The sequence below is a fragment of the Castor canadensis genome, chromosome 1 (assembly GCF_047511655.1).
Source record: "Castor canadensis chromosome 1, mCasCan1.hap1v2, whole genome shotgun sequence".
NCBI classification, from domain to species: Eukaryota; Metazoa; Chordata; class Mammalia; order Rodentia; family Castoridae; genus Castor; species Castor canadensis.
In genome coordinates this window covers 41460295-41604473 of record NC_133386.1, presented here as the reverse complement: position 1 = coordinate 41604473, position 144179 = coordinate 41460295, and the positions used below count along the sequence as shown (strand labels likewise).

General features: G+C 36.8%; 1 long non-coding RNA gene and 2 pseudogenes across 6 annotated transcripts; 1 reads left to right on the top strand and 2 right to left on the bottom strand.

Moving 5' to 3' along the window:
* Positions 1 to 7420: 7420 nt before the first annotated feature.
* On the bottom strand, positions 7421 to 7977 carry LOC109701692 (protein tyrosine phosphatase type IVA 1 pseudogene; annotated as a pseudogene).
* A 47282-nt stretch (positions 7978 to 55259) lies between these two features.
* On the bottom strand, positions 55260 to 131563 carry LOC141423965 (uncharacterized). 6 transcript variants are annotated; one of them, XR_012448725.1, is made up of 7 exons: positions 129964 to 131563; positions 129692 to 129856; positions 129285 to 129386; positions 78944 to 85765; positions 77585 to 77658; positions 60872 to 61033; positions 55260 to 57659 (listed from the first exon to the last, which is right to left on the bottom strand). It is a non-coding gene; the product is annotated as an uncharacterized lncRNA (long non-coding RNA). The 6 variants fall into 6 exon arrangements; XR_012448722.1 differs by lacking the exons at positions 55260 to 57659; positions 60872 to 61033 and adding an exon at positions 74798 to 77097; XR_012448726.1 differs by lacking the exons at positions 55260 to 57659; positions 60872 to 61033; positions 78944 to 85765 and adding an exon at positions 74798 to 77097.
* Positions 67642 to 68148, top strand: LOC109701691 (HIG1 domain family member 2A pseudogene; annotated as a pseudogene).
* Positions 131564 to 144179: the final 12616 nt, after the last annotated feature.

The following is a 144179-nucleotide window of genomic DNA, read 5'->3' as shown; positions in this document are numbered from 1 at the left end:
GCAACTTTCCTCTAGGCAGCTTCTTAGGAGGCAGTAATGTTTGAATATAAAAGTTTGAAAATGAATCACAGCTCACATGTATTGGGTGCTTTCCATGTGCCAGGCACTGCTTGAAGAAGGTTGCATGTCTTCATTTGGATATTCCTCTCAACAACCTACAAAGTCATTGTTTAAATTATCCTCTTCTTGTTAAATATGAGGGAGGTACACATACACAAAGATTTTAACTATTTTGCCCAAGGTCACAAGGTGAGAAAGTAGAGGAGCTAACATTTTGAAACTAGGAATTTGACTCCAGAGTTTGCCCTTTTGATCACAAGCTATAATCCCTCAGTACTACATGTCATAGTGCTCATAATTCAAGCCACCAAGTTAGAAAATAAGACTAGGATTCCTTTCATATAATTCCAAATAGATATATTTTACAAAATGCAAAAATTATGGATTCTAATAAAAATATTTTAAATTTGGTAATCTAAATAAAAATGAAAATTTAAATAGTGGTAAGTGGTATGAAGAAAATGAAGCAGCTAAGCAGATAGAAAATTCTGAGCAGAGGCAATATTTTTGAAAAAGTGCTTAGAAGCAACTCACTGAGAAGGTGACATTTGAGCAGAGACTCTGAGGGATGAAAAAGACCTGTGCAAACAAGAAGCTGGGAATAGAATTCCAGATAACAAGTACAATAATAAGTGTAAATGACCATTTCATTTTTTTTGTCATTGTTGTGTCTAACAGGGAAGAAAGTAAGAAGTTTAAAAAGGGAAAAGATATGACTTCACTTATATTCTAAGCACATCATTCTGACTTGAATGAAGAATAGATCATAGTAAGGTCAAAAGTGAAAATAAAGGAATAATATTTTGGAAGTAGAACCATTACCCAAACTTGCAGGTGGATTCAATATAGAGGAAGTAGAAAAAAACAATCTAAAATGATTCATAAGTTTAAGCAACTGGATGACTATTGACACTATTAATTTGGTTGGATAAGACAAGGGGTGAGTTTGAAGTTGAAATGGTTCATGTCAGGTTTGAGATAGTTGATGTTTGTGTAAATGTTGTGTAGACAGTTGAAATATTGTCCCCTGAGGCATTACAACAATCAGAGATCAGAAGAAGCAGCAGAAGATGAGATTATAGAAGGGGAGAAACAAAACTAAACAAGTGTAGTATCTTAGGAGATAAATATAAGAAAAATTTTAAGAAAGAATGAGAGGTCAACTAATGAAAATCTTCGGAAAGTTAAAAAAAATGAGAACAAAATATTGACCATTAGATTTAGCAGGATGGAGGCTACTGGTGAATTTGACAAGGGCTAAAGTGAACCAAAGAGAATTATGAAGACATAAATTGAATACACAGGCAATTTCTTTGTGGAGCATTTCTGTGCAGTAGAGAACAGAGGAATGGTACAGGAGTGGGAAAGAAATTTGAGCAGATTTATATGGATTTAAAGATTCAAATATATATAGCTGAGAAACTGATGATATCAGAGCATAAAGGTGATTATTATAGAAATTAAATCCTTGATTAAATAAGAGAGATAAATTATATTGCATAATAACAAGAGTTGGTGACCTAATAACATCCAGTGTAACAGGAGAAAAGATGTTTATGGACACAGATACAGTAGGGTTTGAAATTTTTGACATGACATGGGTTTTAAAAATAATTCTTGTTTTGACAGTTACATAAAAAGAAAAGTAAAGAAGGTATTTGATGATTGACAAGAAAGTTGATAGTACACTATTTTGATGGTGGAAAAGCAATATTGCCAAGGACATGCAGTGCAATTTCCATGAGATGTTTAATGTATCCAAGAGATTTTGGATTATTAAATGAAAATGAAACCTCAGCATGTTTGTACATTTTCTCCAGACACGTTCACCTGTGCTGATAGGTGATGATAAGATTTACCTTTAATCGTGATTTTGCAAGGAGTTATAATAGAAGTCTAGAGAACTGAAAGTGTATGTAAAGGAGTTGTCTCAGTGTCACAGTATTTTATTTTATATTTTTTTTTGGTGGTACTAGGGTTTGAACTCAGGGTCTGGTATACACTGCAGTATAAAGTCTGTGTTGGGTTAAGGCAGGAGTGAGAAGAGTGTGAGGGGTTGTTGGTAGAGTCAACAGATTTGAGTTCCGGTGAAATTTAAATTGTTGCTATGGGAGACCCACTTAACTGCAGAGTAAGAAGTAATGGTCAAGTCAGTTGTTTGAAGTCAATCAATATCTCAGAGATAGTATGTGCCAAGGTCTAATGAATAATTAAGGGAGTTAATGGCCAAATTGGGGTGAAGGAAAACCAGCATGGAAGGAAAGAGGTTAAAGTACGGAGAGGTGGGACTCTCAAGTCTGTTTAGGTAAGGATGTTCAGTATGTAAAAAAATAGTGTGGTAATGGTCAGGGAGGGGAGGAATAAAGTGAGCCCATGCTTAGGTTTCCAGTGAAGAAGGGAAAATGACCTGGAGGAAAGTGGGTGACAACATCTAGGTAGGTAGTGACTAGTAAGGTCTTCTAGTGTGAGCCTTAAAAGAATAGGAATGCTTTAAAGGAAGAAGGAGGAGACTTCTAATAGAAAAAAGGTAAGGTTCTGTAAGAGATGCAGAAAATTATACACAGTGAAAATGAGAAATGTGTGTACTGGGTCAGAGGACAAATTTATCCATTAAAGGATAAATATGCAATGATTAAGGGGAAAATCTATGTGAAAAATTTTAATATTATGTAACATTGATCAAACACCTAGGATTTATGTGTGCTACCTTATAGCAATATTGTTATTGGGAATATTTATTACCCACGTTGGAAATAGATGAGAATATAGCTTAGGGGGATTGAGAATATGTCCAAGGCTGTCATAAAACTTGCAGTGGAATGGGCTTGTTCAGAACCTAGATCTGTCTGATTTCAGAGCCTGTGCTTCTTCTATTTCACTGTATTATCATTTATTCATATGAAATAAAAATATATTAAGGTCATAACAAGGTGCTGGGATAAAACAAGAATGAGATAGAAATAGTGCTACTCCCATATATTTTGAAAAATCAAGTTATTAATTTTCCCTGAACATTTAAAATACACAAAGCATGTGGACAATTAAGAGTGTAAGTGAAAGATCTATTCACCCAGTTTCTTTTTATCTATTTGTGAGGATATATACAGACACACACACAAATTGGGTACATTTAGATAATTACATAATAAGTCAGTGTTTCAGTACTAACTGGTGTTACATACAATAAGCACAATAGTAAAGTGCATAGGGAAGAAAACCCTGTGTTCTGGAGACACTGGGAAATTCCACAAAGTTCCAACTGGACCATAAAGAGTGGAGGATCCAGAATGATGAATGGAGGAAGGCATTTTAGGTAGAAGTGAAACACAGAGCAATGGCTCTGTGTTTGTATATACATATCTGCATATATATATATATGATATATCATATATATCTGCAAAAATGTCTTCATCCTTTACCTCATTTCATTATGCAAGAGGACCAGGGCATCAGATACGAACAGCAAGCTAGAATTGTATGGGGTCTTGAATGCTAGGTAGGAGTTTAGACTTTCAGAGAACTTTGAAGGCAGAGGTAAAATTTGCTATAATATCCATTAGGGAACTCATAACACATTCCTGATTATGGGTGTGCAGAGATGAAAAATTTGTTGTGTTAGCTCTGGCTTTCCCTGTTTGTTTAGACTAAATGCTAATATTATCCAAGGACCTTTCCAAATGAATCCTCATCATTCCTGTCTCTTTCCAAGTCACATCACAGAGTTCCATTACTTTAATCAAACGATTTCCAACTTTGTACACATCTGGCCCAGCACTTTCTTTGAGTGCATTGTGCTAGGGTTTCTGTCCTGCCTGGAAGGCCCTCGTTCCTCAGTTGCATGACCCGAGCGCTGTTTCCTCCAAGACCTTGCTAGAGGGACCTGTTTTAGATGCCATCGCAGCCCTTCTTCCTTCCTGTGAGATCAGCCCTCAGCTTTGTATTCCTTGGCACTTGTGAAAAGTTTATAGGTATGTTTTTTGGCCTCACTGTGTTGTCTATTTCTTGTCCGTATGTCCCTCTTGTTTTCTTGGGGTCAAAGACCTTGTCTTTAGTTCTTTAATACTCTTCAGTATAATTAGTGTAATGCTTTGAAAATATGAGAAGAATATAAAGAAACACCTTTGAACTCAGCTTTGTTTCTCTAGAGTAGGTTATCTTTGGTTTCAGGGTAATAGCAATAGCTAACAATAGTGTATCTGGTTGAACTATCATTTACAATTTTTTGGACTGGATCATCAAATAAGATTTTTAGAAATTTTCTACATTCAAAATTTCATTGTGGTTTGGCAAAAAATTATTTTCTTTGTTATGAACCCTATCTTAATTGGAAAATCCAATGGAAACTTCACTGAGTCTTATCACAGATATTTATAACTCTTTATAATTTATTTTTTTATCTTTTAGTTCAAGATAAACAACAAAGTTATGCATTTTTTCTTTTGCATTTTTGTATTCTTTAGAAAGATGATGATTGCCAAGCTGAGGAATTTTAAGGATCATTTCTCTAGTATACCATTTAATTAATAATTGTATCCTGCAAAATGTGGAAACCCAATATTCCTAGACCTTCTCTTCTAAGTGCAACCTTCACCCTCATAAAACTATGATCATCCTACAAATGAATGTAGAAAACAACACTCATCTCCATGCTCTCAGTCTCTCCACTTTCCAACACAGGTCCCTTTTTCCTTCCTCACTTCTTTCCTTTTATCAAATTTATTAATAAGTTGATAGAAGAGTTTCAGATTTTTGAAAGAGTATATAATAAATGTTAAATCTCCATTCAGTGTTAAGTTGGTTAGGTAGTTACTTGAAATATGTTAGTAATGGTTTACCTATATTTAAGGACATTTGCACTTATTAACCTGATAATTGTTTTTATTCTCTGTATATTTGCATCATTTTTTTACTTTTATAAAGTAATCATATGTTAGAATTATAAAGGCCTCTTACATAATCTTTTCAGAAGAAGAGAAATTAAGAGGTTTATCTAAAAGTATTCAGATAGCTAGCTTCAGGGATGAAAGTGACACTTTATCAAAATATACAGAGGCAAGTGAGCACACAGGTGCATACAAACATACAAGTGCGCGCGCGTGTGCGCAGACACATACACACACGAGCATATACAAGATGGGTGATCCAAGATGTTTATAACTTGGGTGACATAAGGCATACGAGGAGTGGAGAAGACTAACATATAAGCAATCAATTATGGCACAAATTGTTGCAGTAAATATATATAAAATGGTTTTAGAGGGTTGTAGGGGTTTTAGAGGAAGACTTCAGAGGAACAGTTGTCTTATACTGAGTTTTTAAATTCAACTAAGATTTCTCTAAATTGAGAGTCAAAAAAAGGGCATTGGAGACAGAGGTAATGGCATAGATTAAAACTGCATAGCTAAACATCAACAAAAACAAAAATAACTTCAAGCTTGGGTAGGAAATGGACACAGCTTTTACCTGATGCCAGATTGTAGAGAGGCATGAAAAGGAAGAAAGAAGCATGAGATAATGAGGAAAAGGTCAGTTAGAGCTGGACTTTGGTAGCACTTGTTCACCATGCTATAGGTTTCAGACTTTGGAGACAATGGGGAGGCACTGGAATTTTTTAAGTGACAAAGTAATATGGTTAAATCAGCATGTAAACAAGATAAATTATGATCATATGGAATGGGGATTAGAGGGAAGATGTTAGTGAAGTGATTCATGTGACATGTGATCAGCATCTGAAATAAGACAGTTTGAAAAGAACCAGAGGAAAAGAGATTGATTCATACATGCTAGATGCCAGGACAAGTGCTGCTGACTGATTAGATTTAGGTGGTGAGAGAGAACTTGAAGTTGGCTTTTATGTTAGATTAGCAAGTGCCATAAAAAGTACAGGAAATTCACAGGAACTCATTCTAATGGTCTATATATTACAGCATGTGACAATGGGCACTTCACTAAATTGTTTGACAATACGCCTTTGAAAAAAGGTTGTCTTCTTGTATATAGGTTTTGTTCAATTCAAGTTTTCTTAAGGCTAACAACTAAACTCTAAATTCCTTTCTACATTTAGTGGCAAAGAACTAAATTTAAATTTCACTGCTTACCAATAAATACAAATTTACTAGTTAATCATGAAAAATGCACTTCCTTGTTTATTTAGATGTTTAAGTTGGAGAGCACTTACAAATTATTTCCCCTATAGAACTATAACCATACATTCCAGACAGTATAAAATATATGGCTGAGCTAACACTAATACACATCACCATTTTATAAATTATGTATTAAAACAAATTATCAAGTATCCAAATATTAAGTTACACAGTTGAAAGGCATTAAAAATATTAGATATCTGCTCAATTATTAGCAGAAACAAACTCCTCTCTTCATCCTCCTCCTTATTTTGCAAGAGAGGTTGGAAAGAAAAGGGGAAAAGTCATAATTCAAACAAAAAATAAGTTGGCAGAGGACTTCTGATGTGAGTGGGAAAATTATAAGAATTTCAGAAATTTTATGAATAAAATTTTTTTATTTTTTTGCTATTGTTTTAACTACAATAGCAAAGCATCTCTACCTTTTAAAAATATTTACTAAGTTAAAGAGCATACTCTACTTGTTCTGCACAAGACAAAGAGCACATTTTACTAAATTTGCTAGCCCTCTCCCATTCTTTCTGCAGCCTCCTTCCCCATTAAGCAACACCTCACTATAAGTTCTTTTTTTTGTCTTGGGACATGTGTATTCTATAAGTATGTAGATTTTCAAAATGGAGGTTTCCTAAACAGCACAAAAGAAGACATATAGAAAGACTTTAAATAATCACCATATGACTTGGTTAAAAAAATCAAATCAATGATTATGCAAAACTGATGTATACTGGTATGAATGTGGGAGATGTAACATAAAGTAAGCAGACAAATGACCATATAGGGACTATAGTGTTTGAAGTGACTGAAGGGATAAATCACACAAGGTATATTCTTTGTTCCTGGAATTTTGGTTCTAAATGATATTAAAAATATGCAAGTTTTGTGCTGGATATGTTGGATATTTTGATACCATCTTTCTAAATTTTTATATATTGATAAGATTCTGTCCTGGCAATAGATTTAAAATAAAAACTGAGTACCATATGATTTCAAGAAAGGTCATGTGGTATAAATGAAAAGCACACTTTAAACGCCAAACAGCAAGAATCTTGGTAAGTGTCCAAATAGGGGTTGATCATAACCCAAACATAGAGGTTGCAATTCTGTCAAGCTTGTGGCCTAGTAAAAGCTGCTTTTCAATAAATACTCCTTTAGGAGCTTCATTAGACTTATTCACCAAGTCAACATGTTGACTAATATACATGACAAATTAGGTCCTATGTTAAGTTCCACTTCCAAGGCATAGCTTTGGGCACCCCAGCTATGCAACAGCTGCTTCCATGACCATTGGAGTCTTCGAGGCCTTCCACATTTTAGGATGATACTTCTCCAAGTACAAAAGTTGCTTGCTATTAAGAGTTCCACACTGCTTTTGTCTGATGAATTGTACAGCATCTTCATATTTCATTCCACCTTCAATTAGTGAAGGAGAACAAGCACTGGAGCTCTCCCAAGGCCTGCAACACAATGTACAGTAATACAACAACCAGGTTCTTTGCAAAACTTAATTTTTATAAGACCTGGCCAGTCATCAACAATCTGGTTGATGGTAGTGCTCCCCCATCAGAAGGCTGATCAAGAGCATGGGTACCATCTTTCTCCACAAGAGTAAATTTTTAAGTTGCTTCACATACTCTTACTATTGGCATAACTCCATACTTCTTAAATTCTCCTGTAAATTTGTTTAAGGTCACATTGGTTGGATTGTGAGTAATAAGAATCTCATGTTCGTGTATGTGACTTCCACAGGAGTAGGGCAGCTCATTAAAGCCATGGTAATTTAGTCAAAAAAAATTAGGTCATGAAAGAATTTTAGAAACTGAATACAGAAAGGATGCAAAGAAACCAAGTAAGTTCTACTTCAATATACTCCACTTGAAATTCTCAGTGTTTTGACTATGTCATTAGGAGTAACAGGACATGAAATAACTTCCTAACAAGAGGTTCTCTTCAATCCAATAATACTGAATAGAAAACACAGGAATAATAATAAAAAGGAAGTGCCCGTTTATGCCTTCCAGGTCAGAATTTGTAAAATGCTCTACAGATTTCACTCTGTAAGAGTGAAATACCCCCAGACTATTCTGGGGGCTTCTTTGGTGAGGTAGGAATGAATTTCTATAATTTACTTGTCTGCAAGTAAGTAAGGTCATGCTGTGCTTGGTAGTAATCTCCATGGCCCTTCATAAACTCCATAAGTGTGTGACCAAGAACATCACGGAATTGAGAAACATGTTTAGTCATTGAAGATTGTGATCTAATCATATAGTTGGTCCAGAGGTGGTGGCAAAATAGGCTGCAGTGGTGGGTCTTCTTGGGGCAGCAGTGGTGGTGATGCAGGCAGTGGCATGGGCACCAGACTACCATGCCAAATTTGTTTTCTAAAGACCAACTGTACAAGGAGATTAAACATTCATAAATCTATACATTTATATAAACCACAGGAAGACATTTTAAGACCATGTAATGCCATGACCTCTTTATTTACATATGCATATACATATACACAAGAATATATGAGTTATATATATACATGCACAAATATATAATTCAAATACGTTATATATACACACAAAATTATTTAGTACTTCTTAAATTTGTTGTTGTGTTAAAGTTATTCTATATGGTTTATAAATATTTAATCATTAATTCCACATAGTAATTCGTTATATGAACACTATTATCTTTAGTTTATAATAATGGAATCTGAAGTACAGAGAGTTGAAGAAGATTGCCCAAGGTCACGTAACTAATAAGAGGAAGAGCCAGCTGTGACTCCAGTGGCCAGGTCTACAGTCCTTGTTAAGTTTTTTTTTTTTTTCAAGAATATGAGAAACTACCATTTTACGTTGGTCCTATTTATTAATATGCAGGTAAAGAGCTAATCAGACCTTAACAACTTGGTTGTTTGAAAAGTATGTGTGAAAGGGAAAATAATAGATAAAACTCTCACTTGGAATGTGTTGCATGAATATAATCTCTAATGCAGTTATGGGTCTTGAATCATTTCAGTATTGCACAGACTCTGAAAATAAATATCTTTTTTTGAAAAATGAATATTTTTCTCCATGTATAGTTTTTACTTAATTTCTATAAAAAAGGATGAGAATAGGCACAAAACTTTAAAATACTATTTACGAGTGAGAAATTAAAGCTTATTGTGTGCATAAACACACTGGGTCTTACAAAGTCAGGTTAGTAACATTTCAATCCTATAAAATTATTTATAAATAAGTTCTGCAATTTTAGAAGTATCTTTTTTTCCCTCAGGAAACAGTTGTCTGTTTTAGGAAATAGAAAGGGTCACAATGATAATGATTCTCTCTTCCTTTAGCTATCTTGGCCTTCTGAAAGTTGCTATCTGTCATGCAGCAATCCTACCCAGTCTCACTTTATCTAGAATGCTGTCTTTAACGTCCTGAACACCCTGCCTGGTTTAAAGCCCCTCATCCAGTACAGCCTACCTCAAATCCAAGGAAATACATGGAACTCCAACTAAATGAGCTGATGAATTAGACTCTTGAATGGACCTAGTAACCACAGCTCAATCCCATGGGTGATTCAGGTTAAAGAGAAGCCATGATTTTAATTTCCATTACCTCACATAGGTTAAGTTTCATAGGTTCATCTGAGAAAAATGGATCAGGACATGGGAAAACAAAGAGAATGTCTTTTAGTGAACTTGCAATAAGGTCTAAATGCATTGCAATGTACATTGTTGCAGGTGAAGAAAGATTCTACCTGATCAGATGTTTATCTGAAATCTCCCCTATTCTTCAGCCTCTTCTCCCCCACCCCCCAAAAATAACACAAACACATCCACTTTCTATGTCCTGTTTATTGTTTTATAAAGAACTGGGATAATAGATATAAATTCTTCTTTTTTTATGGAAAAAGAACTCTAGAGTTTCTTCTCAGTATGGGGTGAAAGTCCAGCCACCTGGGTTCTAGTCCTCAAGTATACACTAATTAGCTAGATGGTATTGATGGAAATGTCTAACTACCCTGATTTGTATCTATAAGAAGCATAACATTGCATTTCCCACTTACTAGGATTATTGTAATCATTAAATGATAGAGCAAATGTACAGTCCATGTAAGTCTTCATTTCTTTGATTTTTCTCTGTGTTATATTTTGTATCTGAAATGTCCCCAAAGACCTATGCATTAAAGGCTTGGTCCCTAGGTTGGCACTATCGGGAGGTGGTGGAAACTTTGTGGGGTGGAGCCTAGTGGGAGATCTTTGAATCACTGGGGCATACCCTCAAAGGTGGATTGTGTGGCCCTAGTCTTTTTCTCTCTCACAGTTTTCTTCCTGGCCACAGGTGAGCAGTTTTACTCCACCATGCTCTCCTGCCATTATGTGCCCCATAGGCCCAAAGGAATGGACTGAAATCTCCAAAACTATGAGCCCAAACAAATCTTTTCTCTTTATAAGTTGATTGTCTCAGGTATTTCTTACAGTGATGGAAAATTGAGTAACACATTTTGTCTTCTTGAGTCTACTAACCAATGAAGAGCAAGTTATAAGTGAGAAATAGAAAGTTTAATTTGTGCATGTGGGGGAGGTATGGGTGCTTGTTTTTTACATTTAAAAGATAATATATTAATGAGGAATTTAGCTTCATGCACTGATTCTTTTTCCTCTGCATTCGTAATGGATTTGGGCAGTGAATTCAAAATAGACTTTACCATCATAATAGATTAAATTTGCTACTAGAATTATTACACATTGACTCTGCAGGAAGTACTATAATGTAGCTTCTAGCAGCATGAGACAAATGACAGATAACAATGACTGCAGTGATCAATACTGTTATAATACCATATACAAAGGTGCTTTCACAAACTTTACCTTATTGAATTCTCACAACTATCCTGAGTAGTTATTATTTCCATTCCATAAACAGGGAAATGGGCCAGGACAGATAAACTTCCCCAGCACTGTGCAGTGAGGAAAGGACAGCTGTGACTTTGACCTGGGTCATTTGGAATCAGATTCTGGATTGTTCCCATTATGCTACATTTCATTCCTAAAAAACAGTAAAACAATTCTTTTTAGAGAGAGAGAGAGTGAGAGAGAAAGAGAGAGAGAGAGATTTTGCTTTGTTTTCCTGGCAGTTTCCAGGTCTAGTACCAAATCTGTTAAGAATTAGACAGGCATCCCTGGGAGGATGAAACCTAGAGATAACATTTTTAAAGCACTTGTTTTATGCCAGATATTGCCACAAGGGTTTTACACATATGAACTTTTTAATGCTTATAGAAACCTTGAGCCCTAATATATAGTATTTCTCTCCCCATCCCACAGACACTGAAGCTAAAAGAATTGCTTATGGCTCTGCAGTGAGTTAGTTGAACATCTGAATTTGAACTTAGGCAACCTGGCTTCAGGGCCCCTGGCATAATCATTTACACCATGCCTCTCCCTCCAGTTGGTCATAGATAAGATTGCAATCACATCTCTGGCATCACAGCACTGAGGAAAGGTCAGACAGGCAGACAGAGCAGCACAAAGAAATTAGGTGAAAGAAAGAATCCACTGATCATGTTGAAAGACAAGGGGCAAGGGAGGTCTAAGCAAGGTAGACTACATGGCTCTCTCTGTGATAGACGTTAGGCACATAGCTGCATTCTGGTTCATAAGAATCCTGGGAAGAACCAACTGGCATAAAATTCCAGAGAGGCAGAAGAATCAAATGCGTATGTGGGAGGATCTCACTTGGCTAGGCCATGGTGGAGTATACCAGGGATCTAACTGTTGGAAGGGAAATGCAAAGTTGGATCTTACAAGAAAACACACAAAAAACAAAACAGTGCAAGAACCTATTACCGACTTTAGGGCACAAAATCATAAAGGATGACCAACATAGATTCAGAGTCCCTGAGTGAGACACAAACAGCATGGTCAAGGAGATTGAAATCTGGACATGATGTGCTCTATCTCAACACTGTAAATCCATATAAAAAGATAAAGATGGCTACTCTTTGAACTTCTGTTTTCTAATCTGCAACAGCACCCACCCCATTACTTAAGAATGAGTAAGGTGAGTTATCATCAATGTTATTATGGAGAATGGCTTAACTTACTAGGGACAAACTTACTAGGATAAAGTTGAATTCATTGTCAAGGCCAAAGATGAGCCAGTATGTAGTGGAGAAATAGCTACAGTTGTAAGATTGGTTGTCTAAGACTCAGTCTAGATGTCAGCAACAGGGTGTTTTCCTGGATCCCCTATGTTAGATTTTATTAACCCTCTCTGAAAGAAAACTTTGTTCTTAGAACACTTACAGCTTTATGTAGTTAGTTTTTTCTTTTCTTGCTCATTTTAGGATTTTGTTTGAGGACTGGTTTATTCATACTCCTTGTTTTTTGGTCATATGATCAACAGTGGTCTATGAAGACTCATCTCTCAATTTAATTTTTTTTATCCATCTAAACCTTTTAATCAATAGTCTTCAATACCATACTCTTCTATACCATAGACTATCATTTTAATACATTTCCATGTATCCTTTTATTTGTATGGTAAATGGGTGTCACGGTTGGGTGTGCATTTATTTTAATTTATGTACACAGTATTGTTACAGATTATTCTGTTTCCTGTACTTTAAATCACACAATACTACATGCTTTAATTGTATATTCATGCTATTTTGTTGCATCTAGTTCTTTTTTTTTTCATAACTATGGCAAAGCATCTAACAGTGCGCTTCCAAGATGATAGAATTGCACCTACTTACTGCTCACTTTAAAAGGGCTGAGTTGAAGCTGTCAGCGTACAGGCCTTGAAGAGCTTGGTGAGAATTTCTCTAACACAGATACTAGGATTGCTCACTTATAGTACATTGATGATGTGTCACCTAGTTGCTGTCAAGAATGGTGTCTCCAAATTCATGAATTTGTGTAGATTACACATTTCCTGAGGGCAGGGAGAATGTTTTACTCATTTTTAAGTCTGCACTGCTTAGCTCAATGCAAAGAAAGTGATTACTGCATATTTGTTGAATAAATTAATGGGACTAGACAGACCAGTTTGTTAAATTTCAAAAGGAAATTAGCGTGGTGGTATATAAAATGAGACTCACTTCACTCAATTTTAATTACATGGAGAGTCCTCTTTCAGTTTACCAGTGTGTGTGTGTGTGTGTGTGTGTGTGTGTGTGTGTGTTTGTGTGTGGCTGGTGAGGGGGTACTATTTAGAAGAAGCTAGAGCTTAGGGACTCTGTGTCCTGTCTTTGAACTGCTGTTTCCGCAGAGGAGTGGAAGTGCTTTCTATTATTCTGAGTAAAAAGGACATGCTCTGCTGTGCTTCCCATAATTGTTCCAAGAGCCAGCAAACTGAACTTCCAACACCACTTCTCCCAGAAATCAACATTGTTTCCTCTCTCACTCTACCTTCCGGTTTAAAAAAAAAAAAAAAAGAAAAAGAAAAGAATGTTCCTGTTTGTGATGAACAGAGGTCAGGTTCTCCGTGGGAATGTTCACAAAGAATTAACATCCTTCTCCCAGATAGTGTCACAGTGTCATGGAACACATTTTACCTTCCACGCAGTGTCCCTATGTGGAATGTGCAAAGCCTGGGATATCCAACAGGGGATGACAGACTTACGGCAGCATCATAGGTCAATGCCAGACAAATTGGAAGATGATCACTAGTGGCTATTTAAAATAATACAGGTTCCTGGTATGAAATCAAGGCTTCAATAGTGAGAGAGCAATTACTTGAACAATACTTAGGTATTCCCAAACATTAGTCTATGACCAAAAGTAATTTGTTAAAAGACTTATGTATTTTTCAATGTTTTCTGCCTAGAAAAATTTAGACAAGAATTAAAATAATAAAACTCATCAGTTAGGGTGATCTATAATTCTTGAGTTTCACACATGCTTTTAACCTCTTATAAGACTGAAAATTTTAACTTTATACTTGGTGTCCAGAATGTTTTACCAGAAGCAGTAAAATAAAAATGTTTAATAGTAAAATGGTAATAGTTTGATATTAAGAAGGAAAAATGTAGCATCATGAAACTGACATTTTCATTTGATAACTGTAAATCTGAGAACCCCTCAGAAGTTGGAGGTCTATGTTCCAGAATCTGCCTTAGTCAGTGGTGGAGTGGTCTTAGACTTCGTATGACTGCACAGGGCTTCTGCATCGGTAAAACAAAGAGGACACAGTGGACAAGACTAAGGTCTATTCTTGTGAACTTGCTAAAAACCCTGGAAATTTTATTAAATCTTATGTGTTTCCTCTCAAAGAGATTGAGTTAAACTAAATATCTGACCAAGAGTTTTACATTAGTTTTCAAATTCCAGCACTCTCCAGCAAAGCTTATAAAAGAATCAGGAGTTTTAGTTTTCCCATCAACCCAGCAGGTTACGTTTTCCAAGAAGAGTATTATAACAAATAGAAAATAAATTCCCAATGCAATTATGGGAGTTATTAAGTCACAAACAAGGGAAATTTTTCCTAAAACATATCATCATAGTCTCTACAACATTATCTCAATAATTAGCTTGCCAACTGACCCAGTCATTAATGAGAAATATCTAAGATATCCACTAACAAATCATTAATTTCTGAAGTTGTAATTAGTTATCACATGTGGCACTAAATGGTGACTCCAACAGTTCTATTGCCCAGAACCACACTGTATGGTTGGAACATCTTTCTGACACGATAAGGTGGAAAGAGCTGACGAGTAACAGGATTGTTGGTGCATCAGTGAATAACTACCAGAGTTGCAGTATTTTCAGGTTTCTTGTTGTATGATGAAAACCTATTTGTTTAAAATGTTTAAACAAACTACTAAGTTGCCAATAACCAATTAAAACTGAGATCTCATTTCTTTTGATGTACTATTTTAATATTTTTGCTGCAATGGATAAGTTTTTCCTCATGACTCTCTGTTGAAATACTTTGACTAGTTACCTGTGTTAAGAAATATCCTTAAGGTTAGATCAAAAAGAATTAACCTAGAAGGTAACACCCACGCACAGGAAATCAATGTGAGTCAATGCCCTGTATAGCTATCCTTATCTCAACCAGCAAAACCCCTTGTTCCTTCCTATTATTGCTTATACTCTCTCTACAACAAAATTAGAGATAAGGGCAAAATAGTTTCTGCTGGGTATTGAGGGGGGGAGTGGGAGGGGGTGGAGTGGGTGGTAAGGGAGGGGGTGGGGGCAGGGGGGAGAAATGAACCAAGCCTTGTATGCACATATGAATAATAAAAGAAAAATGAAAAAAAAAAAAAAGTACAAGGGAAATACCTATTGTGAGATGTTGCGCCAACTTGGGCAGCTGTAACAAAATATCACACAGTGACTTACAGAAAAGAAATTTATTTTTCACAGATATGAATACTGGAAAGTCAAGATCAAAGTGCTACTAATGTAGGTTTCATTCTGAGGCTGTTTCTTGTGGTTTATAAGTGGCCCCCATCTTGCTATGTGCTCACTTGACTCTTTGTGTGTAATGGGGAGTATCTAGCTCTCTGGTATTTTTTATAAGGGTGCTAATCCCATCATGAATGCTCCACCTTGTAACCAATTCTTAACCTCTATACTTCCCAAAAGCCTCATCTCCAAGTCACATTGAAGATTAGGGCTTCGACATATGAATTTTAGGGAGACATACTTAGTCTATAATAAGAGACCATCATTTAAGAGTCTCTTGCATTTCTGCATGTTTTTGTTAAAAGAGGAACTGACAGTTTTTTTTCTGGATTGTGCTTTCAAAGATGTTACAAAGCTAAGCAGCTTTGGAAGATAGTCAATGTCTTCCTCTGAAAACAAAGGGCAATTTTGTTTTTCACACAGTCTTGTAAGGGTAATGCCTTTCTGAGAGGCAAGATTGGGAGATTTGCTGCCATTTATTATGAAAGATGGGCTTTTTAAAATTCAGGATTTCTCTCCTGTAATACAATCCACTACCTATGGACATGTCATCTGGCTTTTGTTGTGCTACCTTCTGGGAATTAGGACTTAGGGAATGAATGTAATAAAATGCTGATGTATTGACTATGGGTATTTCTGTGAGCAATAAACCATATTTTGTCTCACCCAGGTCTCTTGTTTTTTGCCAATATCCCTTAATTCAAGGTAGGCTAACTTGTAGCTTGAAGATAGGGCAAAATCTCAGACCCTTAACAGTTCTTGATAATATCTAAGCCAGAAAACAAGCAAAATATAAATCAGAAAAAATGTGCAATAAGCCAAGTAAATTTGTATATGAATATAAATAACTCCTAGGTTAAAGTATGGTATTAGTATTGTTTTACATATTTTAGTGTTCTAATTATTATTATATCCTAAACTTTCATGTAACATCATAGTTTTAAATGATCTTAAAATAACCGGAGTAAAATCAATTCATCAAGAAAAATCTTACCATACGAAGGATACATTCTCTTCAATGGGCATGGCTTGATCCAAACTGATTCAATCAATTGATTAAATTCAATTAATTGATTAAACAAATTGTTTATTAACTGAACCATATTTGTCACTTATGTATATACTAATGAAAGTAGTGGCAGGTACTCCTGTGATACTGACAACTGTACTAATATAAAAGACAGGGAAAGTTCCTGTGTATAGGAAAATCTAAATTCTCTTTTGAGAGATAGTAAATAAATACATATTACTTCAGATGGTCAAAGTGCTTCAAAGAGATAAAAATTACAAGAGGGTAGAGAGAAATAAAGGCTGATGCAGAACTTAAGTACAGAGGAAGGCCTCTCGGGAAAGGTGATGTATAAGCCTAGACCTGAGTGTCCAGAAGAAGTAAGATTTGGTGAGGAATGAAGAGCTTTCCAGACAGACAAAACTCAGCTAGCCAGGCACAGGAATGAATACAACCTGCTCCAAAAAAAGTGAAAAAACATAGTGTGACAGAATCAAATGAACCAAGTGAGCTAGTGTTAGAAGATAAAATTGGAGCAGGAGGCAGGGTCCGTTCACGTGTGACCTGTCGGCCACAGTGAGTCTTGTAGACTATGGCAAGTGTTAAGGGAAGTCCTTTAAACATGTGGACAGGGCATGCTTGTCCAAAGAGTACACTGTAGCAGCGTAAATCTGGGAAGCACTTTAGGAGGCTATTGTTCTAGTCCACACATTACAAGAGATGATGGTGATGATTACAAGAAGTATGGAGAGGAGTTAGAAATGGCCATCTTAGAAGTATATTTTTCAGGAACTTACTGCAAGCTTTGCTGATAGACTGGATGTACAGTGTGAGAAAAGGGCCTTCATTGAGGATGAGTCTCAGGTTTGTGCCTGAGCAATGAATTGAGTAATGGTGACTTTGAATAAGATAGAGCAGATGACAGATGAGTAGGTTTTAAGGGCAATTACGAATTTTTTGGTCATATAAAAATATCCCTATAATATAATGAAATTGGGATGTTGAGTGGGCAGGTCCCAGTACAAAGGAAGGTTTTAGATAGTATTCTGGTTATCTATTGCTGCCTAAAAGCCCCTAGTGATATCAAAGTTTAGTGTGTTAGAATAAAAGCAACATTTATTCTGTCTGTAAACCTATAACTTGAGTACAACTTCATGGGAACCCATATCTGCTTCATTTAGCATCAGTTGGAACAACTCAAAGGCTGAAGATTGGGATCAGCTAAAGCATAGCTTACATGTCTGCTGATTGATGATGCTGACCATCAGGCATCTTCTGGGGTTGGACCAGAACTCTCCCCACAGAGTCCATCCATACAGCTGCTTGACTTACACAGCCTGGTGGCTTGTTTCCAATGGTGTATATCCCAAGAGAGAGAGAGAGAGCCAGGGTGAAGCTAAATGACCTTTGCTAACCTAGTCTCAGGAATGCCATGGCTTTGCTTTTGCTTTTTCTCATTTATTAGAAGTGAGTCACACACCAAGTTTGGCCCACAATCCAAGAGAGAGGAATTAAACCCCACCTTTGGTAGGAGGTACATCAGAATATTTGTGGACATGCTTTAAAACCATTACAGCTAAATAAATAAATTTGGAACTTATTGTCATATCAATGACATTTCTATACTTCAGAGAAGAAAAAATTGCTAAAGTTAGAGGAGAAAAAAGGTCAATGACTAAACCCTAGAGCTTTACCAACATTTTGAGTCTCCAAGAGGAGAAGCCGTGAGTAAAGGAGACTGAGGAAAAGAAGTCCATTGAAGCAAGAGGAAAACCAGAAGAATGTGGTGTCCTAAAAGCCAAGATATGAAGAGTATTTTATGAAGGAGAGGAAACTGTGTCAGATATTGTTGATAGCTCAGATAGGTCGGTAAAAGGAGGACAATCAACTGGATGTTATAAGCTGGAAGTTTTGGGGGACTTTAACAAAAGCAGTTTTTGTCCTGTAGTGACAACACAAATCTGAGAGAAGAGTGATTGAAAGAGATAATGGAGAGGTGAGAAAGCACAGACCATTTTTCAGTTTTCTTCATATGGTCTGTGCTATGTAAGGTCATGGGGGAGAGGGAAGAAGCATGGTTCAGATACAGAAGATAAGAGGAGAAAGCTGAGGAACAGTGTGAGCATATGGCAAACCTTTCAGGTGGGGTGTTTATTTCTGGCTGTGGTTGAAAGTAATACCTGAGGACATGCTGACTCCATGTTTTCTCACACCGAATTTTCAGTGGTTGAACTCTGTCATTTTGACACAACAGTATAACTATTCATTGGTTTTTTTTGTTGTTGTTGTTTTGTTTGGTGGTGCTGGGGCTCTAGACAAGGCAAGTACTCTACTCTGAGTTACATCCCAGCCCTGTTCATTCGTCTTTAAAACTGACTTTATTTGTTTATTTTTGGCAATACTGGAGATTGGACTCAGGGCCTCACACTTGCTAGGCCAGCACTCCCCCACTTGAGTCACACCCCCAGTCCAAGATTAACTTTTGAAGTAGTTCTTGTGTCCCAAAACTGACAGTCAGAAACTTTCAGCAAATAAATTGAAAACAAAGCAGGATATTATTAACTACAGGGCAAATTTCCAATGAAGAACAGAGATGCTCCAGGTGCAAACAAGAACATTTTCAGTTGTTAAATGGCATTAATTTTTTTTGTTTTACATTTTAAGCAGAGAAGAAAAAAATAGTCCAAAATGGGTCTTACTGGGGAAAGCACTCTTACTTTTAAACCTGTCCTGTAAAACCATACTAAATTAGGCCAATCACATTTTCTAGGCCAGCCTATTAGCTAAGGTTTCATAGTGCCTACTTTCTACTGGTCTCTAATCTAAACTTACTATTTCCAATCACTCTATAAAATACTTGATAATTAATCCTACCAGAAAGCTTTGATATGGGTTTATTCTACCAGTGAAGAAGAAACTGAGGCTCAGAGAGCTCTGACTGACTCAGAGTCTGCAGCCATACTTCCCACTGATCTCCTAATCACTCAGCAACATGCTCTCTTACCAGAAAAGGCAAGCAACCTGCAACTGCTACACAAGTTTTTTTTTTTAAAGTAGTCAAATAAAATTTTATTGAAGTATTAAAGAGGTAAACCTCTAAGCTAAGAAGAGAATGTGAAACTCTCAGCTTTGTTGGTAATTTTTAAAACAATTTTTCTTTAGTGCAGGAAGAAAAAAAATACTGCAATGTTCTAATTAAAATTACACTAACATAGAGAGGAATGCTAATTGACTTTTAACTTTCAGAGAGCAGAGTTCTGTCTTGAAAGAAACTTTGTCTGAAAGACAAAGACTAAGAAGGAGAAGTGGCGGCAAAGTTTCATCAGGAGGCAAGCCCTGTTCTCTGAGCAAAGGGCACTAACGGTCTCAGAAGTGAAGATGCTGCCTTTCTTCAAATTCTTGTTAAAGGAGAACCATCTGAATAAAAAAAATATCAGTCATGCCACCAGGGACAAAACCTTAGTGGATTAGGATGAGAGCCCTAACGTGGCTGGCTTCCTTGCCCAGCAATCCATTGGTATCCAGCTAGAAAATAATATTAAACTTAATTCCATAAAAAATATAGAGTGTCTACTATGTACTGGCACTATCTGTGGCCCTAGGAATATAAGATGAAGGAAACCAAGACCCCAAGAAGCTGACAGTCTTCTTCTAAAGTGGAAGTAAGTCAAGTAAACAGATAATTAAAAATTATATTAGGTACAGCTATTATTGTTTCGGGTAGAGGCAAAGGATAATTTAAGAGTAGATGTGTATGTGACATTTCAATTAGGCTTTGTCATTGTTGCTTTTGTTGTTTTATTCTGTTTTGTGTTGTTTGATACAGGTAGACCAGGCTATCTTTGAACTCTGGATCCTCCTGCCTCAGCCTTCTGAGTAGCTGGGATTATAGGTATGTATCACCACACTCAGTCTTAATTAGACTTTGAATGATAAATATTGGTGTTTTGTAGCAGTTAAGATAGGGGCATGATAGATCTTTTAAGTAAAAGGAAGAACACATAAGAAGGTTTTGAAAGACAAAATACTAGAGATACATGCACATTAATATTTAGTAACAATAGTTATTTAGTCCAATATAGTCAAGCAATATAAAAATAAGAAATTAAAAAAAAATCCAAATCCCTATATTAGGGAGAATCACTCCCATGTTTCCACTAGGAATGTCCAGAGAATTACGCTTGTGTCCTTCACTTTTTCCTTATAAAATGTGAATCTTTTCATCTAGTCATGAGCTGACAGAGCCCTTGTTGGGATTTATTTCTTTGTACAGGATGTATTATACTCTGGTCCTGCATCTATGCAGGAAGCACACATTCTAGGGAATAGCAAGAGTCCCATCACTATCTGTCCCTGCTCCTGCAACCTGATGGAAACAGAGTAAAATTTCCCTGGTACAGGTGTCTGGTAGATGTTGGCTTACGAATTTAGACTCTCCTTTGGGAGGGTTATCTTGAGGTCAGACTTTGGGGGAAGTACTGAGAAATAGATTTGACCTCAGGATCAGTGCACAGTATCCAATATAGAGCTAGCACCATGAAAACCTATAAACATTGTGAGTTCAACCTGCTTTCTGTGTTTGTTAGTCATTTCATGTATACTGGTCATCTATATATAGGACATAAGCAATCATACCTCAGCGAGTTGATGTAAGACTTACTTGACATTAAACATTAAAACTGCCTAACCATGCTTAGCATGTATTTGGTGATGAGTAAAATTTAATTTCCTCAGCTGGATGCCAGTGGCTCATGCCTGTAATCCTAGCTACTCAGGAGGCAGAGATCAGGAGGATTGTGGTTCAAAACCAGCCTAGGCACATAGTTTGCAAGACCCTATCTCAAAAAAAGGGCTGGTGGAGTGGCTCAAGGTGTAGGCCCTGAGTTCAATACCAGTACCACAATAGCTGGTAGAATGGCTCAAGTGGTAGAGTGCCTGTCCAGTACCACAATAAAAAAAAAAAAGTTAATTCCTCTCCTTTATGTTCCTGCTCCAAAAAGTACTCAGAATCTTACAGGCAGAGATTTCAATCTTGATGAAACCTAAATTTAAAAGTAATGCAAATCCTTTCCACAAATGGAAAGTTTTAATTAGTAGAAAGTTCTAAACAGACCATACTCTACCTATCTATAAAGTTCCATCACTGTTTTAGAGTCAGATTTCTGGAGAGACATTAAACCTACCATTTCTACCAATTGGCAAATATTCAAATATTATACCCTCTTCCTCACCCCAATCTACTTCACATTAAAAATTCCACTTTCCCATGGTTAATGGGTATGAGATACAGGTGGACAGGAGGGATAGTTTCTAATGTTCTGTGGTACATCAGAGTAGCTACTATCATTTGGATAAGGGTCCCCAAAGGACATGTGTTAAAAGCTTGGTCCCCAACCTGTGGTGCTTTTTGGAAGGAGGGAGAACCTTTAAGTGGTGGGGCCTAGTGGGCAGAAGTTAGGTCACTGGGGGAGGGGGCATGCCCTTGAATGGGATATTGGATATTCATCTCTTTCTCTTTGTTTCCTGGCCACTATGAAGTGAGTATGTTTTTCACAACTATATGTTCCCACCATGATGTGCTGCCTTGCCACCTGTCCAAGGCAACAGGGCCAAGCAACCATGAACTAAAACCTCTAAACTAAGACAATTATTTCAGATATTTTTTCACAGTGACAGAACTTGACTAATACAGTTAACTATGGTCAATATAATTAATTTTTTGTATAGTTCAAAATAGCTAATAGGATTTTGGATATATATAACACAAAAAAATGATAAATGTTTGAGGTAATGGATATACCATTACTCTGATCTGATCATTACACATTACATACATGTATTGAAATATACAATTACTATGTGTCAAAATTTTTTTAAATTAAAAAAAATTAAAAGCAACTTTCCTCAACCCTTCCTATGTAATACATACAGTAATTGCTCAATATGGATTAAACTTTAGTCTCTAGTCTCATATAGACATAGTCTCATATAGACATAGTCTCATATAGACATATACAATTGTGACATTTATCTCCATTTGAAAAGAGATACCTAAAATGGATTTCCACCCCAATTCTTTACTTCAGCTTCTAATCTTTTTCATCTCAGAATAAAACATTTTAAACTGGGATTGTAACTCATTGATGTAGTACTTGCCAGGCATGCATGAAGCTCTGTGCTTGATTCTCAGCACTGCAAAAATAAGCAAACAAGCAAACATCTCTACCCAACTACCTGCTGAGGAAGAATTTAAGAACCACTTTTGAATATTCTCTTTTCTATACAATGTCATCCAAGAACAAATCTTAGTTATATTTCTAGAATATCTCTCAAACCTCTCTATCTGTCAATCACAATTGCTGGTACCTTTATATCTGCTTGGACACTTACAGAATCCTTCTCATTAGTTTCTCAATGGTACTCATATCTTTTTTTTATGGTACTGGGAATTGAACTCAGGGCCTCTGGCTTGCTAAGCACGTGCTCTGCCACTTGAGCAACTCTATCAGCTCACATGTTGGTTTTCAATTTCTCTCTCTCTCTCTCTCAGTCTGAGCCAGGGATTGAGGCCAGGGCATTGTGCATATGAGTCAAGTCCTGAATCATTGAGCTACATTCCCAGCCTTCTCTTAGACCTTTTTAATGCAACTTTCATAAAGCAGAGTAGCCATTTAAAAATAAAAAAGATCATGTCGTTATTCAGATTAAAATCGTACAAAAGCTTTTCATTATATTTGGAGTAAAATCCAAATAAATTGCTATACTTTACTAGTCTATTCTCAGTTTTATACTCTTATTTTGTACAATTACCTTATTTTCTTTACAATAACTGCTCTCCACTTTTTTGCCATTTTTGTCCTTGACACAAGGATTTTCTAATTTGGCGTTTGAACATGATATCTGCTCTTCTTCTCTTTGTATGGTTTTATCTACTCTTTATGTACCAGTTAATAAGAACTGTAAGAGAAGTTCACCAGGCAATCTAGGTAATATATCTACCTCTCCCAACATCTATCACATCACCCTTGTGTATTTCCTTTCTAGAACTTACCACTACCAGAAATTATCTTGGTAGTTTATTTATTGTCTGTTTTCCATCACAGCATATTGCTTGTTCATCACATTATTCTTAATATCTATCACTGCTTAACATATAAGAAAAATATTTATTGAAAGAGGAAGAAGTGATATTGTGTTCAGAGTCTTGGGTTTTGAAACATGGGTTTCAGACATGGAAAAAACCTACAGGTGATGAGAAGATCTAAAAGGTGGTCATAAAAGTGGAGAAGAACTGCAGGTTCTGCAGTGAAAGGAGGCTGAAGTGTACTGAAACCAAAAGGCTAGTCTCCAGTATGGACAATCAATAGCTTGATAATGAATCTAGGGTGGGAGGGAAGGGTCTAATTTGTGTGCTTCTATTCTTGCTTTTTTCTTTCTTCAAGTTTTTAGCAAAGTCTTCCCTAGATTGAGATTCCCACTGATATAACAGACTCAGAGTAGAGCTTTATTTCCCTAAATTCTGTCATAATTTCCATTGACTAAGTTCATGGAATGAGTTCCCAAAACTCAGTGGTGAGCTTATATTAACAACTGACTCTTTGGGAGAAAGAATTCCTGATACCATGTTCCAATTTCCATGTTGGAAATATTCCCATCATGGTGGATTTCATGCTGCAAATATGACATTAGTTGAGTCACAAAAATTGTTGAAAGCTTAACAACTGGCTTTCATGAGCCTGTATGGGATTTTCTTGCATATTACTCTCAATAAATCACATAAGAAGTTCCCTCCCATGCATATCAGATCTCTGATTTCTTTCCCTGTTTCCTTTAAAAAGTGCTTTCATTTTGACTGGAAGTTATCCTATCTTCTATGCTGAAGAGGATAATAGGGTTTGTTTAAGTATGGTCTTATTCCTTTGGTATCAGAAGTAGATTTTCCATGAAACATTGTCAGGTCCACTAAGTGGCTTGGATATCTTCTAACACCCCCAAAAGCCTTTGCAATTTTGTAGTAATAGTTTTTAAAAAATCGCTTTATGTAAATAATTTTAGGGCCTTCTAAATATTACAAACTTTAAGATTCTACAAAGTCTGACTCTGTCCCATAAAGAACTTTAGTAAACAGAAAAATGAACATATTAGTTGACTACCTTGATTACTTTGGTTTTTATGCTTCTTGAATCACTGAGGGAATTGAATGTACTCATCCCTTCTACTTCCTACCCTCCCATTATGGTAAATGCTCTTATGGATATTGCTACTCTATGAATTTTTTTCTTTTTGCTTATAATCTTAACTCATTTTCTGGAGGTATTAAAAATCTGTACTATTTTGTATCAGCCAATATCAAGCCCAACATCTTTCAGCACATTCAGATCACACAAAGGTATAACCCTGATACCAACATGCCAAAACATTTTTTAGATAACTTCCATAATTTATAGAGATCATCATTCTATGACTATCCACACTCAATTTTGGGTGATACAAATCAAAGTTACAGATTAATTCCTTCTTTATACTGAGCAAGATTATCTTCTGACTCTATTTTTCAGGAGCACAGTCATCTTTTATCTTTGAAAATTATGGAAGTAGACAAGGGTTTTACAAAGTAAAATAATACCTGTCAAAATATGATGTCAACAATATTTTTTCAAGCATCAGCTTTTAAAAGAAGAGGCAGAGAATTCTTAGATGTTTTTAGCCAGATAATTCTTCACGTAATATTTTCAACCAATACTATGCAAGTTCACAGAAATGTGGAGAGTGGTAAATGTGACACTCGAGGCATTGGGTGGTCCAGTTTAGAAAAAGGGTGCGTATCTACCAATGTAAGCATGCAACTGTATTTTCAACATCATCAGCTGCCCAAATTCCATGCCTAAACTTAGCCAATACATTTCATCTGTTGGTAATTAGGAGTTATTTTTAAATGTTCACTGATTCTTTCTTCAGCATTACCTATAAATCAAATTACAGAAAAATAAATTTGATTTTGAAATCATTTTGGGAATATTGTCTTCTTTTTGGGGTTTGTTGGTATGCAGCATTTACAGACTTAGAAAAGGAAACATGAGAAATACAACCAACTGTGACAAAAAGGAAAAAAAAAAAGAAACACTACAAAACAAAATGCAAAATAGAAGTAGAGCCATGAATTGCAAAGATCACTGCATAAAGCATGAAAGAACAATTTCTGAAGATTTAAAATTTGAGCATAAGATAGAATTACTAAGTAGATTTTTTAAGAGTGTGATTTTATACTCTGCAGAAGGATGCTTATCTTTTTTTACAGTTAAATGATTTCATTTAGTTAGTGTCTCATACTTTAAAAGTGATTTAGTTTATCAAAAATTCAAATTTCATGCAACTGCTGAGGAATAATTTAGTTCAGTAAAATAAAACAAATCTATAGTATCTGAGCAGATCCCATAGTTTTTCAAGATGTTCACATGTATTTGCTTGCTATGCTTGCCCTACTAGTCTGGAAAGCTTCCTTTCATTTATTAACAATTCTTAAGATTTACACAACCCCCAAGAAGTTCCAATTGGAATTTTACCCCCTTTTTTGCCCAGTTTTTTTCTTGCAATTTGTTTTACCCCCTGGATAGCACCTATCTTACACATATATATTCAAATCAGTTATTTTCATCTTTCCTTTCCCACTAGATAACTTTTAAGATAGAGACTCTGTCTTCTGCCTCTCTGGAACCCACAGTACCTAAAAGCAGAGGATAGGTGTGCCTGATATATGAAGGTTAAGATGTTTATGGAAGCCTAGATTTTATACTATTCCCAATTACAATGTTAAGTATTGAAGGACAGACCATGGCAGGTCAAGTAGACACTTCTCCTTCCTAGGAAGTGCCTGTCTGCATCTGAAAGGCACTGCTTCCTTCAGGCAATACACAAAGAAAAAGGCTATAAAACCCAATCCCCACTCTGACCCACAGGACCATCGGTTTCCGGGTCCCCCTACATTCCCCACTATGCAGTCTTTCTCTTCTCTTCTCTACAAATAAAAATATTTCTGACCTCTGCTGTTGGAGTCTGTCCGTGCTTTCATTCTTGGAGCAGGCTCAAGAACCCTAAGCACGTGTCATCTGTGCATCGTTTGGCAACCCAGATTGGACAAGCCGTCACCTGAGGTTGGTATAGATTGTGCCAAACTGGGAAAGGCTGCCTAGGAATGTGACTGTGACCATCTGGCACTCTGATGGAGTCTGTTTTCCAGGAGATCCCTCCACCACTGCCTAGCTATGGTGGAAATCTCAGGCTGACCTTCTCTCTCTCTGTCTTGTTAAGGAGGGTTTCTTCCTTGGGAAACTGAGGAAAAGCTCTGAGCCCTTTACAGCTGTAAAGCAGCCAATTTGAGAGAACTCAGATGCTGGCCAGGGGCTTATACTGGACAGCCAATGCTATATGGGCGGAGCCAGACTTCAGTGCAATGAGGCTTTTTTTCCCTCTCCTTTTTTTTTTCTTTTATTATTCATATGTGCATACAAGGCTTGGGTCATTTCTCCCCCCTGCCCCCACCCCCTCCCTTACCACCCACTCCGCCCCCTCCCTCTCCCCCCCAATACCCAGCAGAAACTATTTTGCCCTTATTTCTAATTTTGTTGTAGAGAGAGTATAAGCAATAATAGGAAGGAACAAGGGTTTTTGCTGGTTGAGATAAGGATAGCTATACAGGGCATTGACTCACATTGATTTCCTGTGCGTGGGTGTTACCTTCTAGGTTAATCCTTTTTGATCTAACCTTTTTTCTAGTACCTGTTCCCCTTTTCCTATTGGCCTCAGTTGCTTTAAGGTATCTGCTTTAGTTTCTCTGTGTTAAGGGCAACAAATGCTAGCTTGTTTTTTAGGTGTTTTGCCTATCCTCACCCCTCCCTGGTGTGCTCTCGCTTTTATCATGTGCTCATAGTCCAATCCCCTTGTTGTGTTTGCCCTTGATCTAATGTCCACATATGAGGGAGAACATACTATTTTTGGTCTTTTGGGCCAGGCTAACCTCACTCACAATGATGTTCTCCAATTCCATCCATTTACCTGCGAATGATAACATTTCGTTCTTCTTCATGGCTGCATAAAAATCCATTGTGCATAGATACCACATTTTCTTAATCCATTCGTCAGTGCTGGGGCATCTTGGCTGTTTCCATAACTTGGCTATTGTGAATAGTGCCGCAATAAACTCTAACTCTCTCTCTCTTTCAAGATCTGACCTGCTAAAGAGGTGGTCCAAAAACAGCAAGTGGAAAGGAAAGTTTGTCTTCAAGCTATAAAAGGTTTTCTGGCCGGGACACTCCCTGGTGTCACCCAAAGGCTGGAGACGCAACTTCCTGACCCACCCTGAGGCTCCAAAGGTGGCTAAGTCTCGGACCCCTCCAGCCATGTCTGTGGCAAACAGGCAATCAGATCTCTTACACTTCCTTCATGGTTTCTGTGGCCTGGGAGTAGAAGTCACCCCTTGCTTCCAGTGCTCCAGTACTGCCCTTGGGCAGGATCAGCCTGGACAGCAGAGATGACCAATAATTCCTCATGCATTGAACCTGGAAACTCTCTTTTCCCCCAAATCCTCAGCCTTTCCTTCCCCTTTCCCAGGTAGTTCAGGATGAGTGTCCCCCTCCCTGCTTTGCTGTAAACAGCAGTGGGCTTCCTTCTTCAGAGAGTTTGGGAAAAATCCCTGCAGGCACCAGAAAGTACTAGTCTCTAACTTAGGCTTAACTGTCTTTGTCAAGCACCTGGTTAAACTGGTTAAACAGGTTCCATAGCCTGCCCTCAATGGGGGGGGGAGGGGGGGAACAGTTAAAAGGCAGAGAACTCACAGTCTTCCATTTTTGCCCCTTACTGGAGCAAAAGCCTTCAGATGCTCTCTCTCTTTTCATAGAAAGCATATATGCCTCACAGGATACATAGGGGGACAAAAGTCTTCTTCATCAGGAGTCCTCATCCATGCCTCTGTAGGGGTCCTCCCTCTGGCCATGCAAGCCCTCTTGGTTACTTTGATAGAGTTATTTTTAAATTACAACCCTTCAGCTGGTAGAGGAGAACCAGGCCTACCTGGGTCACAGGGCAAATAGGCAAGTCAAAATAGATGAGAGATTGGTCAAAGGTCATTTGGGGGGGTGGCTGCACCCAAAATACCTGAAAATCCTTCATGACCTTAGCCACAAGTGGCAGTGGAAGGAGCAAGAGAGAGAGAGAGATACCCTCTCCCACTACAGTTTCTCATCTGGAGATGCCTAGGTAAAAAGAAGAACCTCTGTTAAGGTGACCAATTTTCCCCTTGTTTAGATGGGGAATTAAGCCTCAAGGATCCAGGAAGGATCCCCCCTTGCTTGCTTATTAAAACATTGGAAAGGATGAGGAAAGATGGCCAGAAGGAGGGAGCATTAATTATAATAACATTCTTCAGTTAGATATGTTCTGTAAAAAGGAGGGAAAGTGAATTGAAGTTCCATATATTCAACTGTTCTTTTTCCTAAGAGACCACCCAGAATGGCTGAGCAAATGCAGGCTAGATACCCAGACCATGGTGTCCCTTTGCAAAAAGCCACCAAACTCCCTTGAACAAAAAAACCTATCTGATGCTCCATCAGCTCTCCCTCTCCCCCTTTATCCAGCTACCTCACACACCAGACATCACCCCACAGGACTCTACCCCTTCCAATTAATTCCTGGAGGAGATAGGGCTCACATTCCTTTTAGAGTGAGTGAACTTAAAGAAATAAAAAAGGGTAGGATTTAGGAGATTACACAGAAAACACGGATCAGTATATCCAGGCATTTAAAGAAGTCAGCCAAAAATTCGAACTGAGCTGGAAAGATGTAATGCTATTGTTATTTCAGATCCTTACTGCTCTGGAGAAACAGTGGGTACTAGATCAAGCAGTCAAAGCTGGAGACAATTACCACTTAGATAAAAGTGGCCCTACCTGTCTCAGACTGGGCCCTAATGGGGGGGTGGAGGGGGAAGAAAGACAAAGACATTGGATACCTAAAAGGGAAGCTTGATTCCCAATTCCAACAGGAGATCAGGCAGTACCTAGGTATGACTCTAAGTAGGACTCTGAAAATGACAAGAATGAATGGAGCCATAACCATTTCATCCACTGCATTCTTGAGGGTCTAAGGAGAGCCAAGGTAAAACCTTTTAATTACTCCCAAGTCACAACTGTACAGCAAGGACCCTTAGAAACTCCAGTAGCTTTCCTACAGAGACTTAAGGATGCTTTACAAAAGCATACCAACATTGTACTGGAGTCACAGGAAGAGGAAATCATCCTAAAAAATAAATTTATAACACAGTCAGCACCAGATATCTGTAAAAACTTCAGAAACTGATGGTTGAAGGGAGCAGAGATCTAGACCAACTGGTCCATGTAGCCATGTTTGTATACTATAATGGGGACTTAGAAAAAGAAAAGAAGGACCTGGAAAAGGAAAAGAGAAAGGATAAATGGCAGGAGGCTCTGATCGCAGCACTCTGAGAGGCTTCCCCTGGGACAAAGTCCAAACCCGAGGACATGCTTTCAATGTGGACAGGCAGGCCATTTTAGGAGGGAGTGCCCCTGGAGAAAGCTACGTCCAGGACCCTGCCCCATTTGTCAGGGAAAACATTGGAAGGCACACTGTCCCAGATTCCCAGGGGAACCAAGGCTAAAGCCTCCCACCCAATGATGGGTTACGGGGCCTTCCATATAGGCTCCTGTGGCCACCATAAAAGCAGGGGAGCCCCAGGTTTTACTATCAAAAAGCACAAAGTCAGCCTCCTTATCAATACTGGAGCCAACATCTCAGCTATTCCTTTCTCTCCTGGACCAAGGTCCTCCAAGAAAATTACTGTTCAGGGCATATCAGGTCAGCCTCTAGAATGTTATTTCACTCAGCCTTTAGCCTGCTTCTGGAGAGATTTCCATTTCTGTCACTCTTTTTTAATTGTCCCAGAAATCCCTACTCCTCTGCTAGGGTGAGACTTTCTATTTAAATTGGAGGTATAGCTCCTTTTACCCACAGGAGAGTACTTTTGCTTGTCCCTGATAGAGGAGCAAGTATACCCCACAGTGTGGACAGATGGACACACTGTGGGACAGGCACAAACAGCTGCCCCAGTCCTAATTCATCTCAAGGACCCTTCCTGGTTTCCCCATCAAAAACAATATCCTTTAAAGCCAGAAGTTAAGGAAGGGCTAATTCCCATAATCAAAGACTTAAAGAGATGGGGACTGCTAATAGAATGCTCCAGCCCATCTAATACTCCTATTCTTGGTGTCAGGAAGGGACCTAACAAATGGAGGCTAGTCCAGGATCTTTGCCTGATCAATGAAGCAGTAGTCTCTCCACCCTGTAGTTCCAAACCCCTATATACTTTTAGCCCAAATACCCCCAGGTAATGCTTACTACTCTGTCCTGTATTTAAAGGATGCCTTCTTTTGCATTCCCTTACACCCTAAAAGTCTTTGCCTTTGAGGACCCCACAAGAAAGTCTGGACAGGTCACCTGAACTGTCCTCCCCCAGGGATTCAGAGACAGCCCCCATCTCTTTGGGTTGGCTCTAACCCAAGACTTGGCAGAGTGGCAATATCCACAAGCTACTGTGCTACAGTATGTAGATGAACACCTGCTCTGTGGACTGACTGAGCCTGTCATTTCATGAGCTACAGAATCCTTACTAAACTTCTTAACAGATAGAGGATATAAAATCTATAAAGACAAAGCCCAATTGTGTCAGTGTAAGGTCACATACTTCGGTCTTGTCCTGGAGAAAGAAATGAGGGCTCTAGGAGAAGATAGAATCTGTCCAATCCTGATGTTTCCTCTACTTAAAACTCTAAAGCAACTGAGGGCCTTTTGGGGGAGTCACAGGATATTGTAGAATTTGGATCCTGGGATATGCAGACCTAGCCAGACCCTTATATCAAATCCTTAAGGAACCACAGAAGGATACCAAACCCCTTATTGAATGGAATGACAAGTCAGAAAATGCATTCCACCAGTTAAAAAAGGTTCTTATGACAGCTCCCGCCCTGGGTCTCCCAGTACTAGACAAGTTTCAGTTATAGGTCTGTGAAAAGGGAGGACTGACCTTGGGAGTAGTGACTCAACTCTGGGGCATCACTCCCCAGCCAGTAGGCTACTTACACAAAGAATCAGATCAGGTAAACAAAGGATGGCCAGGATGCCTTAGAGCAGTGGCTGCAGTAAGCCTTCTAGTACCTGAAGCTCAAAAATTTAACCTAAACCACCCCCTAATGGTTTATACCCCCAATGACCTAGGGGGGATTTTAAACTCAAAAGGAGAACTTTGGTAATCTGACAGATGTCTACTTAAATATCAGGCCCAGCTTGTGGGAGGGACCAAAATAACTTTAAGGACCTGTCAGAGCCTAAATCCTGCATCTCTTTTACCAGAGGCAAAAGGAAATCCTGAACACTCATGTGAGGAGGTACTTAAGGAAAATTATGCTGTCTGACCTGACTTAACTGATCAGCCCTTAAAAAACCCAGATCTAGAATTATACACTGATGGCAGTTCCTTTGTCAAGAATAGAGTCAGGGTTTGCAATTGTAACAGAATTTGGCATCCTCAAATCAGGTCCTCTTTCTCTTAGTACAAGTGCTCAATTGGCAGAATTAGTGGTGCTAACAGAAGCCCTAAGACTGTCAAAAGAACAGAGTCAACATCTATACAGATTCTAAGTATGCCTTCCTGATCCTGCATGCTCATGCAGCCATCTGAAAGGAAAGGGGAATGTTAACTACACCATGCTCTCCCATTTAACATGCTCACGACATACTAGCACTCCTAGATGCTGTTCTATTGCCTAAAGAGGTCTCAGTGATTCATTGTAAAGGTCACCAAAAAAGGGAAGATAAGATAGCAAAGGGAAACAAAGCAGCCAATGAGGCAACTAAACAGGCAGCCATGCAGGAATATACAGCTGGCCCTCTCCTTTGGGAGAGGACTCTCCTTCCCCCAGAGAGACCACATTATCAGTCACAGGAAAGTAAGCAAGCCTCAGACCAAGGGTGCCAGTTAGATCACTGAGGCTGGTGGGTTTCCTCTGGAGGAAAGTTATGGCTCCCTGAGGCAGTCCAATGGAAAATTCTTAAGACTCTCCACCAACTCTATCATCTGGGCTTAGACAATATTTTGGTTTTGGTCAACAAAATGTTTGGGGGAACTAAATTAAGATACAATACTCAACAAGTTGTACAGGGACGTGAAACATGCCAAAAAAAAAAAAATCCCAATAATAAAAGACTCCAGGTGCCAGGGGCACAGAGACAGGGATCCTATCCTGGGGAAGATTAGCAACTAGACTTTACCCATGTGCCAGGGAGACCAAAGTCAAAACTACTTTTAGTATTTGTGGATATGTTCACTGGGTGGGTGGAGGCTTTTCCTTGCAGTACAGAATGTGCTAGGGAGGTGGTCCGAGTTCTAATCACAGAAATAATCCCTCACTTTGATCTCCCCAAAAACCTTCAAAGTGATAATGCATCTGCATTTAAGGCAGAAGTAACTCAGGTACACTCTAGAGCACTAGGCATAGAATACCACCTCCACTGTGCCTGGCGTCCCCAATTATCTGGAAAGGTAAAAAAAAAAAAAAAGATGAACTTTTAAAAAGACACCTGGCTAAATTGACCCAAGAAACCCACTCCCCCTGGACCAAGCTCCTCCCTATTGCTCTCATCAGGCTCAGAAACACTCCAGGCATGCAGGGACTGACCCCTTTCAAATCTCTGTATGGCAGGCCCTTCCTAACCAATGACCTCTTTTTTGACCAAGAAACAGCTCAGTTAATTTCCCATGTCAGTCAACTTGCTAAATTCTAGCAAACACTCTTGAAGATCAAACAAGCCATACCCAGGGAGGATATAAAGGGACCCCCTCTCTTTTGCCCTGGTGACCTAGTCCTAATAAAGTCTCCAAATCCAACCCAGGACTTAAAGACCCTTCTTTGGGAGGAGCCATATCCAGTTATTCTGTCTACCCCAACGGCAGTGTGAGCGGCTGCCCTGGATTCCTGCATCCATCATTGAAGAGTCAAGGGTTGAAATGCCTCTGCAAATGTCACATCTCCACCTCCAGACCCAGAACTGGAGCCTGCCTCCTTCTCATGTGAACCTTTGGATGAATTAAAACTACAGTTTAAAAAGTAAATGCTTACAGATACAGATAAGACATCTTCATAAGCCTTCTTTATCCAAACCTCCAATACCTCCTAATCAGTCTATTCATTCTGCTTGTAATTACTTTGGGAACAGGACTACCTGGTACAGCTCCCTCTAGTTGGACTTACAGCCCAAAAGACAGCATCAGCATGTTCCTTTTATTTGCTAACTATATTGCTATGGGGCTTGGTCTTCTGGATACACTAGCACCCCCATATGGGAAGAGCTACAGCTCTTTATGGAAGACCAACAGGTTCTTAAATCTCTCTCGAGCATTTACCCTTCCAAAATCTCCACCAAAAGACTCCTGGGTTTGGTATGAGAGACCGACAGCTGCTCGCCTGCCAGCATGTGTCCTATTAAATGTCATTCAAGGTCCCTTCCCTTCTTTGATATTCAGGCCAGATAACTTCTCTTATTCCATGGTTCCTCTTACGGAGTCCCATGGAAGAACCAGCCTACTATGTCTTACTCTTGGCTTGGGTTCATGTCTCAGACAAAAATTTGGATGTTTAACATTTCTGTCCCAGACAGCTATATCCTAGTTTGTCATTCATCAATGAAAGACCTAGGGCCTGCATCCCAAAAAAGACATTTTTGACTTCACCACCCTTAAAGGTGACTATCATCTCACAGCCAGCTGGTGCTATATGAATAACTCTAAGAGCCCCACTTTTATGAGTCCTGATGTGCTTAGGGCTAATGCTTGTAAGGGAAGCCTTGTCTCTGAGCTGACCAAGTCCTCAAACCTCACTGGTAAACACTCTTATTGCATACTTACTACTGGCCATCACAAACGTAACCTTAATGTCTCTGAACTACTTGTTTCTAGGAGACTCCTCCCAGGCCCAGGTATTTTATGTCTTGAGGTAGGATATCTCTTTGTAGGAAGGTCATAGAAAAAGGACCAGGTATGGGGGCTGCCATGTCTACACCCAAACCATACTAGAGGATATTGAGCAATTGCCCAACTAATACCTAATCCTGAACATATCTCTTTTAAAAATAATACTATACTACAACAAACTGAATTTTCCCAATGAACAGGAACAGCTTCCCATAGGGATAAAAGGGAGGTTACTTTAATAGTTTTAGGGATAACAGCATTAGTTACAGCCATAGCTGGAATCAGCTACGGGGTAATTGCCAATCATGTAACTGCAAAAAACCTAACCAAAGTAGTAGAGGACACCTTAGACCAGGTAGGCCTTGCCATTAAGGACTTGCAAAGGTCTTTGTCATCCCTTGCCTGTATGGTCACGGACCACTGCCTGGCCCTAGATTTTCTTTTAGCTAAACAAGGAGGGGCATGTGCCATCACCAATACCTCCCGTTGCACATATGTAAACACTTCAGGCATCGTAGGGGAACGTGCAGATTACATTTTCCAACAGGCTAAATGGCTCCAGCAGCAATCTCTTGAAACTCAGGTTTCTACACAGGTGTAGGACCAAATAAAATCTTGGCTCCCCTCCAGGATTTGGTTCCTTCCCTTTCTGGGGCCTATAGTTGCCATTATTCTCTTGCTTGTGTTTGGGCCTTGCATTTTAAACTTACTTGTCAAGTTTGTTTCTTCTCGCCTAGAATCCACCAAATTACAAATGCCTCTGATGGAGATGAAAACTACCTATACCGCGGTCCCCTTGACAACCCCTCTCATGGTCAGCCTTGACGCTGTGGGTCCCTTCATCACCCTCTGTGAGCAGGAAGCAGTTACTGAACAGACTTCCTCGTCCCTATCCCTAACAGCAGTTAGGGTGGTCACTGAGAGGGGGGACTTGGAGGACAGACTGCGGGAGGTCAAGGAGACACTTCTCCCTAGGAAATGCCCCTCTGCATCTGAAAGGCATCTCTACCCTTAGGCAATATACAAAGAAAAAAGCTATAAAATCCAATCCCCACCCTGGCCCATGGGATCACTGGTTTCCGGGTCCCTCTGCATTCCCCACTATGCAGTCTTTCTCTTCTCTTCTCTATAAATAAAACCTTTCCGACCTCTGTTGCTGAAGTCCGCCTGTGCTTTCATTCTCAGAGCAGGCTCAAGAACTCTGAACACCTGAAACTCCTGCACATGTCATCTGTGCATCAGTTTGAGATATTTTAAGCAAAAAAAGAGAGAAAAGACAGATGTTTTTAGGCATAGGAAGGGTTTTGAGTCACATAAGGTCCTAGCTCTGCCTCCTGCACATTGTGTGAGCAAGAGCAAATTGCTAAAGTTTTTAGGGCATCATTCTGTTCTTCTCTAAAATAGGGAAATAATAGTTATTACTTTGTAGGCTTATTAGGCGTGCAAAATGAAACACACACACAAAAAAGGTTAGAATAGCACAGAAGCTTCTGGATTATGTTAGCAATTATTACTAGTCACAAAGGCATATTGATCAATTACTTACACAAACGCGTCACGCGAGACTTCATTCCCATTACATTAAATGAGAGTAATGATTAACAAATTAGATCTATTAAATACAAGTTTTCTTAAGTGCTTTTCTTAAAACGAAGCACTAAAAGAATCAGCAATGCTTCAAATATCCCTTAATAAAAAACAACACTTTGATTCTAATGTTGTGGCAATGATGTTAGTTATTTCATTTCTTTCTGTATTTTCTTTCAACTTTTCTAATTTATCGATCTGCACATACTAGTATATAAACAGGAAATTTGATATTTACCCTTAATTAATTAAGGAATCATATAGATTTGCAAAAGAATATGGTATAATTTTATAACTTAGCCTGAAAATAGGAATACAAGTTAAAATTATTCTGGGAGAACATGAAAATCAAACTCTCACTTTAACCATGAACTACTTTAATGAGGGATATACAGGAAACATCTGGAAGGTGTCTGATGAGTTGATGTTGCATGCTGAGTTCTCTGAAATTTCTGATATTTTGAGATGTTGAAGTAGGGTCTGGATTTCAAACTGTTAAGGATCAACACTTGCAAAAGAAAGAGGAAAGCTTACCAGGCTAGGAACAAATTGAACTATGATCAGGCGCCCCAATGCCTTGGCAATTGGTAGGAATCTCTGAAATGCTACTCTCTATCTGGGTGTCCCTAGTCAGGGGATGTACTGCTTAATCACTAAATGGGGCTGATTTAAGTGTTTTACATACTTTATCACATTTAATCCTAATAACATTTCAGGGTGGTAATGTTATTGTTATTACTTTTTCTATCTTTATAATTTCCAAACAGAAATTTCTTTTTTTTTTCTTTTATTATTCATATGTGCATACAAGGCTTGGTTCATTTCTCCCCCCTGCCCCCACCCCCTCCCTTACCACCCATTCTGCCCCCAAACAGAAATTTCAAGTGTAGAAATTTCAATTAATCACACAGCTAGTAAATTTAATCTGAGACAGCCTGGCTTTAGAGATTAATGAACTATATAACCTCTATGTTACAATGAGTAAGGACAAGAAGTTGTCACTGCCTTATAATATGGCTTAGTTCACCAGGCATAGCTGAATTTCATTTTAAGATAATAAAATAAATCACAGATTTATTTCTATAAATATTCTTGATCCAGTTTGTGAAAATTCATAGACAGATAGATATGAAAAGTAGACAAATACAACAATCTCTTGAAAGGAAAAGGAATTAGAGATTGTGCATATGAACTGTGAGTTGGAAACATGAAAAATTGAAATAGTTCTGATGAATTCAGACTATATTCTTTGAGACTGCATCTCATCAAACAAATATCTATTCTTTTACCAACATGTAATTGACGGATAATTGCAGTAAGACTGTGTACTTCCCATTGCTAAAAAGATTAAAAACACAATTTGAACCTGAGTACTTTAAACTTAGAACTTAAAGTTGCTTCCATGATATAGTTTGGAAAGGGCATTTGTTTTAGTGGATTTGCTGTTGTGAAAATATAATACCATAGACTGGATAATTTATAAAGTTTATTTACTTGTGGTTCTGGAAGATGGAAGTCCAATATTTGGCTTTTGCAACTGGGGAGGTCCTCACATTGTGTCATAACAGTGAAAAGCAGGACCACAAGTGGGCCTATGTGGAAAAATCAGTACACAGGAAAAGATTCTCTTTCCATTCTGCAGCTATGAAGGTAACTAATCTAGTCCCCTCTTCCTCAAGAAAGGCATCAAACCTTCTTAGTAATCTAATCACCTTTTAAAGGCTCCATCTCACCATACTGCCACAATAGCAATCAAATCCCAGAATTAATTTTGGAGAGGAAAGCTTATATTCAAATCATAGCAGCATTTATGAAAGTTAAAGCTATCAAGTCCTGCACAGAGACAAGTATTACCATTCTTACTGATATGACTTTTAGGATCTTTTCAACTGTTATTCAATTCACAACCACTGTTTGGAGAGGATCTGTGAATATGTGGATATCAAGAAGGCCAAAATACTGGCACAAAAACAGACATGAAGACCAGTGAAACAGAATAGAGGACCCAGATATGAAGCCACTCAACTATAACCAACTTGTCTTTGACAAAGGAGCTAAAAATATACAATGGAGAAATAGCAGTCTCTTCAAGAAAAACTGCAGGGAAAACTGGTTAGCAGTCTGCAAAAAACTGAAACTAGATCCATGTATATCACCCTATACCAATATTAACTCAAAATGGATCAAGGATCTTAATATCAGACCCCAAACTCTAAAGTTGACACAGGAAAGAGTAGGAAATACTCTGGAGTTAGTAGGTATAGGTAAGAACTTTCTCAACGAAACCCCAGCAGCACAGCAACTAAGAGATAGCATAGATAAATGGGACCTTATAAAACTAAAAAGATTCTGTTCATCGAAAGAAATGGTCTCTAAACTGAAGAGAACACCCACAGAGTGGGAGAAAATATTTGCCAGCTACACATCAGACAAAGGACTGATAACCAGAATATATAGGGAACTTAAAAAACTAAATTCTCCCAAAACTAATGAACCAATAAAGAAATGGGCAAGTGAACTAAACAGAACTTTCTCAAAAGAAGAAATTCAAATGGCCAAAAAACACATGAAAAAATGCTCACCATCTCTAGCAATAAAGGAAATGCTAATTAAAACCACACTAAGATTCCACCTCACCCCTGTTAGAATAGCCATCATCAGCAACACCACCAACAACAGGTGTTGGCGAGGATGCGGGGGAAAAAGGAACCCTGTTACACTGTTGGTGGGAATGTAAACTAGTACAACCACTCTGGAAAAAAATTTGGAGGCTACTTAAAAAGGTAGACATCAATCTACCATTTGATCCAGCAATACCACTCTTAGGGATATACCCAAAAGACTGTGACACAGGTTACTCCAGAGGCACCTGCACACCCATGTTTATTGCAGCACTATTCACAATAGCCAAGTTATGGAAATAGCCAAGATGCCCCACCACTGACGAATGGATCAAGAAAATGTGGTATCTATACACAATGGAATTTTATGCAGCCACGAAGAAGAATGAAATGTTATCATTCAGTGGTAAATGGATGGAATTGGAGAACATCATTCTGAGTGAGGTTAGCCTGGTCCAAAAGACCAAAAATCGTATGTTCTCCCTCATATGTGGGCATTAGATCGAGGGCAAACACAACAAGAGGATTGGACTTTGAGGACATGATAAAAACGGGAGCACACAAGGGAGGGGTGAGGATAGGTAAGACACCTAAAAAATTAGCTAACATTTGCTGGCCTTAATGCAGAGAAACTAAAGCAGATACCTTAAAAGCAACTGAGGCCAACAGGAAAAGGGGACCAGGATCTAGAGAAAAGGTTAGATCAAAAAGAATTAACCTAGAAGGTAACACACAAGCACAGGAAATTAATGTGAGTCAACTCCTGTACAGCTATCCTTATCTCAACTAGCAAAAACCCTTGTTCCTTCCTATTATTGCTTATACTCTCTCTTCAACAAAATTAGAGATAAGGGCAAAATAGTTTCTGCTGGGTATTGAGGGGGTGAGGGGAGAGAGGGAGGGGGAGGAGTGGGTCATAAAGGAGGGGGTTGGGACAGGGGGTAGAAATGGCCCAAGCATTGTATGTACATATGAATAATAAAACAATAAAAATAAATAAATAAATATTGCTCCCAGTGTGGACTGTTATAACTAACTAAAAAAAAAAAAAAAAAAAAAAAGAAGGCCAAAAAACTTACCTGAGCATAAAACTCTGCAGTTCTCAATCCTATGGAGTCTGCAACCTCCACATTGGGGAGAAACTAGCAATAATTAGATGAGATTATAGGACTGGATTACCTGGGGATGCTAGAGCATCAAGTAGACCTTTTTGTGTTTTGTTTTGTTTTTATGATTTATCTCATTATTATTCATCATCAAACAGCAGATACAGTGATATAATTCCAGGTCAGTGGAGCCAGTACAGGACTAAACTCATTCAGGGATACTAGTACCCAAGTTCTTTTAGGAACAAACTTGGAGGAACATAAGGAAAAGGAGAGTAGCTGTAAAGAATCCATAATTTTCACAAAATAGAAGCTGCATCTTCCATTTTCACACTGGGAATTCCATTTTTCACAGTGTGTAGAGTGGAAACAAGCAAATTATACTTATGTGATAAAATGAAGGTTTGAAAGACTTCATACTTAATAAAAATAAAGACATCTCTGTACATATAGTATTTTTTTAAATTTTTGAAAAGGGTGGAAGTAATAAACTTCTCAGTTGCAATTACACTACATCAAGATTGATCTAAAAAGTTTAAAGCCAGAACCCTGCTAACTCATTGATATGTCATGATGCAAGATCCTAGAGAAAATGGAGTACTCTACATATTGACATGCACTCTGCTGTATAGAAAATTTTCTGCAAAAATAGAAAGGTGACTTATATTCTATTTTCTTCATGATTGTAAAACATTATAGTAATTAAGAAAAGTAAGAAAAATTAATAGAAAAAATTTGGCACATCCATGATTAAGATTATTTAGAGTTGAATTAGCTAAAAAATGTAACATTGCTTTTCATAACTGTTATCTTCAGGATATAGTAATCTGAAATTATAAATAGTAAGTTATAAATGATAAAAAAAACCCCTCTGAATTAGAGAATATATTTTCTTCATAGAGTATTATAGGGCTTCAATTTTCTCCTGAGCTAAGTATCGATTTATTCTCAAAATACCCCTTGACTGTGTGGTAAGAGAATTTTATGTTTTACAAATGAAGAAATTAGGAGACACAGAAAAACAGCAAAGCTCTAGTTACCTTTAGAAAATCTTTCTTCATTAAGGACGTCAAATAGAAGCAGGGTATGTTAACTTTATGTCTTCTACTGAAGAAAAAAATAATGTGTCCTAGTTTTTTTTTATATTCTTTGCATATTTTCTTCTTTTCTCTTCTCTCTCTGTGTGCCAATTTTCTCTCTCTTCCCACTTGTAATTTGTATATAAAGAAAATAATCATTGCTTCATGGAATCTCATGACACTGCAAAATGAGAAGAGTAGAAGCCCAAAAGGAATGGCAGTAGTTGCGTGTGTACCACAGGGTTGACATCTAAGCATTTAATTAAATCAGACTTTTCCACAAAAATTGTAGAATATCTGAGATTGAATCCTCATTGGGGGACTCTTGGGCAATCATAGCAGGAAAACCAAGAGTTAGATATTTTTCCTGTTTGTTTTTACCAAAGGTATTGGGCAAACAATGTAGTTTAAAAAATAGTATCAAAAGCAATTAATTTTAGGTATTTTAATTCTGACCACAAATAAAAAAGAAATTTCCAACATTTGAAATAGCAAAACTATGCTTCCTTCCACAGGAATGCAACACCATGCTTGAGGATACAAATTTTGTGACAGAGACTGACAGTCAACATCTGCCTGAGGACATTCAATTCTAGAGACAGTCTGGGGAAGTGAAGGTCAGAGGAACAAGGGCGGTCCTTTGTTATCTAAATATTCCCTCTTTTCTATACCCTCAAAAATACTCCTAGGTAGCAGTCAAGTTGGGATGTATATAATTAATGAATTGAAAATACTGAATTTATTTGGCTACCACTTCTGTTATTGGTATGACTCCTCCCATGAGGCATTTGTCTAAACAATTTTGCCCAGAATAATAAATCTTGAGTAGCTGGCTTTTGAGAATCATGAACAAAATGGTGGTAAGTGACTTTGGATTTTAATTCAAATCCCTTCACCTTATTTTTGGCCTGATTATATGCACACATTTACATGAACAACTGTATATGTGTATATATGTATCCATTTTTTATAAATATAAGCCTCACTTGAATTAGCAAAATTTATTCAGTGACTAAATCTATGGATGTGACAATTACAATTCTCTCTTTTTGTTTTTGTTTGTTTGCTTATTTGAGGCAAGGTCTCAGACTGGCCTTGGACTCACAATCCTCCCATCTCAGTCTCTCAAGTGTTGAGATTATAGGCATGTGCCACCATACCTGGCTACAATCCATTCTTTCTTTGTGACAGTTTAATATTGGAGTTTTCCTGAGTCCTCTTATTTTTTTTCTTCTCCCTGGATAGGTAAATATGTTTGATGGATTCAAATATTCTCTTTATGCTTTTAAAGAAGAGTCAAGAGAGTCATTTCATTTTATAGGTATTAGGTAATATTAAAGTCATATTATTTAAAGAAAAAATATATGTTCTTGGCAGGAGCAGAAAAATAAATTAATGGAGCTCAGAGGAATATTTATATAGGGCCTGACTTATTACATAATTTCAACAAAATTCAACTTGCAAAAGATAGATCTTTTTAAATAGGTTAACATTGAAAAAAATTGTCAATTATTTGGAAAAAAGTAAAGTTGGGCTCCTACCTTACACCATAAATAGGATTCCAGATGGGTTGTATGCTTAAATGTGAAAGCTCAGTTAATAGCAAAAATTAGGAGGATTTTCTTGTGCCTTAGAAGTGGAAAAATTTCTCAATAAAGTATCTAAAAGCTCAAACCCAAAAGTGAAAAATTGATAAACTTGTTATATTAAAATTAAGTCTTTTTGTCCAAAACCAACAAAAAGTCAACAGACCAAATAGATAATTGTTATTGTTAAATTCCAATAAGGGTATTTAACTCTTAACAATATACAGCAGATTTCTACTAATGAACAATGGAAGAGAGGTAAGCCAATGTAAAAAAAGGAGGACAAATTAATGGTAAAACAATCCCCATAACAACAAGTCAAAATGGTGAGCAAATACATAAAGATTTTTAAATTCACTAATAATGAGAAACAAAAAATAAGAAATGGTACTGCCTACGTATCATACCATCAAAATTATAAAGGCTCATGAAAATAAAGAATCGACCAAGATGCAGGGAAAGGAGAATTTTTTTGAGACTTGCCAATAAGAAGGTCAATTACTACAGCCTGCCTAAAAAGCAACTTGAAAGCCCAAAGCTAAGTTAAGTTTCCACATGCCTTATGTTTTTGCCAGCCCTGAGTAATTTTTCAAATAATGTCTGAGTCAGGTCCAAAAGTGGCTCTGTAAGAGGGGCCTAGTCACAGCATTTTCAAGTGTGTCATTAGGTAATTGTAATCCTCTCCCTAGCTAAGAGAGCAGCTATGTGAAATGTGATAGATTCTTATGTGGAATTCTGTGCACTAGTGGCACTGAAATATGGACTGACTGAAAGCATTGTGTTGAGTAGGAAAATAAAATGAGAATTTAAACTCAATTTTTACAACATGAGCACATAAAATATGCCACATAAGCAAGTATGTAAATTAAGTACATTAGAGGGAGTGACTGTAAGATGAGGACAATGGTAAATGAGGATTGACTAAACAAGGAGAAAAGGTAAAGCAGAAGAACCTTGTATCAACTAATTTCCTATGAAATGAGAATGACAATGGAAGACCTTTGAAAGAAGCAATAAAAATATTAATAAGTGAAAAACCCTGTACTTTCATGAAAAGCTCTTATTGTACTTAATATAAGATCCTGGTAGCTTCCCTAGGTCTATGGAACCTTTGCATGACCTGTTGTTTGTCTGTCTCTCATATTTCAGTCCTATTGGCCCTGCTTCAGTATCAGGGACATATTGCATGTTTCCACATCTGAGCGTATTCACTCACTCAGCTTCTTTTTTGTGGAAGATCACTTCTCCTTTGGGCTTCCTGAATTGTCTTTTCTTGAGAATGTTAGTATGGCTGTATATTAATATGTTTTCTCTTGTCAATAATGCTATGTCACTGACTGTACAGTTTTAATGAAAAGAAGTTTATTTTGGCCCATGGTTCTAGACGTTTGAGGTCAAAGGGCTACATCTGTTGATGGCCTTGCTGGTAGAGATATGATGTGGCACAGGACATTACATGGCAAGAGACAGGATGTGTGTTTTCTGGCTGGTTTCTCCTTCTCTCTTTTTCTCCAAAACCATCACTGTTCAGTCACGGGGACTTACTCAGATGAACTTATCTAATCTTCATCACCTTCCAAAGGCCTTACTTCCAAATACCAGAGATGGATTAAGTTTCCACCCTGTTAATACTTCACAATGGGGATTAAAGTCTAACACAAGCTTTGAATGGGAGCAATCCATACTCAAACCATAGCAGATATGATCCTTGTTTATCTTTTCAAACGACCTCCCTCCCTTACTCTCCATCAAAGTCCCTTCTTTCTTTGTTCTCAGTAACAACCTGTGGTTATTTTATTTGCCTCTTCACAGCCAGTTGTCTTTATTTGCAGATAAACTCCATGGAGAAGATTCTCTGTCTATCCTGTTCATTGCTACATCTGAGCATCTACCACATAACGAGTACTAGGAACACTTAGAGGATATGTGAGTGAGAGAGCAACGGAATGAATGAATGAACTGTAGCCACAAAAGTTTACTGTTTCCAGAACTTGGGGGCACTTCTTTATTTTTAATCAAATTTAAAGGATAGATTTATAGCTTTTAAAAAAAAGGTGTAAAGACAGCTATGTGGGAATTTTTCTAAAATCATCTTCCTAAAGCTTACTCTATTTGAAAAAGAGAGATTTTATCCATAAGGTTTAGGACATAGTCACTTGTCAGTCCTACCAAGAATAAATAAAATATTTGCATTGTTCAATGTCTATACTGTGTTTAAACTATTAATACCATTGATATTACCCAATTACAGCTTCAGGTGTTGAGGCATTATAGGAATATTTTCAGCAGTTCTTTTATGGGATAGCCCATAAAAAAAACCACTCTTTTTTTCTTTTTCATAAAAAATGAATATATGAGCAAATGTGAACACAACTATGACAACACCTTAAATTATTCACTTATGAAAAAAGAGAAACCAAAATTTAAAAATAAATGATGCTTTGTCTTCTGACACTTTAAAATGCTAATTAACGTCAGCTGAGACTCATAATAATAACCCTCTCCATTATATGAGAGCTATTTTCCTTCGAGAAACTGAGTCACAGGAGGACTGTTTAAGGTCATTCCATGAGTCAGTAACTTTGCTCGGAATGAAAACCCAGCATGCTGACTTAGTGCATTCTAGGTGGTGAGGACTGGGCCGCAGCCCCCAGCTGTCATACCCAGTCAGCCTGAGGTCAGCAACTGATTTAGAGAAATCACAACTGTCTTCAATCACAGCAAATGGAATTCTGTAGATATGTGGCCCTGTGGGATTTCTATTTTTCTTAAAAAGGGACTGTAAGTAAAACAATCATTTAAAACAGTAGGAAAGAAAGGATGTAAAAATTTTTATTTACATTGCATAGACTGTATAAAATTCTAGATGCCTTCTAAAATATCTGTGTGTACACATCACATTTTGCCAAGATCAAAATTTTCAGTTTCTCCCTACTAACAATCTAAGGGGCATGAGCCTTTCCTACTCTGTAGTAAATGATTTCTTGTCCTTATAAATGCCTTCAATTGTAAATGAAGGGAGATGTTTAATTGCTGAAATGATTGTCACTTTTGTATGCCAAGGTCATTGCATTCATTCATTCAGTCAGTTGTTTATTTAACACATATGTAGTTAATGTGTTAGCACCATGTTAGCTGGTGAACATAATATTTGATCTCACAGAACTTACATATTTTCTTTGACCACGAATAGACTAGAGCAGCTTACCTAAGAGATAAGCATAAAAGGTCTGTTTTAGTCTTTCCTCTTACACTGCTTACCGAAAAGTGATGCTACTATTGCTAAAGATTTTTCTATAAAAATTAAATATTTTCCTTTAAATACCATTATATTTGAAAATCAGACAACACCTGTACATAGATGTTTATTAGTGCTAAATTTAAAAGGAAACAAAAATTGTTTGAAGATATATAAATTGCTTGCTACACACACTGAAAATGAACTGTTGTGGTTTGTTACTGGTCAGAAATGACAAGTCATGATACATTCACTAGTGTATGGATAAATGTATTTTCGGAAAGTCAGACTCTGTGTACAACCATGACAGAACTGAACTGGCCCCAAAATTTGTTTGATTAAATTCACTAAGACCCTAGTAGAGTATTAAATCCCACAGTAGACATTCAGAGTCTAGCTGATTGATGATTATGTATGAGTGACTCTGAGTACAATTTAAAAAGCCCACATAGACTCATGTGGAAACCAAATAGACAATTGTAGTCCTTCTATGGTTAAGAATATGTGTGTGTGTGTGTGTGTTTCATAACAAATTATAAATTTAGGATTTGAAACTTTATTTAAAGTGGATATCATATTTTTTTCTCACAAATATGGTTGTGAGATTTTTTGAAAACAAAGGGATTAATATCCCCAAATGGAACAAGTTATACTGAAAAAGAGAATGCCCCACTTAGGGTTCCATGCAACTAAACTGTCTGTGACTAATGGGTACTGTATAAAAACACGCCATGTGGAAACCCACATACGTGAACAGAAGAGAGTCAAGAAGTCCTGACTCATGGTTCCCAGCTTTTAATGACTACCTTACTTCAATTCTCCTGATTCCTATTGTCAAGAGAATAACACAAGAATTAAATTTGAGGAATGAAGTCCTCAGACTGAAGAAAACAATGCTGTGAGAGGTAATGTGGTTTAGTGGAAACAGATTTACATCTAGAAAAACTGTCCAAATCCCAAGCACACATATTTTTCTTCTTTATATTTTGCTATCTATTCAGTAAGGCAGAACTAATAATGCTTATTCATTGAGTAGATGATGATGATAATGGTGATAATGACTGGTGACTGTGGTTGTGGTTATAAAGATTAATTTCATCAAATCAACTTGACTGGGCTAAGGAATGCCCAGATAGCTGATAAAACTTTATTTCTGGGTTTATCTATGAAGATATTTTTCAGAAGAGATTAGCATTTGAATTAGTTGACTAAACAAAAAAGATCACCCTCACCAATCTGGGTGGGCATTAGTCAATCTGTTATAGATCTGAATAGAATAAAATAGTAGAGGAAGAATGGATATTCTTTCCTCTTCACCTGGGGCATCCATCTTCTGTTCTTGGACTTCAGACTCCTAGTTCTGAGGCTCTTGACTGAAATTTGTACCATCAACCCCCAGTTCTCAGGACTTCGAACTCAGACTGAGACTCACTCCATTGGATTCCCTGGTTGTCAGAAACTTGGCTTTAGACTGGAATTATACAACAGCAGTGGGCCTCCAGCTTGCAGAAGGCAAATCACAAGACTTCTTAGCCTCGATAATCACATGAGCCAGTCCCTCATAATAAATTTCTTTCTATATATCTCTAAATGTACTACTATTGGTTCTGTTTCTATGGAAAGCACTGACTCATACAGTGGTGATGGTGTTGAATAGTTGCTTTGTGCTTTTATCTGGTAGACTCAGTGTTAAATGCTCTCCATAGCTGTACTGCACAGTACTAAGAACTAAGAATCAGACAGATGTCAGAGAGACTAGGGTTTAAGTAGTGACTCTGCAAATATTATATGTCCTTAAGTAAGTTTAATTTTGTCTCTGAAACACATCCTGACAATCATAGTTCATTCTGAAATTCATTGTGAGGATCAGGTAAAAACATTAGTATGTATCTGCCCTGCACACTACCAGGTGTATATTAGGTTCCTTCCTTCTTCCTTGATAAGATACTTGGACACTTAGCCTCTTCTGACTCAGTGAAGGGAAATTAATAAACCTTACACTGACTTGGATTTCTTAATGTGTAGGAGGAATCACTCATTCTTCCAAAATAAAAAATAAAACAGGGGTGTTGTGGGTTTTATTGTGTTCCCTCAAAATTCACATGTTGAGACCCACAAATAGCCAATTCTTCAGAATGTTATTACATTTGATGAGGCAATAAGGTCAAATGAGGCTCTTAAAATAGCCCCTAATCCAATATGACAGATTTCTTCATAAGACAATAAAACTGGGACATACAGAGAGACACCAGGGACACGCATGCCCATAGAGCAAATTCCATGTGAAGGTGACCATCAGCAAGGCAGTGAGAGGGCCTCAGAAGAAGCCAACTCTGCCAAAAACTTTATTCTGAGCTTTCAACCTCTGGAACTGTGACAAATACATCTCCGTTGTTCAAGCCACTAGTCTGTGGTGTTTTGTTATGCTAGCACTCGCAAACTTATATAAGGAATTTCCCTAACTTTGAAGGGCCAGCTTGCCCAGGCAGTCCCCGTGAGTGACACAGCTGTGTCACCCATGCAGCATGTGGGGATTGGGGTTCCAGACATTTACCATATAAACTTCTCATAAGAATGCTGAAGCCTGCTTTTCTTTTGTCCAGAAGATTGTGTTGTTAGTGAACATTTGCATGATTCATCTTTTGCATATGCCAGTGGTTTAGAAAATGCACACTTAAGTAAAGCCAAGCACAGATTGTATTACCAAAAAGAAAAAAAAGATAAATATTGTTGACAAACAAATGAATGGGAATGCAAAGAATGTTAGCTGTATGCACCTTTCTGCACAGCATGGGACGTCTCCTACATACGACTCCTTGTGGGGTCTTATATTAATGTTTTGTTCATTAAAAGAGTTCAAACTTTACCAGCTTCTAAGAATTGTATCTAACCCACAGATATTAAAAAAATTTGAACATATATTTGAATCATATATTTGAAAAAAACTTGAATATTTATATAAAAGCCAATAGGCATTTGAGCTTTCACAAGATGCAATACAAAACCAAGCAGACTACTTTTCAACAATGACTTGTGATAGAACAAACATGGAATCGGATGAGGTGCACCCCACAACTTACACAGAAGGTTAAGGTTGTTTGGAATGTGGAAAGGTGGCCATGGAACAAGTCTGTAGAATGGTAGCAGGAAATTAAAAACAAAACAAAAAAAAAAACCACAAAATAAGTTAGTCTAAGACATTGAAGGCATTATAGAAATTATTGTTGTTCTTACTTTACCTAATTACTAGCAGACCTATTAATAGATACCCAGGCTACAAATATAATTTAAAGAAGAATAAGATCACCCCTTATACATACACATGAACCCCATCTGCTCCCACTGCCGTGTTCTTCTGGTGACCCTTTGTATGTGCTGTTTCCTCTGCCAGCAAAGGATAAAACATCTTCTTTATCTTTGCTATTTAGAAAGCGTCTCATTTCTTCAGCAGCATATCACTGTCACTTTCCCTATTGTACATTTCTTTACCTTCACAGACAAATCTGTCATCCCCAGCCCACACCTCCTGTCCCTTTTAGTTGGTTATGTATACTTTTACCCCGATCCTTCACATCGTGTGGCAGGACCCACGTGTGGATGCATCTACTTATCTCAGCAGAATGGAGATACTTGATGATAAAAACTCTATAGCTCCCATAATATAGCCATTCAACCAAGGTTTGAAAAAGGTATTTTGAAATATATATAGAAATATATACTTCAAATACAATATATGCATTTGTTTCTTAAGTTTCATTATATTCTCATTTAAAACTAATTATGCAGAACTACATGAGCAAAATGGAAGCCATGGTTGATTCCCTTTCTCCATTCCCCTCCATAGTAGTGTCATTGCCAACAGTTTGATGTACATTTTCCCCATCACCTTTCAATAATTTCTCTACAAATACATATGCTTATGTCTTTTTTCATTTTTCCATAATTGGTATTTTATTAAGCCTACTCAAGCTACAAATATTCTTTCTACATTTAACAGTATATATAGAGAGAGTTTTATGTGAGCAGCTAATGTTTACTTGTAACAATTATGCAGTATTCCATAATTTAGATTTATTATAATTTAAATAACCACTTGCTTTTAATGGCTATTTAAGTTCTGAACACTCTTCTGATTTTCTGCTTGGTTGATTTTGCCAGCATAGCTAATGAAGTAACAATCATCTTTGTGTCTAGATATTTGAGCATGTGGGCTAGAATGTTAAAAAAAGAAAATCACCAGAAATGAAATTGTTCATATAGAGGAAATGTGTATTGAAAGTAGAGGTAATACTGGAAACTTTCTTCCTCAGAGGTCACACCAATTTATATTATACTTGACAGTATGATAATGAACTTTTCAATAAATTCCCGGCAATACTTCCTATAATCAATAATTGAATGCGTGGTATTATGAAAGAAAGTATTAGGCTACTAAAAATATTTTATTTTCCTAATGATTAAGGTGTGACTCTAATTTCAAATGTCTATTGGGAATTAATATTGCTTATGAAATGTTTAAAATATGTTTGTTCATTTAAAAAACTTGAGTTGCTTATCAGTTTCTTATTTACTTGCAAGAACTCCTTATGTAGTCTGATTTTTTTTTTTGTTAAATAAGCCACATCTATTTTCTTCCAACTGTCATTTGTGTTTAAGAGTTGTGTGGTATTTTAGCTTGAAGAAAAATTTAAAAACTTATGTTTTAAGGGCTGGGTATGGTGGTGTATGTCTGTAATTCCAAATACTTGGGAGGCAGAGGTAGGAGGATCATGGTCCAAGACTAGCCCAGGCAAAAAGCATGAGACTCTATCTAAAACCAAACTAAAGCAAAAAGGGCTTGGGATGTGGTTCAAGTGGTAGAGAACTTTAACAAGCATGTGGCCCTGAGTTCAAAACTCTAGTACACACACACATATGATAAGGTAACATATACTAATTTATTCTTTATGTTTTTTGGTATTTAAAAAATCTAGGTTAGGAAAGCTTTTAAAATCTTATTATAAAAATATTCTACTACATTTAATTATTTATATTTTGTATCTTTTCATATTTAGTGTTTTTATTCATTCACAAATTGTTTTTGAGTACTCTATGATAAGGAGAGGTGCAGCTTAGTTCTCTGTCACAAACTATTCATACATAGCTAGCCCTCCTCTTTCTCTTACTGATTTGAAATACCACACAAGTAAGTAGTGAGTACAACTATACAGAGGCTGTTTTATGTACGCTGTTCCATTGCATTTACCTCTTTACATCTGCACCAAATATAACAATGTCTCAAATACTTTAACTTCACGTAGTCTTTTTGAATCTTGTAGGGAAAGTCCTCTTTCATTCTCTTAAACAATGATTTGATATTAAAGTTTTTCTCTTTCCATGTGAATAAAACTACTTTGTCAAGTTTTATTTTTTTAAAGAGGGATTTTAATTAGGACTCCATGATAATGCAATAATTATATGAATTATTATAGATAATTTAAGGAGAACTGACTTATGAAACTGAGTTTCTCCATGTAAGAGCATGGTGTAATATCTCTACCTTTGTGACTTGGGGAAAAAAAATCATTTAATTTCTCCATGCTTTCTTCTTTCATCTATAAAATGGGGATTTCAAAAAGTACTTACATTGTGGGGATACTATGAGGATGAAGCGACATAAGGAAAAACTGCAGGGTGCTACTTGATATTTAGGAAGGATATATTAGTAAATAATGCTTTTATTTTCATTACAATTATTACTATTAAATCAACTTTGTGTCCTTCATTCACAGTTTTCTTCATATAGGTCTTATGTGTTGGATTTAAATTTATGTACTTTATATTTTCTAATTGATACTGGTATTTTATAAAATACTGGTTTCTTAATTGCTATCCTAATTGGGAGTGATTACTGAGCTCGTGACTTTTAATAGTTTATTAGATGAATTTCTTTGTGCTTGGTCCAAGGAATGCCATTTTCTGGCTCCTGGTTTACATAGTCATCACACTAGAGTAACATTTCTCAAAATGTGGTCTGGTGGCTCCCAGAGTTCTCAATACCCTTCAAGGTCAAAACTCTTCTCATCATTCAAAGTCTTATTTGCCTTTTCTCTGTTGACATCTACATTGAAGATGTACTACTGGCTCCTCAGTGAGAATCAGCAGTGGTTCCACGTGTGATAGGTCCTAGTTGTCATTTCGCTTTTCATTGTCATGTGCTCAAAGGAAGAAGAAAGAGGCAGGTTCACTTCGGAAGACAGCAAGCAGAAGGTGCAAAGCACACCTGCAGCATATTGAACAGAGGCCGGCTGTCTGGATGGAAGTCCTAATGCAGTTGTTTCACTCACCAGCTGAACCAGTTCACATTTTCATGGATCACCGTTTTTACTTGAAACAAAGACCGCAGACAAACTATGATTATGGAGACTTGGGTGTTGAGCAAAAATTTTCTAGAAAGGAAAAAAAGTGAAACTTTAATTTGAAGAGAACAATTGACAATATTTGCTGTCATGTTACAATTAGGGCTTTTAACTAAAAACTGGAATTTGAGAAAGTTTCTATACAATAGTAAGACCTTCACAATATTTTGTGTTTCCGATGTGATCAGCAGTGGTTAATGAGCATTATTTTTTGACATTGTATCGTGACATGTCAGCATTTATAAGGTGTGCATTACTCAATATTTTCCATAAAACTCATGTACAATGTTGCAAGATCATGCTTGGGTAAAGGATTCATTGTTCTATCATGCAAAATAGAACAGTAGATTATGATGTAATCCTGTGTGAAAAATTCATTGATAGGATTTCAGATCCAACATTGCAACTGATCTTTAAAAAAAACTTAAGCTTATGGAGTTTTGATGTAGTACCAAGAAGACTATTTATAATTATATTAAAAAGCTATTTTTCCCTTTTCCAACATTTCTGTGTGAAGCTGGCTTTCCTCATTTACTTCTGCAAGAACAATACACGCAAAAGTTAGAATGCAGAAGTCAAAACGAGATCTCACTATCTTATATCAAGTCTTATATTAAGACATTAAAATGTTTCATAATAAAAAATGAAAGTGGTATTTTTCTTACTATATTCTTTGGAAAATATTTCTCATAAAATTTTTTATATTAGTATACATTGTATATTAAGTCTAAAATCCTCCAGGATGGAGGATTAATGTGTTAATAAGTACTTTTAAACTTTAATTTTTCTGTTTTAATTTTATTTTTTTAGACATCATTTAAAATAACTTTTATTACATATTTTAATTAACAAACATTAATAACACAGTGGATTTCATTGGAATAATTCCATACCTTCATACACTGTACTTTGAACAAGTTCACCCCCTTCATCATATTACCATCCTCCCCTCCTTCTGTTCAATTGTCTGGTGGATTTCATTATGCTGTCTTCTCTCTCTCTCTCTCTCTCTCTCTCTTTCCTCTCTTTCACACACACACACACATACTACATTTCAACCCTTTTCACCCCTCACTGTCCTTTCCTTTCCCCCTACTTCTGCTGACTAGCCCTTAAACAGTTCCCCTTTTACACTCATGCCCCATTATTATCATCACCATTTTAGGTCTAGGTTCAATAAAGGAGTGAGAATATGCAATATTTGGCTTTTTGTACTTGACTTATCTCGGTCAACATGATGACCTCCAGTTCAGTCCATTTTCTTGCAAATGGCATAATTTCATTTGCATTATGGATGAGTAACATTACATATTATATATGTATGATCTATATTCATTTCTCAGTTGTTGGGCACATCAGCTGATTCCACAATTTGGCTATTGTGAACAGAGCTGCAATAAACATGGTTATTTCTCTTGTATATTGATTTACATTCCTTTAAATATATGCCAAAGAGTAGTGGGGTCATCAGGTAAGTTTAGGAAATGTGCTTGATTACCATAGTCTGTTCAATTCATTTGCCCATTTATTAATTGTATTATATGTTTTTTGATATTTAATTTTTTGAGTTCTTTGTATATTCTCTATATTAATCCTTTATGTGTTGAATAGCTGGTGAAGATTTTCCCCCATTCTGTGGGCTGTCTCTTGATTCTGGTAACTGGTTTTTGTCTTTGTTTTATTGACCTACAGAAACTTAAATTTGATGCAGTCCCATTTGTCAGTTTTTATTCTTATTTTCTGGGCAATTGCAGTTCAATTCAGAAAATAATTACCAATGCTTATGTCTTCCAGAGTTTTCCCTATTTTTTCTATAGTAGTCTCAAAGTTTCAGGTCTTTATATTAAAGCTCTAATTCAAAAATTAAAAAAAATAGTAAATAAAATAGCTTTGATTCATTTGGAGTCCATTTTTTGTGCAGGGTGAGAGATTTGGGGTCTAGTCTTAGTCTTCTGTCTGTAGGTAGCTAGTTTTCCTAGCATCATTTGTTGAAGAGGTTGTCTTTTCTCCAGTGTACATTCTTTGCTCATTTGTCAAAGATTAGTTTGCTGTAGCTGTGTGATTTTATTTCTGGGTTTTCCATTCCATTGGTTTTTGTGTCTGATTTTGTGCCAATGCCATGCTGTTTTTGTTACTATGGCTCTGTGTTACAATTTGAAGTCCACTATTGTGACACCCCCAGTGTTACTTTTTTTCCTCAGGATTACCCTTGCTATTTCAAGGTCTTTTATGCTTCCATATAGATTTTAGGATTGATTTTTCTATTTCTGCAAAGAATAACTTAATTTTCAATGTAGTAAACATCAACAAAAATAAAGTATATAAAGAAATGATCTTGAGTTTGCTCAATAATTTTTGAATGTAAGGAGATCTGAAACCAAAACATTTTAGAGCTGTTACACTAGATTTAGTTTACAGGTCTATTTTTTTTTTAAATTGCTTTTATAAAAATGTAAAACAGGTCTTTTCTGGCAGTCAGTACCAGTGGGAGGGGGAAGGGCATTAGGAAAGGGTGAATGAGGGTGAATATGGTGGATGCATTTTGTATTCATATATGAAAATAGAACAATGAAACTTGTTGAAACTGTTCTAAGGGAGGGGGGTAAGAAAGAATGATAAGGGGGTGAATCTAATTAGATATGTTGTAGGCACATATGTAAATAACGAAATGTTCTCCCTGTATAACCATTACATGCTAATAATAAAAAATTGCTTTTACAAACATTTTCTTTTCCTAAGGATGGCAATAAAAACTGTTGTGAAAACTAGCATCCCATCTATTTTAAAGAAAAATGTTAAAATTGAAATATGGTTAGTTTGCATAATTATATTACAGATTTTACTTTAACTATTATTAAAGACAATGCTGAACTTTATCACAGCCACACACTTCCCAGAATATAGCCAGTTAACCTAACTCAGTTTTTTGTTTTCTTTTTTTTAATGTTTATGAACAAATAGCAATTTTGTATATTTATGGGATATATTGTGATGTTTTCATCTATTTATTCATTAGAGAAAGTTTCAGTAAAGCTACTTGACATATCCATCACCTCACCAATTTGTCATATTTTTGTAATGAGAATATTAAAAATCCATTTCAATGATTTTGAAATATTTATTATTATTAATGTGGCCAACATTAACTGCAATATATCCCTAGAAAATATTCCTAAATGAAATGCTGTGCTGTCTACTCAAGCAACAGCAAGAGTAAGATTCTACCAAGACTACTAAGATAAATGTTTAGGAGCAGCAGAGAATTGTAATGGGAATACACATGACTGGTAAACTATGGGCATATTCAGAGACTAAGGCAAGAGGAAGTTTTCATCACTTAAAAAGAAAGGTGAAATTCACATAAACTGCATTGCACTTGTAAATACAAAGCCAGGGTTAGTGTCAGCTGTTGGTGGGGGGGGGAGCCATCGCTGGGCAAGTGCTCTGTGGAAAGCATCTTATCTGAATTGCTGTAGTCATAAAAAATATTAAAGATGAATTTTGTTATATAAATGTGTGCATACCTGTGAGGTGTGAAAAGCATGGGAGGTATGTAGAATGAGGAGGAATTTCTTATGAGGTTTTCAGAAAATGTGGGAGACAGTGTTGTCTCAGATAGGCAGGTATGTATTCTCACCCATATTCTCTTGACTCTAACTTTGTCTGAGTCTGGCAAGAATGATTTCATCTGGCTATCAGAACATTCATAGTATTCTTTGTACTCTGTTTTCCCTGTCTCTATCCTTTTCCTTTGCCCCCAGCCTGTGGTAAACTTATTTCAACTTCTATTTCTCTGAGATTGAAGTGGTATATATGCATAATGTAATACTATACAGTCATAAAAATGAAAGAAATTCTGTCATCTGTGACAACATGAATGAAACTGGAGACTTATGCTAAGTGAAAACGTACCAGGCACAAAACCACAGAATAATAAATATTGTATAATCTTACGTGCGTGATTAAAAAAAAAAACACTTGTTTTCTGAAATAATTTACCCTTTTGTGTCTGAGAAACAGCTGTAAAAATCACTCTTCATATATGACTTTGGTAAGACTCTCTGCCACTGTCTCCTGAATCTCACAAGACTTGCAGATGACTCTTTTGTTTACCTGTGACCTCGATGAACACAGACCCAACACATTCCAATTCTTTGTTTCCTGAATGACTAGAGCTGGGCTTCTCCTGACCAGCCTCTCCCCAAATTAGCTAGATACAGAGAGAAACACCAATTATTCAGCTGTCTGGTTAAACTTCCCTATTGACAAATTAATCCCGATGATAAATTCAGCACACCTGTAACTTGTAAACTCCTCTCTATAAAATTCCAGAACAAAACTACCCTAGTGTTCACCCTATTGCAAAAACCTGAACAAAATCATGTTCCTCCATACTTGGTTGTTTTTGTTCTCATTTGTTGTGGCTGATTTTTCTTTGATACTGAGAATGACTTCATGGTTTTGTTATCTTCTAGGTTTCAAAATAAGTTGAAGTCTGTAAAAATAAGAAACTCTGGACTGATTTTTATTTTTAAAAGCACAAAGCACATTTATGATGCAAAATTTATCTGTGAAACCCTGAAGTTCATGAATGTGATTTTGTATTTCCTGAGAATGCACCGTTTTTATCATTTCATTCAAGGAAAGAAAATAATTAAATAAATCATTCAGGGATTTTGTGATAATAGAGAGAAAAGGGCTTCTGATGTAGACCACCCAATAGGATTGTCAGTGCATATATAGTGCAAGTTGTAGAGCAGAGAGCAGCCCTCCAACCCTAAAATATCTCTCCTTTATGCTTGGGCACTTGTGGGGTAGTGTGTCTGTGTGCTGGGTGGAGGGGATTGGGGATTCAGAGAGTGGCATTTAAGTGAATTTTATAACAAGGAAGGGCTGGAAGAGTGGCTCAAGTGGTAGAGCACCTGCCTAGCAAGAGCAAGGCCCTGAGTTCAAACTCCAGTACTGCCAAAAATAAAACAAAACCAAAAAATAGAAAGGAAAGTGTCACAGGATACATTAACTTAACAGAACATTACATCAGGTAATAGCTTAATCTTAGCAGGAATGAGTTACTTGCTAACAAAGGAAAATGATAGGCTGGTGGCCAAAATGCAGGAGTTGTGGAGGAAGGAGGAAAGTACATGGAAGTTGATTGTAGCATGAAGAATCTAATTTTTTTACAGTTTTTCCTAGGGCCCAGTCTCCTTCTTTTGCACATTTTGGTCTTTTCAAATTCCATTCACTAACTCGGAAGATGAGGAGACTCCAGTAGATGTTGGGAGTCGAGTGTGTTTTCTGGTCCATTAGTTCCTGTCTGCTGGATACAGCCCACTCAGGGCATGTGCTTACACAGGTGTCCTGGCCAAAAATCAGCCACCAACCGATAGTGCCAACACTACAAAGGAAAGACACACTCCTTTAGTTCTTGAATTTGAAAATCCTGTCACCAGCACAATGCATTTATAATAGTAATAAAAACTATGACAAATTTGAGTGGACAAAAGGTCCTTTGCTCTTGAGGCAATGCTAACTTCCTATAAAGAAATATTATTCTTATCAAATAAAGAACACCAAAAACATAGACTTTGAGAAGCCATTACACTTTGGCAACTTAATGCAATCTGAAACTAACAGAGTTTTGCTAAGTACATCATGCATACAGAGAGCTCAGAGTCAAGAAAAAAAAAATACCATAACTGAGTATTTTAAACGTCAAGATACTTGGCTTAAGCTATTTAGCCTAGAAACATTTTTATTGGTTTATATAATGTAACCAAATAAGTCATTGTAAATTGGATATAAATGGGTTGATATAAAATGAAAATAAATCTTCATTAATTTCCCTACAGTGAAATGTAGTGAATTATAATATTGATAGTCACTTAAAATATATATTGGCAATAGTACTTTTGGACTTGCATGCCACCATTTTGATAAAAAGTTTAAATAATTTAATCTTGTCATAGTTAATTTTTCTCATAAAATGCCCATGGGACATTTAAAGCATTCAAATGTTTAAAATTACTTGATTTCCCCCTTCAAGTATCACTAAGTTTAGTTTGAGAACTGAGATGAGTTAAAATCATATTACAACTAAATTTATAGGAAGTTTGCTTTTTCTGAGCAAAATTGAACATAAAAAGTAAAATCTGAGATGAAAGTTTTCCTGTGTACTTTGAAAATTTAAAAATGCTAGCAATTTATTAAATGAATTTCAAGGTTTAACTAAATTTCTCCCAACTGTTCATGAAATATTTAAGTGCCTTACCATTGGTAGGTGTATTGATTATGTGTTTATTTTCAGTCAGTCAAAAAGAAAAAAATTAGAGTAAATATTTTCAACAGTATCACACTGTGCAAAAATGTAATATGGGAGACTCTGTACAGACTAAGATCTCATAGAGACCTATTCTCTGCTGTTAAGCTACATCAACTTTTTCTAACTAAATGACACTGAGTGAAAATTCATGATATGAGAAAGAAAACAAAACTTCTGAATTTAGTAAAACATATTTAGCCAGTGTGTTAGTCAGCTTTCTATTACTGTAACAAATACCTGAGATCAGTCAACTTAAAAAGAAGACAGGCTTACTTTGGCTCAGAGTTTTGGTGGTTTTGGACTTTGATTGGTTGGCTCTGTTACTTTAGGGTCTGTGGTGAGGCAGCACATCATAACCACATCATGTGTCATGACCAGGATGGGAAAGAAAGAGCAAAAGAGGAAGGTTGGGGTGCCACATTGTCCTTTAAGGGCATATGGCCAAAACTGCAGTCCTCCCCTGTAAACCCCATTTCTTCAGATTTATTCCTCATCCCAACAGTACCTATCTGGGAATCAAGCCTTTAACACACAGGCCTTTGGGTGACATCCCAGATCCAAACTATAGCAGCTGGTGAGACAATCTTCCACCATGCTGCTCTTGGAAGCCATTCAGCACCCCTGTGAGGACAACCAAGAGAAGCTTTCCAGGATTCTGCCATGAATTTGCCCTTAGCAGATGAGAGCATACCAGACAGCAGGCACTACTATCAATCATCTCCATTTTCATTGACATCCTCCCTCGCTGTAAAAGTTGAGGTATGGTACATAAGGCATCAAGAAAGTCCAGACAGAAAAGGACCACTCATCTATTCTATTCAAAGGTGACAGCTCGTCGTGAGAAGAATATTCGCTGTAAGTCCTAGGACTTCAAGTCTCAGCTTGGCTATTACACACTGCAAACTTGGAGAGAGTCCTATCTCCCTGAAATTCTTCACATGCATTTTCTTGGTGATAGAGAGAATGGACAGAGGGCCCAGGAGAATTCCACTGGAGAACTTACTATGTTCCAGGAAAAGGTTTTGTTTTTCCTAGCAAGAATGTATATTTCTGCTTATAAAAGTAAATAACTAAAAGAAAAAAATAATAACAAATGGTGGATACAGAGTTCAAAATTTTGAAAGCAAATTGTGATATTTGTGAGACAAAAATATATTCTCCTCCTAGAAATATAGACAATGCATAAAACACCTAGCTACTTTAGTTTTTGGCCCGTTTTCTCTCTCCAGTAATCCTTTAGCTTTTACCAGGAATGTAAGGTATGACCAAAGTTAACAAAGCAGTTCTCTGCAGAGGGTTAGTTTCTAGCCAGTGATCAAAAGTGAAAGGCAATGACCTTGTATTAAAGGGTCAGAGCAGTGTGTCAGGAGATGTTCCACTCCCACTGAGAACAAGGCAAAGCTCTGAGACCTTGTGACCCTGGGTCTGCTTCTTTGTAAAGTTCAAAAAGAGACTCAGTGAAGTGCTAAACAACAAACTTATCCACAGGCCCCTGTGAACGGATTTACTCTACAGGAAATTAAATTGGACTTCTCAAGGGCTTGAATTCAGCTTCCTTTTAAATCCAGTTTCTTACAATATAACCCAAGGCCTGTTTTCACTGCATCTTTCTCTTCTTCATTTGTGTTTATGGGACACTAATCATCTTAAGCCATTGAAATATTAGTTTAAAAAAAATGCTGTGTCTCATGAACAAAACTATTTTTTCCTTAACACAGTTTTGTTCTGAAAAGCAAAGCCAAACCAAAAAAGCAGCAGCAAAATAAAAGCAAACCTCATATTCCCTACTTGAGACAGAGAACAGCTAAAAGGATCAACATGCAGAAAATCTCCCCATAGCTAAAGTGCAGTTTAATAGCTTACGTGGACATGGATATAGCACATTGTTATTATAGAAATAAGGGGTTTTCCAGCTTGTTCTTTTTTATCTAAGAGTTGGAAAGGTAAAGCCAGTAAAGATAATAAAGCATAAAATTCTGCGTTGAACAGCTTTTTACATCTTAATTTACAAGTTTGCTTGGATTTATTCTTCATAGAGGAGAAACTTGGCTATAATCTCCCAACTGTGTTAGGCAAGAACCCATAAAAAGGTGGAAAAGAAAGAGGAGAGGAATTATGAAAGAATCTTGTATCAATAAATTCAAGAAGACTTTGAACTATTATAGAAATAAATAACAAATAAATAACAAATGTTCGTCTATGCCTAAATTTAAATTCCAGTAGTTTTTTTCCCTCTTAATTTTTAATAAGAAACGCCCTCACCCATAGTCAGTGTTGAAAACCTTTACCTTCCTTTCCATTTTTTTTTTTCAATTTCTCTAAAACCCCTTCTCTCACAATCTCTTCCTCTGACTTTCTTCCTCTTCCTATTCAGTTTTCTCCTGTGGACATTTGAAGTCAGGGCACAGTCTCCAAAGGGACTTTGTATCTGGATACATCATGTAGAAGACCTGAAAGAACAAGAGTTAGTGAGCAGTGTGCAAGGAGAAGTTAGAGAAGTAGGCAGCAGACTAAGGGAAAGATACATTAGAACAACACAGCCCCAGAGAGAAAAGTCAGAGTGACAGACAGGCAACCCTGTTTCTAGGCAGGTCTCCTACTCCTGTTCCAGTCCTTCCTGAGATGGCTTGTACCTTCTATCAGTTGCAGAAGGTTCCTTATGTCTCTTAGATGCCCCTTCTCTTCCTACTTTTTAGTTTGAAGTTTTGGAAAGTTGACTTCAGATAAAGAAATCCTGACTGGTAGCTCCTTGAGGTACAGAATGCGCCCTGCTTTTTGCCAGGCCCTGCTCAGTCCTTGAGAGGGAAGCTTGCCCTGCCTCTGTTCTGTCCCACTTGTTATGCCAGGGCCTCCAGAAACAGTCAGCGCTGGTCTCTGCTTCAGATTCTCTGGCTACACCTAGGGTAGGCTAAGATACCCTAGCCAAGTACTCTTCTGTCTTGATAAGGATGTTTTTCAGAACTTAAGACCCTTAATGATCCTTCTGTCTATGTATCATGCCCCCTGGCTAAAACAGGTGCTTTTAAGTCACCTTCTATCATGTATATTTATGGATTTCTTTGCATGTCCCTTTAGTTTTCTGTATTTTGATGCCAAGTTTTTTGGTTCATAAACATTCAGAGCTGTTTTAAACTTTGTGTAGATTATATTTATCAGTCTTATATAAAATGACTTAATTTCTTTGTCTTTAATTCATCACTGTTAAATGTTATTGTTAAAAATCATTACTTTAATTTTAATGTCTAATACATTTGCTTCTATTTTACCTTAGGTATTTAAAAACTATTTTCCCTAGATTTATTTTTTAGTTTTTTTAAAAAAACTTTGTTATTACAAATGAAAGGATTTTTGTGTTAGCGGAACATTTTATCTTATTTTCTTAAGTGTTACTTCAGACCTGGTCTTCTATTATCTTCTTATGTTAATATTTATTGGTATGGTCAATATTTTTTATCTTTTCAGCGAAGTTGTAAGATATATAGCTTATTTTTTAGTTTCACTGAATGGTGCACATATACTTTAATATCTTTAAAATGATGTCTTTGTTTTCTACAATTTCAGAAGTGAAATAGTCTTCATTAATGTGGTGGGGGTTTTTGTTGTTGCTTTTGGAAACAGGGTTTCACTATGTAGTCTAAACTGACTTCAAATTTGCATTCCTCCTGTCTCAGCCTCTCAAGTGCTGGAATTACAGGCATGAAGTACCATTCCCAATTTTGATGATTCTTTGAGAAATGAAGAAATATGGTTTTCTATTGCCCTGATTCATTATACCACCAAATTAATATTATATTTTTGCAGTATGATATTAAGAATTGAAAATTGACTTTAGGTTTTTTATTATTTGAGACAGAGCCTTTTTATCTATATAACTCATAATGTCTTTGAACTTGAGATCTTACTGCCTGGAATTGTAGGGTTGTGTTATCACATCCTGCAGCAATAGGCACTCTAAATTGTCATTGTCTATTGGAATAGATTATGGGTGATAGCACATGCATTTCTCTAAGTACTTATTTGTCTTATCAATGTTGAATAGTCTTGTCCAATATAATTTTTGATATTAACTCTAATCTATTCTCTGTATCTTTTATTCTGAAACCCTCATTAAATATTGTTGGTTTGATGTGATTTTCTGTTAATTTGGTTTAGGGTTTTTCTCTGGAGAGTGGCTATGAATTCAAGCCTTGTCTTGGGCCCCCAGGGTGGGAGGTCATGGGTGTTTAAGTGTGCTTTTCATAGGACACTTCTTTATCCTGGTGAATTGACTGATGCCTAGGTGCCTGATGTATGTCCAGGTGTTCCTCTCACAGGGAGTAGATTGTACAGGCAGCCATGTTTCCAGCTCCTGCATGACCTGTACCAGTTGATTCCTATTGAAATAGCCACTCTCTAAGAAAGCCCTGACCAGGAGGAGAGTTATGTTGGAGCATGTCAACCAGTCGAGACAGAAAAGTCAACACAACCAAACACATAAAATAACAGAAACATTTTAAAAATCACATATCTACAAGAGAAGAAGGTTGCCCATGAGGGCTGACTGGACACAGCAGAATGCTCAACTCTGCAGGAGGAGAGCTAGAGAAAGAGAGAGGACTTGCGGGTTTATACCTTTATTAGGGTCCATGGGAATTATACTTTAGGATTTCCCAGGGGGAGTATGGATTGGTTAGTTTAAAGAAAAGATTCCTGAGCTAGGGGTCATAGTGCACACCTGTAATCCCAGCATTCGGAAGGCAGAGGTGGGAGGATTGCAAGTTTGAGTCCAGTTTGGGCTATATAGCAAGACCCCCTCTCAAAACAACAACAAAAACCCCACAAAAATGCATGAAGGAGGGCTTGTTTACATGATCTAGTGTTGGCAATTAGGTTTTATCATGGTCAGTAGCAGTGCAGTTTTGAATCTGTGGGATGAGAAACAAGTGGCTCTCTTGCAAACAGCCACCCAGGATGAGGAAGCTTCCTAGGTCAGGTGACAGAGTATGAATTGGCTTCAAGCAACTTGTTAGGCCTAAAAAATGTATTCTAATGTATGTATGACATGGACAATCTTATTCTACCCTCATGACTTTTTCATATGTGAATTTCTTTATGTTCCTCGGAATATTCTACCTAGAATATTTTTTACAGTTAGCTGGCACTTGCTTTCTCTTCAGTTGTAACTACTTTATTTTTAAGCTTTTTCATTGAAATTTTTGTTCCAATGTCGATATCTTAATGCTAGAACTTTTTCTAATTCTGCTTTTTATTTTTATTTATATATTTTTAATTTTATCATTTTTACATTTACTCACATGTATATACATTGTTTGGGTCACCTACTCTCCCCCCACACCCCACTTCCAGGCGGAATCTATTCTGCTCTCTTGTTCTCTGATTTTGTTGAAGAGAAAACAACAGACCTCTTTGCTACTTCCTGGTCCCTTCCCATAGTGGCCTCCTGTCAGTTTAAGATTACTATATTCCCTCCTTTACAGTAAGCACGTTCAAGTTTTAGGTTTCTTTCCCTTTCCTGACTCCTCCTATGCACATTCTACCCTTAGTTTATGACCCATGTCTAATAATATTCCTGTATTTGTTTTAGTTCTATAATCCGGATATGAGGGAGAACATGCGATTTTGGGCCCTCAGCCTGGCTAACTTTGCTTAAGATGATCTTCTAAAGTTCCATCCATTTACTTGTGAATGACAAAGTTTCATTCTTCTTTGTGGCTAAGTAAAATTCCATTGTGTATAAATACCATGTTTTCATAATCCATTCATTGGTTGTATGGCAATTTAGCTGTTTCCATACCTTGGCTATTGTGAATAGTGCTGCAATAAACATGGGTGCACAGGTATTTTTGTAATAATCTGAGTCACATTCCTTCAGGTATATTCCTTCAGGTAATCCAGTGGTATTGCTGGATTGTATGGCAGTTCTACGTATAGTTTTTTTAAAAGCCTCCATATTGTTTTCCAAAGTGGTAGTACTAGCTTACATTCCCACCAGCAGTGTATGAGGGTTCCTTTTTCCCTGCATCCTCCCCAACATTTGTTGTTGGTGGTGTTCTTGATGCTAGCTATTCTAACAGGAGTGAGGTGGAATCTTAGTGTGGCTTTGATTTGCATTTCCTTTATGGCCAGGGATGGTGAGCATTTTTTCATGTGTTTTTGGCCATTTGGACTTCTTCCTTTAAAAAATTTCTATTTACTTCAGTTGCCCACTTCTTTATTGGTTCATTGATTTTGGGGGAGTTTAGTTTTTTGAGCTCTCTGTATATTCTGGTTATCAGTCCTTTGTCACAAATATTTTCTCCCACTCTGTGGGTGGTCTCTTCAGTTTAGAGACCATTTCTTTTGTTGTGCAGAAGCTTTTTAATTTCATGAGGTTCCATTTGTCCATCCTTTCCCTTAGTTGCTGGGCTGCTGGAGTTCTACTGAGGAAGTCCTTGCCTTCCAGAGTATTCCACGCTTTTTCATGTACTAACTGCAATGTTTTGTGTCTGATATTAAGGTCCGTAATCCACTTTGAGTTGATACTAGTACAGGGTGACAGGTATGGATCTAGTCTTAGTTTTCTGCAGGCAGATAACCATTTTCCAGCAATATTTGTTGAATAGGCTTTTTTTCTCTATCATATATTTTTGGTGCCTTTGTCAAAATTAAGGTGGGCATAGCTGTGTGGTTTCATATCCGGGTCCTCTATTCTGTTCCACTGTTCTTCATATCTGGTTTTGTGCCAGTACCATGCTGTTTTTATTGCTATGGCTCTGTAGTATAGTTTGAATTTGGATATTGTGATGCCTCTATCATTGCCCTTTTTTGCTCAGTATTGCCTTGGCTATTTGCAGTCTTTTGTGTTGCCAAATGAACTTTAGGGTAGATTTTTCAATCTCTGTGATGAATATCATTGTGATTTTCATGGGAATTGCATTGAACATGTAGATTACTTTAGATAAAATAGCCATTTTTACTATGTTGATTCTGCCAATCCATGAGCCTGGAAGATCTTTCCACCTTCTGTAGTTTTCCTCGAACTTTTTCTTCAGTGGCTTGTAGTTCTCCTAGTAGAGGTAATTTATATCCTTTTTAAAGTTTATTCCTAGGTATTTGAGTTTTTTTCAGACTGTTGTAAATGGAATTGTTTTCCTTTATTCTTTCTCAATTTGTTCATTGTTGGTGTATAGAAAGATTTTTGTATCCTGCTACATTGCTGAAGCTTTTTATGGTATCTAGGAGTTTTTGGGTGGAGTTTTTTGGGTCTTTGAGGTACAGGATCATGTTATCTACAAACAGAGATATTTTGACTATTTCTTTACCTATTTGCATTCTTTTTATTTCTTCTTCTTGCCTTATTGCTCTGGCTAGAAATTCCAGGATTATGTTGCATAGGAGTGGGGAGAGTGGGCATTCTTGTCTTGTTCCTGACTTTTGGGGAAATGGTTTCAGTTTTTCCCATTAAATATGATGTTGGCTATAGCTTTGTCATATATAGCCTCTATAATGTTGAGGTGCATTCCTTCTATTCCTAGTTTTCTTAGAGCTATTCCTAGTTTTCTTAGAGCTTTTATCATGAAGTGGTGTTGGATCTTATCAAATGCTTTTTCTGCATCTATTGAGATGATCAAGTGGTTTTTGTCTTTGCTGCTATTAATGTGCTATATTACATTTATTGATTTGCACATGTTGAACCATCCCTGCATTCCCTGAGATGAAGCTGACTTGGTCATTGGTGAATGATCTTTCTGATATGTTGTTGGATATGGTTTGCCATTATTTTATTGAGGATTTTTACATTCATTAAGGAGATGTTCATTAAGGAGATTGGCCTGTAGTTCTCCTTTTTGGATTTCTCCTTGTCCGGTTTTGGGATGAGCATAACACTGGCTTCATTGAATGAGTTACGCAGTATTCCTTTCCTTTTTGTTTTGTAGAGATGTTTAAGGAGTATTGGTATTAGTTCTTCTTCAAAGGTCTGGTAGAATTCAGCTGAGAATCTGTTAGGTCCTGGACTTTCCTTTTTTGTAAGACTATTGCTGCTTTAAGTTCTTTACATGTTATAGATCTGTTTAGGAGGTTAATATCCTCTTCGTTCAGTTTTGGATGGTCGTAAGTATCTATAAATTTGTCCATTTCTTCAAGACTTTCCAATTTATTGGATTATAGGTTCCCAAAGTAGTCTCTGGTGATTCCCTGGGTTTCCTTAGTGTTTGTTGTTTCTCCCCTTTTTCATTTTGATTTTACTCATTTGAATCTTTTCCCTCCTCATTTTAGTCAGATTTGCCAGGGACTAGTCAATCTTGTTTATTTTTTCAAAGAACCATCATTTTATTTCATTGAGTCTTTGTATGTTTTTTTTTTTTTCAGTCTCTAATTCATTAATTTTGGCCCTTGTTTTTATTATTTCTCTCCTGCTTGTTTTGGGCTTTGCTTGTTCTTGTTTTTCTAGGAGTTTGAGATGTAGCATTATGTCATTTATTTAAGATCTTTCTGTCCTTTTAGTAAATGCACTCAGCGCTATAAACTTTCCTCTTAGGGCTGCCTTTACTGTGTCCCAGAGGTTCTGATAGGTGGTGTTTTCATTTTCATTAACTTCCAGGAGCCTTTTGATTTCCTCTCTTATTTCTTATATGACCCACTGACAGCTGAGCAATGTATTATTTAGCCTCCAATTATTTACATATTTTCTGCTGTTGTTTTTTTTGTCAAGTTCTAGTTTTTATGCATTATTATCAGATAGAATGCAGGGGGTTATTTCTATTTTCTTATATTTGCTGAGGCTTGCTTTGTGCCCTAAGATATGACCTATTTTAGAGAACATTCCATGGGCTGCTGATAAGAATGTATGTATATTATGCTGTTGTCAGATGAAATATTCTGTAGACATCAGTTACGTCCATTTGATCTGTGTTGTCATTTAGTTCTAGGACTTCTTTGTTGATTTTTTGTTTGGATGACTTATCTATTGGGATAGAAGGTAATAAAGTCTCCCACTACCAACGTGTTGGAATCTATTTGTGTTTTTAAGTCTTTTAGCACAGTGTCTGAGTTTTCTCCCACTGCTATTTCTACGAACATGTCAGCTCCCGGCCCTGCGACTCCTGAGGCACCCTTTAAATCATCGCAGCCCCCAGTCATTGAGGGCTTTCATCCCACCGTAGACAGCAATCTGGAAGGCTTTGAGGAAAAGTTTATTTGCAAGACCCATGAGAACCCAATGGTACCCATAGGCTGCCTCGGCATGGCAGCTACCCTCACCTATGGCCTCTACTGCTTCCACCGGGGCCACAGCCAGTGCTCCCAGCTCATGATGTGCACCCAGATCACCACCCAGGGCTCCATGGTCTCAGCTGTCTTATTGGGTTTAGCTGCATCTGCTATGAAGTCACGATCCTGCACCCACGACCGGGCCTTGAAAGCTCCTCAGAGATCATTCCAAAACTCGGGAGCAACCAGCAGCCCTGCCAAAAGACTTATTTCTGCCCCTCCTGTGACAGGTCCCTGTGTCGTTGAGGGAGAAAGTGGCAGTTGTAACCTAAGGATTTTTTTCAGAAATCCCAGATTCAGTTTACTTTGGGTGTAGCATACTAATATTTGTGCCACATCCCTTCCAATCCCTATTTAATAAACTCTCATCCACCTGTAGTTTGAAGAACTCAAAAAAAAAAAAGAAGTCCTTTAGTGCTGAAATTGGGTGCACTGAAATTAGGTGCATATAAGTTGATAATTATTATATTATTTCCTTTTGGTGTATTTCCCCTTTTATTAGTATCTTTCTTTATCTTGTTTGACCAATGTAAGTTTGAAGTATTGCTACTCCTGCCTGTTTTGGGGGTCTATTGGCTTGGTAAGTCTTCTTTCAGCCTTTTACCTTAAGCCAGTGTTTATTTTTGTCACTAAGATGGGTCTCTTGTAAACAACAGGTTGTCAGATCTTCCTTTTTAGTCCAGTTTGCCAGATGATGTCTTGTGATGGGGGAGTTGAGCACAGTGACATTCAGTGTTAATACTGATAAGTATGTTGTGATTCCTGCCATTCAGTTGTTTTTGTTGTTTGAGGATTTGAATGTGTGCAGCTGAATCGATGCTGCTCTCTGATTCCTTGTCTTTTCTTCTGCTGTGGTTTGATACTTCCCATTCTCTCATTTTGTTTGCTTTCATCTTCTGTGTGCAGAATTCCTTGCAGAATCTTCTGTAGTGGTGGCTTAATGGTCATAGATTGTTTTAGTTTCTGTTTTTTGTGGAGGATTTTCATTGCTCTGTCGATTTTGAGCAATAGTTTTTCTGAAGATGAGATCGGGCGTGCTCAGGATGGGATGGCCGGAGACAGCAATAGTTTTTCTGGGTAGAGTATCCTAGGGCTGAAATTATTTTCATTCAGTGCCCAAAATACCTCACTCCTTGCCCTTCTTCCTTTTAATGTTTCCATTGAGAAATCTGCTGTTATTTTGATGGGTTTACCTTTATAAATTATTTGTTTTTTTCTCACTTACAACCTTCAGTATTCTTTCTCTGTTCTCTGCGCTTGTTATTTTAATGATAATATGCCGTGAGAGGTTCTATTTTGGTCAAGTCTATTTGGTGTCCTGAAGGTTTCCTGTACCTGAATGGGCAAAACTTTCTCAAGACATAGTAAGTTTTGTGTTATCATTTTATTGAATATATTATGTATCCCTTTGGCTTGCACCTCTTCTCCTTCTTCAATGCCCATGTTCTCAGGTTTGGTCTTTTGATGGAATCACTAAGTTCTTGCATATTCCTTTCACAGCTCTTGAATATTCCTTTCACAGCTCTTGAGTGCTTGACTAAGATATCTTCTGTTTTTTTCTTCAATTTCTATTTTATCTTCAAGCTCTGAGATTCTGTCTTCTACTTAATCTAGTCTGCTGGAATGGCCTTCCACTGTGTTTTTTGTTTGACCAAAGGTACTTTTTATTCCCAGGATTTCTGTTAGATTCTTTTTTCTGAGGTTTTCCATATCTTTGTTCAACTGCTCTTTTATATTTTGTGTTGTCATCATTAATTCATATATCTCTCATTTATAGCATTCTTTGCTTCACTTTGGTGTTTGTTGAACTCCTCTCTGAATTCATTTAGTCATTTCTGTGTTTCTTACATTCTTTATTTTTGGTGTCCTAAAATTTCTTAAGTGCATATTGTACGTTCTGGTGCATCTTCTCCATGAATTTCTCAGAGGTTTCTTCCAAGATTTCTTATTTGAGAGTTTTTTTGTGGATGTCACTGCACTCCTTAGTGACATTTATCATTGTTTTGTTAGGGTCAGGAACTGGGTATCCATTTTTTTCATTTCCCTCTGAATCCTGTCTTTGATTATTTTTTTGAGGAGAGTGTTTTCCATCACTTTTTCTTCTTCCCATCACTCCAGTTGGTGCTGTGCAACTGTTTTTGATAGACTAGTTAGTTGTTTTGATTTCCTGATTTCTTTTCCTGGTTTACTTTTTGTATTGTGACTGATTTGCTTGTTAGATAGGTTTATGTGCTCTTTCTGTCCCTGGCCTTTAGGTATAACTTAGCAATAACAAATTCACAGGTTCAATGCCAGACCAACTGTTTATATAGAAAACCCCTTGTTGATAATATCTGCAAACAGCGAGAATTGTAGGGTAATGGTTATTAGGTTAGATACAGAAATTTGGGAAGTTGGTAAAGGTGGCATTAAAAGGGGGGATAGGAAAAGGGGTGGGTGGGTGGAGGAAGAAGTATGAGAGCTGCTAGGTTTTGTGACCCTTGTGTTTGTTTGGGTGTATTTCTGTTGTTGTAGTGGAGGTTGTGTCAGGGATTGCAGAGGGATGGGGGTGTGTACAGTTGGTACAGTAGGCTAGTCAGCAGGTAATGAGTGTGTAGTATGGAGAGGTAGTGTGGTTGGGGAGGGTAAGAGGGAGATGTGAAGATGGGTGACAAAGTGGATGATAGGGACAGAAAGACTAGTTGGGAGGAAGAAGGCGGAAATGTGAAGGGGGTAAGAATAGGGATAAGAAAATGGTGATAATGAAGTTAATAATACAAAAAAACCCGAAAGCAACAAAAAAAGACAAAAACAACAAACAAAAAAACACAGGTTCAGGAACAACAAAAAGTTCAGACTTTTGGTAAAATTCAGGAGTTATTCCTTGGGCATCCAATCCTGGTATTGGCATACAAACAGAAGCTCTGATGTGGTCTCACCAGTTGATTGGTTTGTGAGTAGTATTTGATCATTCTGTCCACAGGTTAGTTGTAATTGAGAGCTTAGGTAAGTCTACCAGTTCATGCAGGGTAGTTAGATCTGTTGTTTTCACCAGGCAGCAGCTGCATTTCCCTTTGGCTGAAACTCTATTTGGTCAGCTTCTCCACCAGCAAGGTGAAGCAATTTAGTTTTGAATGCTGCCTCTGTCCCAGGAGATCAGCTCTAGGATCCACCACCTGCCCCACTTTGGGAGGTCGGCTTGTCACCCATCCCTGCTCTTAGCCTTTGTGCCTCTCCCAACCTCTGCTGGATGCTAGAAGCTCCTCTGGGAGGTTGGCTTGTCACCCTTCCCCTGCTGTCAGCCTTTGCTGCTTTACCTGTGTTAGTTCACTGAGAGTTCAGTGCTGAGAGTTCAGCTCTTTGCCTCACCCCTCATTCTCCACCCCCACCTCTGCTGTTGGTGTTAGATTACAGTTCACCATTTATGTTTTTTGGTTTTGTTGGGAGGGATTTGGTCTGTCCAGGGGCTGTGCTGGGTTATGTTTGGAGGGGGTGAGAAGGGGAGCTGTGCATGATGCTCACCTGTTCATTCTGCAGATTCATGCAAGCTGTTTTGGAGCTGGCTGGCAGGGAGAAATGGTGTTGCTTTTCTCAGTGTGGCATGGTGTACAGAGGCTTTCCACAGACTAGGTGTGTCACAGAGTTTGATTCTGATTGATGTTTTGTCTTCTGCTTGTTGGGAAGAAAAGAAAAAGAGAGAGAGAAAGAGAAACAACAGGGGGTGGGGAGCTTTTTTTTTTCCAGGGCTGGCCACGCCTTGCTGGCTGTGTTGTGCGGATTTTTAAAGCTGTTAGGTGCAATTAAAGGCTGTTTTAAGGGTCAATCTTTGAATTTAATCTACACCTGTAATGGCAGTTATTATTTTGACTAGAAGCAAGCAGAATTATCCAAGTGTAGCTCTGATGTCTCAAGAAGGTTTCTGGATTCACAGAACTTAGGATTTCTGATTCCCTATCCTAGCCACCATCTTGGATCTCTCTCCGGAATCTCTAATTCTGCTTTTTAGTATATAATAGTGTCTTATTCTTTCATTCCTTTCAAGACATTTTGAATATATTTCTTTTTAATTGTCCTTATATAATAATTTTATTATGTTAAATTTTTACAGTTTATACTTGTTATTTCTTGTATTGCTCAAAATCAGTTATTTTCAATGTGTTTTAAAATTTGTCTTCAGAGTAGCTGTATCTAGGAAAATTTCCTTCAGGTGTCCAATTCTGTTGTGGTGTTACAAGGTTACCATGCTCCCTATCCTAATTTTCTTAATTAGTTTGATCAGAAAATGAAGAGATCACATCTTCTTTGGACACTTTTTCCTCTGACCCCACTGCTCTTTCTTAATTATGATGGAAAAACAGACTCCTCTCAGCTAGTGGTCCTTCTTGCAATCCACTCTGCCTCCAGTCTGTGAGCCCATGATTGTGGTGTGAATCTTGGGCACTCCCTCCACGAATTCCCCACAGCACTGCACAGTGCACAAAGTAGGGAACTGTACATAGCTCTCAGTGTTCAATTTGATTTTGAACAAATTATATCTGAGAAATATTCTTCAGGGCTTTTAATATCAAATTGAGATCTTTTTAAATTTTGTCACAGTTGAAGATTTCTTCTCCAATTTCCCCTTTGCTTATTATCTTGGTGGACATTTTTAAAGAGTGTTTTTCTCAACCTGTACTTCTGACTCACAGAGCAAGGATAATGATTCACTTATTTTAGATGAAATCTGTGTTAATTATGTGTGGTCACACATTATTGTCATTTGAGGCAAGTTGTTTTAGCTTTATAAATATTAATGTTCTTCATCCAAAAATAGAGATAATAGTACTTGCATGAATTATTGTGAGAATTTAATTGAGTGATACGAACTTTAATAGCACACATTGCCTAGATGTTAGTTATTATAACTAGTACTGGAAAACTTTTTAAAAACTGAGATTTTTCTATTTGGGGTTTACTTTTAATGGAAAACATCCTTGTATTTTTGAAGAGGTAAAAGCAGCACAATGTATATTAGAACAAACCAGATATTTTTATCACTTGGCAGGGGCTCAGAAACCACTGGGAAATCTTACCTGAGAAAAACAGTTTTTGAAATGAATATCCTAAAACTGAAATAAAAGATAACTATGTCTCTCAAAGAATGGTGACATGGCTCAGTGATTACAACATTTCAATCCAAAGGTTAAAAAAGAAATCTACGAAATAAACATAAATAAATAAATAAATAAGAATAAATGCTTTAATAGTTTTTTTACTCTAGCCCTATTATAGCAAATTTACAAAGCAGACCCATTGCTAAACAAGACTATAACCAGAAATAAAAAACTAAAGATGGATAATATGTGTTTTACTGACAGTTTAAAAATAAGCCAGGCACTGGTGGTTCATGCCTGTAATCCTAGCTACTTGGGAGGCTAAGATGGGAGAATTTCCCTTCAAGGTCAGCCTGGGCAAACAATTTTTGAGATCTGAGCTCCAAAATAAACAAAGCAAAATGCACTAGAGATATGGCTCAAGTGGCAGAGTGCCTGCTTTGCAAGCACAAAGCCCTGAGTTGAAGTCCCCATTCCTTTCTCCCCAAAAAAGAGATATGTAGTCATTTTAGGTAATGTGTTTTATTTCATTTACTTTTATTTATTTATTAACATATTATAGTTGTATCAGGGGTACATTGTGACATTTACAAAAGTGCTTAGAATGTATCTTAGATTCACTACCCTCCATCATTCTCTTTTATTCCTCTCCCCCTTCTTAGAACAGTTTCTATGGGTCTCTTTGTTTCATTTTCCTTCATGAATACATAATCCTGCCACCATATTCATCCTTTCCTATGTCCTCCCCCCTCCCACTGATACAAACCCCTGGATAAGACTGGTTTTTAACTTCCTGTCCTTCTTTTTTTTTTAAAAGGCAAAATTTATTTGTTTATGATGTATACAGGAAATTTCATTGTGACATTTCCTACAATATGCATATATTGTACACTGAATTGGTTCTTTTCCTACAATAGTCTCCTTTCTACTTTAGTCCCCTTCTTATAGTGATTTTAACAGATTTGAATGCACCATATTCATGGTTATATAGAATATCGAATGTACATCAACCATATTCACCTTCTTTACTTCTTTCATTTACCCTCCCCTCATTAGTGCCCTTCTATGATCTGTTTTTCATTTTTGTTCTTCCTCATCTCTTCGTTGTTCAGTGGGATTTTTTGCCTTGGTATTTTATCTGTATACACATTGTACTTATGTCAATCTAACCCCTCTCCAATGTACTTCTCACTCTTTCCTCCTATCCTGTGTTGTTTAACAGTTTTCAGCATGCTTCCTTGTGTCTTGTTCTTACACAGATGTGGTGTACTTCATTATGATTCACTGTCTTTCTTTCCTTTTTTTCCTCCTCCATTTGTCTCTTCTATCAGTCTCACTTTTGGATACACTTTCTGTATATATTTCTATGTATATATGATAGTCCTTGTATTTGTTTTGGTCCTATGTTAGGTAATGTATAGCAAGGAAAATTACCGATGGTGTTGGGCTTACTCCATTCATCTTTGCTATTCATATAAAGAAATATTGATATTAAATTTCAAAGCAAAATGTATTAGTCTGTGGTTTGTCTTCCATATTAGGTTTCAATGCACCTTAACAGAAGAATGATGGATTAGGTGTTATTAGGCACAGGTAGTAATTAATTTAGGTATATCATTTACACTAAATATACAATTTCAATACTTAAGAACTAAAAAGGTAAGTCCTATTTACATTAGAATTCTGACTTCCATGACCTGGAGCCTGTGATAGTTTAGATGTGGTTTAAGTGTTCCCTAAGGATTCATGTGTTGGAAGCTTGGTCCTCAGTATGGGGACATTAAGAAGTGGTGGGACCTTTCAGAAGTGGACCCTAATAGGGGGGTCTCTGAATCATTTCTTGATCCTTAAGTGAGAATGTGTCAGAAAATGAAATTTATAGAAAACACAAACTTCAGAGTCTACACATTAAGTTTTATTGGAACATAGCTGTATTCATGTGATTCTGTATTGCTAAACAGCAAAATTTAGTATTTGCAGTAAAGATAACGTAGTCTGCAGTGTCCAACACATTTATTATCTGGAACTTTACAGAAAACATTTGTCAACCTCTGCCCCCTGTTGCAATTTTTGTGTTTAAAGTCAATATAGTAAGACGGATGTGAACTGTGAGGTATGTTTTTATTTGTTAGTACAAAACTTTAGTTCATACATGAAAATTCTTCTGGTTTTGAATGGTAAATTTGCAATTAGAAATTGTTCCTGTTAACTTGTTTGGGAACTAATAATGAAATAAAATTAATAAGAAATAAAACTAATGATTAACACTGTTGCACATTGCAGTAGTGTGTTAGGGCTGCCATAACAAAATATCACAGACCTTGTGGATTAAATAAAAGAATGAATTTTCTTACCATTCTGGATAGAAATAGGTATTAAATGAAAGCTGGTATTCCCCTTCCCCTCAATTCATATATTGAAACTCTAACTTCCAATGTGATGATATTTAGAAATGGGGTCTTTAGGAGGTAATGAGGGCTAGTTTAGGTCATAGGAATAGGGTCTTTATGGTGGGATTAATGGTTTATAAAAGGAGGAGACATAAGATGTATGTGTGTGTGTGAAAGGGAAGGGTTAGAAAGAAGGTCATAAAACAGAGTCCAAGATCAAGATGTCGACAAGTTTGGTATCTTTAGAGGCCTCTCTCAGTGGTTTGTAGATAGTCTGCTTTCTTGTTGCATCCTCCCATAGTCTTTTCCCTGATTGAATCCCTGGTATTTCTGTTTGTACAAATTCCCTCTTGTAAGAACATCAGTCAGATTGGATTGAGAATCCACCCTCATAGATGCTTCATAACTTAATCATATCTTTAAAGGTCCTATTTTCAAATGTAATCACATTATGAGATGAAAGGTTAGGCTTTAAAATGAATTTCAGGGACTCACAATTCAGTTCATAACAAATGATGATCAAAAACTTGCACTAGTTTTTTTAAACTGAAGAGAAAATTGGATTTCACTTGTCCTTTTATGCTTGTAGGAACCAATGTTCAGATTTTTCAGGTCAAGCAGGCTGTGAAGACCTAAGAGCTCCAACCTTAATTCAACACTACTTCCTCTAATGGTTACAGTGGTTACAACATATTTGTTTCCTCCCTTCCTCTTTTTTTTCTTTCTCTCTTTTTCCCTTCCTTTCTTTTCCTCTCTTTTCCCTTCCTTCCTTCTTTCTTTTCTTCCTCCCTTCCTCCCTCCCTCCCTCCTTTTCTCTCTCACAAGCTGCTATTGAAATAATAACTTGGCATATTTATGGTATAACTTTTTTCTCATTTTAATTTTTAATTCTACAAAACTTTTATTACTATAATATCTAACATGTAAATTTGGAAATGTTTCCACCAAAAAATAAAAGGCCCAGAAGCTCAGTTCTTTGATAGAAATGCTGATAGGAACTTGACAGGAAAGGTTTGCACAGGAAGCCAATACTTCTAATTATTATAAAGGGCTTAATCCTCTCCATCTGTCCCTCAAGCTGCCTTTTAAGGAAATAAAATATATTTGGGATAACTTGAGAAATGCTTCTGATTAAAAAAAAAATCAGACATCATGTGTTTTCCATAAAGCACAGTGATTTAAGTTCTACTCCAAGAGGACAAAAATACTTGTGAAAAAATGTATTTTAATTACAAAAATCAAAGGAATTACACAGCAGAAAGGTTATTTTTCCCAAAAGAGGATATTTAAAAGTTGATGAAATTTATTCTGCAAATTTCCCAATTTCCAAAAGTCATTTAATGATTGTTCACAAATGAAAAACACACACTGTTATCTGGGGTCTGAGGCCAGACAAGTTTCTTTATAAAGACCTCAGAGCATTTCAAAATGTTTGGTGCCTATCACATACATAGACTCATGAAGTAGGCAGCAGAGTGAAAGGAGGTATTTTCTTATAAAGCCTACCAGAAAGTAATCTTGAAAGCATACCTAAGATTTTTTTCAGATAAGAAAGAAGCACAGAGTGCCTTTTAAAAAGGGTTGTGGTGACCCTGATGTTGCAGGAACCCTTTTGTCTGTACAAATGTCCAGGAGCTACTTCAGAGCATTGAATTCATTCACAGAGACAGACAAGGTGTACTTTAAAAACTAATAACTGGCCAATTTCCTTGCATGTGTGTTCAAACAATCTAGAAATATTTGGCCTTTATTTCATCTGCTGGAATTCTGGCTCCCCTTTTGTTCTGTTCTTCTCTGTAATCCCTGTATAGATAATATAAATTAGAATTGATAATTATGGAATGCTTTAAAGCACACTAATTAAATTTGTGACAATAATTGATATTTTAATTTTTTTCTCTTGGAAATAATATCTTAGCCATGTGTTCTGGCTTTTAAAAATATCTGCTATATTTATTTATACTTTTCCTACTTTCCTGTTGGATTTGTAGTTAGTGATCTGAAGAAACATGAAGGGAGTTTCTTACTGAAGGAAATTTAAGAGATAATCTAACCAAAGCAACAGTTATTACAGTTGAAGAAACCCAAATGTAAAAATTGAGTTAATTTTCCAATGCCACATCATCGGCAGTCTCAGAGCACAAACTTGAATCCACATATAATTTTTCACCTTATTCCTCCTGATCCATATGTAAAATATAAAGATTCAGATAATGTCTGTGTTTGTAATTTTCCACTACTGTAACAAAATACCTGACATAAATCAACTTGTAAGAATACTTTGACTCACAGTTTTGGAGGTTTCAGTCCACTAACAGCTAGTAGTATTGCTTTTGAGCCTGTGGTGAGGCAGCACATCATGATCTTTCCAGAAGTACACAGTAGAATGAATCCATCATCCAATGACCAGGATGTAAAAAAGAAAGTGGAAATGTGGGTACCACCATCAATGACCAGAATATGACTATTACATCTCTTAAATTTTTCACCCTCTCCCAGCATCACAAAGCTGGGAACTAAGCCTTTAACACATGGACAGTTGGAATGCATTTCAAATAAAAACTATAACAATGTCAATAATCTTTAAAAGAAAATGTAGAATCAAGTTATTTCACAGTAATAGTAAAGATGTTTTTTATTCTTTTCCCTTTTCTAATAGAAGTTTTTATTTTCTTCCATCTGAAATTTTGATTGTTAAAGGTAATAGTTTTGATTTTGGTCAAAGTATAAGAAAAAAAGTAATTAGTGGGGACTAATGTTAGCATTAGGTTTCAGCTGAGACCAGAAAAGAAGAAATTTTAAAGTGGTAATTATATTCCAGAGATTTGTTCTCTAGTTTTCCAGATCCTCAGAAATTGTCTAGACACTTCAAAATAGTTGCTAAAAATAATCACCTAGCCACTGTGATTTGGTATAAGAGTGTTCATTAAAGGCCAGAACCACAGCCTACTTGTCTTTATGTTCAGCAATCTGAACTAGGAGAGCAGGTGGTTTCATACTTGGTCTTTTTCCTGTGACAAATTTTCCGTGATGGAATAATTCCCTGGTGGCTATAAAATGCTCATGGTTTTTTTCTCCCAAGTTCTCACATTAGGCAGTAATCTGTTACAATTTTAGGAAACTGTGTTTAATTTTTTTCACTCTTTCCCCTCTTCCCCATCTCTTTAGCTCTATTTGTCTCTTTTTCCATTTCTCCTCCTTTTTCTTCTCTCTGTCTCTCTTCCCCTTCTTGCTAATAAATAATAGTTTTGAGTTTATACATGCTTTTTTCATCTCCCCTACTACATAGGAATAGCCTCTAAGTGGCAGTAAACCCCTTGAAAGGAAATTTAAGGGAATTGTTTCATTTTTTGATCTTTGACTTCATTGGTATTGAAAAGTCAATCAAAAAATATATCTGAAAAATTCAGCATAGAGATGCACATCTGTAATCCCAGCCCTAGTCAGTCTGAGGCAGAAGGAATTCAAGGGCAATCTAAGCTACATATCATGACCCTGCTTCCAAAAGAAAAAGAAAAGAAGGAATGTGTGTATGTGTGTGTGCATGCCCATGTGTAGATGACTGAAGATGTGATAAACAGAGAGGAATTTAGGATTGAAACATTTTATGTCAAAGGGATATTAGGTCTAAAAGGGGGTTTTAACTTACAGCAATTGCTGGTTAATGATAAGTATTGGCAATTTTTCAAATATTATTATTGCTGGCGAGTAGAGTCTGTGATCAGAAGACTTCCAAATTCTTTTCTTTGTGTTCCACAGGGAAGAATCCATTGCAGGACATGTGGGTATAAATGGAATTTATTAAAAGTTAGGGAAGGGAAATACAAAAGGGAGCACAGGTGGAATCTGGAGGCAGAGAGAGTATCCTTTTCTTCTCTAGGTGCTTTTGAAACTTGCTCTAATCTATGGAAAGGGAAGAACCAGGTTGAAGTGAGCTTTTTCTTGCTCCTTTGTTACTACTGAACTGGGGCTTGCTGGACAGCAGTGGGAGATGCAGAAAGGACACAGGATAGACAGACAGAAAGTTGGGGCCAGGTGTGTTGGGCACTTGGATGGAGACACACAACTGCCTCATTGCTTCTTTTCTCTATTATTCTCTTCATTTACTCTGCTTCTTTTCTCTATCTTTATTCTTTAAGGCCTTACTCCCTTACAGTTCTTTAAAACCTTGCTTCTAAAGCCTTTCTTCTTTCTGTTCATTAAAACTTCACTTCTAAAGTCTTCTTTTCTGTTCTTTAAAGTCTCTTTCCTTAGATTCGCTCTGTCCCATGTTTTCTCTTTGCTTTTCTTTAGCATAATCTCTCTTAAAGTCTTTGCCCCCAGACTTGCACTGTCCCATGTTCTCTCTTTAGCTTTCTTTAAGTCTCAACCCTTAGACTTGCTAGCAATTCCCCTTTAGCAATTCTCCTTCAGCAATTCTTTTCCCTTCAGCACTTTCCCTTCAGCAATTAATTCATTTTCCCCCTTCAGCAATTTCCCTTCAGCAATCCTCCCTTCCAAAAGCCTCCCACATCCAAAAAACCTTCCCCCTTCAAAAGCAAAAGCCAAAAGCCAAAAGCCTTGCATCCTCCTTCAGCAAGTCTTTTATACCCAGTGGTAAACAAGGAGGTAGAACAGAGTTTCTGGGGGAGGCGGGGAGGGTGATATTGTAACAGGAGAAATCTGTGTTAGCCTTATTCTGTGGCTGGGGCTGTGCCAAACTCAGTCTGCAGAACATTGAGCACAGTTGTGCTAAGGTCCAGTTCTCATAGGCTTCTCATAATCTGCTGTCCACACCAGGTGATTCCCATCCAATAATCAGCAAGTAGGCAGGGATATGGGTGGTTCTTAGTTGGTCCTTGAGCCAGAGCATGGTTAATCCGGGAAGTACTATTAAGGTTCTGTGAGTCTTGACTTTTCCTAGTTTTAGCCTGCCTCAAATTTCCCCTGAGAGCGAGATCCTGAATATATCTTTTTGAGGTTGCTGAGGGGCTGGAGCTCTCTCTCTCTTTTTTTAATCTTTGCACTGGCAAGGGGCAGCAGATCTTACCTATAAGGGGAAATTGTCTCTCCACTTTTTTCCCTTGGGGATTATTTGGACACAAGGTGTCTGAATTATTGTCTTGTACAATTAAGGTTCTACAAGGTGATCTAGGTTGTTTATTGAGATCTTGATTGTCTGTAGAGATCGATAGTCCTGTTGCCTCATGATTTGGGTACTATTGGGGTAATATCTACATTAGGGGCCAGGTTTACCAGGGTCAGGTGTCAGTCCAATTAGAGGGTAAATATTAACAGGAGTCAGTTCTATACAGAAAGAAGACTCACAGCGTCCCTAAGCAGAAGTTAGATACTATTAGAACCCATATCGCCTTTGCTTAAACAGAAGACGTTGGCTAAAGACATGAGTTTGCCTTTTGCCAGAAATCTAGAAGGCTTAAATATTAGACCACATGCATAAGAGATACTTTCTAAAATCTCTCAGCTGTGGTTAATTTAGAGGTCTGACATAATTGACTCCATCTAGATCTGGAGAAGTCCCCTCATTTGTGTAGTCCTTTTGAACTGTCTTGGGTAGCTGAATGCCATTGTTCCTTTAAGAAGTTTGCAGATTCTTGGGGGTCATGATGGCTTAAACTGTTTCTCTGAACAGTTGTCTCTGAAGATTTTGCCAATTTGGCAGTTTTGTCCCTCGGATTCAGGAGTAGCTTCTCCTGGAAAGTCATACATTCTTTTAGAAAGTCAGATTTTTGTCCCATGAAGGAAGGGAAATAACACACCAAACAGACAGAAGTCAGTGCCAATGCAAAGTCTGGTCAAATTAAGCAACAAAGATACTTATTTTAAAAATTGGCCCTTAGGCTGGAATTAATTAATCTAATTGTCTGTCCCATAGGGAATGTACTGACACTTTTAAATCGTTATAAAGTGTCAATAGACAACAGTTATAAATCTTTACAAGGAAAATACAAAATGATCCCAATACTTAAGAATGTCTGTCCTGGTTGATAGATAAGTACCTGTGAGAGTCATTTTCCATGGACTTATCTGTAAATGCTCCTGTAGGGTTAGAACTATAATGAAAAACTTAAAGTAGCCAGTTAACAATTTAGCAATTAATATAACAGTTTAATTTCTTTTAATTTTATATAGTATTTGTAAGCCTCTTATTACAATTTGGAAAGAGGTTAAGATACCAGTTTGGTATAGTGTCTTTTTATAACTCTATTTTAGAGTACTTATTTACTTGAAGACCGTAAAGACATGTAACATATAAAGAACACAGTAGCAGCATCACAGTCTAAATTTTGAATTTTGGTTAGGTAAAGTAACAAGTTAGTGGTTGTCAGTAGTGTCAATACAGTACTGACAATTAAAGACCCTAAATTTTTTAATGGTTAGGGGAAGGCAGTGTAAGTAATCCAAATGGCCCTGGATTTAATGCTCAATTGTATATCATATATTTAAACAATGCTTATCTAGCTAATGTCAGATAAAGCAATGTTTATCTGGCAAGCAGATGTCATGTCTAAATGGCAGAACTTTTAGCATTGGTCATAAAAAAATCAGAAATGTCAAAGACCTTATTAGATAGAATGTATCTTAGATAGAAGAACTATAGCTGTTTACATGGGTATACTTTCAACTCTGTAAATGATTTTATAGCAATTAGATATACATACAAGGCACAAGCAGTATTAGAATCATTTAAAAGAATTTTTACTTACTTTAAAATTAGTTTTCTTACCATTACCAGAAAAATACCTTAGGGTTTTTGCATCTGGCAAGAGACAGATTTAGGCAGGATGCAAAGAATAATAAATAATTTCAAATGGTCTATGTAGGGAACTTACTCATTGAGTTTGATGAGTTTTTTTAATAAAAAAACTTTTAAGATATGTCTACTAATAAATAATAAGACATCAGAACTATCATACAGTAGGCAAAGAGGCTGATTACAAAAACAACAAGCAAAATGAAAAAAGAACAATATAAAAGCAAACAGTTTTTGAGTGTTAAAAAGGAAGTATCTTACTATGAACTTTTGTAACCAGTAGAATTAACTATCAAATCCATATCACTCAAAGGTGAGCCTGTCTGATACAAACCCATTGCCCATGGTCAGTTTTCACATCAGGCCATAGGTTGTTGCCAGCTTGTAAACTTGAGAATAATGGGGAACAAGTACATTTTCTAAAAAGATAATAAATCAATAAGATTAATGTCTCAAATGATTAGATACAGAAATAAAGACAAGGGAGTAAGCATAAAGTTAGGAAACCCAATGACTGAGAGTCATAGCTTAGATATTGATAAATCACATCCTAGACTGCTGATGTTAACAGAATGGCTTGGGACACACAGCAGGGCTGTCATTTACCTGCATGCAGCCCCTGAAGCCAAAAGATAACAGGCTTAGTCACTGAGAGTTAATGACACACATAATTTAGTATTGTAGGATTAATCCCCTTTTTAGTAGATCCCAATAAAAACTTAAAGTTTTATCATTCCATCTGAAGGGTGAACTTTTGTTTGGTTTTGGTAAGATTTTGTCTTAGCCTATAACACCAAAAAATCCCTGCTAGTTATTTTGATGAAACAGAAACACATTTTAAATACACATTAGCACCTTAAATTTTGACCTCAGAAAATTCTCTAGGCAAACATTATAGCCAGTCTCTCTTTTCCCTCCCATATATATAAACTTATGTAATTTATTATATAAATAAACTTAGAAGCTTTAAGACCTTAATTTGTATCTTGAGACAACATTTGTTAAAAACCCAAATTTAGACAACACTGTTTTTAATAAAACTCTTAGCAACCTTATACTTTAAAAGACTCAGGAAGAAAATTAAATTAAACTATCTTTTTTATAATAGTAATCTAAAAGAACACATGGTTTAATACACCTAATTATAAAAGAGTTAAATGTAAATTACACTCATGACAGAATGAAATAGATTTTTGTCCATAAATTGTCTTTAATCCTAAAGCAGAGGATAGTTAACCCTGGTTGGGATTAGAACTTTAGATAACTTTTTAAATGACAGTTTTACAGATTAACTGTATAAAAGTAGTTTAAGAATCATTCTAAAGACATCTAAACACACATACAGATATTTTAACTTAGACATGCCAAAAAAAAAAGTCAATTTAAGCATGCATGTATGAGCTCAAAAAGTAAAAATTTGGTGGCCACCAAATTTATACACAAAGATATACACAGAAAACATGCACACAAAACAATCACATTTATTCAGCATGCACTCTTAAAGAAATCATTTCTTGTCCTTATTTTTGGTAGGTTAGCAAGCTAGATTCTTAAGTAGTTTATAACAGATCTTTAACACAAATACTCTATTTTTTGTACACTCTTTACAGATTAATGTGTTAAAACTGTATTAATTTAGAGAATTTTAACCACAAGTTCATTATAATTTTTCTAGAGGATGGCAAGATATTGTTAATCATGAGTTTCCTATCCCTACGGAGTGGCAAAATGGCACTGGGTATATGGTAGTTTCATCATGATGGCAGCACTTCCTATGACCACATGGTCTCTCCAAAGGGTCTCTCAAATGGAACACAGACATGTTACATGCAACATACAGGCTCAACATAGCAATCTGTTATAGGAATAAAAGACACCTCTCTCTGAAAGACAGGTGTTACTGCCATATGAGTTAGTCATCTTTTTAGATTAGCAGAATCAAAGCATTGGCAGTAGTTAAGATACAGACAAGTGAATATCTTGGCTTCCCCTATACTGGCTGGTGGAAAGAGAGAGAGGGAAAGGGAAGGAAAAAATCTATTCTCCTAAGAGTCATTCCTCCACCCCTGCACAAGGGCTCCTGAATGGAACTCCCTATGCTGGCTAGTGGAAAGAGAGAGAGTAAGAGAGAGAGAGAGAGAGAGAGAGAGGAGAGAGAGAGAGAGAGAGAGAGAGAGAGAGAGAGAGAGATTCTCTTCAAGATCCTTTGAGAGAAAGTGAGATTCTTTTCATGATCCTCAAAGTGGTCCCTCTTAAATCATGAAAATCTCAGTTGCAGGTCTTTCCAACCTGGCTTGTTTAAAGATCCCCAGCAGACGTCTCTGAGTGAAAAAGCAGCAGGTTCCCCAATTTCCTGTCATTGTCCAAAGGGCCAGTCTCTTACACCCCTGCATGAGGGTTCCTAAGTGGGATGCTGATCCTGAATGTCAACCCAACTACTATCCTAATGAAGAAAAAACAAAAGTCCGAGAAATATGCCAAATAAGGGAAACAAATTAAGGTGGGCCTCAAACTCATGGCCTTACATTTGCTAAGCAGGTGCTCTACCTCGAGAAGTATTCTGCAAGTCCTTATTAGCCTCCAAAGAAAGGAGACTTAGAAACTATCTTTAGAATCTGGCAAATAATCCCATTAATCCAATCAGTGAATGGTGCCAGTTGCTTGCTGGTGGACCTGGGGCATATGTCCCTGGGACAGGGGAATGTGACCTCAGGGTGAGCATTTCTGTGATCCCTGCAGGCCATGAGGACAAGGAGAGTACAAATGATAATTGGGACAGGGTGCTCAGGGCAAACAGAGGCATTATGGGTAGAACAGGCAAAAGCGTGTGATAAAGGAGGAAGAAGAAGAAGACTATGGATATAATACAGCTGCAGGAATGAAGGATCTGGTCTGAGGACCAGGGTGGTGGCCGCCAGAGGTGGTACTGTTAGCTTACCCTGGTGCTTGCAGCAGAGCGTAGCTGCAGAGCTGGGCCACATGGATAGTGGGTCTTGGAGTGTGCAGCTCCCTCCTCCTGTTGCTGGTTAGGCTGTGAGTGTGGTGCAACAGCAAAGGAGCAGCTTCCCCGCCCACACTGAGAGGTGGGCTAGAGAGTCAGTACACAAGCAGGTGCGCAGGCTTGGGTGCTGGAGAGCCATACCAGAGGCGTAACAGGCTTTGGCCAAGCTGAGAGACAGGGCTAGAGAGCTGGGGTAGGGCAACTGCCTGGTCCCTGGTGCCACAAGCCTCCCAGCCTCTGAGCCCTTCCCGTTGGTGGTGGTGCAGGCAGTGCAGCAGTGCTTTTTGTGCTGCTCCCTCCTCCCGCCGGCTCTGGTACTGCAAACCTTACAACTGGAGGCTGCTGGGCAGAGGCTGCCTGCCTGGCCCAGGCAGACAGAACACAAGCAGCACACACCTGCTGCATGCATGGTGCAGGATGGGGGAGGAATGAGAGAGGAGGGAGAAGGGCATCACTATTTTTAAGGCAGCCTGCTTTCTGGGTCGTGCATCCCTGGGGCAGGACCCGACAAAGGAAACCGTGCACCTCGGGGCGATTCTGGTCCATGTGTGGGGCAAGACACCGCATGTCTGGTGGTTGGACACCTGGGCATTCTGCTGGGTGCGATACCGCCTCTGCAACCTCAGGCCTTGGAGTGAGTGGGCCATGTTGGGTGGACAACACTGGGTCCTCCCAGCTGCTTTTCCTAAAGGCAGAGCTCAGCCTGTTCCCCTTGGCTGTGTAGAAGGAAGAAAAGAGAAAGAGTACTCTTAAGTACAAGTTCTGGTGGCTCCTGGCTTCTCCTGGATGATTTACAACATTGTTGCCTATGGGTGGAGTCTGTGATCAGACTTTCAAATTCTTTGTGTCCTGCAGGGAAGAATCCACCACAGAACATGTGGGTGTAAATGGAATTTATTAAAAATTAGGGAAGGGAAATGCAAAAGGGAGCATGGTGGGGACAGGTGGAATCTGGAGCAGAGAGCTTCTTTTTTCCAGGTGCTTTTAAAAGTTGTGCTAAATCTATGAAAAGTTTGGAACCAGGTGATTTCTATGCAGCAATAAATGAGTGTGGGGGGGGGGGAGGGCATGGGTGGTTCCCTGCCAGGTGAGAGGTCCCTGAGCCAGTGTGTGGTTAATCTGAGTTGTAATATTCAGTTTCTATGAGTCCAGAACTTTCCATGTTTTAGCCTGCCTCATTGTTCCACTTTTCATCCATGTAAAAATGTTTTGTTGAAAAGGTGTATTAGTTTTTTCAAAGAAACAAAATGAGTAAAAGACAGGTAAAACTATGTCTGTAAAGGGATTTGTTTAAAGGAATTGGCTCATGTTCTTTAGAGGTTGGCAAGTTCAGTGTTTGCAGGAGATTCCTGCAGGCTGGAAACTGTTGGTCAGAAGATGCTGCAATCTTTAGATAGAATTTCTTCTTTTTTAGGTAAAAGTCACTGTTTACTTCTAAGAATAGAAAAGCCAGGGCCACCTACATTCTTGACTTAAAGTCAGTTGACTGCAGATGTCAGCCCCATCTACAAAATACCTTCCAAGTAACAACCTAGATTAGTGTTTGGGTACTCTAGCCCAGCCAAGCTGACACATTAAAACCATCTATCAAAAAAGTATGAACTTAAAACTAGACATAAAGTTTTCATCAATTGTAGGAATATTAAACTCCTAAAAAAAGACAGCATAATACACAAATGCTTCGAAGACCATTTCAGAAAGTCAACTACACATTGATATTTTTGATGTTGAAGAATTGAAATATTATTTTTTTTCTAAATTAGCAAATTGGTTTGAGTCTTCATGCTTTGTGAAAAGAAGTATTGCATCTTAGATTTCCAACTTTTAGCATTTAACCCCTTTATTTCTGTAAATAAAGTGAGCAACAGCCTAATTTGAGTAAGAAGAACATTCAAGTTGACACAATCCCTAGAGCACCAACAGTTTTTTTATGTGCTTCAGTGTCTCTATTGATAGAAAGCTTTAGTTAACTTAATCAAAAACACCTGTTTATAGCAGATGCTCTGGATCCAAAGGGCTTATGTACACAATTATGAAAACTTTCATTTTCACACAAAAAGAGTAATGTAATAGAGGTGTGGGATGCCCAGGGACTCCAACTCTACCCTCTTGTTTTATTTACAAATCCACCTACCTAATGTAACTCTTCCTTGCAGCTAAGGAAATGAGAGTCACTCCTGAAGACCTGGAAAAGTCAGTGTCAGGTCCCTGGGGGTGGCTGCCTTTGTCTTCTCTCCAGATATGCAAATTGCTTATCTCAGGGCAGGGATGTTGACACAACTCCAAACAAATGTGCTTATCTTTACCATTAGCTCCATGAACAACACAAATCAGCATAGTTTCTGACCCAATTACATTTTTGGCTACCTGCCTTTCCAATAGGCTGCCAAAAGATACTACAAAGAATTCCTAACTTCTGCTAACATTTCCGAACCTCTTGAAGTCCAGCTGAGAATTCTGTGCACCATGCCTTCATGGAATGTGAATGTTTGTCACCTACTGAGCTGACATATTGTCACTTGGTTTCTATCATTTATTATGGCAGAATTGCCTGATGAATTAGTTTTCTCTGAAAGGGTGACTCCACACTAAAGTAAACAGAACTGTTAAGTCAATATTTTTATTAGTATAAATTAATTGCACAAAGGAATTTCATTGCAATATTTCCATACATGCACATAGTGTACTTTGGTCGAATTCACCCCTTGTATTTACTTTTTCTTAATCCCCACCCTACCCTTTTTTTTTAAACAGTTTTGGTGGGTTTCATTATGCTATTTTTATGTGCATATAAAAATGTACTTTGATAATATTCATTCCCCCATCATCCTCTACTTTCCCCTTCCCCCTCTTACATGAGTCCCTTCCCCCCAACATTCTCCCTTTTACATTAATGGCTTATTATTATTGTTATTAATTTTTATCATTATTTAGGACTAGATTCCACATATGAGAAGAAATGTGATGTTTGTCTTTCTGAGCTTGGCTTACCTATCGTAACATGATGATTTTCAGTTCTGTCCATTATCTTGCAAATGACATAATTTCATTCTTTTTTGCTGGCTGGTACAAATGTATACAAATACCACATTTTCTTTATCCATTCTTTGTTTGCTAGGTACCTATGTTGATTTCATATCTTGGCTATTGTGAATGGTGCCACAGTAAACAAGAGCATGCAGGTGTCTCTATTTTATGCTGTCTTACATTCCTTTGGATATACGCCCAGGAGTGGTGAAGCTGGGTCATATGGTAGTTCTGGCTTTAGTTTCTTGCAGAAACTCCATAATGATTTCCATAGTGACTTCGTTAATTTACATTCCTACCAGCAAAAGGAAATATTTTTATGTTAAATTCTGTGCTCAAATATAAATAGATTAACCTATTACAGTGCAGTTCTAATAAGCCAACAAACATTGGAACTTCTTTAATTTTCTTTTTTAGAAAAAGAAATTCAGAGTTCTAGATGGAAAATGAGGCTATTAATATTCTTCATGAAAGTAATTTTGATAATTTTTGAGAAAAACCTTAACACGTTAGGACTCTAGATTTGGTGCTGCAACTGACAGGGTATTGAAGAAGATAGTCACATTTCTGGGCCTGTTTTTCTTGTGGTGTTCATGGATCAGCAAAATGAAAAGCAAGAAATGTTGATACATCACCACCATCTTTTTTTTTGGCCAAATGACATTGAAAACATATTAACTTCTACCTACTCTCCTCATCATTTTATTAAAGAAGTGGAAAAACATGAACTCAGAATATCAGTCTTTTGAATGGAATTAATTTAGACCAAAAAAAATCACTATGTTGTCCTCATTTCTTTCATTTCTCATAGACTTGCAAAAAAAAAAAAAAATGAAAACCAAGTACCCAGCCTCCAGCAACATTTTGGAAGCACCAGTGAAAATGGTCTTTAAGATTTACTCTCCTGGGACTAAATTGGAGACTATAATTTTAGAATCTCATTATTAACTGATTACTTCCCTTGCTTATTTTTTGTTTTAATCTATTTCCAATCCACTTTCCAACAGATACTTTTATATACTTGCCTAAATTTCTATGTAAGGATGCATTTACTTTTCTGTAGACAAAGGCATTTCTCTTTGTTGTGTGGTTATATCTGTGAGATAGTAATAGCTATATACTATATTAGACCTTCCTTATCAGGTCATTATCAGAGCATATAAACTTCAGGGAATAGGCTTCAAGGAGGACAAACATTCTCTTCTGTAAATATAACATCCGACCCAGAGAACACCATGATTTGTTCCTTAAATAGAGCTATATAAATAATCTACCTGCTATTTGGAGAAATGGCATGCTCTTCCTAAGAGCATTTTATAGGCAAATAAAATCTAGCCTTAACACTCACTTCCTTGCCATTTTAAAAGAAGAATAATGTACAAACTTTATCTTCTTTTTATAAGTGACTTTATGCTTATAAATCCTAAATACTGTGGCTTTGAGCTCCACTGAATGAAAGTACAGTTTATGCCTCCAATGAATTCTCTTACACTACTATACTATGTGTCTTCCATGGTTAACATTTTATGTACTAAAAATTGTACTATTTTGCTAGCTTTATTTGATGTGATCTTTGCAATAATGATATTAGGATGTGAACATCTTTGAAGTTCATTATTCTGCATACCATTTTTTAAAATGAGGAGACCTAGTGAAATACTTTGCATAAACAGAGGTAGAAGAGCCAAACCTGAATCCAGACTTTCTACCTTAGAGCCCATCTGTTTTTGATCAGCCAGAACCACAACTTCTGTGGTTCTGTCTCCTTCCTGAATATTACACCATCTCACTCATCCTCTATTATTTTAACAGTACCATGCCTATGCATATACAACAAATTTATAGCTTCTAATGTACAGCTATTTCCAAACTTGAAATTCAAAGTTTTGACAGGTTCTGCCAGGAATCAGGGGGTAGGGGAGGTGGCCCAAACAATGTATGCACATGAGAGTAAATATGAAAAAAAAAGTCAGAGTTTTAGAATTAGGGTTTATTAAAAGGAAGAAAGCATTGAGTGAATCTTGAGAAATTTTTTCTTCAAATATAGTTCATCATTTGATTTCAAGATTTTTTTTTGTCTTGTAGAAATCTTGTTTGTATTTAGATTCTAATTCATTTAAAAATGCTTTTGCTGTGAAGTGCTAAGTGATGTGGTTCTCCTTATGATAGAAATTCAATGCCTATATTATCTATTTGATTGTATACTATTTTGTGCCTCTTATACTTATCTAGCCATATTCTACAGCTATATAATATTGTATTATTTCTTCCACAAGGTGGAAGAGGGTTTACTTCTTACTATGCTTACTCTATGCTTTGTTTATTTCTACACGACATCAACACTTAAAATAGGGTATCGGCAAACAAAAAATAATGACAATCATGATAGCTCAAAGCCAAATTATATTTCATAAATTAACCTTAGTTTAATAATGGCACAGGTCAAGTTTGGTTAGAAATAGATTCTGAGGTGAAAATTTGCCTTCAGGTGGTTTATTGGTGAGTTCTCTTTTGTAATTTTGAAGGGTAAGAGAAGCAGGATTGAGTGCAGATGGTAGTTGTAGAGACCTCTGTCAATTCCCACAGAGGGCTCTGAAAGTTGGTTTGCACTTCAGAGATGTTCCAAATTGAGGCAAGAGGGCTGGGCCTTTTTATCCCCACTTCCACCCCCTATCTCAGTTATTTAGCGTGTATTCCTTGGAGGAACCACTGGAAGTTCTACAGGAGACTACACTACAGATGGAGGTAGGGATTAATGCTTTGACTCTTAATGGGGATATGGGCAATGCCTCCAGGTATTCATTGCGGTCTATCCAGCACTGCTCAGATCCATTTTGCTTTGTAAACAAGTTCATTCCTTGAAAGGGCATCTGTTTGCTTCCTGAGAGGCAAAGAGTTCAACATCAATTTTAGGTACTCACTTTCAACAAGTAATAGTAGGTTTCTTTTGCAGACTCATAGGGCTGAGGGAATCTAGAGACACAAAATGGTCAAGTACATTGACTATGGTGTTTCCATGCCAATTTTGAGGAGGCCTCTGGTTTCAGATTTCACTTGAGTTGGTAATTAATCATTCTCAACATTTTATTGACTTTCTCAAATGTCTCAACAGTTTTTGACAACAGCCGCTAGATAATTCTATGAGCTTTATAATTGCTACTTTTCCTAAAGCTGTCAAACTCCTGAGATATTTCCATTATCAGCATATTCTGCTCCACTGTATCCCATTCCAGTTCATCACTGGTGAGAATTTTAACAATTGCACATTGTGACTTCATGCCAAGGGCTCTTTGAACTTTAATATCAGGTCCTCAGTGTCATTGAATTGAGTCAACTCCAAAATTCCATTTTAAAACTGATTTCTAGAACAATCCTCTTAGGTTCTGATAGAAATTAAAGGGCAAGAACAACACCTCTAAAGAGGGAAGCAAGAGGTGTATCCATTATGTGATTCAGTTTTCAAGTAATCCCAAACTGACACAGGTCATCCCAAACTGACAATCACTGAATTGGAGCACCATCGTGTTGGGTAAGGCTGATCCCTTGGGCAGAGGATGATTCTTTGGAAGGAGGGACTCAGCTGTGAGCCATCAACAGGTAATGACCCTAACAACTAAGTGGTTGAATAATTTGGTCTGGAATAAAAGTCTGTACTTACTCTCTCAACTGCCTCTTTCAAAGTAAGTTCTTCATTATATGCCCTTCCAATAGGCTGCCAAAATATATTAGAAAGAGTTGATAATTTCTGTTACCACAGTATCAGCTGCAAATAAATATTGATTTGTAGCCCAGAAATACATCTATTATCTTCTTCAGATTCAGTTGTTTATTTATCTTGAACTCAACAAATATCTCAAATAACTAATGATTCCTCTTCAATCATCAGGCTGAATGATGGGGTTATAACTGTGTATGTGACATCACGACACCAAGAAAATTGTATCCAACACCTACTTTTAATTTTGTTCTGTTTTGGTTTTTGGTTTTTATTTGGGACAAGGGTCTTGCTATGCAGCCCAAGCTGGCCCAGAACTCATGACATTCTTGCTTCAGCCTCCTGAGTGCTGGTAATACAGTTGTGTACCACTATACCCAGTGTATCTACTGTCTCAATAGATCCTTCTCTAAGTACTAGATAAATCACAGTGAATAAGATAAAGAACAACTGCTCTCAAAGATACAACATATTATTTGGGAGAGATAGAAAACATAAGTTAGCAAGTAAAAGAAGGAGATCATTTCAGATATGCATAAGTGCTATGGATAAAATAACAAACAGTAATGTGATATGAAGCAATGTGGGGTAGAGGATGGTAGCAGATGGCATTTGAGCCGAGATTTGAATGATACAAATAAATATTCATGTCATAGCCTGAGGGACATGTGTTCAATCACAGACAAGAAGTGAATGCATGAAGGGGAATAGGAAGGAGGCTTATACATATGTGACTGGGCAGAATGAGGAGGGAGGGTAGATGGTGAGGTTAGTAACCTACGTTGAAGGCCATGATAAGAATTTTGGATCTCCTTAAGTACTGAAAATCATTAGAGGATTTTAAATAGGTACATACAAAATCTAACTTAAGTTTTTAAGAAAGAGTATTGTGGCTATAATTTTAAAAACTGAATATAGGGTATATTATTCTTTTTTTTTCTTCTTGAGACAGAATCTCACTACCTAGTCAAGCTGGCCTAAAACTCTACATGTAGTCCAAGTTGGCCTTGAACTCTTGATCCTTCTGCCTCAACATCCCAAGTGCTGGGATTTTAGGTATGCACCATCACACCAAAGTCTCATTAGTCTTTTGTTGTTGTTGGTGCTAATAACACAATAACACAGACTGAATAAGTTTTAAAGAAAAAAGGTTGATTTTGGCTCATGGTTCTGGAGGTCCAAGTTTGAGGGGCTACATCTGGTGATGCCCTTCTTGCTGACAGAATTCTGATTACACACACACACACACACACACACACACACACACACACTGTGTGGTTTCTCTGGATTCTCTCTCTCCCTCTTCATAAAGCCACAGGTGTTCATTCATGAGGACTCCATACTGATGTTATGATATAGTCTTTCTTATCATCCAAAGATCCCACCTCGAGACACCACAGTTGATAAATTTTCGCTTAATACCTAACAATGGGGATTAAATTCCAGCATGAGTTTTGGAGGAGACAAGCCACATTCAAACCACATGGGGAAAGATGTGGAAGAAGGTGCTCCAAGCGAAGGGATATTGCAATAGTCAAATATAGAGATATTGATGACTAAAGAACGTAATAACAGTGGAGGTGGATATCAAATGAACATTGAGCCAACATTTTGGAGACAGAATTGACCAATTGATAGATCGGGCACAGGAGTGAGGAAAAGAGAACCAAAGATGATTCTTTTTGCACTTGGGCATGTAACTGACAAACAAATGACATAATTATAAAAGTGGTATTTGTTCTGAGGATGATAAGATAGGGATTAATGGGAGAGACATTACTCTCAACTCTGAGATTTTATGGTCACAAAGGCTCTTTTGTGAAGGTGACTGCGGACAGACATCTGTGGCATGAGAATGAGCTGGTCCTGGACAGGGGTGAACACTCCAAAGGAAAAAGTCCTGACACCAAGGTGAGGGATTGGTATGAACAGGAAGGAGCTCAATAGTCCTGGAGAACAGTGAGGGTGGAAAATGCTCTGAGATACGGTTGGACAACAAAGCAAGTACCATAAAATAGCTCCTTACTAGTTTGTTACTAAACCTGCATTTAAACAGGCAAATTCATTGATTAGATTAAAAAGGTCTGATGGGAATTAGAAAATGACCAGCATGACTGCAGGCAGAGTAAGGTTTTTCAGAAGTCCCAGTTTCTGGCAGAACTGATATGTTTTACTACTTCTTATTTCCTAAGGCCATTTAAGACCTTCTAATTGGGCTTCAAGATTCCATGTGACTGAGTAAATTAAAACTTCATTTGTGGGTTGTAGTTTTAAATTTAGAATTAACTTTTGGCAGGTTTACTAACAATAATAACATAGAACACATGTAATGTTCAAAATGCTCTCCATTTTCAATATTTTTTAAGGCAATGCAAACAGTATTATACTCTTATTATCAATGAGTTAAAATGAGTCATGAAGTCAACCCCGCTCAAGAATTAAAAAAAATCTCTATACTATTCAATATACCACATTCTGTATTAAGGTACTTAGCCAAAATGAATTCCTAAATAGTGGACAAATTAGGATTAGAATTCAGGTTCCTTATTTCTTAGTCCAGAGTTCCTTCTGTTGCACCCTTTCTTCCTGTAAATGATAAGTTGCCACAGAAGATAATGTTTAGCAGAACACGATTTTGGATTCTTACTTGGTGTGAACAAGACTGCAGAGAGAAGTTACAGCACTCAGCACTTGTACAGTGGGAAGCAAACCAGAAAATTCATCAAAACTTAAAGCAGAATATTGTTTAAGTCTGTCTTTCTTATTCTCACTTCTAGTGTTTGACTTTTCTGGAAAATGCCCATTTTTCTAAGATTGAGAAAAAAATTAGGCTGTTGGTTTCTCTCACACCTACTGCCTCTTCTTTATTTTCATAATTCTTTCAATTTTAAGTTGAGTATAGGTTTTTTTTGGTACTATTTAGATCTTAAGGATCAGAATGGCAGAAATAACATCATCCATGAGCGTTGTACAGGATACAGTACACTGCGTGAATAGTTGGTAAATGTTTTACTTTGCAAGGTGACTTAGCTCTTTTCTTTTAAGGAAGCAACTATAAAAAAGACAGCAATTAATGGCTAATGTGTGCCCATCAAAAAAAAATGTAGCTATCCTATCTGAAGCTGTCTCAACATGTTCAAATGGGTATATGTGCATTGGAGAACTTATGTTGATGTGGTAAAAAGCATGTGCTAAAAACAAAGCTGCCGCTTCTTCTTTTGAAATTATTCTTTAAAAATAATAACCTGAAATTCAGATGAATAATTCTGCATACATCTTCCACTAGAGCATTATATCTTTTATATTAAATTTTTCTTCTGTCAGTGATGGTGTCTGTGTTTAGTTAGTTTTACATTAATGTAACAAACTACTAGAGATAAAGTAACTTAAAGAAGAAAAGTTTATTTTGGCTCATGGTTTCAGAGGTTTCCATGGTCACTTGGCCCCACTGCCTTTGGGCCTGTGATGAGTCAGTACATCATGGTGGGGAGTGTGATGGAGGAAGCTGCACATTCATTGGCATACAGGAAGCAAAGAGTTAAAAAGAGGAGGGGCTAGGATCCCATTGTCCCTTCATGCAGCAATGACCAGAATACCTCCCATTAAGCCTCCCAATGTCCTAAAGATTCCACCACCTCCAAATAGAACCATAAGCTGGGTAGCAAGTCTTCAACACATGGTCTTTTGGGGAACATTTTAAATCCAAACTATAGCAGTGCCTGTCTTCAAGGTACTCTAGTGCCTTTACATAGAAAAGCAGTTTGACCCTTCAACTGACTGTTTAGGTGCATGTAGTCTCCTTCACAGTACAAACTTCTGTGTCATGGATAGATAATTGTGAGATATCCATAAGGCCTTCAGTTTTCCTATCTGAAACAAAAGGCCACATTCCATCTTCATCTGGTATTATTTCAATAATAAGAAATAAAACGATTACTAAATTTTAATACTATAGGTAGAAAAGTTAGATGTGTGTTTAAGATATGTTGATTCTAGCAATTTGAAATGCTACTACTAATAACATAATAATAATTATTAAACAGTATGTAGCCTTTTATTTGAAATGTTTATTTGATGTGGTTGAAACAAGCTCTAAGGTGAAAGCCAATAATCTTCCATTTCTTTGTTCTCCTCCCAAAACCTTCCCAATGGATCACAGCTACTACCTGATACTCACCTAAAGTTCCCACTGGGAGTCCTGAAAAGACATGTTTGAAAACCTCTTTTCTTTGAAGTTTGCAAAGTTTTACATAGTATATAGTTCTGTACTTACTGTCATTCTGACAAATGATAAAAATGATAGTGTATGTTTTGTTATCCTAAGACCATGGAAAATATTCATCTATTCAACAGAACAGTTTTCACACACAGGCTATTATCAAAAAGAAGGATATGAAGAGTCCCAATGCAAAGAATTGGTAATATTTCATGGTCTGGAAATGTTATCCTGATTTGATCTTTATGCATCAAACACATGTATCAAATTATAATCCTATACTCTCTATATAAATACAAATACCATATCAATTAAAAAAAATAAAATTTTTCTGAAGTTGAGAAAAAAAAGTCTAAGGAAAACTCAAATACAGATATGCTCAGTGACTATAAAGAAGCAACTATCTCTTTGCTTGTGTCTTCTGTTGTATCATATGTGCAGCATGCATGCATCTGTACTTCCTTACCCTTCCCTGTTTTCAATGCTGAAATATTTTTATGATTCATTTCTAAAATAGCTATTCTACAATATACATTATAAAAAATAGGAATGAGCTTCAATTCACTGTACTGATGCTCTAGAAATTACTATGGAACCTCATTAAGAATATTGTCAGAAATTGAGAGGGCTTTGTTCTAGGCATGACATAAAATTTTTAAAATTGAATTTATTGCACAAACTTAAAACCAAAACATTGTATAGTCTCTTTGTGCTTTGGATGCAACATGTTTCTGTCTATTTGAATAAAAACTATTGGATGCACATTTCTTGGTGAGTTGTCAACAGTGAAGCATGAAAACAGATGTGTTTCTGCTATTTTCATTATTAGGGAAATAAAAGCAGCTGTGAAGGGCTTGTGTGCGAGGAAAGCTCTCAGCAAGTCCTCTGCACTCAGGAGTTGGAAAACCTGGCAGCGTAGAGCAGAATTTCCATAATGAACATCTTCAAAGGAGACCATCAGGGTGAATCCCAAGCATTGTGCAGGCTCCATTCCTTAAAGATTTGTCCATTCTGTTTTTCTGTTATCAAAGTTCTGTGTGTGAATACATGCTAAAGCCAGGTGTAGTCATGATGACCTTGGTTTGCATAAGACAAGAAGAAAGACTATTTTAGAGCTGTACTTTGTCAGAATTTGAGATCCTATCACTTAAAATAAAATGTTGCTTATCATATTTGTGGGGTGACAGGTAGAAGCGGATGATAGCACTTTGATATAGTTCTGCTAAGACTGTCTGGACAAGGAAGGTCAAATATGTGTTTTCTAGACACAGTACACACAGTGAGGAAAAAAATCCAGCATATTTGGTGAAAGAAAAACAAATCAAAGTGTAAAAACAGAGTCTTCTTTTATGCACTTGCAGACCTGACAGTAACCAGATGGTAAGTTGGTTTTTTTTTTTTTTTTTGGTATCAAATTGGTGTTTTATGTGCAGAAGGGCTATTTTGGATCCAGTTTAGGAAAACTGTCACAGAAGTTCACTTGTCTTAAGATTGTACTTCCTTCTGAAAGAGTCTGGTGTTTGTATTTGTGTGTGTGTTTTTATGTGTGAAGGGCACACTCTTTTTGTGTGTCTTGCATTAGTAGGGCTATTTATACATGTGGTTATCTTTTTCTGCCTTTATATAGAGTAGAAGTTATCCCTTGGCAAAGAGAACAGAGACAAAGTATAAGAATGATAAAATTGGGTTTCTTTGTTTGGAGCTGATGTTTGAATTGGAATTAGTTTGGTGATCAGAGTAAGAAAAGATTACAGTAGAGAAAATTAATAAAAGGGAAAAATGGCATATTTAATTGTGCTAATTTTCTAAACCCCACATTTACTGATTATATATTGAAAATTTTTCTCAAGGAGAGAAATTGAAATGATAGCCAGTCAAAAATCAGTAAATTCAAAGTGTACTTTTAACTTAAACAGATCCTATGCCTTTGTTTGGTAACTTTGAATATAGCTTATTACTGTCTCTCTGGTCAGAACCACTGAGCTATAGCCACAGGTGTTTCTAGTAGGAAACAACATTCTGAGTTTCTTGGTGTTCATTTTTATAAGCTGCTTGTGAGCCAAATCTCCTAAAACCCTTTGATTTGCTCTTCTTTTTTTCGTAAATTTCAAAAGACTATGTTTATGAAGTAATTTTAAGAGAAGAATGGGTGAGAAGAGCAAACGTAGCTATGGTTTCCAAAAAGCCTTGGCATAAACCCTGAAATTGCTGCCCACACAAGCAATTGTGGGGAGCTACTCGGGGAGAGGTTTTCCTTCCCAGGTGAATATTTTTGATCCCACAAGTTTAGCTGAAATGCTAATTATTATTTTTATAAAGTTCCCATTCTCTTCCTCTCTGTATTCTTTCTTTGCTCTGGCACTTCTGACTTTAGAATGGTGTTGCTGTTGGCTGATGCATGATCAAACTCAGATAAACATAGTATGAGAAAACGGTTTCAACATTACAATCATAGAATGGTTATTAAGAGTGCTGGTTCAAACATGCTGACCTACTCTCAAGGAAAAATTAACCAAATTTAACAAGTCTGATCAAGTCCTATTGACTTTTAAAGCCCAACTTTCAAAAATAACTATTTCTAGTTTGTCCCTACTTAGTCTCCGGACTGGCTGTAACTGTCTCTGAACTAAGTGGAACTCAGAGTACCCTTAAAAGCAGGAAGTGATGCCAGATGCCAAGGAAAGAAGGTATCAGCTGTAAGCTCTCCTTTTTCAAGGAGCATCCCAAGAGATAGCCGTGGCTCTGTAACCTCCACAGCAGGACCTGCTGGGACCCACATCTGAATCTGTCTCTTACCCACTTTCTCATATTCCTGCCTTCTCATGGGACTTTTACTCAATCCCCTTTCCTTTGAAATTCATAATGCTGCATTTGCCCTAAATTTCATTTAAGTACAGAGAATGTGAAGGAAAAGCAGCAGATTCCAAACTATGGCTATCCCAGATCCTTTACTATCTGCTGAAGAACTGAGTCCATAATGTAAACTTCCTCAACCTCCTTTTCTCCCCATCCTGATATGTTGACTTATAGGCACACTCTCCAGTCTAGAAGAAAAGGCCGATCTCTCCTCAAGGCTCATGATTTCCTCCTCTTTTAGGATGGGATTTTAAGCTATCCTCAGCCCCTCTCTCCAGGACCTTGACCTTTCTTCTCTTCACCTTTTCCTTTAGACTTTCTTGTAGTTCAATCTCTTCCACCCTTAAAAACATTCCCATCTTGACCCTACATTTCTGTTGTATTATTGTCCTGAGTTTCTCTCTCCCTCTCTCTGCAGACTTGATCATAGTACTTACTTAATGGGATACTTTCCCCATTCACACTTCAATGTGCTGCCATATGGCCTCTTTCCCCACCCCTCAGAGTAATTCTCTCAGACCACTGTATTCTCATTTTACTTCCCCATCTTCCCTTCTCAGTTTCATCAGGGACTTCTTTATTTCTCCCTTGTTTTAAACTTTGGATGATCTTCAGATTTTTTTCACATACTTCATGTGAGAGATGTCATTTTGTTTTAAAGTTTTAAGTATTTCCTGTTCACTAAGGACTTCTCCATTAGATTCCTCCAGTATAGAGTTCTCTTGAGAAAAAATATTGCCTGCATACCTTCTTCAACCATCTACACCTGGAATTCAGCAATTCTCTTTTATCTCACTACCTACCACATGGAATCACCCTCCTTTTCCAGCTCCTTCTCAAATGACCCTGAACTGTGCATTATCCATTTCTCTCACTGACCTTCCTGAAGATTTTATTTGAATATTTCTTGACTCTGTTATTACTATCTGAGCATCTCTTGCCTGGATTACTAAGGTAGCTTCTTATGTAGTCTCCCTGTGCCAGAGTTTTCATTCCTCCAATCTATGCCTCACACTGTTGTCTGAGTGGAATATGAAAAAAAATCCACTCTCCTACCATCCCATTCAAACCATTAAATGGCCCAACTTGACTAAATGTATACATTTCCCAACATCTGAACTGTAGTACATTTTCCATCCTTCTCCCAGTGTCAGTTTGTTGCCAATGTCTCTTATTATGCACCATCTTTCTCCCAACTTCATGCCCTTGTTCCTGCTGTTCCCACAGACTTGGATCTTCTTTCTTTCACATTTCCTTCCAATTTTTACTCATCCTTCAAGGTATCACCTTCTTCACAATGTCTTAAAGATCTCCAATCTGTATGGGTAAGATTCCTCCAGTGATTTAGGGCCTCATAATTGAAACAACAACTACTTTTGTACCTTAAACAGAAGTAATGATATACACTGACACTGAGTAGGTAGTCTTAGCAGATAGTTAGACTGTAGCTCCCAAGCTGCTATGTTTTTCTACTAGATATTGGACGGTAGGCCAAGCGTTAATTGTCAAGTTAAAGACGTTGCATTTTCATCTAGGGCAAATATTTCAAACACTCTCTATATATACCCATTGGGGTTGAGGGATGTGAGATGCATAGAACAGAGACACTAGTAAATAAAACAACAGTGATTTCAGGTTATAAAATTGTGTCTATAACTGAGGTTGTGATTTGTTCCGAAATAGAATCAAGTAGAAGCAAAAACTTGGGAAATCTACTAAGTTTTTGAGGAAAATTACTTGGTCAAAGAATCTACAAACTGAGTTTATAGAGACGTATTATGTTTCTAAATCAGTTAATTCTGTAAGCCAGACTGAGACTTCAAGAGGTAGGCAGTCATTAAACATACTTCCACTGTGGCTACAGAGAATAGACTTGAAAGGAGCTTCTCAAAAGCTAAAGCCGTCAGTCATGGAGGACCAAGAGCTAGAGAGCTCCTCACAGAAAAAGGACCCAGAGCAATTCCACTGGCTTTGTAAGGGGCTTACCCTAACACAAGGAATCTTTGCATTTCACATCCAATAGCCCTTGATAACCGCTATCAACAGATGACTGTTCAATCTTACCCATTTTTCCCTGTTTAAAGTTAGAGATTTATCAGTATTTATCTTACTATCATTCTATACTTATAAACAATGTGTATATTGGCGACTGGGGCATATACTTATTTTTCATTCTATTTTAGCTTATTTTAGTTTAGTTTTTGGTGGTACTGAGGTTTTTGAACTCAGGGCAAGTGTTGCCTTTCATTTTATAAGTTGCCAGATGTTCAGTGTGACTTGGAGGTAATTTAATGTGCTTTATATGAAAACAGTACCATAGACACTTGGGTAAGCACAAGTTTGTATGGTGATTATAGGACAGATGATAAGGTATACTCTTCTCATCCATGGTAATAGAATTTTACCTCTTACAAGGCCATCCAAAGTAGAGTGTATTTTTTATCTAGAAACCCTACAGCTGGTTGTGGTTACATGACTTGGTTATGGTTTCTAGAACAGAAAGTGCGTATTCACCAGTTTTTTTCCCTTAAAGGGATGTCCTCCCCTTGCTCTCTGTCTCTTTTCCAGATATGGGAAGGTAGGTGTTAGGGCATTGATTCAGAAAATGGATACCATATGTCGTGACATTGAAAGCAATTAAGTAGATGGAGCCTTTGCCATTAATGTTTATGGAGTTACCTTGTAAGCCAAGTGACTTTTTAGAGGGGATCTCTGTATCCCAGAATCAGACTAAGTTCATACCAGTGTAAAATAAATGAAGAGATAGCATCCAGATAATCAAGCATGATTAATTCAACTTTATTGTTAAAGAGACTTTTTTGTTTTTTACTTTCTCAAAAGTAGTTCCAAACTTTCTCTGGAGTCTACAATAATAAAGTCATTCATACACAATCATTTTTCTTTTTTTCCATGCTCATTTTTTAAGAGGTGGGTGAAATGTGAAATGGAAGTGAGCACAATTGGAGGACAGATGAAAATAAAACAATTTCCTCTTTGGAAAAGTATTTATTATGCCCCATTTGAGTTGAAGTGGCAGGTATTTATATTATTAGGTAATTACTAATTTATAGTGGTCAAGATTACCAAGAGTTTAATTGTAAGTGAGTATAAAAATGATGAAAGGCAACCTTAATTTGATAAATCTAGGGAAAAAATACTATTAGGCACATTATGACAGAGCTAGACTATTGCAGGCCAAGAATTTTCTTGGCCATGGAAATATAGAAAGTTGTAAAGACAAGTTCATTTGAATGTGGTAGATGTATTGGCAGAAAAACAGATAATTCTCTTTTTATTTGTGTCCTCTTCTTCTTGAGATATTACCTTGAATTATGTAGGTGAACTCTAGTTTCTGCTACATATATTCTTTCAAGAAAGAGGCAGTGAGGAATTTGAATTCAGAGAAGCTGATGAAGACAAGCAGAGATGGGAGGGTTGTCGTAACAAGCCAAAAAATTTTGGCAGCCATCAAAAGGTGGAAGAGGCAAGGAATAGATTTTTCTCTTAAAATCTCTGGAGTAAACTTGGCCTTCTTCACACCTTGAGTTTTAAATTCTGACACCAAGAACTATTAGAGAAAAATTTCTGTTGTTTTAAGCAACCAAGGTTATAGTAATTTATTACAGCAGCCATAGGAAATTAATACAATGGGCAAGTTATAACTACATAATATATATTAAATTATCTTCTTTTACTTAAGTATATACATCAAGGTTACTCATTGATTCATTCTTCCCTTCATCCCATAATTAGTGCTCTTTTCTGATGATTGACTGAATGTGTATGATGTGTGTGTGTATGTGCATAGTACTGCTGACTCTGTCTTTTCAGTAGTTAAGCAGACAAGATGATACCATAGAAACCTTTTCTACATGTCTCATTCTTTCCTGCACTTCATGCCTTTAGTTTTTCTAGTCAAATTTTGTTAAAAAAAAAAAAAGTATGAGCTATGGGTTAATTATTTGAAACCTTGAAACTACTTATTAACATTCTTCTTTGCTGATACATGCAAAAACACAATTACTATTCCACTGGGCCTGGCAGCATGACAGACATTTGATAGATAAAATTATTTACAATGTAGTCCATTCTTCTAAGTATTGCAGAAATGTGTATTAGGGTCAGGTTATATGTTTTAAGAAAGCAGGCCACTTAGATTTAGAAGTTAGCAAGTTAGTGTACAGATAAGATCAGTAAAAATTTTCAATAAATATTAATCTCTAATCAGAAGCCTACAGTTTCAAGAATATTTTCCATTCCCAGTTTACCTACAGTTCCTGATGGAACACCTGACAACAAATAGCCATTCAATAAATTATCATTGAATATAAAAATATAAAGTTAAGGTGGCTTCCAGAGCTTACAGTGTGAACACATGAAAGCAGCAAATTGGCAGAGAGGAGAAATTTAAGTGAAAAATGAGCTATATCACAAATATTCAAAATAAGGAAGGAACACTTGAAATCACAGGATATAGTATTTAGGGATTTATAGTCTAACCCAGTGATGGTACTTACTTTCTCATCACTGTGACAGAATGATATAAACAACTTAAAGGAGGAAAATATATTTTGTCTCACAGTTTCAGGTGTCAGTCCATTGTGACAGGGAGTATGTGGCAAAGCAACAATGTTAGCTACAAGGGTAATTTTAAACTTTCTAGTGATCACATTAATAAAAGTAAAAAGAAACAAGTAAAAATAATTTTTATATAATTCATTTAAGCCAATATATCCAAAATATTTTCATTTCAACATGTAATAGTGTTAGAATAACTGACATCTGCTGCATTCTTCTTTCATGTCAATTACTTGAAATTTAGTTTGTATTTTACACTTATAGCACAATATGCTTAACATTTATAGCATGCTTACAATCATATTTCCAACAGAGTAGTCACATGTATTTCACAAATTTACTATTTAAATTCTCCTTGATATGCTATTATACCCAAATAAACTGATCTTAAATTGATAGCACTGTAAGTAAAATACATTTTTCATATACATCATAGCTTAGCAACACAGTACACTGTAGAGTACCAGTTGTGTATTTTGTGATTGTGTAGCTCAGAGGGAGCTGTGGCTCCCTGCTGTTTCCCAGCATTGTAAGAACTTACTGTACTTCATATAACTATCTTAGGAAATAAAAGAAGTCCAAAATTAAAAATAAAGTTTCTACTGAGTACATATCTGTACCATTGTAAAGCCACACTATTGTTATGTCAAACCATTACTGGGGACTGTCTGTATAGAGTATGGCACATCAAAATACAGAGTAGGGCTCAATAGTCATGTGTGGTTGGTGTCTACTGTTTTAGATGGTGCATATCAAATATCTACAGGGAAGCAGAGACCTGGAGGTAGCTAGTGCAATACTGTGCTGTTATTGGAGTATTAGCATGTATCTGGAAGTTCACATACAAGTGGCTTAGGCATATCAGATTTCACTATCTGTGGAAGGGACTCCAGATGAGACTGCAAAATTGGAAAGAGTGGTAAGAGTCAATGATAGAAATTTCATAATGAAGAGTGGCAATAATACCCATATGCAGAAATGGGAAGTCCAAAGCTGAAAGCTGTGTTTTTTTGTTTTTCTGTTTTGGTGGTACTAGGGTTTGAACTCAGGAATGCACACTTGCTAGGCAGGCACTTTACCACTCGAACCACTCCACCAGCCTGAAAAATGTGTTTTTATGGTACAAGAAAAGAAAATAAACCTACTTCAGGTAGATCACTAAAAAAGTTTATGTATTTAAGCTCTACCAAAAGCTGAGGGTGCTCCCTGCTTTCTTCTGGTTTTCTTTGCACTGCCTCAGTAGGAAAAATTTATCGTATCAGAAGTTCTTATGATTTATTATATACCTAGCAGCACTTTTCATTTGTTGTACCTCAAAACTTAAAGTAATGGCTTCCATTTTTGTCACCTTGAATTATGAATGGGTCAAAATCTTCAAAAAAGTATATGATGGCAGTGATCATTAAGCAGACTCAATGACAGCACTCTGACTTTCCCTTTCATAACTGTCACAAGCTCAGATCGCACACCAAATGGAACCCTGGCACCTTTATTTGATAAGGACACTTATTAGAGCGAGGGGTGGGGCACTATTCATTTACATCCTCTGATAAAGAAACAGAAATAAGGACGTGTAGGAATGGATAAAAAACTGCCTGGGTTTTGTCCATAGGACATACATAACTGCAACTAAAGTAGTATTAGCCTTTCTGGGAAAAACTCAAAACACATTTTTACATGGAGAATTCATGATTAGATTTTTCTATTCACAAATGATATAATGGAGTTTTATTTATATATTACTTTCTGATGGAATATTTCAACCCTTATGAAAGGTATTTTATGAATTTTTAATTGTTTATTCATTTATTCATATGTGTATACATTGTTTGGGCCATCTCTCCCACCTGCCCCGCCCCCAAACCAGGCAGAACCTGTTCTACCCTCTTCTCCAATTTTGTTGAAGGGAAGACATAAGAGATAATAAGAAAGACATAGCGTTTTTGCTAGTTGACATAAAGATAGCTATACAGAGAGATTTCTAGCATTGCTTCCATGCACATGTATATTACAACCTTAATTGGTTCATCTCTACCAGACCTCTTCACTACTTCCCCGTCACCTTCCCATAGGGACCTTTGTCAGTTTAAGATTACTATGTTAGCTCCTCTGCAGTGGGGACATCAAACACTTCCAAGTTTTGGGTTTCCTACATTTCCCTATTCTTCCTGTATGAATTCTCCCCTTAGTGTGTAACCCATGTCCAACAATATTCCTGCATTTGTTTTATGTCTAAAGTCCATATATGAAGAACATACAATTTTTGGCCTTCTGAGCCTGGCTAACTTTGCTTAAGATGATGTTTTCTAGATCCATCCATTTACTTGCCATTGACAAAATTTCATTCTTTTTTTGTAGCTGAGTAAAATTCCATTGTGTGTAAATATCACATTTTTTTTAACCCGTTCATCTTAGCTGTTTCCATAGCTTGGCTATTGTGAACAGTGTTGCAATAAATATGTGTGCGCAGGTGCCTTTGGAATAATCTGAGTTGCATTCCTTGGCATGCAGAAGATCACATTAAAAGCAAAAAGTCCTTTTACATATTAAATCAATGAGCTGGGTGAACAATGGGTTTCACTATATCTGTAACATCTGATGGCATTATATGCAACAAATAACATTCTTTGTCTATATTGCCTTCTTTTTTACATTAGCTTGATTATGTTGCTTAATCACCTAAAAAGATAAAATATTAATGGTATTATTGAGAGCTTTTCTTTGACATTTAATAAGCATCTAATGAGTTTCCTTGATGTACATTTCCATAAAGAAGCTAATTTTTTTGTGTATGCTGAGTGGGGGTACATTGTAGCATTTATAAATGTTCTTATAATGTTTCAAATACATCATACTTGAATTCACCCCTCCACTGCTCTCTTTCATCTCCCCTCTCCTATTCCTGGAACAGTTTCAACAGGTATCATTTTTGCATTTACATACATGTGTATACATTATTTGCACCATATTCATCTTCCTACCCCTTTCCCTGCCACCTCCCCCTCCCACTGGTGCCAACCTTCCCCCCATCCCCTTCTTACCTCCCAACCCCCATCCCCCCACCCCCCTCACCCCCACCCCCCCACAACCCTACACCCCTGCCTCGGGGCAGAACCTGTCCACCCTCTTGTGCTCCAATTTTGTAGAAGAAAACACATAAAAGATAAAAAGAGAATCATGGCATTTTTGCTGATTTGAGATAGAGATAGCTACATAAGGAGTTTCCTTGTGTTGCTTCCATGCATATATGCATTATTGGTTTATCTCTACCAGTCCTCTTCACTCTTCTCTAGTCCACATCCCATCATGACCCTGGCCAGTTTAAGATTTCTATACTCATTCCTGTACTGTGCATACATTTCACGGTAGTTCTGGACAGTTTACAGGAATATCTGAAGTTCTCTGTGTCAGTGGTCACTGTTGCATGGCCTTGTTTAGTACATTGGGATTTGGTGCTTAGAAGGAAAGCTGCCTAAAAATTAGTCAAACAATCCTACAAATCCTTGAGAATTTAACTTAGAAAACCTTGACTATTTAAACGGGTAAGAAGCTATAAATCAGAAACAACTGAGGCATCATTAAGTGATAAGACTTTTATTTTTGTGCTACCAAGCATGGTCATCAATAAAAGTAAAATAATAAAATAAATGAATGAAGAAAATTGTTGGAACCTGCTTTTCAAATTTGCTGCCATCACTTTCAACCAACAATTTTGTTATACTCCATCTGCTAATGATCTTATACCACTGTGTATGTTTATTTTATGTACAGAACTGTTTCCTCTGCTTCTTCCAAGTTATTTTCTTGGAATATTTTTGAGAGAACCAGAAACAAATGGTTTGACAAGAAGGAAATGTCAAAGTCATTCCATGATAATGGAGGAAAGGGGCTTAGATATTTTGCATTAGCCCAGGCTTCTCTACTTTTACTTAAGAGGGGGGTAGGTATTGCTTTTAAGTTTTGTTGTGTTGGTTTTATCTAGTTTTCTTTTTTTTTTTTTAAAGACAAAAATATGGAGGAACACTTTGAGAGATTAAATAATAGACCAAGGGTATGTTAAGACAGCTAGTAACTGCATTTGGTAATTATGTCTACACTAAGAAGAGCACAAATCTAGTATGTAATAATTAAGAAGAAGTAATAATAATTAAGGAAAAACAATTAAAATTAATTGATAACATTTAAACCAGCTACAGTTGGTTAATAAAGTTTCTTTTTTAAAAGGAGGGGGAGTTATTACCAAGGCCAAATGAAAAAAAAATAGTCAGATTTATGTTTAAAGTTAATAACACCTATAATTTTAACATGCTCTGATGTAAGCTTCACTGTCAAGTTGTTTAAAAAAAATGAAAAAAAGTCCTCAATCTCCATTTATAGGAGTCAGTGGCCTGGAGCAAGGCACTCTGTAAGGATGAAAGAGGAAAAAGAGCAAGATTAGTGAACTTGTGTGTCCCTCTGCCATGCCACCAGACCATGGGACCTGCAAATCCCAAGAAAAAAAGGAGACTCAGACAAGGTCCCTTGGGATTAGGCATGCACATTAATGGCCTTACTAATTGTTCCAAGGGGTCCTGTGATTGGGGTTGAAGCCAAAAAAGCCTCTAATTAGGTATAGTTTCAATGCCAAGTTCCTTAGTAGGAGCATGTGAAAAGGCTTCTTTTGACTTTTGATCAAATCCATTTAAAATCTTTGCCATGAGACCCTAAAAATCACCATCAAACTATGTCTGGAATGTCTCATACCTTGGATGTACTAATATTAGGTACTTGTTCTTACTATAGTTTATGACGAATTGGGCCACAATGGATTCAAAACAAAATATTGCTGTGGATCCAGGTAGAGATAGGGTATCCATTTGCATTTTCCAATAGTGCAAACTCTGAGCTTTGGCGGCAGGGGACTTTTGTAACAACTCTGTGTGGGTGCAGAGCTCCACACATAGAAACCTAAATTTAATGAATTTTTTTTGATTGGATGGATAAATTAAACAACAGATTTCTTGAGTTTGCAAAGTAAAGTATGTACCAAACCAATAGATAGTCTAAAGTCTGGTAGACTCTTTTCTATCCTACTTTCCTAGTTACCCATGGTGAGACCTAAAATGATTTTGCTTTTATGTTAGCAGAAGAGGAATTTTTCTCCTCCTCCCTGGGAAATTCAGCTCAGTGGCAGTGTGCCTGCTTTGTGGAGGTTGTATAATTCCTCCTGCTTTGAAATAGTCATTTGTATCAGGATGTGAAGTCCTCTGCCTTGGATGTGACCATACAACTATGGAAAAGGACTTTCACTTCAGTACACTTCATTTTCTTTTCAAATATAAGTAAAACAAGGTTTGACTAAAATCTAGTACTAAATGCATTGTTTTCAGACCTTGTCTTTTCTACTAAATTTTTTAATGATAATCATACAATATTGATACACAGTTGGAAAGGATTAACACTTGTTCCCTTTAAGAGGAACATTTCCTGATTTCAACTCTGGGGAGGTAGACACAATAAGTGACATGAATGAACCTAAAAGCTAGAATCAGGACAGACTGTTGACTCCTGTAGTCCATGCATACAGTCCTCAGGCTACTCTTTGTGTTGTTTAACTGACAAGGAATTTATGAGACAATGAGAACCTAAATCTTGACATGAAGGTTTGGAGAACTTGTAAAAATGTACTTCTACAAATTGAAATGATATTTGCAAGCTCAACTATCTATATGGATCAAAAAGTTAAGAAAAACCTATAAAGTAGGGCAGATATTACAGAATGGAAGTTCTTGAGAGTACATACAACACACACACACACACACACACACACACACACACACATACCCACACAGTCACATACCTTGAGCCAAACATGTCAGTGACTATTTATTGTCCTTCAGCCATTTTTTTAAATTATTCTTTTATTCACATGTGCATACACTGTTTGGGTCATTTCTCCCCCCTGCCCCTCTCCCCAGCCCTCTCCCCCTTCACCCCTCAGTTCCAGGCAGATCCTGTTCTGTCTTTATCACTAGTTTTGTTAAAGAAAAGAGACAAAGTGTTTTTGCTAGTTGAGTTCAGGATAGCTATACAGAAATATTCCTAGCATTGCTCTCGTGTACACATGTTATGACCCATGTTGATTCATCGCTAACTGATCTTTACCCTGGTTACTGATCCTCTTCTCATGATAACCTTTGTTGCTTTAAGGTTTCTGTATTAGCTCCTCTGGAGTGGGGACATCAAACACTTTCATGCTTTGGGTTTTCCACCTATTTCTATATCACCCAAATGTGCTGTCCCCTTATCATGTGATCCAAGTCCAACCACATTGCTGCATTTGCCCTAGATCGAAAGTCCACATATGAGGAAGAATGAAATCTTATCATTTGCAAGTAAATGGATGGAACTAGAGAACATCATTCTGAGTGAGGTCAGCCAAACATATGACCAAAAATCGTATGTTCAGCCATTATTTTTAATCCATAAATCCTACTGTCATGTTTTGTTTGTTTCCTTGTTAGGACAGTTTTTCCAAGTAGGAGTCAAGCTTTGAACTGCTTACTGTCATGTGAAATTTAGAAAAGGTGTGATTTCAAAAGAGATAAAGAGTCTGCCATTTTGAAGCAGGACCTTCTTATTCCTTCCTAATTGAACAAAAACTCAATCCATGACCCATGACCCAATAAAGTCTTAATCTTGACCTTTACTCAGTACTCCTTTCTTTGAGCTCCCTCTAGAGGTAAGAGTCCTCCATTGACAGGGCCACAGTTGTCACTGTCTTCTGAGAGGTGAGATAGAAAGGTGAAATAGGAGTGGTACTGGTGCTATTTTTTATTGTACAAAATGATGGGTTTCATTATGACATTTTCATGTAGGTATATATTGTACTTTGATCATATTTTCCTCAATCCCTTTCTGCTGCCCTCTTCCTATTTCCAAGTAGTCTCCCTTGTACTTTCATGTCTCTCTTTTTTAAAATCTATATTCTGTACATGAGAGAAAACATGTTTGTCTAAGTTTGTCTTATTTGGTTAGCATAATGGTCTCCATGGAATGGTACTGGTGTTATTGATGCTAAAAAAAATAGAAAAAAAAATAAGAGTAATATTTATGTAGATTTTCCCTTATATCTTGTTCAATAAATAAATATTTAGGGCATATTATATGCATGGAATTATGATAAGTATTTGTTAGAAAATACAGAAATCACCAACACAATCCTTTTGTATTTGGGGAAATTAAAAACACATAGAAGGCAACCATTCTTCCTATCTTTCTGACACTTCAAATTTGATCACTAATTTCTCAACTTTGTACCTCTTAGGTAATTGTGTTCTTCAGAATTTCCTTCAAACTCTCTTCTTTCCCCACTTTACATTCCTTTACTTATGCACTCCTATTCTTTCTTCTGCTTTCAGTTACAGCCTCTTTTCTAAAGATTTCCACTTTATAATCTCTATATTGATACAATGAATCCTTCTGAATTACAAACTCATGCTTTCAATTTTCTGCAGGAATTCTCAACTAGAATGTTTCGAAGTCACTTCAAATCCAACATATCCAAATGATAATTCAAGGCCATGAGTATTTGTGCCAAACGAGCATTATCAGGTGTCAGAGCTGTGAATTTAGATCACCTTGAGTGAGTAATCTGGGAGTGTCTCACAGCAGAGGCAGCCACAAGCAGGGATTTGAACAAGGTGTTGTTGTTGGGGAACACTGAACAAAACCAGTAGCATGCCTACCACCTGTTCCTTTCATCTCAGATTTTTCTGTAGTCTCAATACTTCTGATGTTCAAGCTCAGTTTTGACTCCTTGTACAACCCAAATTTTAAAGGTGGGAGAGGAAACTTGTTTTTTTCTCTCTTTAACTGCCTTTTCCTCCTTCTATTTAGAGGGAATAGAGATTGGAGAGCAGATGAGCAAAGAAGGATCCAGCCACATTCAGCTCACATCAACAATACGTATATTCTCTCAAACATTTGTAGAACTCTCTACCCCTGAAAACCAAAAAGGGCAATTCTGAGTCTCAGTTGAACATCAGCTCTTGAATACCAGCATTTGCCTTATTCATTCTGCATCCGCTGAAGAGCTAGGGTCTGGCCCCGGCCTTTGTCTCTGCCAAAAAGCTGAATGCAGCCTCTCAGGCTCACAGCATTGCCCCACCATATCCTGAAAGGGCTGCTGTTCTTCCTTCCCCTCCCTTGCAGGGTGGTAGGTCCAGCCCAAGCAGCTCTCAGCCCAATTGGATTCTCTGGTAATCCCACCAGGCTAGCTCTTTTGAGACTTACTTCAAAATAAAATACATGTTTTCTTCTTTTTATCTTGTACAATGTTACTATTTAGAAGGAACATGGAGAGGTTTTTTGTTCTCTGAGTAATCACAGTAGATACTTTTCTTGTATAAAATCCTAGATAATCAAGAACATTTTTAAAAATGTACAACTGGGTACACCATAAAAGTTTTAGCTGTGTGGAACTTTTTCATGACAAAGAAGTATCCTTTTTACTGTGATTGCCTCAGGGGTGAAATGAGTTATATTGTGACAGCTTACAAAAAAGTCAATAGAGTGGCGAAAATTCAATTAAAATCAAAACAATAGGCTCCATTGAAGAGTTCTAACATCTGGGAGTTTTTTTCCCTTCTACATTGACAGTTACAAGGTTTAAAAAAATTTTTTTTTTCATTTTTTATAGTCTTTGAATAGAAAATTGCCCATTTGCAAGGCAGGTAAATACCTTTAAATATATGTCATCAGCATCATGAAAGAGATCTTTTATAATTGCATCTGCTGGAATTAATTGAGCAATATTGTATATCATGACTTGTTTGCTATAAATCTTGCTTTGTTCTTAATTGAAGTGCTATTTGGTGAGTCTGTTTAAGGAAGGGCTATATGTTTTGTCTTGTTTTTTGTAATGGCAAAAAAAAAATCACAACAATTTTAGTCTGGATGAATGATGTTATCAAGCATTTGAAGAGCAAGAAGTTTCCCAGTTTTCATTACTTTATTAGCTAGTGCTTGCATTAGGAAGTAGTGAAAAATCTGTTTTGTTTTTAAAGGTAGAACAAGACAGTGTTGTACTTGGCTTAGGTTTTGATGAGTAAATCATTTGGCTTTTAGAAATACATCCTACAGATACAAACAGTTTCTGTCTGTAAAAAACATGCATGGACCAAGAACTAGTGTGACTTGTTTCAAAGTTCAGGATATAAATATACTTGTCTTATGGCCATCCCCACCCCCACCTCCCCTGTCTTAGTCAGCTCTTCTTCACTGTGATAAAATACCCAAGAAAATCAGCATCAATAAAGGACAAGTTCTATTCCAGCTCATAGTTTCAGTCCATGTTCACTTGGTCCTGTTGCTTTGAATCTGTGATGTCACAGTACATCATGGAAGTAGCATATAGAAGAGGTCAGTTTACCTTAGAGTGGCCAGGAAGCAAAGAGTAAAAGGAAGAGAAGGGACCACATCCCCTAAGGACCTAACTTCACTTCACTAGGCCCCACCTCCTAATAGTTCCACCACTTTCCAATAGCATCACAGGGTGGGATCAAGTATTTAACTCAGAGGCCAATGGGAGATGTTCAAAATCCAAATTATAATATCCTCTAATCCAACACTTATTCCCCTATTCTTTTTAGAAAAATAAAACAAAATGTTATATGTCTTGAAGATGCTCCTGCTTCCAAAAAATAAAATCCACGAATCTAGGAATTTAGTACAGAGAAACAGAGAATGAACTATCTGCCATTGCTACTCCCTGGTATACAGTGCTGATGCTAAGGACTGAGCCTTCACTGTTTGGTGACAGTGCCTATGCACTATTGCTGGGTTATTCTTGTACACACAGGGCCATAGAGGCGACCTGCATTATGTGCCAAGATTCTAGCTCTTTTGGGTTTATATCATCATGCTAGCTACTGTTCTGGAATAAACATAAAAATGAGAAAAAAGTATTATAAGCAAATAGAGCAGAGTGTGTTAGAGCAAGGAATGACTATGTCCAGATAGAGAAAAACACTGAAAACTGCATCACTTTTTAGCCTCAGTTAATTCTGGGTTATAAGATTCTGGATAATTTTGTTTTCTAATACAGCTTTCATTTTTGTTCTTTCTTTTCTTATGCTGTTTTCCACTTTCATAGGTTCTTTTTTTTTTTGGTAAGGAAACCTCATTATGTTATTATTTTAAAATATTTAAGTACCTAAAAAAGTAAAAAAAAAGTCAGTGACATTGGAAAAAATGTCAGCTGGTAGAAAGGTTATTTAAAGCAAAAGTGGTATGGAACAGGACTGAAGTTGGATAATGGGAGGGAAGGGAGAAAAATGAGTGAATGGTGGTGTATAGAACATTGATGCAGGTACCTGAGTACTGGCAGAGGCTGAGGAGAGAATTATGAAGAAGTAAGAAAGAATGTTAGCCTGAATTCAGGATGGAAGATTTTCTAGCCTATTTACCCTATCCCATGGGTGTCACTGATGCCAGATGCTGAAGAATTACCCTTAGCAATTTATTCCCCTCTATTTCAAGATCCTTCTTTTTGTGTTTTGTTTCCTGTTCTCTGGACATGATATTCTTAAGTATAATTTTTTTATGTCTATTCTACTTAGTGTTCTCTGAGTTTCATGGATTTGTGGCTTGGTTTCTGTGATTAATTTTGGGGATTCTTGGCCATTTTCTTCTCTCTATTCTTTCTTTTCTCCCCTCTAGTTTGAATTATACATATGTTACATCTTTTGACAGCAGCACATTGTTCCTTAATGCTCTGGTTTCTGTTTATTTTTTAATTTAATTTCTTCCTACTCCAGTTTGGGAAATTTCTATTGACTTTAACCTTTAAACTCACAAGTCTTTCCTCAACAGTATCTAGCACATGAGTCCATCAAAGGCATTCTTCATTTCTGTTACAGTATTACTAATTTCTAAAATTTCTTTTTGGTTTCTTCCTTAGATTTTGTCTCCTTGCTTGCATTATCAAGTTATTTTTAATGTGTTATCTACTTTTTCTATTATAACTCTTAATAGGTTATCTATAGTTATTTTAAATTTCTAGTCAATTCTAAAACTGTGTCATATCTGGATCTGTTTGTTTTTGTTGTTTGTTTGTTTTGTTTTTTCCTATACTGGGGTTTTAATTCAGTACTGCATGCTTATTAGACCAAGTGCTCTACTAATTAAATAACCCCTCTAGCTATTTTTTTGCTTTAGTTATTTATCAAATAGGGTCTTGAGCTTTTTGGCTAGGCTAGTTCCAGACCTCCATGTTTCTACCTATACCTCCTACATACCTGGGATTATAGACATGAATAACCACGTCCAGCTTATTTGTTAAAATGGAATTTTGCTAACTTTTTTCTAGGCTATCTTCAAACTGTGACCCTCTTGATCTCTGCCTTCTGACTATCTGAGATTGTAGGTGGATATGGTTCTGATGCTTGCTTTGTCTCTTGAGAATATTTTTTCTTGCCTCTTATCATGTATTACAATTTTTTTTTGCTGAATACTGTGATGTATGGGATAATAAGCTTTGAAGTTAATAGTTTTTTAATTTGTGGTGTTATGACAATCTACTGGGAGTTGGATTAGACCATGTTTAATGTCTACTATAGTTATAAATGCCAGAGTATTCAAGTTACTCTAGTATCCTTGATTTTGTCTCTCTCATTGACCTTGATCTTCCTTTTTTTAGGTAGAGCTTGAATCTTGGATCTCTTTAAACTGGAATCCACTGGAGCCTTGTTGGTACAGTGGTAAAATGTGGGTACAGGAAGTATTCTATAATCTTATGAGTAAATCTCAGTCTTCCAACAGTCCTGAATTATAGGGATGCTAGCTTCACACTTATTTTTATTACCTTTTTCCTTTCCATATATAAGACAAGAAAGCTAGAAGAGATAGGAGTTGAGGAAATGCTCTTTCTACAGATGGGTCAGGGTCTGTTAAAGTCTTTTCCCCTGTAAGAAGTAGTCCTTTTTTATGGAGACCACTCTATAGCTGTTTCCTTCCCCCTGCCAGAGCCACATAGGGATTTTCTTGGCTTTTCCCAAAAGAACCTGGTGGGTTCTGGAGGCAAAACTCATGAACGTGTCGGTGGTTCTCATAAAGCTGTGTCCCTGTGGAGTTTCTCATTCTCATGCTAGGTCACACTCAGCCTTCAGCAATTAATCAGAAGTTCCATTGAAATGTGTTACTAGTTTATGGTTCCACAGGTTCCCTCTCCAGGTTAATATATGTTGCCTGTGACTCTCTGGATTTTTCTGTCTTGTTAGATTTGGGAGTAGTGGCTTGCCTTGTGACTTCAGTTTTCTGATGGGTCCAGAAAAGTCACTGATTTTCATTTTATTTTTTTTCATCTTCTAAGCTTTAAACTGTCAGGGCTGGTGGCAGAAGACTTGTCCTCTTCTTTATTCTTTGTGACCAGTAAATCCAAGCTTTCTGGTTTCAACCTCTGTCTTTTAAATTCATTTGTACTTTTCACCCACACTATTATTGCTTTCTTCTAGGCTTCTTTGCCTCCAAGTTAAATCACTCTGAAACGTGTCAAATGGAGCCTTGTACACACACATGTCCTCAAATTATGGTGTTCACAATCCTAGTTATTCAGGAACAGTCCTTGTTTATGCCTCTTTTCCGAGTGGGATGATTATAGCACTCCCTTTTCACTCTCTCAAAATGTTCCAGTTTAGTAAGAGTTATGAGGTCACCCTACTTGGAATCATCCTTGCCTTGAATCCACATCTTCAAATGATCTTTCTAAATTGTAAATGTGATCATATCCTTTTCCTGTACAAAACTCTCAAAGGTCTTTTCTCAATCCATATGATAAAGTCCTAATGCTTTATTATATAAGAACATCCAAGGTCTTTTATCCATAAAACTATAAACACTGAGTTTTAAAATTCTCCTCTCTTTTTAAGCTTCTACTGGTTTTCTGAAACACCATTTGTGGGGTTTTCTTTTTTTTGTTGTTGTTTGTTTGTAATAGAGCATGGACTCTCTTTGGTATTCTGAAACACTCTGAATGGAAAAGGAGCCCAGTAACAAAGAGCCTTTCATACTGCAAGGAGACCATTCCTGTTGGCAAGGAGAACCTTCATCACTTGGGACTGCTAAAATGCAAATTTCTGAAAAGGAAAAGATTTTTATGTTCAGAAACACTGGAAACATTTAAAATAGTCACTGGGCATATATCTGCTTGTGTGCATATGTATGTATGTATGACTCTTTTACTTAAAAAGCAGTGGATAGAAATTTGGTTGGATTTATGCAAGCCTATTTTTCTTTGGAGTGCTGAGTCTGTTTCTCTCGAAGAGAATAGGCCAATACTCAAATTCAGGGGATACTCATCAGTGTTGCCACACTATTTAAATATTGAAATATTTTCCTGCCCGTTGGGAAATAGGATAATAATTAATGTGATAAGCACCACAATAGGCTAATGAACTGTAGCACATGCGGTTTTCCTCAGAAACCACACACTACTGTGATTTCAACTGTTTATTTATTTATTTATTATTTGGTTTGGGCATTCCAGCACAAAACTGAGAGGCCTGTTGAAGACACTATATTACTTGGTTTGGGTGTTCATGACTTCTTTTATGTCCAAACATCTCCAGCTGGGAGAAGGAAGGCCCACACGGCCAACTGAAAAGAAATTATTCTTCACAGTCAGGTAATAGCTGAAGAGTCTGGGAGAAGCCTGGGGCACAGACCGGTGTTCAAATGAGGCAACTTTCAGGTTGAGTGTTGATTACTCACTAACAATTGGGAAAGTTCACTTTATGGCTTTCCCTGTATTCTGTGAGGAGGTTTATGAGCAGGGTCAAAAGTGCAAAAAGTGACAAGTGCTTCTTCTTTGGCACCTCCCCACTGTCCATTGGCAGTTCTCTTAATAGAGATTCCTCAACATATCCTCATAACCCAACCTCGATTGTTCCTGCAACTCTCCCAAGCTGGTGTTGCTAAACCTGCCAGCAATTGCCATTTATTGTTATTTTTCCTCTCCTCTTCCCTCTTCATTTGTCCAACTAGTCATCTCCACATTAGTTATGACCTGACTGGACTTTAAAAGGATACAACCATTTTTGCTCTTTTTGGGTGGAGCAGAGAAGACAAAACATGCAGATTTTCTATCAACCAATACCCATCCTCCTTGTCGTCTCTTCCTTCCTTTCTCCCAACCCTGATTTTTTGTTGTTTTGAGACAGGGTTATGCTATGCAGCCCAGGCTGTCCTCTAACTTGTGATCCTTCTGCCTCAGCTCCCCAAGTGCTGGGATTATTGTGGTATACCACTATACCTAGCTTGTGCTCTTCATTTTGAAAGTATTTTTAAAAATTATTATTATTTATGTATGTTAAGGCCAAAGACTCAAAAAATGACTGACAATTGAAAAGATAATTATACTTTCAGCTTTCAAGAGAAGAATGACATGTCATGACATGGGGATACATGGGTAAGCATCTGCCCTGGTCACCAGAAGAGAGAAAGAGAGGAGGAAACTGTGGGCATGAGCCTTTATCATGGCTCTTGTGGGAAATAATAAGTGAAAGCATGGTAAGAAGAATAAGTTTAAATAATTTTAACAGTTTATGGGATATAGGGGTTCTCCATAGTTGTCTGGTATCTAGCCCTGGAATGATTGGTGAGACAGATTATAGGGACCTGATTTAAGGGTATTTGGCTAGGGTTTAAGCTTTACTAAGTACTGGTGAGAATGTTAATTCCATAATAAGTCTTTATTATAAGCACTCTTTAGTTTTTGTTTTCCTTTAAATAAACTAAATAAACTAAGATGTTAGGAATGAGTTAATCTACCACGTGATTGACAGGTGTCAGATCCTTTCCTTGTGCCTGGCTACCTTGAGTGGGGAGCTACAAATCAAGCAACCCCTTCTTTGATGCCATGAGGGAAGTCCAGCTCTTTCAAATACACCATGATTACTCTGAAGAAACTCCATTCTAGCTGCAAGGCCCACTGAAGCACAGCTGCTACTGAAGCCATGAACCCTACTTTAGGAGGCCATGCTCTAGTCATACTCCAGGCAAATTGTACCAGCTTTGGAAGACTTCACTCCAGGTTTAAAAAAGCCTCAGTAAATTCTAGATAACCCTGCTCACCTTGCAGCTATTCTCACTCATAACAGGATGGGCAGCACCTACCGAATGACTCAGCAAAGACCTGTGATTGATGCAATGTGAAGCTAATGATTGGTTCATAAGTGAGGCCTATGATTGGCACATATATAAGGCTTGTGATTAGTGGAACTGGAAGTCATGTACGTGAAGGCTGTGATTAGTGAACATAAATGTGCAACATCTCGTTTCTAGTTATGGAAGCAGGCTATTTCTTAGTCTTGTTAGGATATTTCAGGACACTGTTTTCCTGTATACTACCCCTTTGTGATGCATCATTAGAACCTAATAAAGGATTCTCCAAAGTGATCTTTTATTGCCTATTTTTTTTTTTAATCACAGGTAGAATGGACTGAGCTGGTTGCACAAAACCAAAGGAACTCCTGAGGCTTTAAACCCCAGCCCCATACAGCAGCAGCAAGAAGGCAGCTGTAGATAGAGTTTCATACAGGTTGGAGCTGAGGCTATGAAGAGCTGACAGCAAGAGATGAAAGCCCCAGTTGCTGGGAGAGTTCCTGAAAGCCACCATGGGGTAACAGCTGAGGGTCTAACATCCTAAGCTCAGGAACTGTAACACTAGCTTCTGGTGCTGGCCTGCTGGAACACAGGGCTCAGAGCAGTAAGCCTCTGAGCTGAGCAGCTAGAGTTAAATCTCCTCCAGTTCTCAGTAAGTAGAGCCATAAGTCCGTGGCTTTGAAAGTCCAGAGCTTGCTTTGACCTGAGTACCTTGAGCTATAAGTGTCTGGATTTTAAATCCTGGAGCCAAAAACCTCTAGTTCTCAGGGAAAACTGTAAGCCTCTGGATTTGTAAACTCAGTCCATAAGCCTCCGACCCTCAAGAGCTCAGGCTTGCCAACACCAAGAGAGCTGTTCCTTGCCTATTTGTAATTTCCATCTGAATAGGGTAAAAGGACCCTTAGCCAGCCATTTGTGATATCAGGAACACATGTATAGTAGCCAAGAGTGTGAATCTGATAAAGCAGGTGTTAGGAATATAGACTCTAAACTGATTGACTAATATTTGAAAGGAGTGGCCCTGGGGATGCAGGAATATTCCTCCTGTAGAGGGGGTACAGGGAAGATGAGCCCAAGGTAAGATGACTCAGGCATATCATCAGGTTGTCCAGAATAAGAGATGTCTGGAGTATGTATATAAGATGCTAAAGCATTAAGCTGATAGTAGCTAGAAACCCAGTGAGTATGCCCTTCTCCCTCACATCCTCTTTCCTCTTCCCTCTGACTTCCATCCTTCTGTTAAGAGGCTCATGACAAAAGACTAGCATTCTTTGCTTTTGGATGGTGGGTGGAAAGAGACATAGAGATTTGAAACTAGGATGTGGCAGCAGGACAAATCTCCATTCTCAGGTACCTTGCAGTATCTCTAGTCACCTAATAACCTTCACTCTAATGAACAAGTCTTTGGAAAACTTTTATATGTAAAATAATGGTTAAGAATCGAACATTCTTGGCAACCTCTGTCTAAATCGTGATTCTCTTTCCACATTTATTTAAATTACAGCCTCCTTCTTATTATAAACTTGTATCTTCTATTTTTCCCAAGAGCCTCTGACATTGCCTTTCCAAGTTTCTAAGGTCTTATGCTTACTAATCATTCTCCCCCTCTGATGGTTAATCTTGATTGTCAACTTGATTGGATTGAGAAATGCCTAGGAGATTAATAAAGCACACCTCTAGGTGTGTCTGTGATGGCTTTTCCAGAGACAATTAGCACATAAAAGTTCTGCCCTACTAAAATGGATTAATCCCCTATGGGTCATAATATGATGGTCTTAGTGGGAGGTGGTGAAAGGTAGGAAGCATGCCATTGGGGCATGTCCTTGGGCCGATATCTTGCCTTGGCCCCTTTGTCCCTTTGTCTCTCTGTTTCCTCTCTGCCCTGAGGTGAAGAAGCTCATCTTCCACATGCTTCAGCCACCATGATGTTCTGCCCAAGTGGACAGGACCAAACAACTATGGACAGAAATCCTCTGAAACCATAAGCCAAAATAAATCTTTCCTCCTTTAAGTTGTTCTTGCAAGTATTTTGGTCCCCACAACACAAAGTCTAACTAGTAGAGGAAATTGGTACCACAGAAGTGGGGTTGTTAGTATGCGTAAACCTGACTATGTGGTTCTTAAACCTTTGGAACTATCTGTGGGAGGAATTTGGGCTATGGGCTACAGTATCCCTAAAAGTCTGTAAGAGCTTAATGGGAAGTTCAGAAGATCTGAATGGCAACAGGAATGCAGATGGTGAAGGTCACATTTATGAGATTTCAGAGGGGAACAAGGAATCTGCTGGGAATTGGATTAGTGGCCATTTGTATTATATTCTGGTAAAGAATTTGCTTACATTTTGTCCATGTCCTAAGACAATGATTAAGGCTGTATTTAAAGATCATTAATAATTTGGCAGAGGAAACTTCAAGATAGCACAGCATTCAGGCAGTGGCATTGATATTGCTGGGTGCTTTTACCAGGTTGACAGTGAGAATTGAGAACAAAAAGCAGTGTAGAAATATTTGAAAAAATGTGCTGTTTGACCAAAAACTGAACATGTTCAAAGTTTCAGTCAAGGATGGTGTGGTTGATAAAGACATTAGTGCCACTGAAGTCAAGATATTGCATTAGAATAGAATAATAGGATAATTAGAATAATAATTAGAAAAATATGACTTAAAGACATTCAGGAACTGGACAAACCCCACCAGGGAAGGTGAATAAACTCATTTGAAAGTTTTTCCCTTGAGAAAAGAGCACATCTCAGGTGGACTGCTCTGACAGGGCCACCTGGGAGTTTGTTTCCCCAGGATTCATTTTACCATGGTCTGCCACTGAGGAAGTCAGAGTCTGCTGCAGCAGCCATGTTGCAGGGGGGCCCAGCTCCTGCTCAAGCTGGCAGCAGACCTCAGCATCATCCACATGATATAGGTTATGCAGGCAAGCTTCTGTCCAGATCTCAAAGCATGACCTAGGAAGCCAGGCAGTGTGTGGCAGGGTTGGAGTCTTTGCAGGTAGCCACTGAGAGCATGTTGCCTGAAGCTGTGAGACTGAAGCCTAAGGTGTGGTGGAGACCACAGACTTCTGCAGATGCTGGGTGTGGGGGATGCTGCTGAGGAAAGCTGCCGCAGTGAGTGGAGCTGATCCAACGGAGAAAGCGTGTAGGCTGCAAATGGCAAGTCCACAGGCTCAGCAGTGCCAAAGCCCTTTGGAGCTCACATCACAACACTAGGTGCAATAGGACTTAATGTTTGCTGTGCTGGGTTTTGGTCTTGCATTGCTCTATTCCTCCTTTCTATGCTGCCATTCCTCTCTTTTGAAATGGGAATATTTACTTTGACCATTATATCTTGGAAACGTAAATGTTTTTGATTTCAAAAGGGACTTGTGATAGTTAATTTTTTCTCAGAACTAGAATTTGAACTCAGGGCTTTACACTTGCTAGGCAGGCACTGTGTCATTTGAGCCATGCCTCCTGCCCATTTTGCTTTAGTTATTTTTTGGATAGGGTCTTGTGATTTTGACCAGGATTGGCCTAAGATCACAATCCTCCTACATATGCTTCCCAGTAGCTGGAATCACAGATGTGCACCACCACACCTGGTTTGTTGTTTGAGATAGGGTGTTGGTAACTTTTTGCCAGAGTTGGCCTCAAAGCTTGATCCTCCTGATCTCTAACCCCCAAGTTGCTGGGATTACAGGCATGTATCATCAAGCTAAGCATGACACTTAATCATAATTGCAAGCATGACTGGATTAAGAAATGCCTAGATTAGTAAACACACCTCTGAGTGTGTCTGTAATGGAATTTCCAGGACAATTAGGTCACAGGGGCTCTGACCTAATGAATAAATCAGTCCCTTGATTGATTTGTTATATGATGGCATTATTGGGAGGTGATGAAAGGTAGAAGGTGGGGCCTAGTTGGAAGAAGTAGATCACTGGAGTCATGTCCTTGATGACTAAATCTTGCCCTGGCCCCTTGCTGTGTTCTCTTCATCTCTGCTTCCTGTTCCATAAGGTGAAGAAACTGCTCTTCCACAAGCTTCTGACATTATGGTGTTTTGCCCAAGTGCCTAGGGCCAATCAACTAAGGATAAAACCCTCTGAAATTATGAGCCAAAATAAATCTTTCTTTCCTTAAATTGTCTATTCCAGGTATTTTTATCATAGCTGTGCAAAAGCAACTAAAATGTAGACTAAGTCCCTAGAGAAATTTTACTTTATAGGAATAGGTATGCATCAAAATCTTTATAAAGTATCCATTTCCAGCTGAGCCTCTCACCCAGTTTCCCAAACAAACTATGTCTACCTAGAGGAATATTTAATGCTAAGGAGTCATTTCTCAAAGCATATAAAAATCACTTGGTGAATATACTGACTTAAAGGAAAAAGGAAAAATAACTTCAGACTCTCTGACCCCAATTCCTGTTCCACACTAGGGAACTTGGGAGTAAGCACCATTCCCTAGCAGAATGAAGTTGCCCATGGTGCTATAGTGTAATCATGCTAATCTAACCCAGAGTAGGGCCAGTCCTGGCCACTGAGCATCCACAATGTTCTCTAAGTCAAAGAATACTCCTGAAACAATGCTTCTAAACAGGCTTTATCTTAAGTCTCATCATCCAACTCTTCTCTCCCTATTTCACATTCTGCATGCCACCAGAATTCTGCCTTGACCTATATATATTCTTTGCAATAGTATTCTGCTGTTTGGACTGCTGAAATCTCTGCCTGTGCAGAAGCCCAGTCTTTGTAAATCATGAATTTCCTACATGATGACAACAAGCCTTGTCTGTGCTGACAAGTATCTCCTCTTCTGTTATCAGCTGAACCTGCCACTTTCCATGCTGCAACTCATCCCTAATGGATGAGACTATTCCCAAGTCCGGGTCCATTATCTGAAATTAAATCTTACTTTGAGTAACTAGCCATGCCTGTATCTAGTCATAATGAGTTATATGATAATAAGAGAGTTATAAGATAACGTATTAAACATCCCAACCAGATTCAGTCTCTTCTCACATACTTTATATCAAACACATTGGCTTCTTTTGTACCTAATTGAATTCAGGGCTTTATTCCTTTTGTTCCATTCAGAGGAGCTAGACCTCCTTTATATACAATTAATCCTTCCAGTTGAGCTTTGAATTTTCCTTCCTCTCTGGTTCTTAGAACTTTCACATGTGATTATTTGATAAATGTCCACCTCCTACGGTGGATGATAACTTCTAGGACAATAGCGATCTTGTTCTAGTTTTTTATTACCATTGCATCTCTAATGCTTGCCAGAGAGTCTTGCATATAGGAAGTGCTCAGTAAATATCTGCTAAATAAACAAATGAAAATGCTAACACCCCTGAAAGTATGGGACTGGGTAGTGTAAATTACATCTTAGGATCTTTACTATGTTACTCAGACTCTCAAAATAATGTAAATAATGAGTGAAGATGCTCTCAGGGAAATATATAACTTAACATCATGTTAGAATTCATGGGCTTTGGAAGATAAATGTTCAATTTCAGAGAAAAGTATTCTTCATACACATGAAAAAAAGGGGACATCCCCCTGGATAGAAGTGGAGATCAACTCTCATTATTCAGAGCATTCCTAAGCTCATCTTGATAGTTAACACACATATTCCTTTTTTGAAACTTGTTTATGTAATTTTTTCCTTTCCATGTTAGTGACAAAACAGAATCAGGTCGATCAAAGAACTCAACACAGTCCCTAACAGAATGAAGGTTCATTCTGGATTGGTCCACATCTCCCTCATTTATTATGGAACTTAGCTGGCATTTCCTGTTTCCACAAAGAAATTTGAACTCCAATTACTACATTAAGAACACAAGAAGTTGGGGCTGTTTTTTCTTTTTATCCATAGAACAAATAATCCTCCCCTCTCCCAACAAAAATATGTCAAATAAGACCTGAGGGACTGAGAATAACAGTTCCAATTTTGTTTGTTCTATAACAGTACTGCTCAGTAGAAATTTTTTAAATAAAATTTTAAATTTTTTATTAGGAAATATTCATTATACAGGGGGAACTCGTAATGACAATTCTGATTAGACTTATATTATACATTGTTTACATTGCCCCTATTGTCTCTCCCCACCCCACTTAAAGCAATTGCAAGAGGTTATTTAGCTCTGTTTCATATAGGTATTTGAAGTTCATCAACCATATACCATCACCTTAATCTCCTTCCTTCACCCTCCCCCTTCCCCTAGTACCCCCTCACACACACTCTACCTAATTTTCAGTCCTGATTTTCATTATTAATATTTAAGTTGACATTCAGAGGGGCGTCTCAATGTATGCCCTCTGTAAGTGTGCTTTACTTTGGTCTGTTCAATCCCTCCGAATACTCTCCCTTACCCTTTAGCTCCCTCCCCGCTCAGTAGAGATTTAATGCTAACTCTAAATGTAAACCACACATGTAATTTCAAATTTTACAGTATCCACATAAAAAGTAAGAGATGTAGTAGAAAATATTTTAGCAATATGTTTTTATTTAATGTAAATATGTGAAATCTATCGTTTAAACATGAAATCAGTAAGAAAAAGTTGTTGATATATTTTCTATATTGTCTTTGAAATCTGGTGTGAAGTGTATACTTATAGTACATCTAAATTTGGAGTAGCCACATTTTAATGACCATATATGGCTGATAGCTACATATTCAGCAACATAATTCTAGAATATGCTTTTGTGCTATTGATTCTCAGACAGTTAGAAGAGATTTCCACATTTACTTTTACTATAGCCATTGGTACCCTAGTGAAAAAAGGTCAGCTATTCAATAATTAAAACCTATAGGAAACCTTTGGATAGGTCTCCAGGGCCCTGCTGATATCTTTGATACAGAGTTTTCAGGTTCACACAGCTACTCTTGTTGTAGCTATCACTACACATCCCTGTCCAAGCTCACTGTGGCAAAGGCATGGGGAGAATTCTTTCCTACCTTGTGTTCAGCACATCCAGAGGTGATCAGGCCAAAACTGACTCTGCTCTCTCAATGCCTCATACCTTTTTAGAGTCATTCAAATTTGTTTGTTTTTCTTATTTTGGATAGCTCTAAAGATAAGGTAGCATCTTTCCAGGCCCAGCACCTATATACTGCTAATACATAGAATGGTATTTTTAAAAAGATTAAATACAGTAGATGAATGAATTTGTGAAGACTTAATGAATTACCATAATAACTGTATACATTTTCTTACATTTTATATCCAATAAATCATGAAGATTATAGTGTGGGTTTTAACCTTAGCTCAGGTGACCCCTAAGGTTGGGAAACATGGCAAATGTGGATAAAGGGTGGTGGGCAGCAGGACTCCAGGCTGCCCTTACCCATCCTTCCTACCCTGACCACCATCTTTGTCTCCAATTGTTTTAGTTTTAATGCTTCTGGGCAAGATCTAGTATGGATAAATGATTTCTGTGCCAAAGTTTCAGAAAACCACCCACCTGTGGGAATTGTCTCTGTTTTGATTCCGTCTGAATATCTTTTTTCTGTACTTCCCATGCTGCATTTTCATTCTACCATCTGTGCTGAGATGTCCACTTTTCCTTAGAGGTTTTCTTGCTAAGTACTTGGTCTTTTCTTGTGCAATTGCTCAAACAAAAGCCTTTTATTACCACATCTTTTAATCTCATCTTTATTGTTTTGATTGTTTTCTGTTTATTAAAGTAATACATGCTTATTGTGGGAAAATGAATAAAAACTAAGTAGAATAAAAAAGAAAACAGAAATCACCATAATTGCATCATACAGAAATAAATGGTGATAATATTTTGATTTATTTCTTGTAAACCTTAATATGTGTATATTTTAAGCTAAATAGGAATCATGTTTACCTGTTTTCCATTATTATGATGTTGTTTCTATTTAGTTAAAGCAAAGCAGTTATTAGTTTTAAAATTCTTAATTCTATGCATGCTCACAATTTACTTAATGGGTTCTCTGTTGTTGGAAATGTCAAATGTTTATGATTTTCTTTACTAAAAATTATGCTTTGGTTAGCATTCTTGTACAAAAATGGTGCTTCAGTGAACAGTGTTACATGTAAGTACTTAGCTACCTTTCTAAACTTATTCTCTAGGAATGGAATTACCAAGCAGATAAACTTACTAAACGTTTATTGTTCACGTTGTAGAAAATTTCCCTATAGTATTAAATATAGCCCCAATAGAATATGGGAGTATCTACCTAAACTCACTCTTTCTGGCTTTGAGTTTATACTTCAAAGGAGTCATTTTCAATGGAAATTGGTTAAAACAAGATAATTCCTTTTTTGTTGGCAGATCATTATACCTTAATATGGGACATAAGTGAATTCAGCTGCTATAACAAAGTATAAATTGGCTGGCTTATAAACAATACACATTTATTTCTTATAGTCCTAGAAGCTAAAAGTGCAAGATCAAAGTGACTGCATGATTGGGTTCTGACGATGACTTATTTTCAGGTTACAGGTCTTTGATTTCTCACTGTCTCTTCAAATGGCAGAAAGAGCATGAGAGCGATTTCTGGAGTTCTTTTTTTGAGGTCACAAATCCTATTTATGAGGGCTCCATCCTCATGACCTAATCATTTCCCAAATATGTCACTTCCTAAAACAATCACATTGGGGGTTAGAATAACAATATATGAATTTTGGAGGGACACAGTCAGTGTATAACAATTTTTTCTTCTGAGGTGTTGTTAAAAATTATTCATAAGAGCACTTTATGTATTAATAAAATCAACTCTTGGTCTACCATATTCATTATTAATATGAGTGACCCATTTCTCTTTACCTTTTAATTATTTTTTTAGTTCTTTTGTTTGATTATGTTTGGTGTGTGTGAAGGTTTGGTCACAAACACTTCTAATTCCTACATATTCTATCACTACAGGCAGTCTCATCTATACACATGGCTTGTATTATACTGAAGACTCATAATTTCTATCTTTGGCCCAGTGAGCCCAAGATATATGGGTAATATCTTGAAAATGTATGTTGAATGACTTTTATTTAAAAAAACAGAAGGGAAAGTAGGTTTATAAGAATAAAGCCCATCGAGTTTTAAAAGAAATTGTACCAGATTGAACTAAAAGAGACGAAGACAATGCAGAATTAAGACAGCCTTTTGGAATTCTTGAGCTAACAAGGGCAAGAGAAGATGGAAAAGATTACTCAACTGCAAACATGGACCACTTCTTATGGAAAGGGAAATATGACTCAGAGGGCAGAGCCAAGAGCCTAGAAGCTAATCAGGAATTGTGGAGAAAAATTCTTTCAACCCTATGACCCCTAATAAAGGAAATGGAAACATGTTCCTAGTTAAGTTTTAGAATTGCTAGGGACCAATGACTTTGAACCAGTTTGGATGGGAATGCTTATCTCATCATTGTCTATGGGGTATGTTGGTGGATGTGATAGCTTGTACGTATCAGTTTAACAGACCACAAGGTGTCCAGATATTTGGTCAAACATTATTTTGAGTATTTCTGGGAGGGTATTTTGGGAAAGGGTTAACATTTAAATCAATAGCCTGAGTGAAGCAGATTGCCCTCCCTGATGTGGGTAGGCCCCATCCAATTAGTAGAATGTCTCAATAGAATAAAAATCTGACTCTTCTCTTCCCCTCAATAGGAGAGAATCCTCTGGGCTAATGAACTTAGAGCTGGAGCATTTTTTTTTTCCACTGCCTTCAGACTTAAATAAAACTTTGGCTCCTCCTGGGTCACAAGTATGAGACCCTGAATTCAAACGCCAGTACCATACACACTCAAAAAAGTTAGTTTTCGAATAGTTTTAGGTTTATAGAAAGTTTAAAGATAACAGTCCTCTCTCAGTTTCATCTACTTTTTGTTTATTTTTTTTTGAGACAGGGTCTATCCCAGGCTAGCCTAGAACTCGTGATCATCCTGCCTCAGCCTCCCAAGTTCTGGGATCAACAGGTGTGCACCATCATGCCCAGCTGGTTTCTTCTATTTTTACCATCTTATGCTGCTCCAGAACCTTGTCATACTAAGAAACCAACATTGGTACATTACTACTAATTAAACCCCAGACTTTATTCAGATTTCACAAGTTTTTTTTCTACTCATAAATTTCATTTAGGGTTTATATTTAGTTGTATGTCACCTTTGTGTTTTCTGGTCTGTGACAGTGTCTCTGTCTTCCCTTGTTTACTATGATCTTAATGGTGTTAGGGAACACTGATCAGCTATTTTGTAGGGTGTTCCTCAATTCAGATTTGTCTGGTGTTTTCTTCAGGTGAGACTGGAGACATGATGTTGCTGCTGATATTACTCCTCCTCACCTGGGCAAAGTAGTGCTGGCCAGTTTTCTCCACTCTGAAGTTTCTTCCCTTGCACCCCTCCCTCATTTCACAATCTGTTCTTTGGAAGCAAATCATTAAGAATAGTCCACAGTTCTGATTGGGAGTGGCACTAAGTGCCACATCCTTGAAGGGGGATGTTTTTCACATTGAATTGTATTTTGAGACTTCCTTAATTTGTACTTGACTTGTGAATTTTTGTCTGTCTAGCCTTTGCAAATTTTTGTTGATTTGTATTGTTTTATTTTTAGTATTAAGCTTTTATGGTTGGATTTTTCATTGTATCGCAGGATTTCTAAGAACGTTATCTTTGCTGGCTAACTTCTAAGGGATGCAGCTTCTTTGAACATATTTATCAGAAACATATTTAACATAGCTCACCTGGGAGGGGCAGGAAGTTGCTCTGTGTAATAGTGGAGCACGCAGATACCTCCTGCTTGACAGATGAATTCTCTAGATGGGATCAGCCTCGTTCACATATCCCTGAAGAGAAAGGGGCATTTTAAACTTCTTTTGGCAGAGTAAGTCATTCCTAAACTAAGAATGTGACCTAAAAAGAAATCTCTTATTTTATAATCCCATAATCTTTTTGGTTCAAATTTTAATAGCTACCATTTGTGTACTTGGCATTATCCTGGGTGTTTTATACGTAACATCTTATTTTATCTTCCCAACATTCCTGAGGGTAAACCTTATTCTTCCCATTTTACAGATGACAGGCCAAAGCTCAGTGAAAAATTGTCTTATCTCCTAGGAAATGGAGGTACTTGGAAAGAAGTTCATCTTACTTCTAAATTTGTACTCTCATCCACAGTCCCCAAACACTCCAGTGGACAGAAAGATCCCTGGCAGTCTGTTCCTTCTGTTTCCTACTCTTCCGACAGCTTTCCAAAATGTTAGTTTACTCATTTCAGGATCAGAGTAAAGTAGGTCATTACTGTGCTTTCCTATTCCTGTAAAGTAGTATGAAAATCAATAAAGGGTTGTCTAATGGAGAACAAACCAAAGAAAACAGAGTAGAAGTCATAGAGTATAATTATAAGGAGAAAAGAAAGCCTACCTCAGATGAGTTCAATTCAACAAACACTGGATTAGCTCCTGCTGTTCGTAGAGTCATATGAGGATGAACTGGACACAGTCTCTGTATATAAGGAGCTCCAAGATGTTGATCAATATGTATGGTTTACATTTCACAAAAGTGCAAATATCCAAAACATGAGACGTATCAAGAAAATAAGGATTATAGTCAGAGAGCTGTCTCCGTTGGCATTTAAACACCATGCTCTGCCCCTGAGTTAGTGACTCAGTTGGAAGGAATGGACTCAAGTGGCATACTGTGTTTTTAGCCAGGAAATTGCAAGTTTCGAAACACTTAACAAATTTCATAGACTGTTCAACTTGTCCCTAGTATATAAGTGAGATTTTTTTCAATTTTAGAATTAGTCTATTTGCATAGATTTTTGTAGATACTTCACAGTCCTTTCAGAAAATTACCAAACATAGTTTGGCACATTGAGATTTCTAATATTACATATAAAGTGATTATAAGTTTCCCTTAGTCATGGTAGCTCACTTAGTGTTTGCAGAGCACAAGTTTAGTGGGAAAAATAAAAATTGACCATCCTGTTTCCAAAACTTGATATTCACTACCCAATGTGTATTTAAATCAGACTATAAAATGCATTCAAAGTTAAAGTATTACAGATTTTTTAAATCAAAACTTTATATATGATCTTTTATCTGATATAGAACATTGTACTTCAAATTTCAGTGAGCTTGTCTTGAAATCTGATGTTTGTTGAAATGGTATTTACTGAAAAATTGAGCATTCAGTCACATATTATCTAATCTGGAAACATTAAAAGTTAATGAAATTAAGGATTATAGTCAGAGAGACTAAGTTTTTTGTAGTCTCTGTCGCTCTGCAGAGCTTATAAAGCAAGTCCTAGCAGACACTGGCAGTGTTAAGATATTTTAAATTTTAGCATAAGCATCTTTAAAAACTTGTAAGTCTTATTCATGAGACTAGGTAAAAAAGAACTGTATTGAGATTATGGAACATGATGTTACACTTTGCCTTATGTTTTTATTATATCCCAATTTGCAATAAATCAAAAAAGATAAACCTTTATGAGACTGTAGTTATTTCTTGTAAGACACTTGCTAGTAAAAATTGTTCTCTGCTTTCATTTATTTTTATTTTTAGTTTAAAAGCTAAAGCCAAGCCAGGAAGAGGAAGACAAGATGAGAAACCCCAAATCAAGGCAAACTTTGTTTTAGTAAAGGACAGCATTGTGAAATAAACCAGAGAGATTATTATCATGCCTGTCATCCTTGGTGTCCTCTGTACTCCCCCTAAATAACATCTTGCTTCGCTTGTCTTAAGAGTATTCTCTGTATGAAATAGATACTATTAAGGGAAATATTTCTGTATACTTCTCTTCCAAAATGTGTTTCATATGGAATGTGTTTCTTTTTCTCATTTCCAGCTGATAGAAAAATTAAAGATATTCATTGAACTATTTAACTGATACTATAAAAACTAAAAAGAAAAACTGCAATGTTTGGATTTAACAAGTACCAAATATCTGTTATTACCGTTCCTTGAGTTTTAAACTTAGGAAAATACTGTGAAGGTTTCAGAAGATTCTCTATTTCCTTTTCATTTTCAGCTGAGTGGAAGACATTTAAAGAGCTTTAAAAAAAAGATAGCATTTTGACATCTTTAATTCCAGCAGCAGCTGGCCAAAGAGCTTCGTAGATAATTCTGCTAACTTTGTACTTCTTTTGAAGTGGCTCAAAAAATGCAAAGGCTGTTAGAGAAAAGTTAAAAACACAGCATTTAAAATATTTTTGCTTTTTAAATTTATTTTGGCAGTGCTGGGATTTGAATTAAGGGCCTTCCATTTGTTGGGCAGGTGCTCTAGCACTTGGATCACACTTACAGCCCCTCTGCTTTAGTTATTTTTGAACAGGGTATTGAATTTATGCTCTAGCTTTCCTAGATTGTGATCCTTCTATTTATGCTTCCTATGTAGCTGGGATGATGGCATAAGTCACCACACCCAGCTTTTATGGGTTGAGATGGGGGTCTCACAACTCTTTGCCTCCCAACCACTATCCTGTTCTGGCCTGGCCTCCAAATACTATCCTCCTGTTCTCTGCCTCCTGAGTACCTAAGATTACAGACATGAACCATCACGCTTGTCCAAATATTTTTGTTCTAGTCCATTCTGAAAAATAAAAAAGAGTTGATGGTGTGCAAAGCAAATATAGCTACTACATGCCACTAAACATAAAGTACTAAATATCTTCAATTATTTTAAAATTATTTTAATGACTGAAAAGAGTAAATGGGCTAGTTAACATAAATTATTATTATATAATGCATTAGAGGGACAAAAGCAACAGGAATTCAATAAAGAATAGTTTCATTGATATAGTAATGGTAAACAGAAAGTTGAATGTATACACCATTGGAAGAATAAAATATTTCCTTATTATATATTAACGGAAAAGGATAAAATATAGGAAAATCACTATCATAACTTAGTAACATTGTTCCTGGGAGTTAAGTAAAGCAAACAAACAAGGGTACTTGGTAGGATAGTTTCCTTTCCGAGTTAAAGTCATATAATAGAGTTGAGACAATTCACATTAAATATTTAACTAATCCTGAATACACATTTCCTTTCAAGCCAACTTGATCTAGCCAGGTCATGAAAAAGTATATAAATCAACATTATACAACATAGTTGATCTAGGAGCTTGGATCCAATTCACTCATATGATTGAACCTGAAAGTTAAATTTTAAGAAAACTTCTATGTACCCATCATTTTACATTGATTGTACTATCCACTTGCCACCTCACACGTAGTTCATCATGTATCTCCACATCCAGCCACCTGGCAGTTTTGGTTTTATCAGATTAGTTATGGGTTAAAAAAGAACGGAAAAGAAGACCAAAAGATGTTTCCATGTCAACATAAGCCCCATAGTAGCATAACAAACTATAAAATACAAATTAACAAATCAAAAAGGCATGGTGGTAAAATTAGCCTAGTTACTGTTAAATTCTGAAGACTTGCTGGTTGATTTCTGCTTTGTGTCCTGTGCCTTTTCCTTTTCATCCTTCTGCTATTCCATTCCCTGGTGGCCACATAAAGGCAGACCAATACGATCATGGTAGGTTAGGAAGTATACCAGAAAGCTCAGTCGTCCGCCGTTGAGTAGCATCTAAAATGACAATCTGTCTCCAAGGAGACATGTTTTCATGTGCCAGAGACTTAGTTACCAATGGGCAACATGTGAATTTTACCATTTCTTTCTGTCTTGATTTTCCTAGATACTTACTATTCTTTAAAATAAAGCCCTTGATACCAAATCTGATTCAAATTGTCTTCCCTTTCCAGGAGCTAAATCCTGGTGGTTGAGCTCTATTCACTGGCACACTGTTTGATTGGACAGGTCTCCCAGAAATCAGGAGGTAGCATCTCTCATTACCCACCAGAAAAATAACAAGTCAAAGAACTTTTCACTGCTGTTACTCATTCATACGTTTGCTCACTCATTCGTTCTTCTATTACTTAATTAATATGTGTATTCAGTATGTTCTAGAGAAATCTGTAAAGTAAAACAACCAGGATTTAGTATCTGATTGGATGTCAGTGAAGATAAAGAAGAAATCTATACTAGTTGTTGTGATAAAAACCAGACTTTGCCAAGCAAGTGTCCTCTACTGGGGAGTCAGTTGACTGCCAGGGCCTGCTATCATTTCCTCTCCCCACTCACTTCTTTTATAGCCTAGTCTTTCATTTTGCTTGAGGAGGCTGTTCCCACTCTGGCACTTTGATCTAAAATGTCTTTGAAAATGATTATTTCAAATTAGAAGCTAAAACTACTTACGCCATATAAAATTCTTTTTACTATTTAGTATAAATGACTATTTAAAGTCCATATTCTGAAGGACACTCTTAAAAGAAATAATAGTTAAATACCTTTAGGTATTTTATGATGCATAGTAAAATAATTAAGAAAATGGAATTTGATGTACATTTCATATCCTATGTAAAGTTTGCTATTTATAAGTATTGTATGATTTCATTATGTCATAGGTTATAACAGAAAGGAAACACCCAATTTGTAGAATAATTAAATAAAATGCAATGAGGAAAATTACACTTTTAAAAAGTGTAAGCTACTTTTTTAATGTTAAGAAAACGAAGGACATTGAGCTATTTTCATTGCATAGCTTGTATTTTTATAAAGTACATCACAGCAACTATTTCATATGTTAAATAAGCAGCTTTCCATGGAAGGCATGTGACTGATTGCCAGATAAGTGATAAAGACTAGTTTTGACTTGGTCTTGTTTTTTCTTTTTTTCCATACATGAGCCAACTCTATATTTGAACTCATTAGTTCAAAGCCCACCTTTGTCAGCTAACAGTTGGTGATTAGAGTAGACTTAATCCCGGCATAACTGTCAGTGGTATGCTGGCAAAAAGAAAACACTGGCGATTCTGTGCTACCTTCACACGGAAATCTCTTCTGGAGGGATTATTATGAAAGTCCTCCTTCATCCTCCATATCTTTGAAGAATTTAAGAATGGAAAATATCAATTCTTTGATTATAAATTTGCAAACAAATACTGAGTAGACAGTGTTTATTTCCTGGCTTGGTTATATTCGGACAAGGCATAATCATTTTATACAAAATCTAAGACTTTTTCTAAGATGTTGGGAAATGAAGTGAAAAAAAAGTTTAACAGTTGCTGTTCTGACTTTTTTTTTCCTAAATCACCTTCATTTCTTTATGAAAACATTTAAACTGAGAAGACATGAAAGGTTGACCTTGGTTTTAGAAAAGGTAAACTTGTGATTTTATACATGCAATTTATTAGGCGCCTAGGACGTGCTTTAAGGACACCCACATTGCCAAATGTCATCTTCTAAAACTGAAATTATCTAACGTTTCAAGTGTTCTCTATGTCAACAGGGTAAACAAACTCTAACATCTGTTTAGAGCAAACAGTTTCACTACAAATACATAACTATGGAAACAAACAAAGAAATTGGAAGGAAAAATGATAGCATCTCAGCATTCTGGGGCATGAAAGCCTGATTACCCTGGCCCCACTGCTGGATGTCTAGGATGACTGGTTTCTTTCAGAACTTGATGCCTTCTCACTTCGTGGTTATGTGTATCTGATGGCGTTGCATGTGAAAGGCATTTGGCTCATCATGAAACCAGAATCTAAGAAGAGCTGTTCAACACTGAACAAATTGGGGCAGCATAAATGGATCAGATTTAAAATATGAGACAGCTTTTAGGGATGAACACAAATATACTTTTACATAACATAAGATTTTTTTAATGGCATGACAATAACATTGCTAATTCCTCTTTTCTAAGCTTTCACAAGATATATTTTAACTTTAAGAGAAAATAATCTCATATTCCTTTCAGCAACAAAACAATAATGCCTTATGTGTTTGTTAATAATACAGGTTGTTAATGACAATTCAATTATTCAAAAACATTATTCCTAATCTCTAAATCTCATTCCTTTAATTAAAAAAATTATTTACTTAAAGAAAAAGATACATAAGATAACCAGCTTAGTGACCTTCCCTTCTTCTCAACTACAACTTTTTTCTTATAATTTGAAGATAGTAATAAACATTTTTCCTCTCTCCCACAATAATTTTAGAATATCAATCAATAAAAATAGCTTTTAAAATGTAGTAATTCCAAAATGCATGATCGTAAAATTAAAATGTATTTTCTGTTGAAAGATAAGGAAAAAATGTTGTGAGACAAGCAAATGAGTAAAATATTCATTATTGAAAAATCAGAGAAAAGAAAATTAGAGAAAAGACATAAGAGAAAGTTAAAGAAAAGAAATAACTCAAAGATATTGGATTAACATGTTGGAAACCCTTTAGAAATTTTTTCCATGTATACATAATCAGTATCTAGTTTTAGCAATTCTGGGAATAATTAGGGCATTTGAAAGAACTTAACTATAGCTCTGTCTTTTCTAAAGTTCTTTTGCCAAAAATTCTTTTAAAATCCTCAATTTATTCTGACATAAGACAGTTGATCTTTGTGGTAGCCACTGCTCTCTTTTGGGTCCTTTTAGACATGACCTATGTCCTCAAGACAGCTGCCATGTCAGCTTCCTTGCTCTCTGACCTGCAGTGCCTTCTTTCTGCCATCAGTTTCCTTTGCATTTTGCTGGTAGAACCAGAATTTAAATTTGTCTCACTTAGATGAGGGATCAGCAAGATTTTTCTGTAAAGGTCTATGTAATAAATATGTTAAGCTTTGTAGGCCAAGAGTTAAAATCATGGAAATTATGCAGGCATTTTATACCATAAGAGAGAACAAAATTTTCTGCACACTTTTTAGTTTGCACAATTGAAATATAATAATAGTAGTAATTAAGTATTATAGTATTTTAATCATTTTGAGTACTACAAAATAATGTTTTTAATACAAGTCTACTAATGAGAAAAATATGATTCTCCTTTTTCGGGGGAGGAATGTAACATTTTGCTCAACTATAATTCACAGTTAGTATTTCTTATCATCAAAATCAATTACAAATATTCATCTGCTAATGTTATCTGTAATGAGATTTGATATATTTCATCTTTCAAAATATCTTTTCACACAGATAGTATTGCCAAATTCTGCTATCAATCCACTAGCATATGATTTTAATCATATTTTAAACTTGAACTACATTAACGAAATTCTATCAGATTCTTTTGATAGCTGGCCTTTAGCATGTCATTACATTTCAGATTAATCACTTCAGAATAAAGATTAGTTTGAAGATTTTCAATTGCTCAGCTCAATGGCTTTTGAAATATGAAATTCCCTTTCCACTTGCATGGAGATCTGAAAAGTTCCGCTGGAGCTATAGTTTGAGTTCAGAAAATGTACCTTCTGCAAAATCTGTTTTGGGATAGAAAACTTGGCTCTTGTTTTAACTTTTGCCAGCAAATTGTAAATGACAATTTACAGTTGTCATTCTATAAAACATAAGATACCAAAATGGCTGTGCAGCAGCATAAGATTCACATGTAAACTCTGTATTTTCTTGTATTTTACATTGAACTCATTAAGAAATGATCGCGTTGACAGCAAAAGCTAATTTCCCAAGCAATTTATTATTCAATATTACTGATTGAAGGCCGTTCTTGTTCATAAAATTTTTGCAAGATTAGTAAATTTGTGCAACTAAATCATATTCTACTGTATGTCTTTTTCCTACCCTTAATTTTAATATACTTGGCAGATTCCATTTCAGATAGAACTGAATTAATTTTTTCTCATTTTTTTGAAAATATCCTCTCCTGTAATTATTACCTCCAGACTTTTCATAGACTAGAATTCTTCAGAAATGTCAAACTTAGCATTGATTCTTCCAGTAAATAACAACAGAGCAGCATTGGTTACATCTTCTAATTCACCAAGAACAAGAAAAGTCACTAAAAAATAATTTCCTTTATTTTTAATTGATTTTTCTACTGCTGTAGTCAAACGATTTAATTAATTCAGTATTAATAAATGGGTTTCCTTGCTTGGGTAATGAGTGAGCAGCTTTCTTTGGTTACATTCTGATTTTCATGTATTGTTTGTTGGGAAGAAATGCCGCTGGGATGAAATAATCTACATTGAATTTCTTAATTTTTCTCATTATTGCTTTTCATTGAGTTGAAAATATGTAGCACATGCTTATTCTGGTAATCTTGATGTATATTGTATTCTTTTAGCATAGCCATTGTGACATTTCATAATAAATACAGTCCTTCACTATCTAATTAAATAATAAAATAACCTATACTCCACTGTGCCTTAAAAGTGCAACTCTCAATCTAATTTTCTCTTCTCTCTCTCTCTCTCTCTCTTTTCTTTCTTTCTTTCTTTTTTTCTGGTGATTTTGGTGTTTGAACACAGGGCCTCATGCTCACTAAGTGGGTGCTCTGCCATTTGGATCACACACCCGGTCCTTCTCTTTTTTGTTTTGACATGATGGTACACAGTGGTAATTTATAAAAATCATGTGGTGTAGCAATATGCAAAGCATTTGAAATGCTGTTGTTATAATTGCATCACTGTGCTTGGAGCGCATGAAAGGAGTGCAGCATGATGCGGGTGTCACATATGGTCTCTGTTGTAACTACGTCCCATTGCCAATATAGCATAAAAGCAATGATAGATACATAATATAAACAAATACATAAAATATAACTATTTTCCAATATTATTTGATTTATAGATCTTAAATTTCCTGTGATTTTTTATGTGTCATGAAATGTTATTCTTTTACCTTTATTTCCTTGTTTAGACTAAAAATGTCTTATTGCTGTCACTTCTCCAATCATCAAAAGGGAGGAGGAAGAGAAAGAGCATTTGTGGTACAGTTCTCTAAAAATCCTGCTCCATTCTCCAGTTTTGATCACTTGAGCATCCTCATGACTAATTCTGTACTGGGAATGAGAGGGAAGAACAGTTTTTATAGTCCTACACTCAGATTTAGGATTGATATGTTTTAGGATTATTGGTAAAAATATTTACTGACATGTTTTCCATACCTCTTTTTTTATCTGTAAAATAAAGGAGTGCAATGTTGGGAATTTTTCAACTATCTGGGCTACTCAATCTTACCCACATCCACACAGTTGGTATTAAGTTTTTGTACGTGTATTATGTATTAATTAAATCTTTCTCCATTTTTTTGTTCCACTCCACCCCTTTCTAAATTCTTCCTTTTAGAAGGGAAAATCCTAAAGAATTTAATTGGAGGTGCAATTTCTCAGGAAAGGAACTAAGGCTAAGCTACTTGTGCCTAGTAAAATATGTCTGGAATAACACCACACTCAGCAGGAAAGGGCCACATTCTCCTTAGAAGAATAATGGTGGTGTTTATTTTTCTGAAAAGGACAGACTGAAGTAAAGATGAAAGATAAAATTGCCTTTTACTTTACAGATATATGCACGTGTGTATGCGTGCATGCATGTGTGTAGAATGTGAGATTTGAGTTAGTAATCTCAGTACTCTTCTTGATGAGGATTTTCCACATCAAGATGACCTAGTGTGAAATGAAGGAAGTTTTCTCATGGAAAACACTCTACCTGAGTTGAATCAGTATTTATTTATGATGATGTGACTAGAATGCAACACAACTTCCTGAACAAAAGAAACCCTTATAAACATTTGACTTAAGCTATGGCTGCCATTTGAGTTACCGTAGAATAAATCAAAAAGAGAAACTTGCACCTGTTGAAGAAAGCAGGAAGATTAATCAGGGAGGGAAAGGACTGGGACGAAGAACATGAGGAATTTCTTTAGGGCAATGTTATTCTAGAGAATGAGGAGGGAGGGAATTTTGTGAGCGCTGAAGTGTGTGAGTGTAAAGTGGTAACTGCATTAACTACACTGAAGAGTTTCAATTTTCCTTAATTCTCTGTATTACCACCTAGGAACTTGCCCATGTCACCATGATATTTGCATTTCAGCACGTTTTGACATGGTTGGAGGGAGGGGTAGCCTGAAAAGTGGACGGAGAAGGATTTGAGTACCATTTCTGTAGAGGACAGCATGATATAGATCTTTGTGGTGGGGTTTTTCAGTTATTTGACTGCCTTCCAATTGTCTAGGTGACTTTACAACTCTATCGGTAGGAAGCAGATGAATCTTCCCCATTGATTTGAAGGTTTAACCTTATATTCCATCACCCTGTATCAGTGGCTCTCAGTGTGATTGCTCACATGTCCCAAAGACCCATTCCAGAGATCTAAAAGGTCTAAACTATTTTCATAATCATACTAAGACAACTCTGTCTTTTTCACTTTTTTTCTACCACAAGTTTACAGTGTTTTCCAGCTACATGACATATGATATCACCACAGATGAATGCTAAAGCCAATGTGAAATTCCAGATGTTTTCTATTAAGTCAGACATTAAAGAGATTTGTGAAAATGTAAAACAATGCCACTCTTCTCACTAAATCTGTGTTTGTTTTGGAAAATATGGATAATTTAAATAAATATATTACTTATGTTATGATTTAAAGTATTATCTCCTACCTCAAATTTATGTAGCCATTTTGTTTCTTACAGTACTTCAGGGCTCTCATTTTTATACTTAATTTTTTTATGGTACTGGGATTTGAACTCAGGACCTCATGTTTGCTACACAGGCGCTCTACCACTTGAGCCACTCCACCACCTATACTTAATTTTTGATATATTTGAAATTTATTTTGCCACATTGAATGAGGTACAGATCTAACATGTTTGTCTTAAGTGATTAAGTAGCTCATTTACTAAGTAATCCTTCCTTTCTGAATCATTTTAAATGGTATCTTTATCATATATTAGGGTCTTACATATACCTGATTATTTCTGAGTCTTCTATTGTGTTACATTGATCTATCTCTATTCTAGTATTAGTAGTGGAATTTTAAAATTATTGAAATTGTATATTTTAAAGTGTAATACAGCAAGGGAACCCTGTAATTCTTTTTTGCCTTTCTTCCCCAAAGTAAAATTCATCTTAGAAAAAACAAATGTGTGGGTTATGTGTAAAGTGTTAGCAAAGCATTGAATAGTGTTTACAGAGTTGGAAGTCTTTCTACTAAAACCTGAAAGACCATGTTTAGTGACTACTGTGTGGCACATACTCTACAAAATGCTTTTCATTGACATATATATAGGTTAGTTGAGGTATAATTTGTCTTTCTTAGCCAAGGTCTCAACTCATGTCTTACATGGAGTATAAGATGCAATAATATTAATGTGTATTTTTAAAGTATCTTCATTACTGTTTTCTCCCTAAATCACCTCCACTCTTTTATATAATTAATTATTCTTTTGAAAAGAATAAGAGTTGTATATACTGAAAAGTAAGGTTGCTATCTAATATGTTAATAAAAACAACCACTATTGTCCAAAAACTAGGTACCATAAATGTCTCTGTTCCATTTGGGGCAATTAGGTTTTCATGATTGCGTAGAAACCTGCTTTAGAAGTTTCCTTTCCTACTCCTTTGCAACAACAGTAAAGAATGGTATGGTAAGAGATAACACAGGGCTGGTGGAGTGGCTCAAGCAGTAAGAACACGTGCCTAGCAAGTATGAGGACCTCAGTTCAAACCCTAGTGCTTCCAAAAAAAAAAGAGACAACACAAACTGGAAATGTCATAAAAGATTTCCTTCTCCAATATTATCTATTAACATTTTGCATAAAAATGAAATACGTTAACAAATAACAAGGACTTATCTTCGGTGTAAGCAAATTAAGAATAGTAGCAACAGCTGTAGCATTTTAGGAACACATTTGAGTGGCTACTCCATAGTTTCCTGTCATTGTAATTATTCATTCATTTATTTGTACTAAATGTTTCCAAAACATCTTATTTAAGAGATTTTAAAGGTTTTCTCTTTTCTTTTTCAATTTAATTTTTATGCAATATAAAGCTATATATATGTGTATATATGCATACACATATATGTATATGTACATATATGTATATATATGTATATGTATATATATAATGTCTATATAGTTCTTCATATGAATGTTTCTTTTCTTTACTAAGTTCTCCAGGCTTTCTATATAAAATGTCTTGGCACAGTTAACTTATTCCACATTTCACTGCTTTTGAAATTCCAGGATGGGTTTCCTGTGCTCTGTTGGCCTTTTCCCACTTTCTTTCTTCTCTTTTTCTCCCCAGATTCTTCTGGGCAGCAATATCAAATAACTATGAGGACATCTGATATTTCCAGAGAGAGGATTTTCTTGTTGAAAAAAAATCTTTTTGGAAACAGGAAATCATTTTTAGTTGACCACATTCAGAGTTCCAAAGCTAAAAGCTTTGGAAAGCTTTATTTTATTGCTTTTTGATGTTAGCATAATGTAGGCTCCATACTTGGTCTGGATGTCTTTCTTGGAATTATTTCTTTAGAAAGTAATGCATCAAAACATTTTGTAGAATGTAGTTTGATGTATGTTCCAAAAGAACTGTCTATCATCTATCTATCTATCTATCATCTATCGATCTCCTTTTGTAAAATAAACTGAGTATATAAAATAATAGTTATGTATGGTAAATAAATAAAACTAGAGTGACAATAGAAGTGATATATAATATGAGATGCAGTAAATTAAACAGTATTCCATTGAGTAAATGTATATTTGGATTTATGCACTTGATCCTGGATATGAAAGCTACTTTTACAAATTATAGAAAGTTTAGAAGCAGATAAGGAATATGACAACATGATTATAATGTGATTAATTTGAATGACAATAGAACCACAGTGACCCAAGTAATGCATATGCATTTAAGTCATGAAATCTATAGAAAATGGATTGAAATATAATGAAATCAAAAGTAGTTGAATAACATTTACTCCCTACTTTGCTTGCTTTTTCTACTCGAACTGTACATTCTCAAGCAAAACAAGAATAATTAGTGAATTACCTCTTTCACAATTCTTTGTTTTTAGTTCCAGTAGGCAGAACTCATGGGATGACTGAAACACAAGCTAAATGCTTATTATTCTTAGAAGACCACTTTTATGATCCGCTGGGTCATTTTGAGTTCCTATTGCAAGACCAGCTTGAGAAACTAAAAGACAACTAAAGATGTAACATCATTTCTTTCCTGTATGTGCATATATGTATGAGACACATGAAAGAGACTCACCACTCCATTGGAGACCTGAGTTTGGATCTGCCTAAGAGAGAATGAATGATTCTATACCAGACACTGAGAGGCTTGAGCATCCTGATGTCAACAGAATTCCGAAGGCTTGCTTGAAGGGAACGTGGAGCCGGGATAGTATAACCTGCTGCCAGGCTGTGACAGGCACTGAAGTGAGTCTGATGCCTTCCATCCCTAAACAAGTCAAATTCTCAGTGCCATGGAGGGAGATCTGGATACAACGACTGTTTGGGAGACTTATCAGGGACGTGCCTTTCCTTCTCCACTGCATATTCCTTCATGGAGCTCCCACCTCTAATAGTCACTACTATCTCCACAGTGTATATATAAAACACGGTTATGTCCAATGAATGATGAAAGAATGTAACAAATGTTATAAACGTCCCCATAGGGAGGTCACATAAAATATTCCAGCCTTAAAATAATGTGGGGCAAAATAGTATTTTGGAGGATATCAGATAGAGAACTGTAGTGGGAGACGAGTGTTATTGTTGCTTCTGTCTAGCCAGAAACCACCATAACCATGTCGGTGACAGCAGAGGGAATTATGAGAAGCTGTATAGGAGAGCTGCTTTGAGTTGTGCTGTTTGCCAACTGGAATTGCCACCAAAAATGTAAACCCAAAAGCACAGCTCCTAGCCTCTGTTGAGTCACAACATTTATACAGAAGATATTTAGATTTGGAGGTGCAAGAGGAAAAAGCATTAAAAAGTAGATGAGTTCAGCTTTAATTTTACTGTAATGTAGCTTGCTCTTTATGGATTCGCTTGGCACAGTTGCTATATTGCATTACTTTGAGGCTCAGATTTAAAGACCTAGAACTTCAATGGTCAGTTCTTTTGGGTTTGGGGAAGGGGAAGAACTGACTCACAGAAGCCCAATCATGTAAGCTCAGGTTATATCAGAATCAAGGATTCTACCTTGGAAGAATTGTTAAACGTTCACTGAGTGCTCAATAAGTTGCAGTAGACTAATTATAAAAGGGAATACCTAAACATGATTCAGAGTTTCCATTTCATAATTTTTTCCTGAAGGATTCCCCAGGCTAAGAACTGTACTTGTGTTCAAATTTTCCAGCTCACTACCTCATGCTAGGTACCTCCATTCAGTAAAGAACTATTTGTGTAAGAATTATTTTAATCACATTACAATGAAATATATGAGAGGAGTAACTGATATTCACAGGGTGCTATTTAGCAGGTGTTGTGAGTGAATTTCCTCCCAAAGAACCATATTCCACTAAAAGAAATTCACTAATTATAAGGAAAGCAAGTGCAGCCATCTAGACTAACAATTCCTGCAAACTTGCGTTGCCAGATAAAATAGTATTCGTTATCCTAGACCACCGCTTACCGAAGGGTTTGAACTGTCTGTTTAAAATTATATCCTCAGCTTTTCCTTGGACTGTGCTAAAGACATCTTTTCCAAGTTCAGTGTTCTCAGTGTGCCAACTTAACCTCCTAAGTCCTTTATCTTTGGCTACTATTTTTCACAGAAATACTCAGCATCTTTACATTTAAAAAAATGA